Source organism: Lonchura striata, chromosome 34 (assembly GCF_046129695.1).
Source record: "Lonchura striata isolate bLonStr1 chromosome 34, bLonStr1.mat, whole genome shotgun sequence".
Classification (NCBI taxonomy): Eukaryota; Metazoa; Chordata; class Aves; order Passeriformes; family Estrildidae; genus Lonchura; species Lonchura striata.
Genome location: NC_134636.1, coordinates 2,198,801 through 2,337,605, shown reverse-complemented (window position 1 = coordinate 2,337,605; position 138,805 = coordinate 2,198,801). Strand labels below are relative to the sequence as shown.

At 52.7% G+C, this 138,805-nt stretch overlaps 7 protein-coding genes, 4 long non-coding RNA genes and 2 pseudogenes across 14 annotated transcripts; 2 read left to right on the top strand and 11 right to left on the bottom strand.

The window, feature by feature from the left end:
* Positions 1–3,479: 3,479 nt before the first annotated feature.
* Positions 3,480–3,883, bottom strand: LOC116184663 (uncharacterized). Its single transcript, XR_004149408.2, has 2 exons — positions 3,846–3,883; positions 3,480–3,606 (listed from the first exon to the last, which is right to left on the bottom strand). It is a non-coding gene; the product is annotated as an uncharacterized LOC116184663 (long non-coding RNA).
* Positions 3,884–5,129: 1,246 nt separating this feature from the next.
* On the bottom strand, positions 5,130–5,734 carry LOC144247844 (uncharacterized). Its single transcript, XR_013341332.1, has 3 exons — positions 5,579–5,734; positions 5,290–5,331; positions 5,130–5,157 (listed from the first exon to the last, which is right to left on the bottom strand). It is a non-coding gene; the product is annotated as an uncharacterized LOC144247844 (long non-coding RNA).
* A 15,255-nt stretch (positions 5,735–20,989) lies between these two features.
* On the bottom strand, positions 20,990–27,905 carry LOC116184665 (N-acetylmuramoyl-L-alanine amidase-like; annotated as a pseudogene).
* Positions 27,906–28,072: 167 nt separating this feature from the next.
* On the top strand, positions 28,073–31,980 carry LOC110482554 (cytochrome P450 4F3). Of its 2 annotated transcripts, none has more exons than XM_021551882.2 (12): positions 28,073–28,273; positions 28,541–28,685; positions 29,084–29,137; positions 29,449–29,576; positions 29,939–30,069; positions 30,216–30,483; positions 30,828–30,894; positions 30,984–31,098; positions 31,169–31,302; positions 31,383–31,447; positions 31,532–31,614; positions 31,714–31,980. In XM_021551882.2, the coding sequence occupies exons 1-12, from the start codon at positions 28,088–28,090 to the stop codon at positions 31,892–31,894; spliced, it is 1,557 nt and encodes a 518-aa protein (XP_021407557.2). In that variant the 5' UTR covers positions 28,073–28,087; the 3' UTR covers positions 31,895–31,980. The 2 variants fall into 2 exon arrangements, with proteins under 2 accessions (XP_021407557.2, XP_021407556.2); XM_021551881.2 differs by having other exon boundaries at positions 30,969–31,098.
* A 1,064-nt stretch (positions 31,981–33,044) lies between these two features.
* On the bottom strand, positions 33,045–61,701 carry LOC110473149 (uncharacterized). 3 transcript variants are annotated; one of them, XM_077789518.1, is made up of 5 exons: positions 61,019–61,701; positions 59,623–60,832; positions 44,538–44,937; positions 38,148–39,007; positions 33,048–34,184 (listed from the first exon to the last, which is right to left on the bottom strand). In XM_077789518.1, exons 1-5 carry the CDS (start codon positions 61,140–61,142, stop codon positions 33,377–33,379), a joined length of 3,402 nt encoding a protein of 1,133 aa, XP_077645644.1. In that variant the 5' UTR covers positions 61,143–61,701; the 3' UTR covers positions 33,048–33,376. The 3 variants fall into 3 exon arrangements, 2 of the variants coding, with proteins under 2 accessions (XP_077645643.1, XP_077645644.1); XM_077789517.1 differs by lacking the exons at positions 38,148–39,007; positions 44,538–44,937; positions 59,623–60,832; positions 61,019–61,701 and adding an exon at positions 34,920–36,368 and having other exon boundaries at positions 33,045–34,470; XR_013341338.1 differs by lacking the exons at positions 33,048–34,184; positions 38,148–39,007; positions 44,538–44,937; positions 59,623–60,832; positions 61,019–61,701 and adding exons at positions 39,466–39,541; positions 40,823–41,271.
* Positions 61,702–63,268: 1,567 nt separating this feature from the next.
* LOC144247866 (uncharacterized) lies at positions 63,269–70,427 on the bottom strand. Its single transcript, XR_013341346.1, has 2 exons — positions 70,083–70,427; positions 63,269–64,175 (listed from the first exon to the last, which is right to left on the bottom strand). It is a non-coding gene; the product is annotated as an uncharacterized LOC144247866 (long non-coding RNA).
* LOC144247858 (uncharacterized) lies at positions 65,024–68,447 on the bottom strand. Its single transcript, XM_077789522.1, has 3 exons — positions 68,304–68,447; positions 66,925–67,003; positions 65,024–66,738 (listed from the first exon to the last, which is right to left on the bottom strand). Exon 3 carries the CDS (start codon positions 66,722–66,724, stop codon positions 65,561–65,563), a length of 1,164 nt encoding a protein of 387 aa, XP_077645648.1. The 5' UTR covers positions 66,725–66,738; positions 66,925–67,003; positions 68,304–68,447; the 3' UTR covers positions 65,024–65,560.
* On the top strand, positions 68,508–69,674 carry LOC144247865 (uncharacterized). The gene is made up of 2 exons (XR_013341345.1): positions 68,508–68,701; positions 69,450–69,674. It is a non-coding gene; the product is annotated as an uncharacterized LOC144247865 (long non-coding RNA).
* A 533-nt stretch (positions 70,428–70,960) lies between the features above and the next one.
* LOC110471019 (uncharacterized) lies at positions 70,961–85,489 on the bottom strand. The gene is given in 10 exon segments (XM_077789467.1): positions 70,961–72,580; positions 74,217–74,271; positions 76,002–76,020; positions 76,562–77,873; positions 78,060–78,141; positions 79,442–79,886; positions 80,144–80,146; positions 82,475–83,786; positions 83,973–84,051; positions 85,350–85,489. Coding segments are annotated over 9 exon segments (4,353 nt in total). The 5' UTR covers positions 84,007–84,051; positions 85,350–85,489; the 3' UTR covers positions 70,961–71,489.
* Positions 85,490–87,687: 2,198 nt separating this feature from the next.
* LOC144247864 (uncharacterized) lies at positions 87,688–114,039 on the bottom strand. The gene is made up of 5 exons (XM_077789528.1): positions 112,033–114,039; positions 110,655–110,733; positions 109,298–110,468; positions 94,258–94,696; positions 87,688–89,190 (listed from the first exon to the last, which is right to left on the bottom strand). The coding sequence occupies exons 2-5, from the start codon at positions 110,686–110,688 to the stop codon at positions 88,531–88,533; spliced, it is 2,304 nt and encodes a 767-aa protein (XP_077645654.1). The 5' UTR covers positions 110,689–110,733; positions 112,033–114,039; the 3' UTR covers positions 87,688–88,530.
* Positions 114,040–115,582: 1,543 nt separating this feature from the next.
* Positions 115,583–117,023, bottom strand: LOC144247811 (uncharacterized; annotated as a pseudogene).
* Positions 117,024–130,677: 13,654 nt separating this feature from the next.
* Positions 130,678–133,754, bottom strand: LOC144247857 (uncharacterized). The gene is made up of 3 exons (XM_077789520.1): positions 133,535–133,754; positions 132,157–132,235; positions 130,678–131,970 (listed from the first exon to the last, which is right to left on the bottom strand). The coding sequence occupies exons 2-3, from the start codon at positions 132,188–132,190 to the stop codon at positions 130,793–130,795; spliced, it is 1,212 nt and encodes a 403-aa protein (XP_077645646.1). The 5' UTR covers positions 132,191–132,235; positions 133,535–133,754; the 3' UTR covers positions 130,678–130,792.
* A 3,390-nt stretch (positions 133,755–137,144) lies between these two features.
* LOC144247859 (uncharacterized) lies at positions 137,145–138,228 on the bottom strand. Its single transcript, XM_077789524.1, is given in 2 exon segments — positions 137,145–137,257; positions 137,260–138,228. Coding segments are annotated over 2 exon segments (600 nt in total). The 5' UTR covers positions 137,780–138,228; the 3' UTR covers positions 137,145–137,177.
* Between the last annotated feature and the right edge of the window lie 577 nt (positions 138,229–138,805).

Genomic DNA, 138,805 nt, shown 5'->3' with positions numbered 1-138,805 from the left:
GACACCTGAAAGCCCACCCCAGCTGTTAGTCAGGAATTCTCTTCCAATTCCAAAGTACCCCCGAGATGTCCCTTCTAACCCCAACAAGAATGGGTGTTCATTCATGGAGAGCCAGTTCCAAAATTCAGCTAAATGCACAAAATCTGCCTCTGCATTGAGCACGGTTTGTGCTTCGTGCATTTATTCCTGGGCTTACAGTGAAATTAAATAGGGTCCTCTGAGGTCAGGTTCCTGCTCCATTCTGCAGAGTCACTGTCCCAGACCCTGTGGAGCTGATGGAGGAGAGAATTCTCCTTTGGGGAAAAACAGGGCACAGAGAGATGCAACTTTCCCCCTTCCCAGCAGTCAGGAGACCCATGGCAGGGCAGCTTCTCCCTTCCAGGCTTCCTGCACTTGCCTTCCCTAATTCCCATTGCAAAACGGCTCTGAGCCAGCTCACCACAGCTCACAGTTCATTCACCTCAGAGGCTCTTGGGAGAGTCACTGGTGAGAAAGCATTTGGGAGGTGAACTGCTGGCTCATTCCAAGCCCTTGAGCTTCCTGGAGGAGCACGGGTGAGAACCTGCTCAGACTGCAGGGCTGCTCCTGAGGGAGTCACCCTTCCAAGCCAGGAGCCCCCTGCTCCCTCCCAGGTTTGTCCCCAGAGCCAGCACCAAAGCTGCCACCAGCTCTGGAGCAGCCAGCTGTGCATGCCTCATTATTCCCAAAGGAAACGTTCCCCCATGGGACAGTTCAGGCCCACACAGCCCTCCGTGGGCTTGGCACAGGGAGAGCAGCAGCTTCCTCACCCGCTGGGTCTCTGTCTGCCCCTTGGCATGAGCAGCGTGGGCCACGGCAAATACCAATATCCGGGGGATGGTGGCAGTGAAAAGGCTAAAAGTCAATATCCAAAGGCCATTGGCCTTGGCTGGTCCAAACCCTGATGTCCAAGGGTCATGGGCCTTGGCTGGTCCAAACCCTGATGTCCAAGAGTTGTTGGCCTTGGCTAGTCCAAACCCTGATGCCCAAGGGTCATGGGCCTTGGCTGGTCCAAACCCTGATGTCCAAGGGCTGTTGGCCCTTGCAGGGTCAATAGCACAATATCAGAGTGCCATTGGCCTCTGCAAGGTCCAAACCCCCAAGGCCCAAGAGCTGTTGGCAGCTGCAGAGTGCAAACCCCAAACGTTCCATGGGCTGTTGATGGTTGCCAGGGTCCAAACCCCAAACATTCCAGGAACTGTGGGAGAGCCCTTCCCCTGGCTCTACCCTCATCCCAGCTCCCTGCTGGCACTGGCACTGGCTCTGCCACTCCCATGTCCCCACAGCCCTGCTGGGCAGCCTGGCAGTGGCATGGCTCGTGACAGGAGCTCAAAGTTCTGGGTCCAGACAGTGTCAGTTTTACACATCAGCATTACCCAGACAGCAGGCTTTGACCCACAAGCTCTTTACAGGTGCACTCAGCTCCTGAGTCACAGGAATTCTTCTGTCTTCCCTGACAAAGGGGAGATGTAAGCAAAAGCCTAAAAATATTCTTACTGGTTAAAAATATTCATGGAAAGGAAAACTTTGGGTTCAGAACAGCCACATGGGGAAGAAAAATATTGTTCCAGGATCTTTTGAAATTTCTCCAGTGCAAAGAACTGTAGTATTTAAGGCTCATAAAACAGATTAAGAATCCTGAGACATCCAGGAGTGGATTTTTTTTTCCCTCTACTCTCTGGTGATATATCAATAGGCTATCTAGGCAGAAGAAAAGTCTTGCCAAGTACATGTTTTGGTTTAGGGCAAATTTAGGGAGGAAATTTCTGAAGGGCTCCTTTTAGAAAGCAGATTCGAGTTGCCCCTCCCCTACCCAGTTCGGATCCTCCTGAAGGTACCTCTACCATGCATGCCCAGGAAAGAAATAATAACCAGGGTTAGAGGGGCTCTGCCTCTAGCCAGGGAGAGGCACGGGAAAACCGAATCTTCTGGATGGTGTGGATCCAATGGCCTGGCACATTAGAACTACAAAAATATGATACCTTAGCTGATACTGGTGCACACTATACCCTGATACCATCAGGACATGTGGGGCAGAACCTGTTTCCATTGCTGGGGTGACGGGGAATCGCAGCAATTGACCCTGTTGGGAGCCGAGGTGAGCCTGACTGGGAAGGAGTGGAAGAAACATCCATTGTGACCAGCCCAGAGGCCCCGTGTGTTCTGGGCATAGACTTCCTCTGGAACGGATGTTACAGAGACCCAAAGGGACTCAGGTGGGCTTTTGGCACAGCTGCTGTAGAGGCACAGGACATTAAGCAATTGAACACCTTGCCTGGATTGTCAGAGAACCCATCTGCAGTAGGACTCCTGAGGGTGGAAGAGCAACGAGTGCCAATTGCCACCTCAACGGTGCATTGCTGGCAGTGTTGGACGAATCACGATGCCGTGATCCCCATCCACAAAATGATCCGTGAGCTGGAGGGCCAAGGGGTGGTCAGCAAAACCCACTCACCCTTCAACAGCCTCATAGACCTGTGCACATGTCTGAAGGAGAATAGAGATTGACTGTGGATTATCATGGCTTGAATGAAGTGACTCCACCGCTGAGCGCTGCTGTGCTGGATATGTTGAAACTCCAGTACGAGCTGGAGTCCAGTGCAGCAGTGCTATACCACTACTGACATTGCCAACACGTTTTTCTTCATTCCTCTGGTGACACCTCATGCTTTAGCTTTTTTTTTCCTTTTTTTTTTGATTTTGTGCTGCTTTGGTGTTTGGGTCTGGGTTTCATATAAGGGGATAGTAACCTCTCTTCTCAGAGCAGGTAGGCACAACAATTCCTTCTCTAGCCAAAACCCAAGGACAGCCTATCCAGATCTAAGGCCCAAGAGCATCAACAATGTGGACCAAAGAGAGAAAACAAGAAGGATGGGACTCCATGGGCTGGGGTTGTAATAGGACAATTAGCCTCAATATTCTGATGGACCAAAACTTATAAAAGTATGAGACCCCGTGACCTGTTGTCCATTTTGTGGCCATTTTGGGTTGTTCTGCCCAAAGTGGATCCATTGAGGCCTCTTAATACATCCCTACTTTATTCTTTAGCTCCGTCCAATCTCTGTTCTAGGTCAGCCTTCAGAAGACATCAGATGGACCTGGAGCAGTTCCTGATCCCATGGATGAACCTGGAGCAGTTCCTCACCCCATGGATGGACCTGGAACACTTCCTGACCTCATGGATATATCCAGAGCAGTTCCTGACCCCATGGATGGACCTGGAGCTGTTCCTGACTCCATGAATGGACCTGGAGCAATTCCTGCCCCCATGGATGAACCTGGAGCAGTTCCTGACCCCATGGATGGACCTAGGACAATTCCTGAAACCATGGATGGACCTTGGGACACTTCCTGACTCCATGAATCGACCTGGAGCAGTTCCTGATCCCATGGATGGACCTGGGACAGTTCCTGACCCCATGGATGGACCTGGAGTCCCATTCCCACACACAGACACCAAGCTCTGCTGAGGGTTTATTGATCATTCCAGAGGAGTTCCCAGGGGTTCAGGGTGGGGTTCTCCAGGGATGGCGATCTCCTCCTGCCGCTGGAGGGGTTGGCACACGAGTGTCACCAACGATCCCGATCCTAAAGCCAGAGCCCAAACTGTGACCTGGAGAGGTTCCTGACCCCATGGAAGGACCTGGAGCAGCTCCTGACCCCATGGAGCCTCCAGAGGGCAGCCGGATGATGCTGCCCCGAAAGGTCAGGGTGGTACTGGGGGACACTGGGCGGCACTGGGGTGTACTGGGGCACACTGGGGTGACCCCAAGGGTGGTGACCATGCCTGGGGAGGGTCCGGGCCCTGAAGAACTCAGGGTGCTCACCTCAGATCTCCTCACTCGAGAGGCTCTCACTGTCCCCTGCGGAGAGACCCCAAGACGTCACCGGGGTGTCCCCAGTCCCCGTGAGGTGTCCCCAGTCCCAGTGAGGTTCCCCCACTCCCAGTGAGGTTCCCCCAGCCCCAGTAAGGTGCTCCCAGTCCCAGTAAGGAATGGGAGAGGAGCCCTCAGAGATGAGCAAATGGGGAATTGGGGACCCCAAGGGATTGGGACAGGGGTGATGAAGGCCTGGCACTGTGGGGGAGGAGGAGGATGAAGAGGATGAAAAGGAGGAGGAGGAGGAGGAAGGAATTCCAATGGAGATACACGGGGCCTGAAGGGGTGGATGGGATCGGGAGAAAATGGGACAGGGGAAAAAATCCAAAACTCCGAGGATTGTGGGAGGGGTTTTGGGAGTGGAGGGACAAGGAAGAGGATTTGGGTTGGGTTTGGGTTTGCGATTTGGGTTTGGGAAGGGGATTTGGGTTGGGTTTGGGTTTGGGTTTGGGATTTGGGTTTGGAAAGGGGGTTTGAGATGGGGATTTGGGTTTGGGATTTGGAATTTGGGTTAGGAATATGGGGTTTGGGTTTGAGATTTGGGGTTGATTTGGGATTTGGATTTGTATTGGGGAATTGGGATTTGGGATTTGGGGTTGGGATTTGGGTTTGGATTTGGGATTTGAGTTTGGGATTTGGGTTTGGGATTTGGGTTCGGGAAGGGTATTTGGGTTCAGGAAGGAGATTTGGGTTTGGGAAGGGGATTTGGGTTTGGAATTTGGGTTGGGTTTGGGAATTGAATTCAGTTCAGGAAAGGGATTGGGTATTTGGGTTCGGAAAGGGGATTTGGGTTTGGAATTTGGGTTTGGGTTTGTGTTTGGGATTTGATTTTGGTTCAGGAAGGGGATTTGGGTTTGGGAAGAGTATTTGGGTTTGGGTTTATGTTTGGGATTTGGGTTTGGGAAGGGAATTTGGGTTTGGGTTTGGGATCTGGGGACATCCCACAGATGGGCAATAGGAATGGGCAAGGGGGGAAAGAGGGCAAGGAGTAGACAGGGAACAATGCACTATGGCGGTTACTGGTGGGCACTGGTATAACTGGGAATACAATGAGGGTCTCACTGGGAACAACTGGGGGGCACTGGGATAAGTGGGAATACAATGGGGGACTGTAGGAAGCACTGGGATTTCCTGGGGTGCACTGGGATTTCCTGGGGTGCACTGGGATTTACTGGGTGCACTGGGATGGGTGATAGCCCTCAGGGGGTCTGGCCCCACAATTCCCAGTTCTTACCTTGCTCTTCCTGACTGTCACTATCCTCTGCAGAGAGATGGTGACACATCACCAGTGTGTCTCCGGCCCCAGTAAGGGATGGGCTGGACAAACTGGTTCCCAGTTGCCACAGTTCCCCCAAAAACTGGTTCCCAGTTCCCCCAAAACTCCAGAACTTACCATGAGAATGGAACAACTTGCCAAGCCCAAATCCATGGTGCCCTGAGGAAGGGGAGCAGAGGGACATCAGGGTTGGACCTTATGGGGCTGAAAAGGTCCCCAAAGACCCCATCCCATGGCTAGAAAATCCCAGGAAGGAAAATCCAAAATATTCCAACCCAAAGAAAAATCCCAGAAAGGAAAATCCAAAATATTCCAACCCAAAGAAAAATCCCAGAAAGGAAAATCTAAAAGATTCCAGCCCAAAGGAAAATCCTAGAGATCTCAACCCAAAGGATCTCCCACTTACTGTGGTGAGAGAACCCTCCACCGGAGCCAAAGTCATGGTAGCAAACCAAGCCCCGTCTTGGGTCCAGGAAACATCGTCTCCTACCCTGAGTACCTGCTGGGAGGCACAGCAGGATGGAGAAGAGCAGGGCCACGCTGAGCACAGCCACCTTCATCTTCCTCTCACCTGAGGCTGCAGCAGGTGAGGAGCACCTTTATCCCTGCCGGGACTCCTCCCTGCACCCTCCCTGCCAGCCCCCAGGCCAAAGCCCGGCTTGGCACAGCCCCCAGCCCTGGCCACAAGCCCAGCCCTGGCCCAGAGTCCACCCCAGCCCAGCTGTGGCACGGGTCCAGCCCCCTTGCCCGGCATCCCTCCAGCTTCCTGCCCGGGGCAGCTGCCCCTGGAGGGGCCCAGGCACCTGGGGGGGCAGGGGGGCAGGCAGGGAGCCAAAGGCACCTGGGGACCCTGTGGGGACAGCCCCCAGTGCAACACAATCCATCCTCCCACAGCCCCCAGAGCCAGATCCCCCATCTCCTGCTGCCCCTTCTCTCCCAGAGCTTTCCCTGTGGGACAGCCCAGAGCGGAGCCCGGCCCCAAACCCAGTGTGGCTGAGCAGAATTGTCCCAGTTCCCACTCCAGCCCCATGGCTGAACTGGGGGCTGGACTGACGCCTCCTCTTGGGGCACCAGGGCCCCCGGGACCAGGAGAACGGAAAGAGCGGAGGTCAGTGTGGGAATGTCCCATGGGGAGACCAGAATGACTGGGATCTCCAAGCCCTGGAGGCACTGGGGAGCAGTGGGGAGTGGTGGCAAAGGGACACCAGGGCTGGGTTGGGGCAGGGCCGGGGTGGCCGCAGTGTCTGGAATGGTGGCACAGGGACACCAGGGCTGGGTTGGGGCAGTGCTGAAGTGGCTGCAGTGTCTGGAGTGGTGGCACAGGGACACCAGGGCTGGGTTGGGGCAGGGCCGGGGTGGCCGCAGTGTCCGGCTCCAGCCCATTCCCGGCACTGCTGCCCCAAACTGCTCCAGGCCCTGGGGGAAGATCCCCTGCCCGGCCCCCCCGTCCCACCCGGGACCTCTGTGTCCTGCTGGATCACCCCAGTCCCGCTCTGCTGAGCTGTCCCACACATCGGCTCCCAGGGGCTCTGCCCCAGCAGGGCTGTGGCTCCAGACTGGGCTGGCACTGGGACACGGCTCCCACAGAGCCCCTGGCCCCAGGGATGGCCCTGAGCAGGGCTCACCTTCCTGCCCGAGGGTCCCGCGCTCCTGTCCCAGCTCAGAGCCCTGCCAGGGTGAGCCCCGAGGGCACAGATCAGGGACAGGCCCTGGCAGGGCCTCCCGGGAGCTGCCAGTGCCTCCATTGTCCACTGACATTCCCTGACATTTCCAGGAGATGTTCTCTCCTCACGGGACACTGACCACACTGAAGGGACCTGTTGTGGCCACCTGGCAGAACCCACCCTGACCGGGCACGCTGCATTTGCCTCTGGAGCCACCAGGGACCTGGAGGATTTTCCTGCTTCCCCTTTGTGCTTTGTGCCTCCTTTGTTGGGGAAATGGGGAGCCTTGACCCAGGAGGGGCCAGGGGAGGTGACCCCGCTCCAAGGGGGGAGAATGTGCAGCCCTTGGACACCCAAATGGCCACAGGGGACCATTCCAGGTCTTTGGTCCCCTGGCTGGGCATGGCCAAGCTCCTGTTTGTGGATCAGCAGCTCCTGGGAACAGGGAAATGTCCCCACTGAGAGAGGCACCAGAGACATCACCGGGGCTACGGGGGCCCAAGGCTGAGGTGCCACCTGGGTGTCCCGTGTGAAAAATATTTTATGATTGGCTTTTCACAAGTATTAAAATGAATATTATCTATGTAATGTTAGAAAGTTATGATGCATTAATTCTCTTAAGTGATGTGTTAAATACAGTTTTAGGTTATAACATAATATTAAAATAGAAACTCTGTGATGTAGGATTTTTACTAGCTCAAGAAAGGGATAAGATAATCAAGAAACTCTTCGCACAGAGATAACAGCACAGGACAAAAAGTTAGAGATTCCTTATCAGAAAAGACAAACATTCTTCCACCTTCTCTTCATCTTTATGGAACCACCAGGATTAAGGGGAAGAAGCTGACAAAACCCAGAAAAGTTCTTAATTTGCAAGGAATTTATGCATCATGTATGACATAAGAACATGCAACAGGCTGTCACTTTTAAGGGTAATTCCTTTGTTCACAAGGCATGCTTTTGGCAGCTTAGTGCCCAAAAACATCTGAACATCCATAAGTCTTTGCTTTTTATTCTCTTGTAATTGTCCTAACCCTAAATTTTATTACTCTAATTGTATTACTATTTTTATAACAATTTTATTATTATTAAACTTCTAAAATTTTAAAAACCAAGTGATTGGCATTTTTCACACCCCCTTTCCCTCCCTGAGCAGGGTTGGCAGCACCTGAGGGAATCCCTGTTGTTCCCACAGCCCCTTCCAGGGGATTTTTCCCACTCTCGGGTTCCAAATCCATTTGGGGCCTGGCTGTTCTCAGGGAGGTGTCCTGGGTTGATTGATAGTGCTTCTGATGGTATTTTGTGTTTTGACTTAGGTGTTTATTTTTTTAATCTATATTACAGTCTTACAAGCTGTGAGTTTTGTAACATTTTACTAATAAGTTTCAAAATGTCCCCATATCTATCTCTAAAAGGTCTTTTAAGGAAAAACTATCTAATTAAGAAATGATACTTGAATTATTTTTACTTTTAACTTAATAACAAAATCTTTGTGTCTTGTAATGTGGACTTTTTTGTTTAATTACAAAATACTATCTAGACTCATGAAGAGAAGGACTAGCTTCTGTCTTAAAACTTCTATTTTGCTTTATATATATTTCTATAGTCTAAAACTTGAAAATCTAAGTTTTCTACTATGTGATATTACACGCTTTTAGTAAAACTACACACCTATAATCTTAGTTCTGTAATTTAATTTTAGAAGCTTTCTCCATGGCCTCAGGTCAAATGCAGTGCTCTCTTGGGGGTCAGAGTCTGTTGGCACAGAAAGTCTAAAATTCTCAGCATCCAGGACTCCAGCACCTGGGGAAATGCCTCTTGTTCCCACAGCCTCTTCCACGGGATTTTTTCCACTCTGGGGTTCCAAATCCATTTGGGGCCTGGCCCTTCTTAGGGAGGTGTCCTGGGGGTTCACAGAGGGAAAGGGGAGGAGGAAAGGGGGGCCCTGTTCTCCTCACTCCTATCAGAGCCCCCCAATTCCCAGGAGCGGTGGTCTGTGGGAGACAGGACTCAGCAAGGGGGTCCCTGTGCTCTTGGACTGGTTTGGACTGGGAGAACTGGCTGGGGAATGGTCTTCGGCCTCGTCTTCTCTCAGCACAGAATCCAGGAGTCCTGGGATGGTTTGGATGGACAAAGGGAGGAACAAAAGGATAAAGCACATCCTGTTCACCCCTGCCATGGGTAGGGACATCTTCCCCTGTCCCAGGCTGCTCCAAGCCCCAGTGTCCAGCCTGGCCTTGGACACCTTGAGAGACACAGGTGCTCTGGGCACTCTGTGTTTGGGCCACCCAAACACCGACCCATGACTGGAATGGTCCCCTGTGGCCATTTGGGTGTCCAAGGGCTGCACATTCTCCCCCCTTGGAGCGGGGTCACCTCCCCTGGCCCCTCCTGGGTCAAGGCTCTCCATTTCCCCAACAAAGGAGGCACAAAGCACAAAGGGGAAGCAGGAAAATCCTCCAGGTCCCTGGTGGCTCCAGAGGCAAATGCAGCGTGCCCGGTCAGGGTGGGTTCTGCCAGGTGGCCACAACAGGTCCCTTCAGTGTGGTCAGTGTCCCGTGAGGAGGGAACATCTCCTGGAAATGTCAGGGAATGTCAGTGGACAATGGAGGCACTGGCAGCTCCCGGGAGGCCCTGCCAGGGCCTGTCCCTGATCTGTGCCCTCGGGGCTCACCCTGGCAGGGCTCTGAGCTGGGACAGGAGCGCGGGACCCTCGGGCAGGAAGGTGAGCCCTCCTCAGGGCCATCCCTGGGGCCAGGGGCTCTGTGGGAGCCGTGTCCCAGTGCCAGCCCAGTCTGGAGCCACAGCCCTGCTGGGGCAGAGCCCCTGGGAGCCGATGTGTGGGACAGCTCAGCAGAGCGGGACTGGGGTGATCCAGCAGGACACAGAGGTCCCGGGTGGGACGGGGGGGCCGGGCAGGGTATCTTCCCCCAGGGCCTGGAGCAGTTTGGGGCAGCAGTGCCGGGAATGGGCTGGAGCCGGACACTGCGGCCACCCCGGCCCTGCCCCAACCCAGCCCTGGTGTCCCTGTGCCACCATTCCAGACACTGCGGCCACCCCAGCACTGCCCCAACCCAGCCCTGGTGTCCCTGTGCCACCATTCCAGACACTGCGGCCACCCCGGCCCTGCCCCAACCCAGCCCTGGTGTCCCTGTGCCACCATTCCAGACACTGAAGCCACCCCGGCACTGGGAGGGTGCAGGGAGGAGTCCCGGCAGGGATAAAGGTGCTCCTCACCTGCTGCAGCCTCACCCAGCGCTGCCCAGAGAAAGAGGAAGATGAAGGTGGCTGTGCTCAGCGTGGCCCTGTTCTTCTCCATCCCGCTTTTCCCCCAGCACAGTTCACGCGGAGGTGAATTGTTAAAACTGAAAATCACAGACAAAGACTCTGTAACTAGTCAAAGTTAGAAAGTGATATGTTTATTATGCCAGCAGGCAGCACGGGCGGGGTTGTCCCTGAAATGCATGACTGCACCGCACAAGGATTTTTACCTTCTATTTATTTTCCCAAAATAACACATATGCACAACTCCAGCACCTCCCATCCCTGCTTTGTATTAAAATGAGGCTATTAGTCCAATTCTTCTCTTGAATTGGGTTGGTGGTCTCAAACTGGGGCTCAAACAGGGGCTCAAACAGGGATGAAGTCAGTAAGGTCTTTGTCAGGTCTCTGTGACCCTCTGGCACGATCCAAGGCCCCCTTCTTCATGATGGATTAATGTAGAGTCCAGGTGCTGGGCATTGTTCCACTGGTTTCAGTATGTTCCTCTAATGGTTCATTTGCTCCACTTCCTTCTATAAATGAGCTCATAATATAACAATTAGCTTTAGCTTAAGCATCTAATAATCATTAACTTATCACTGGTGCATTTGATTTCAGTATGAATTGGTTCTCTCAGATAAAATCTTAAATTTTTAAAATCATTATTCAGAGGCACCTGCTGTCCCCACACCCTGCCCTTTCTGGCCTCCCACCCCACCCTTTTGCTCCCTCCTCTGTGGCCCATTCAGGGTCCCCAGCCGCCCTCCCACTGACCATTCCCAAGGCCTTTCCTTACATGTCCCCCCTCCATCCTTTGCCTTTCCTCCTGGCCTCGGCAGAGGGGTCCCCCGGACAATTCCCTGACTCACCCCCACTGCCACAGCATCTCCCAGTCCCGTGGGTTTTGTCCCCTCCTGTCCTCATCCTTCTGTGCCCACCAAGCCCTTGCCCTGCACTCCCAGCACTTGAGTGTCCAGTCCCTCAGTTTGGGAAGGATGTTGAGATGCTCAAGCATGTCCAGAGGGGGCAACAAGGCTGGTGAGGGGCTGGGAACACAAACCCTGTGAGGAACGACTGAGGGAGCTGGGGGTGCTCAGCCTGGAGAAAAGGAGACCCAGAGGTGACCTTATCACCCTCTACACTCCCTGAAAGGTGGCTGTGCTCAGGTTGGGTTCAGTCTCTTTCTCCAGACAGCACTGACAGAACCAGAGGACACAGTCTCAGTCTGCACCAAGGGAAATTTTGGTTGGATGTTACTGAAAGAGTGATAAAGCATTGGAATTTTCAGCCCAGGGAGGGGTGGAGTCACCATCCCTGGATGTGCTGAAAGACAGACTGGATGTGGCACTCAGTGCCATGGTTTGGTTGAGGTGGTGTTAGGGCATGGGTTGGACTCCATGATCATAAAAGTCCCTTCCAACCTCGTGATTCTGTGTGTGAATTCTGTGTGAAGGTATTGTTGGAATCACCAGCCAGTGATATCCAGATAAACAGTGAAACAAATTTAAGGTAAGAACTGGGTAGATTTTCACCCAAAACTGACCCATGGGTTTGTACTGGGCAAAGATCAGCAGGTGGTTGGGGGTCCACTAGCAATCTAACACTTCCTCTCCTTAATTTGTGACAAACTAAAATTCAGGATCTGTAAAATGGTGCTGTTGAGATGCTTATTCCAGGTATCAACCTGCACCCAGACCAGCCCTTCTGACTGGGTAGACCTTCTTGGGGTCCGGGTGTCGAGGTGATTCCGAGAGTGTAAAAGTCTTTGTTTCCCAGCCCGTGCAGCCAAAGAAGAAGTTGGAATGCATAGGGCCGACTTCTCAAGGTTGTTTATTTTCTCTTGTCTATAACATTCTTTCTCTGACCTGCTGAGCTCTGTCTAACAAGTCGGCCATGGCATTCTGTCTGCCCTCTAGAGCGGTGTTCACATTTTATATTAAAAACTACGTGTGCTATGTTTACAATAACATGCCAATATCTGTCATTTATGTTGTACAGTGTGTTTCTACTTTAAACCAATAGAAAAGTGTCACCACCACACCAAGACATGGAGGGCAAGAAGAAGGAGAAGAAGGTCAGGACACTCCCAAATCCCTCCATCTTCTCCCCTTGAACCCCTTCTTTTAAAACCCTAACATTCTACGTTTTCACCCTGTGTCAATTCAACTATCACACTACTCAAACCCCTGTGGCTTGTAGTTACTCATACAAAGTTGACGGTTTTTTCCATGGGCCAAAATCGAAGCAATAGATGTTTTTGACTTCATGCCAAGGTCTCCGAGGCCCCTACCAGGGTCTCGAGCTATCCAGGGCAGCCCGAGGGATGTCCTGGACTCCACCATCTCCTCTTCCTGTTTGCACCAAAAACACCTCTCTGGCAGCCCTGTTCATGGCCCATCACATGCATTGAAAAAAGCATGGCAAAATGAGCAGAAAAATTACAAATCCGACTGAAATTAACCAAGACCCAGTAACTAAATTCTATAACATCACTAATACCCACACCCATGAAAAAACCCAAAGTCCACAGTCTTCTGGGAGTGAAACACAAATCTTTGTACTTTCTTGCAGTTGGTAAATTCCACATTCTTCACTGAAATCCACCTAGACTCTGCACCGGTTAAAACACTGCCAAACCCAATGCCCCCACAGAGACTGGAGGATTCTTTCTCAGAACTGTTCTGTAAAATTGCCTAGAGAAATGGAAGATAACAACATCTTTGGTTATAAACGTGAGAAAACATCAAGAGCAAGACAATGCATGTAGTAAAGAAACTAACAGCAAATAAAAATCAAAAATCAATTAGATAATACACAGTCAATATCACATATAAAATCACAGTTACCAAGCACTACAATATCAAATTGTCATCCCAGAGTCTGCAGCAGCTGATTTGGAGAAATCATGTCTGGATTCATGTCTCTCCAAACTCCCTTTAAACACAGCTGTCATATATGGTCAAATTGCCAAGTCAAAAGGGTTTGAATACTTTTTGATGCAGAAAATATCTGGGTCAGTCACTCCATCCAAGTAGAGCCAGAGTTTGGCCAGAGCCCAAATTCTAATTGGAGGATATCCCTTAACACATTTTAAAACCAAACTCTTAAAAATAAGTTATGAGTAAAAAACCTTAGGGTTAAAAACCAATCAAACCATCAAGTAACTGAATCCCTCTGAAATTTCCTTCAGGATAGAGATTCCTCAAACACAGCAAACCTCTTCTTGAAGGATTTGAAAGTGATCACAATTAGGATTGTGAGCCAGGATCTGGACACTGAGAGTGTGAAAGTGGAGGAACTGCAGAACGAGTCTCTCTGAATAAGAGACTGATCACCTAGTACAAAACTGAAAACCAAAAAAGAAGTTAATGTTACAGCTGGACTCTCTGCTGGAGTACTTCTGTAATAATAACGGAAGAAAGCCACAAAACTCGCAGTCTGGATAAAGAAAACATGTGAGTAGTTAAGAAACAAAAAAGCAGGATTCTGAAGAGACACGTGTCTTGTAGGTGATCACATATAGAGACAGTAAAACATGTGAAAGCCGGCTGTAAATACTACAACAATACCTTAATAATAATTCTTATTAGAAAAATCAGAGAATTCACCTTATATAATCAACTTATCTACAAGAAGTGCTTAAAAGGGTTAAGACAACCTTTTTTCATAAAACATTCTCAACAATCACTACTTATCAATACTACCTATAGAACCCCAAAAATAACAAAGGTTACAAACTCAATACCAACAATCCCTAAAACTCCAAATCATTGCAGAATCAGCTGCTGACCCTGCAGATAGAATCTGACTGACGTTTCCCAAATGCTCTGTTTTCAGAGACATTTTTGGTAGTTAAATCGTTACTAATACTTTTATCTTTACATGGTGGTTTCCCTCCCTATGAAGCATTTTTCACAATAAAAGAGTTCCATCTATATCATACTTGGAATAATATTTGTTCCACTCTTTTGCATCTTGGATGACGACTCGGTGCTGCTGCATTTTCTGTGGAGTTGCACTTTCCGTTGAGAAACTTCCACATGGTCACCAGAAGGAAAGTCCTGATAATCAAACACTGGCATGACTTGTTCTGCTGCATGAGGTGGCAAAGCAATAGCCTTGGCTTTTGGGGTATTTTCTGGAACAATCAATGGTGGTCGAAAAGGTTAAGCTAAAACTGTCAATTCTTCATTGAGATTTGCTGAGAAGATTGAAGGATAAATGATGAATCCGAGAATGCTTCTTCTATCTTTGCCTGTTATTAAAAAGTCTTGTCTCTTTGATGCTGATCCAGTGACACCTGTGTGCATCACTGCATGATTTTCATCCATGAAACATGTCATTTTGGAAGCTGCCAGGATGCATTGTACTCCTGGTGGCAACAACTCTGGATCACTGGGGATCCTGCAGGTTGTCCTGATGAGGGAGTCTGCTTGATGTTCTCTGATGTTTGTCCTGTTTGCAGGATTTGATCCTGAGCCATCGCCATTACTTGTGTCATCACATGCTGGTGGTTCACGCTCTTTTTTGAGTTTCCCGGATGAGGTAGAGGTCTTCCACCCGCATCTGTTTGGGAATAGCATTCACTTATGAGATGCTTTCCTCTTCTGCATCTTGAACAAATGTCTTCTGACAGTCCCGTCTTTGCAAGTTTTGGACAATTTTTCTTAAAGTGTCCATGGGCCCCACATTTGTAGCACTGTCCCTCTGATTTGTTTTTCTTTTGAAGCATTGAGAGAACCTCTTTGATGTTCTCATGTTGTGCCTGGATGATTTTCTCCATCTCTTCTCTGACGATGGACGCAACACGCTGAGCTGTTCCCACCTTGCTGCATGCTTCCACCATCTCTGCCAGAGAGGGTTGGCCTGGCATTGCATTGAGGACTTGTCTGCACTCTGGGCTGGCATTTGCAAATGCAAGGCTTTGGAGCAAGTGTGGTTTCACTGCCTCCTCAGTCACTGCTCTGTCCACAGCTAATGTGAGGCAGTCAGTGAATGAAGCAAAAGGTTCAGAAGGACCTTGCTTGATCTCTGTATAAATGGTATTATTAATTCCTGCTGGTGCAATTTGCATGATTGCCTTTCGTGCTGCTCCTTTGATGACACTCAGCACTTCTTGAGGGAGTTGCACTGCTTGTTGAGCTGGATTGTCATCTGGAGGATCACCTGCCATTTGTGCCACGGTGATAGCTGCGTTTGGTCTGCCTTGGTATCTGGCTCTCAGCTCACCAAGAACTCTCCTCCATCTTGTGTCCCACACAAGAGTTTGTGTGTCAGTGAGAATCATTGGAACGAGGGATCTGATATCATACGGTGTCATATCATAGATATTAAAAGTACATTTTAACAGTTGTTTGAAATATGAAGATCCGAGGCCATTATTTCTTATTGCTTTGATCAGGTCTTTGATGACATCAAACTCCAATCATTCCCATCTTAAATTTTGTCCCTGTGCATCATAGTTCACGGACAAGGTGATGTTCCTTGTACCAGCCATGTGGAAAACTTTTTCTTTCAATGCCTTTTTTCTGATTTCTCTCCCATTTGCCATGATAGTTGTCGGTGCTTTAGGTATTTGCAATTCCATGAGTATCTGTCACTACAGGACACAAGAAAACACAACACGAGCCACTGCAATGGCAAGGTAAAAAAGAAGAAGGTTTATTTCCTGACTCCAACTTTTATACTTTCCCAAAGGTGACCTTGGATTGGAAAGTAAATGGGCCACCTCTCCAAAGACATTGGACAAACCACCAGTACATCAACTTCCTCCACCCCCACGAAGGAATGCAAAACAATATGTTGTTTATAGAAAATGTGTGGGAAAGTTTTCTAACAGAATGTAAACTCAGAAGGCTTTAGAAAATCTTAAGAATCAGGGCGACAAGTATCTGCTTCAAAAATTGAGTAATTTGTTCTTCTTGCTGCTGTGCAGCAGCTTGTCCCATCTTGGGATCCGCTGGCATCACTTTGCTGAACTGCAAGTGCTTCATTTCCAAAAAATGTTGACAGTCCTGGTGCTTCCCTTGGTCCTGGATGAGGAATATCTGCATCTGAAGATAAAGCACTGCTGCTTTGAATCAAATGAAAAATCTGCGAAGATTGAGTCACCAAATCCGGACGAGGTTTCAAGGCTGTATCAAAACACTCCAAAAGAAGTTGGCTCACAACATCCTCTGGTATCAGACTCGAATGTCCCTGGCTATATGAACCAGCAGCTCCTGGCGTTGAAACCATCCAAGTTGGGACACTCTCTGAAGCAGCAGTATGTAGCGTGTCATCCTCTTGCTGCTCTTCAGTAGGAATGTCCTGAGCCTGATGGTGTTCAGGAGCTGACCGCTGTTCCATTTGCTGCACAGGACACGTTTTTCGTGGAGTACTCTTTTCTTTTGCAGGAAATCGGAACAGACTGCTGCGATGTTTGTTGCCATGTCGCGGTCCTGCCACCTGGTGGCGCTGTCGCTGGGCATCGCTGCTGCAATGTCGCAGTCCTGCCACCGGGTGGCGCTGTCGCCCGCTCGGCTGGGCATGGCTGCTGCAATGTCGCAGTCTCGCCACCGGGTGGCGCTGTCGCCCGCTCGGCTGGGCATCGCTGCTGCAATGTCGCAGTCCCGCCACCTGATGACGCTGTTGCCCGCGGCGCTGTTGCCTCCCGCGGCACCGGGGACGGGGCGGAGCCTTGCGGATCGTCTCTGCCCCGTCACGCCCCTTTTTACTGCGTCATCGTCGTGGCCACGCCCCCTTCGCGGTCATGCCCCGCCCCTTCTCGCTCCGCTATGGCCGCACCCCCGGGATCGCCTTCCTCCCCCCCAGCCGCCTCCCGCACCGCCCCGACCCCGGCCAGGGCTCGCCCCGCTCCGATCCCCCTCGGGGCTCGCCCCTCCGGGCTCCACGACATCTCCGCGAGTGTTCCCCGCTCCGCTACGGTCCCCTCCGGGGATCCGCCGCGGCTCCACCGACCCCCGCGCCTCCCCCGGGCTGCCGCGGCTCCCGGAGAGGCAATTCCCACCCTTCCCCCGCGACCCCCGGCGCTACGGAGCCCGCCTCCCCCCTGCGCTTCCCGGCGCTGTCTCTGCCCCACCCTCCTCCCTGGTGCGGGTGTCAGCTGCCTGAAATTGCTTCTAGCATCGCCCTGGCTGGAGCCAAAATCTTTACGGCTGTTTTATCTTTTTTTTTTTTAATTGCTAAATGATACAGATGCCTATTAATTTCCTGCAAAAATCCCGGCTCAAATAGCACATGGGATTCAGTGTGTGGGTAATTATAAAGGACCCAGAGCAAGAGTTGTTTGAGCTCCTTCTCAGGTATGGTCACTGGATAAGTGGCCGTCACGCTCTCGAGAGCGGACAAGATGTTAAGTTGCTCCTGGGAGTAAGCCCCTCCCATGTTCTTATTTTTGACTGATCTCAGAAATAGCTGTGCCGTCTGTAAAATCGGTCCGGAAGTTTTCCTGGTCGCTGGCCAGCAGCTCTCAGGTGCAGAACACGCAGGGCCCGCGGATCCTCTCCGTTCCGGGTGGAGTTCGAAGCGATTTGTTCTCTGCAGTGGGGCAGGTTGTCCTCCTCAGGAATGGCTCTTCGTCTCGGGCTGGGATTCGATGCCAGATGTTCACCCCAGTTGGTGAGCCAGTGCCCACCCCGGGATGCAAAATCTCGCGGTCTGGAGGTCAAGATGACCCTGAGAATGCAGAAGTCTTTTCTTCCCAGCCCACGCAGCCAAAGAAAAAGTTGGAATGTGTAGAGTCGGCTTCTCAAGGTTGTTTATTTTCTCTTATCTGTAACATTCTTTCTCAAGGAGCTGCATTCTGTCTAGCAGGTCAGTCTGTGACAGACTCCCACCCCTTGGGGTGGTGTTACCATTTTATACTAAAAAGTACATGTACTATATTTGCAATAATGCCAATATCTATCATTTACGTTGGACAGTGTGTCTCTACCTTAAACCAATAGAAAAGTGTCACCACAGCAAGACATGGAGGGCAAGAAGAAGGAGAAGAAGGTCAGGACATGCCGAAATCCCTCCATCTTGTCCCTTTGAACACCTTATTTTAAAACCCTAAAATTCTACTTTTTCACCCTGTGTTAACTCAACTACCACGCTACTCAAACCCTAGTGGCTTGTAATTCCTCATACAAAGTTGGCAGGTTTTTCCATGGGCTAAAATCAAAGCCACAGGTGTTTTTGACTTCATGCCAAGGTCTCCGAGCCCCATGCCAGGGTCTCGAGCCATCCAGGGCAGCCCGAGGGATGTTCTGGGCTCCCACAGCCTGGAGGTAGAGGAAGGAAAGCCCGCCCCCTGCCCCAGGGGGATGACCTGGCCTCCCATCCCACGGGGTCATCCCAGAGGTCTCCGTGCTGCCAAAAAGCTGCAAGGTCACAGGCGGTGACATTCCGGGGGTGTCTGTCGTGGTGTGACAAGGATGTGAATTTTTCTCGGTAAATTAGGGTCGAACCAGTCAGCGGTCAGGTTTGGATATTGACATTTGGAGTGACCACTGAAGGCATTGGACACGCTTCTGAGAACACAAGGGGTTAAAAGTAAAGAACTCTCAGAGAAACTTTTGTTTTGTTCCAGCAGGGCTGGGTGGGGAGGGATAGACGTGCTGCCTTGGAGCTGCAGAGAGAGAAGGGGTGAGGGGAATGGAACCAGGCAGCCTCCCTGTAAGACAGAAGGGTGGAGAAACGCTGAGATGTCCCAGGCAGCCCTCTTAGAGAGAGGGAAAGAGAGAGCCCGTCCCACCTGGAAATTTGATATTACGTGCCGCTAGTACCTGCAGAGAGCACAGAGCTGGGGGGAGGAAGGTGCCCAGCTGCAGGAGCTCGGCAGCCTGCTCGGAGATCTCAGCCGGCCTGGGAACCCGAGACTTTTAACCCTTTCCTGGGAAAAGAAAGCTTTACAAAACTCTACTCCTCCTTGAGTTAAATTAGAGACGGCCTCAGACCTGAGATGTCAAAAGAAGATGGGGAAAGAATCCTAGGGAGAAAGAAATAATAGAGTGACTTTAGCTACATTTTTCTTGTATAGCCATAAACTGAACTAATTTTTCTCTTGTGACACAGGGACTGTGTTACAGGAGAACACAGTCTCTGTGTTACAGAACACATTTTTAGAGAGATACAATGACTTGAGCCAAGAGAGTGCAAGAATGGATTAAACAGGGGGGAAATTGAAGAAGGTGTGGTAGTACCCTCTGTCTTCAAAGAAAATGATCTCTGTTCTCATAATCCTTGGCCTCAGGGGAAGAGAAAATAGGGAGGACTGCTGTCCCAAGATAAAAAACTGTTGTTCTTTTTAGTCCTTAGCAAAGCGTCCTTAAAGGAGCCCTGTGAGCAGTTTCAGTCCATGCACAGTGGGAAGAGCACTGTGAAATAGAAAAGAAGGGTGTCACAATGCAGATTTCCTCTGGGCAGCTGTGACATGGAAACACAAGAAGCTACAATTGCGTTTCCTAGGGGTCTATAGTACAGGAGAGACTCCTCTCTCTCTTGATAAACTAAGAATTGATTATCTAAAGGGTGATAATCAATATTCCAGGGTTGGGTCTCACTGTGTTTTAGTAGAAATTAATTAGGGAGAAGAAGAATGTTTTAATAAGTTTTCATCCTAAATTCTATGTGTTCCTTTTATTGTAGTAGTAAAATATTCAAGATTTTTCTCCTTTTATTTTAAGCTCAAGCCTGCTCTGCTCTGTTCCTAATCTCATCTCACAGCACTCATTTAGAGAAAGTACATTTTCTTGAGAGCACTAGCATGACACCAGTGTCAAACCAGGACTCATGCTAAGGAGCCCATTTGGCACAGGCACTCACTGAGTGGTGAGGTGAAAAATGCCAATCACTTGATTTTTAAAATTTTAAAAGTTTAATAATAATAAAATGGTTATAAAAATAATAATACAATTAGGGTAATAAAGTTTAGAGTTAGGACAATTACAAGACGATAAAAAGCAAAGAATTACTGACGACCAGATGCTCTTGGATACTAAGTCACTAAAAGCATGACTTGTGAACAAAGGAATCACCCTTAAACCAAATACAGCTGTTGCATATTCATATATCCTTCATGTTTATGCATACATTCTATTCTAAACAAGAAACTCTGTCTGTTGTATGTCAACTGTTTCCTTTAATCCCCTGGCGTCTTTGAGTCTGAGCAAGGCCCGAAGAAATTAATTTCTTCTGATAAGAAGCCATAAATTCCTCTCCTTTGGAAGATTTAGGTATTCCTCAAAGCAAGTATCTCATTCCTAAAAATAAAAACTTCCCCCACATACATAGTCTCTATTTTAACATTATGTTGGAACCTAAAACTATATTTAACACACTATTTAAGAGAATTAATACAGCACAACTTTCTAACATTACACATATAATATTTGTTGTAATATTTGCGAAAAGCCAATCATAAAATCTGCATTTTTCACAATGACATCCCAGAGGTCTCCAAGCTCCTAAAGAACGCTGGGACATCCCGGGAGTCTCCCGTTTGTGAATTTTTCTCAGTAAATTAGGGTCGAACCCGTCAGCGGTCAGGTTTGGGTATTGACATTTGGAGTGACCACTGAAGGCACTGGACACGCCTCTGAGAACACAAGGGGTTAAAAGCAGAGAACTCCCAGGGGAACGCTCTCTTCTACTGTGGTTGCAGATTTGGCTGAGGGAGAGGTGAAACGGAGATTCTTGGAGTTCACTTAACAAAATGAATTAAGCATTTATATTCTAGCTTGTAGATTTGTGTGTTGAATTTTAACCTTTTACTTAAGAAACCTCTGCCAGGGTACAAAAGGCATAGGAAAATGCAAATTTCTGAAGCTTTGTGTATAAAGAACAATACCAGAAAGAACCAAAAATGCAAAGCACCCAGTTAAAAAGTTTCCCTGTCCCTAAGCCTATCAAGACTGACAGACGATGATATCACCAAAAGACCAAAAGCGCAGGTGCAGAGAGGAAGAGCTCAAAAATTCAACCATGAGGAAGACCACGATCTTCAGCCTCAAGAGACCACCGGAGACCCCCGCAGGACCACCACGGCAAACCATGCGTGCCCAGAAGGGTGTGGACCTGTTTAGCATGAGAGGCGAGGACAGGCGGGGCCAGGGGTTGAATATGCAGAGAAAAGTTGTGCTAACTGGATCGTTTCGCCCCGGGGGTGTTATAGATGCATATTATGTCATTGCCTTTTCACAAATATTAAAATGAATACTATACGTGTTATGTTGGACAGTTATGTTGTATTCATATTTTTGCAGTGCTGTATTAATCCTTTTAAGTAGTGTGGTAAATATATAGTTTTTAGGCTACAACATTATATTAAAATAGAAGCTATGTGATGTGAGATACTTTTTGTAACTGGCTCAAGGAATGGAAAAGATAATCAAGAAATTCTTTGCATTATCCTAGCTGGATAGAGATAACAGCAACAAGACACCAAGATTTCAAGAAAATAATTATTGCCTCCTTATCGGGAACACTCAGACTTGGAGGAACCAAGAAAATTTATTTACAAGACGAGGGGAGAAGTTGAAATTCAACAGAAGCTGCGTTAATTTGAAAGGAATGTTTGACTCATGTATGAGATACAAGAACATGCAACAGGCTATTGCTTTTAAGGGTTAATCCTTTGTTAGCAAGGTGTGCTTTTGTGGCTTAGTGCCCAAGAGCATCCGGACATCTGTAATTCTTTGCTTTTATTGTCTTTTATTGTCCTAACTTTGATTGTCCAAATTCTTATTGTCCTAGGTTTCATTACTATTTTATTACTATTAAGCTTCTAAAATTTTAATTTTAAAGTGAATGGCGTTTTTTCACAGTGGTGGTGCTCTTTACGTAGGTGTAATACGGTACATTGAGTACCGTATTTCTTATAACCACCCTTTTAACCCCTTTTACTATATAATAACCAAAGTTTTTAACAGTGTATGCTTAACAATTATTAACTATTTTACAACAGTTTCTTGTGGGGAATCCTTAAAACCAGAGGTTTTTGGGAAAGCTGCAAAAGGCAGGCCTCAGAGACCGCAGAACTGCGATTAGAGCTAAGCAGTAGCCATAAGATTTGTCAGCAGAAAAATTATACAAGAAGTAGAAAGAAAGGACAAATAGAACAATGGTCAGTGCATTAATGCTTAGCTAGAATAACTCCTTAAGCTACAGAAAAGGATATCTAGTGAGATATTAGGAATTTTTAAGCTGAATAATGGAGCTCTGTGCATTGTATCTTAAGGCTTACAAGTACCATATTTGATTTACTTTTATAACTGAAATTTTGGTGGGGTTTTTTGTTTCTTTTAATTATTTTTCTTTTTTTAAATTTAAGGTATTTTTTGTTTTGTTTTTAATTCTATTTTTGCGATAGGTTAATTAAATTTTTTGTGGTTTTATACTTTGTATGAAATTTTGAATGGTACTACCATTTATACTATGCTTTTGTTAATTGGGTTTTATGTTATTAATTACTTTTATACTTTTTGTATTATAATAAAATTTAAAGTTTATAATTTTTTGTGGGTGAAATATAACATGTTAGGTGCAGGTTAGAATTTTTGTGTAATTTATGTTTGCATGGGGTTTTTTTTGTTGGTTTTTTTTTGTTGTTGTTGTTGTTTTTTGGGTTTTTTTTTGCAACCAGTTGTCAACAGATGCAACAGCATCAGCAGAACTCCCCCAAAACTGCTCCAGTGGGGACCCTGTGGGGACAGGAATGTCCCTGGAACCCCCCAGCAGCCACCCACCCCTCCTTCCACCTGGAAGGGGGTTGTAATCAGATGGGCGCTGGTCTCTTCTCCCAGGCAACCACTGACAGAAGGAGAGGACACAGTCTTAAGCTGTGCCAGGGGAAGTTGAAGCTGGACATTAGGAAAAAATTCTTTACTGAAAGAGTGACTGGGCATTGGAAGGGGCTGTCCAGGGAGGTGGTAGAGTCACGGCACCAGGAGGTGTATGAAAAAAAGACTGGATGTGGCACTCAGTGCCAGGGTTTACTTGATAAGGTGGTGTCAGGTCATGGGTTGGACTTGGTGATCTCAAAGGTCTTTTCCAACCCAGCTGATTCTGTGATTCTGTGAACTTTGGTGCTCCTGCAACTTTTCCTCTCCCAGAGGATCCTCTTACACAACAGCCTCTGGAGGAGGGGACAAGGACAGTCCCGTGTCACCCCCGGGCCAGCACCCTTGGAGGGGGTGGGATTGGGGGTAGGGGGTGCCAACATTGAGATTGATGGACTGGGAGGTTGGGGGGGACTCTCTTTTTAGGCTTCTCGCAGCCCCCCAGCAGGTCCTCCCATCTGGGTCTGGTAGGGACCAGAGCCAGCACCCCCAGAGCACCCCTCTTTCCCTGGGAAACATCCTCCAAAGGTGCCAGATCTGTTGGGTAGGCAAAGGGGGGCTCAGGGGGGCAAAGGAGAAGGGGCAGAGGGTTTATTCTGCTCCTGGTTCAGTGCCCAGTGCCGGTGCTCAGTCCCAGTGTCCAGTCCCGGTGCCTGGTGCTGATGTCCAGTGCCAGTGTCCAGCCTCAGGGCCCCTCCTCGCTGTCCAGTCCAACCATCCAGTGCCCAGTGTCAATGCCTATTGCAAAATGCAGGTGAACCCGGTGGGAAGAAATGATGATGTCTGACTCTAGTTCAGAAGGCTGAATGGTTTCTTTATTACAACTATGCTATATTAATATACTACTACATATAGGAAATTACTAAAACTACTTTCTCTAACTACCAAATCTAATTAACCACTAACCCGTGACCCTGTTCTCGAGAGCCCAGACACAGGTGGATCTGATTGGCCACCAGGCCCAAACACTCCTCACCAGAATCCAACCAAGCAATCACCCCCATCTAAACAATTCTCCAAACACATTCCACATGTGAAAAACAAGGAGCAGAAATAGAAATTGTTTTCTCTTTCTTTCCTCTGTGCTGCTCTATGAAAAAATCTTGGGAGAGAAAGAAATGTGCTTGCCACAAAATGCCCAGTACCGGTGGCCAGTGCCCAGCCTCAGTGTCCAGCCCCCTCCCCAGCCCCAGTCCTGGTTCCCAGCCTCATTCCTGGTGCCATGATGCCAAGCACTGATCTGGGACAGTCCCCACCCCGGTCCCAGATGGGTGCCAGCCCCACTGCCAGCCCCGGAACCAGGTGTGTGCAGATGTGTGCCAGTGTCACCCCCCATCCTGGGGGACACAGGGCAGCCACCAGTGGGGACCAGGGCCGGGCAATGCCACACCCATCCTGGAGGAGGCTGAGGGGTTTAACCCGGGGATTGGCCGGTGCAGCAGCAAGAAGGAAGCAGTGGTGGGGACAGCGATGACGGAGATGGTGACAGTGACAGAACAAGGCAGCCATTCACAGCTTGGTGTGGGGCCTGGGGCATGGCATGGGGCATGGTGTGAAGTGTGGCATGGGACATGGCACAGGGCATGCCGTGGGTTGGAACATGACCCTGGAGCATGGCACGGGACACAGGACATGGGACATGTCTGGAGAGCACAGGGACATGGGACATGACTGTGAAGCATGGCACGGGACATGGGGCACAGGATATGGGACATGGCACAGGCCTCAGTCAGTCCCAGCATCATCACCCCAAACCCCTTCCCACCAACCCCACTGGGACACCCACCCCAAGCCCTGGGGACACTGGTGTCCCCAGGGAGCTGGGCCAGCTCCGGATCTCCTGGAAGAGGGCATTGCCAGGGCAGTTGGCATGGCTGAACTGGAGGTGGCCACACAGGGTGAAGTCTGGCTGGGCACAGCCAGAGTGGACAGCGCAGGGCTGGAGTTCATCCTGCACCAGGGCCAGGGTGTCAGGGTCCAGCAGGGTGGACGAGAAGTCCCAGATTATACCAGCGCTGAAGCCCTTGGTACTGCAGTCCTCGGTGTGGGCACTGACCCGGGGCCACCCCTGGTTCTCGCACAGGTACCCAACCGAGCCCACCATGAAGCTACAAGGACACAGCAGTGGGGACCCAGTGGTGGCAACCATGGGGGGACAGTGGTAGGGACTGCAAAGGGATGGGGGGGCAAAAGGGACCACAGAGAGTGACAGGGACCATTGTGGGACAGTGATAGGGACAGTGGGGGGACAGTAGTGGGGACTACAAGGGGACAGGGATGGGGACCTTGGAGGGCAGCAGGACCTTCGGATGGTGACAGGGCACAGTGACAGCTCCCTTGGGGGGTGCCAGCTCCCTCAGAGGGTGACAGTGACCTGCAGCCAATGTCACCCCAGCTGTGGGTGTCCTGGTGGAAGCTCTGCATGTCCCTCATGGCATGGGCACAGGTGTGGAAGCTCCGGCATGGCCTCACTGGCTCCAGGGTGTGGTGCAGGAACATGGAGCCCAGCAGGAGCCACAGCAATTGCAGGGTGCCCCAGTAGGGACCAGCCCCACACATGCAGTGGGGCAAGAGGCTCCACGTATCCGCGGAGCCCTTAGGGAGACGTCAGAGTCCACGTGGGGACAAGGGGCTCAATGGGTCCTTGGGGACATGGCAGAGTCCGTTTGGAGACAAGGGGCTTGATGGGTCTTTGGGGACATGTGGGGACACCTGAGGGACCCTCAGCCTGGATGTGGGAGGGTCCTCCTGAGAGTCACTTGATGAGATGGGAAGGGGCTACTCAGGGTGTCCTTTGTCTGGAACATTAGGTGGCCAGTGTCCAAGGGACACAAGAGTGTTGGCCATGGGGACGTGGTGGTGGCCACCTCGGGACTGCGACCCAGGGACCACCACCCAGGGGAGGGAGTTCTGGTCATCCAGGGGACAGAGTTGAGTCCATACAGAGGACACGGTGGCAGTCATCAAGGGAAAACCATGGTGTCCACCCAGGCAGCACAGTGGTGGCCATCCACAGGACATGGTGTGGGACCCAAAGGTGTCCCACCACACCAAGCCACCTGTCCCTGCCTTCATGTCTCAGTGCCCACCCACCAGAGTGACCCCACCCCACTCGCCTGGGGTCCCATCTCCCCCCTTCCCCACCCCATTTGTGCAGTGACAACCCCCATTTGTGTGGTGACAAACCCCCTTTTTGTGGTAACAACTCCTGTTTAGGGGGTGACAAGCCCCGTTTGGGGGTGACAACCCCCATTTGTGTGGTGACAACCCTGTTTAGGGGGTGACATCCCCTGCCCATACCCACATAGCAGTCATTTAACTCCTGTGACACCTGACAAGCCATGACATCCACCTGCTGTGTCCTCACATCCCTCAGGAGCTGCCAGGTGTGTGACAGCATGCCCAAAGCCTTTTGTTTCCTCCTTCTCCAGCCATCCTGGCTGCACCAGCACCCCAAAATCCCCGTGCTGTAACTACTGGAGGGGTCTCCCCATTTCCAAGCTGGTCCTGTAGTAGCCCTGGAGCAGTTTGGCCAGCAGGAGAGGCTGCTGGGCCCGTTGCACCCCCAGGACCACCCCATCCATGGCCCTGATGACCACAGCATCAGGGACAGGCGACAGGAGGCCCTGTGAGGTGCAATTTTAGTTCTCCATGTTGTCCCAGCAGCTGTTTTTTCCAGCATGGTCCCATTGCTGTCATCAGGAAAGATGTCCCCAAAGCCTCAGCGATGGTGGCAGCAAAAAGAGGATCAGCAGGGGGTTGAGGCTGGGGAGGGGTCACCCAAATCCTCCAGACCTCAGTTCCATCTCAGTGCTGGCAGAGAGGGGACCGAGGGCCACCATGGAGCCACTGGGGGCCAGCGTGGCCCCATGGTCCAGTGTCACAGGAGTTGAGGGTGTCTATGATGGCGGTCACGGAGTCCAGATGGCATGTGGGACATCCGTGGGGACGCCTGGGGGGACAGGGGTGGGCAGGGGGCAGGGGTATGTGGGGGGAAGGGTGCTTGTCGCTGTCGAGGCAGGACAGGAATGAGAAGACTCTGACTTAGAAGGCTGCTGAGTGTAAAAACTCTGCTTTATTCAAAATACACCACTCTTTTATACAGAGCTTGGCAAGGATCAAATCCATTGGTTCTGAAGTGAAAACAACCCACCACCATTGGTGCAGAGTGCTTGACGCACAGTGATAGAACTTAACTATAAACAATTTGAAAAACAAGAGAGATAAAGAATTATTTACATTCTTTCCCAGCACTTTCCCAGGGTTTTTGCCTGGCTAGAAACTCTCAGTTTTTTTCTTTGACTGAATCTGAGACCCACAGGGGAGATGAGGTTGAGCAGGGGAAGACACCCGAAAATGCATCAAAGACAGGGGGAGGGTGGCCAAAATTAAGAGAGAGGACCAAAATCTGAACAATGCACCTAAAACAGGGGAAAGGACCTGAAACAGGGGGGGAAAGACCCAAAAGAAAGGGAAAGAGCCCAAAACAGGGTTAAAGGACCCAAAAGAGGGGGAAAGGATGTGGAAGAGGGGGAGAGGACCCAAAACAAGGAGAAAAGACACAAAACAAGAGGTCACAGTGTCGTGGGGTGCTGTGGGGTGTCATGGGGTGTCCCAGGACAGGTGCAGATGCTCAGTGCAAGGAACAGCCACGGGAACATCCTACGGGACACGGGGGCACCCTGCGGGACACGGGAATATCCCGCGGGACACGGCGCCGGGACCTCGGGGACTTTGGTCCCGCCGGGGGTGGGGGGCAGGGGACATACGGAGAGGGACAGGGACACTCGGAAGGGAACAGGGTCACACGGGAGAGGTGGGGACGGGGACACTCCGAGGGGACAGGGACACACGACAGTGGACTGGGACACGTGCAGAGGGGTCGGGACACACGGGTGGGGGACAGCGATACAGAGGCGGGCACGGAAGGGGGGACAGGGACACACACAGGGAGAAGGGAACACGATGCCACCAGGACACACATGTGGGGACGCTGCCACCAGGACGTGTCAGCGCAGGAAGCCATCAGGACGCGTCAGAGGGCGCTGCCACCAGAACGCGCCCTGGGACAAAAGGCGGATCCGGCGGCAGCCAGCGCGGCGCCCTGTGACCCCGCGGGTGACACCGCCCACGCCCGACCCTTGCCCTGTCCCCAGGAGCGGTTCCATGGCGGTGGCCACGGCGCTAGGTTCCCTGGGCGCGGTGGCCCTGGGCACCTTCGTGGTGGCCCTGCTGCTGCAGTGGCTCTGGAATGCTCTGGTGGCTGTCACCCGATTCCGGGCCACTTGTCGCCAGCTGAACAAGTTCCCCATCCCGCCCTGGCGCAGTTGGTTGCTGGGACACACCGGCATGGTGAGGGCACAGCAGGTGGCACTTGCGGGGGCAGCGGGGACCAGGGGTGGAGGCACCTGCAGAGGAGCAATTGGGTGGTGGCACCTGTGAGGGGACCAAAGGAATGCGGTGGTGGCACTTGGGGGGATGGTGAGGACCGGGTGGTGGTACCTGTGAGGGGACGGTGGGGACAGCACACGTCCCCAAGGCTCGCAGTGTCCTGAGGACACACATGTCCCCAAGCCTGTCTGTGCCCCCAGTGACACGCATGTCCCCTGTTGTCCCCAGGGCCAGAGCACAGAGGAAGGCTTACAGCAGGTGGATTCCTTGGTGGCCCGGTACCGTCATGGCTGCCTCTGGTGGGGACTTCCCTGGATGCCTGTCCTGCGCCTCTTCCACCCCAGCACCCTCCGGCCACTTCTCAGTGCCTCAGGTAGGACATGGGACATCAGATGGGTCCCCAGGGCTACCCATGGGTGTCACTGCACCTGGCACAGACACCTGGCAGTGCCCAGGCAGTGGCCACCAACCCAACCCCACTGGTCCCCAGAGGTGTCACCATGGCCAGGCCAAATGCCATCCCATAATGGCCACCAACCTGTCCATGGGGTTCCCCTAGGCCACCCAAAGGTGTCACCATGTCCAGTCTCCTGGTTGTTCCCCAACCCTCATCCTTTGGTGGCCATGGGTGCTAGGAGAGAGTCCCCACTCCAGGGTCCCCACCTGAAGTTAATGGGTGCAGACAGGGTGGTGGCACCGCCAGTGTCCCCACCCAGGGGACCTGATGCCATCCCAGTGAATCCCTGCCCACCCCATCCTTGTACCCTGCAGCTTTCGTGGCCCCCAAGGACAAAATTTTCTACGGCTTCCTCAAGCCCTGGCTGGGTGAGTGGGGGGGCTAGGGTGGGAACAGCACCCCAGGGTGCCCCGTTAATGGAGTTGGGTGTCACAGGCCTGGGGGCAGCAACCCAGAAGGATCTGGATGTGTCACAGGGGTGGTGGGGGACAGGGACAGCACCCCTGGGTGTCCCCAGGATGGATCTGGGTGTGTCACTGGGGACAGGGCGGTGGGGGACAGGGACATCACCCCTGGGTGTCCCCCCAGATGGATCTGGGTGTGTCACAGTGGACAGGGGTGGTGGGGACAGGGACAATTCCCTGCGTGCCCTCGGCGGACTCCGGTGTCCCCTCCCCAGGGGAGGGGCTGCTGCTGAGCGGCGGGGAGCGCTGGGCGCGGCACCGGCGGCTCCTGACGCCCGCCTTCCACGGGGACGTGCTGCGGAATTACCTGGGAATCTTCAACCAGAGCACCCGCGTGCTGCTCGTGAGAGATCCGAGATGCGCACGAGTCCCCAGCGGCACCCCAAATCATGAGTGCTGCACCCCAAACTCTGACCTGCACCCCAAATCACGAGTGCTGCACCCCAAACTCTGACCTGCAGCCCAAACCTTGAGTCCCACACCCAAAATTCTGTCCTGCACCCAAAGTCACGTCCTGTACCCAAATCCTGTACTGTCCCATACCCCAAACCCAAACCTGTCCCCAAACCCCAGCCCCACCCCCTCACTCATCACCGCATCCCTGTTTCACACCCCCACCCCAACTCTTCTCCCTCTCCTGCCCCTGTCTTACCCCCCAGTTTATCCCCTCTCCCTGTTCCCTCCCCAACCCATCCGTCCCCACAGGCCAAGTGGGGGGCGGCAGCAGCGGCAGCTGGCGGGGGGCCGGTGGAGTTGGAGGTGCTGCAGCCCCTGAGCCTCCTCACCCTGGACACGCTCCAGAAGTGCATCTTCAGCCATGAGAGCCACTGCCAGGAGTGAGTGTCACCTGTCCCCGTTGGCCATCCTGGTGGCCCTAGTGACTCCACCATTGTCCCCGTTGGCCATTCTGGTGGCCCCAATGGCCCTGCTATCATCCATGCTGGTGGCCACAGTGTCCCCCCACTGTCCCTGGTTTCCGCAGGCAGCCCAGCGAGTACATCCAGGCCATCCTGGAGCTGAGCTCGTTGGTGGTCCGGCGCCAGTTCCGGCCACTTCTCCACCCGTGGTGGCTCTACAGCCTCTCCTCTGACGGCCGGCGCTTCGCCCGTGCCTGTGCCACCGTCCACGCCTTCACTGCTGATGTGGTGCAGCGCCGGCGCCGCGCACTCGCCTGCCTGGGCCACCAGGCCCGGCTGGATGGCCACCAGGGACACAGCATGGACTTCATCGACCTCCTGCTGCTTAGCAAGGTGGGGCTGGGGTGGTGGTCATGGGGACATGGAAGTGGTCAAGAGGGTGGTCGTGGCCATGTGGAGATGATGGTGACCACAGCGTGGTGACCATGGAAGGATGGTGGTCAAGGGGATGGTGGTGGCCATGGAAGGGTTGGCCATAGAGGCCAGTAGGATGCTGGTGGCCATGGGGGGCTGGGCATAGACTGGTGGCCACAGGGGAACAGTGGTGGTCATGGGCAGCATTGACCATAGAGATGGTGGCCAGTGGGATGGTGGTGCCTGTAGGGTGGTGGCCATGGATGGGATCTGGCTGTAGACCGGTGGCCCCAGGTGGCCCATGGCTCATCTCACCCCTGCAGGATGAGAATGGCAACACTCTGTCAGATGAGGACATTGCGGCTGAGGCTGAAACCTTCATGTTTGAGGGTGGGCATGAGCTCCCAGGTGCCACTGGGCAGGAGCTACTCCAGTGTCCCCTCATTCACCCAATGTCCCCATAGGCCACGACACCACAGCCAGTGGCCTGGCATGGCTCTTCTACAACCTGGCCGGCCACCCTGAGCACCAGGAGCGATGCCGCCAGGAGGTCCAGGAGCTCCTGGCTGGCCGGGACACTGCAGACATCGAGTGGTGAGATGCCCCCAGGGCCACCCTCGGTCATTTGGCTTGGGGACACGGTGCCACTCCCACTTGTCCCCAGGGAGGACCTGTCCCAGCTGCCCTTCACCACCATGTGCATCAAGGAGAGCTTGCGGCTGCACCCTCCTGTCACTGCTGTGTCCCGGCGCTGCACCGAGGACATCCCCCTGCGTGATGGCCGTGTCATCCCCAAGGGTATGGCATGGCCAGGGTGTCTCCAGTGTCACCACCCACCTCATCTGCTGTCTCTCAAGTAGCCATTCCCATCCCACCAGGGGTCATCTGCCTGATGAGCATCTATGGGACCCACCACAACCCAGACCTCTGGCCCGAGCCTGAGGTAGGGCCACCCTATGAGGTATCCTTGTCACCATGGTGGTGACAGCTGTGTCCCCTCGGCGTGACTGTGTCGATGTCACCCCAGGTGTTCAACCCTCTGAGGTTCAGCCTGGAGAACAGCAAGGGACGGTCCCCGTCATCCTTCATCCCCTTCTCTGCTGGCCCCAGGTATGTGGTGGAGCGGGGACAGGAGTGTCCCCAGGTGCCACCCCCGTCCCTGGCTGGGTTCACCATGGGGTGACAGTGACAGTGGGGATGTGCTGGCAGGAACTGCATCGGGCAGAGCTTTGCCATGGCCGAGATGAAGGTGGTAGTGGCATTGACACTGTCCCGGTTCGTGCTGCGGAGGGACACGGCGAGGCCACCCCCACGCCGCAAGCCTGAGCTGATCCTGCGTGCCGAGGACGGGCTCTGGCTGCTGCTGGAGCCACTGCTGGGAGTGGCCTGAGGGACACGGGTCACCAGGACGTGGGGACATCCTGCGAGGCGGGTGTCATGGCCAGGGGAGGAGCAGGAAATAAACGGTAGCATGAAGGGGTGGTGGGGATGTGTTGTCCTTGGTTGTGGCTATTGGACAAAAATGGTACACAGAAGCTTGGCAAGTTCAAAAGAGAAAAAGACCCAGTTTTATTCAAACATCTGGTATTTACAGAATTCCAAAGGTGGCCATGGATTGGAGGATGGAAGTACCACCTCTCCAACCACAGTGATCCAAAGGCCAATCATTTCTCTCCACCCACAGAGAAATATGTAAACTATTCTATTTATACATGAAATGGTGTGGGAACTCTGACTCTCAAATATGTAACCATTATCAGAAGGCTAAAGAAGTTTTATGAGAAGTTTAAGACTTTCAAAAGAACTATAAAAGAAAACACTTGTAAAAATCAGGGCAACACTTGGTCATGGGACACCACATAGCATGGGCATGTCAACCCATGGACTTGTCCCCTACGCCACTTGTCACCATCCATGGCCATGTCCCCAATGTCCTCATCCATGGCCATATACCCCCATGTCACCATCTAAATCTATGACCCCCTCCATGCCCAATATCACCATCCACAGCCATGTCCACACCCATGTCCTTGTCCATGTTCCCATCCCCATATCCACCATGTCCCCACCCATGTCCCATAGTGTCACCATGCATGTCTTAGTTGAATGTCTATATTTTTACCCCAATGTTTGGGTGAAGGGATGAAGAAAAATGAAAGAAAATCAAAGCCAAAATAAAAGGATATATGTGTCCATGCTGGCCACGTAGCCATGTCCTTGGGTGAGCAGAAAGGATCTTTTGTAGAGGAATTTCCACTCCATTGTCTCCAAAATCTTGATATTTCATCCCAGTCCATCACCATTTGGCTGTGGAAGATGCCCATGGGCCACAAACAATTAGAATAATGGATTAATTTAAGTTGGAAAAGACATCCAACACCATCCAGTATTCTGTGATGCCACCTGAAGAAATTACTGGATGCAAAAGGTAAGATCTTTTGGGGCTGAAAGTAAAAAACTGTGCTTTCCCCAATGAATTCCTGACATCAGTTTGCATCCCAATAGATTTTTCCCCTGAAGAGTCAAAGAGTCCAAGGGGAGACAGGAAGATGTGACCACCAGCCAGTGGATCACCAGCACCATGGATCATCGAGTCTCTGCCCAACGAGGCCACTGTGCATCATCCCATGGGGGTCCTCCAGTGGGGGAAGGAGTTGGAGCAGCACACAAAGTTCCTCCTGCACACAGAGCACATGTTGGGCTTCCCTTACTGCAGCCTCCCTTGCTGTTGGGTCAATGTAAAGTTCTGGGATACGCTCTTCCCACTCGTGGGACATTGTTAGGGACACTTCCCCAGTGTGGATCCACTGAAGGGTGACTGAGTGGAGTCTTTCTTAATGCCCTTCCCACAGCTGGGGGAGTGGAAGAGCCTCTACTCTGTGTGAATCAGCTGATGTGTGAAGAGACGGTATCTGCTTGGAAACCTCTCCCCACACTCACAACACTCATAGGGCCTCTCCTCAGTGTGGGTCCTCTGGTGGGCAGTCAGGCTGGATCTCTGGCTGAAGCTTTTCCAACATTCCCTGCACTTGTAGGGCCTCTCCCCAGTGTGGATCCTCTGGTGGGCACTCAGGCTAGCTCTCTGCCTGAAGCTTTTCCCACACTCCCCGCACTCGTAGGGCCTCTCGCCAGTGTGGATCCTCTGGTGGTCAACAAGGAAGGCGTTCTGGCTGAAGCCTCTACCACATTCTCCACACTTGTAGGGCCGCTCCCCAGTGTGGATCCTCTGGTGGACCATGAGGCAAGTGCTCCGGCTGAAACTCTTCCCACATTCAGAGCACACATAGGGGCTTTCCCCAGTGTGCATTGCCTGGTGGATGATCAAGCGAGTGCTGTCACAGAAGCCCTTCCCACATTCCCCACACACATAGGGTCGTATCCCCGTGTGGATCATCTGGTGGCGGTGCAGGCAGGAGCTCCTCCTGAAGCTCTTCCCACATTCCCCACACTCATAGGGTCGCTCATCGGTGTGAATCCTCCGGTGGACGATCAGCTGGGAGCTGGTGCAGAAGCTCATTCCACATTCCCCACACTCGTAGGGCCTCTCCCCAGTGTGGGTCCTCTGGTGGACGATCAGGTGGGAACTGATGCGGAACCTCCTCCCACATTCCCCACACTCGTAGGGTCGTTCCCCAGTGTGGATCCTTTCATGCTGGATCAGGTGGGAGCTGACTCTGAAGCTCTTCCCACATTCCAAGCACTGGTGGGGCTTCTTGCCATCATCAAGCTGCTCATGGACCACAACCTCAGAGCCCTGGCCAGATCTCTGGCTGCCTTCCTCACACAGGGGGGGTCTTTCCTCCTCAGAGCACACGGGGCTTGGTTTCCAGCCCCTCATATTCTGGGATCCCCAGGGCTTTTCTTCCCCATTGGATTTCTGCACTCTCGAGACGCTCAAAACGGCCTCAGCCACTAAGTTCTGCCGTGCGGATTTGTCCTCCCTGGTCTCCATCCTCAGCTCCTTCCCTGGGGGAGGAAGGACAAGGAGAGGATGGGATTTGCCTCCCTACCAGAGGGAAGGGCAAGGAGATCCCCCCATGCCTCCCCAGCAGGAGAGCATCGGCAGCAGGGCTGTCCTGCAGGCGCGGGCCCTGCTGGGCTGGGAGATGGAGCAGGAGAGAGGGGGAAAGGGGCACTGATTTCCTCCTCAGATGTCTGGGGCTCCCGGGGCAGCTTCCGCTCATCACAGCCTCCTCCTCTCTCCAGATAAGGCTTAGGAATGGGAAATACTGCTTTGGGAGAAATACAAGAACTGAGTGCATTGCCTTTGAAGGTCCCACTGGCCAAGTCCATCCCTAGAAGTGACATGACTCCGGAATCGGCGGGGTCCAAACCTCACCAAACAAACCCCCCAAAAGAATCCCCTCCCGCAGCTGCCGCCACAGACTCGGGCCGAGCCTCCCCTCCCCGCTCACCTGCGGCACGCAGGGCAATGCGATGCTGCCGGGGCCAGCCGAGCTGCGGGCTCCGCGGGCTCGCCCTGCCACCCCGCAATGCTCCTTCCTTCCTCTGCTCCCCTCCTGCTGCTCCTCTAACCGCTCCTCCTGCTCCTGCTCCTCCCCTTCCTCTCTGCCGCTGCCCTTCCTCCCGCTCCTCCTCCTCCGCTCCCGCCCCGGACCCCCCTTTCGCTCCCCCTCTGCCCCACGGCCGCAGCAGCAGCGGCTCTCGGGCAGGGCGAGAAACCCCCCGGAGCCCCCGGCGATGGGCAGGGGGCTCGGGGGCCCCCAGTGCAGACCCGTCCGTCCCGTGCCCCTCCCGCCCAGCCAAAATCCCGCTCCCGGGGCTCGCTGGATGCGAGCGGGCGGCGCAGGTGAGATGCAAGTGGGGAGCGCTGGGCGCTGCGGCTCTGCCCGGCAACTGCGGACTCACCGCTGAGCAGCGGTACAGATACATATTATAACATTGGCTTCTCGAAAATATTAAAAGGGCTTCTATAAGGGTTGTGTTAAAGTAACTCTGTTATAAAAATATAGTTTTTATTTGTGTAGTTAATTAAGCTTAGTGAAATAGCTGATCTAGTGTGCTTGTGTTGCAATGCCTGCTTGGGTGGGATCACATCCAAGGAACACAGGATGAGCACACCTGCTACAGATATTCCAACTATCAGCACTCACCTTCTGAAGACAGCGTGGACCAAGGTCCAAACCTGAAGGTTATGATATAAATGGTCTAAAACCATAACCAGGGAATCCGCTTGCCCAAAAAAGGCAGACTTGAGGAGGAGATATGCTAAACAGTTCTTGGAATATGTAAACTGGATTTGGAAAAGTTTACATATAAGTTTAATAAAGTTTATTTTAATAGTTATTCTAATAATTTCTAGAATGTTATAAACTTTACTTACAATTATTATATAATTCTACTTATATTATGGCATAATTATTTATGAATATGGAACAGGCTGATACATTGAAAATGGTATCTCAAGGATGTATCCCAAATAACGGGTGCTCTTGGCTATGAATGAAGACACAGCATGGATGTTACATCTTCGCTTCATGGTTGTTGTCTCCTATTGTCCTTTATTAAACTTTTAAATTTTCACAGGAGACTAGACTTGTGTTTCACAGGAAATTGGTCAGTGCGTCCTCTGGCAGGAATTGGAAAAGGCGCTGCGCTCTGCGAGTCTCCCCGCCAGCTGCCGAGTCCGAGCCAGAGATCTTTCCTAATTCTTTATGTCCCTGAGACCTCTTTCCTATTTCTCTACCTCACATTTCCTGGTCAATACTATCTTAATTAAAATATATGTTCAGTAAAATACGTGGGTTGCAGTGCTGTGGTCTCATTTGCACCTTCCCTGGGGTAGAGGTGTCTCTCCCTCTGGGACTGCAGCCCACGGCCAGGGTCCCTACATATTCATACTTAGGGTACACGGAATATTACTTTGCATCTTTTGAGAAGTTTTGATCCTTAGGTGGACACTGCTTTTAATCTTCAATTATGTGGAAACCTTCTAATATTTTGGGATTAATTGGAATCTAGGAGATTTAGGGGTCTCACCATCAGGGGAACCACAGGAGGGGCTTCCACACCTTTTCCCCGCATTTGTTCTGGGATTCTCTCAGGGATTCTCACTTTCCTTTTCTTCTTCCCACAGCTTTGAGCTGGGAATGGGCTGGAAAATGTCCAGCAAAGCCACCTCTGCTGTCTGCTCCGGTAGCCTACCACACAGCTTCTGGACCTTGCCACCTGCCCCACCACAGCTCCCTTGGGAAGCAGGGCAGAAGCAGCCCCTGGGAGCCTTGGGAATTCCCCTCTTGGATCCATGGCACGCTCCCAAATGATCTGGAATTTCACTTTCCATGGCACGGCACTCCACGTCCCTCCCAAGAACCCTCAACTGGATCAAACCCACCATCCTCCACATTCCCTGGGAGTTCACCCCATGTCCCCCCCATGTCCCTGTCCCCCACGTGTCCCCACCCATGTCCGTGTCCCCTGACGTCCCCATCCACGCCCGGATCGCCACCATTTCCCCATTCATGGCTCTCCCCCTCCCCAGCTGCTGCGGTGCCGGATTCCTTCAGCCCGGTTCACTCCCGACGCCGTCGGCGAGAGCGGCCGCCCCCAGAAAGCTGCTGAACCTGGGCTGCGGCTGTGGGGCACAGATGCTCTACGGCACGGGGGGACTGCGACGAGGGGGGCACAAGGAACAGGGAGAGGTCTCTGTGTGTTTTCCAAAGGGGCTTATTCCCAGGGGGTCAGGGACAGAAAGACCCTGAACAAAGGCACACAACCACTGACATCCAGGGGAGGCCTTAGGGGCGGCACAGTCTTTAACCAGCTGCGAGAAACCTGGGCAGGAACACAAGGCGGGAATACAATGTTTAACCCAAGAGGGGATTGCAGGGGAGGAGAACAACTGAAACCAATCCTTGGGGCCTCCTCCAAGGATACAAAATGGAGAGGGAAGTTTCTAGAGAAAGGGGCAGGCACGGGAAGGGGCTGACACTCAATGGGAGCAGGGACAGGGAGCAAAAGGGCAGGACTTTGGGGAGAGGGACACCTAGGGTAAAAACACCAACATAGGAGAGATAGGAAAAACCCATAGCCAATAAAATATGCTATAACCATACAAAATAGGGGAGCAGTTATAAAACTGGTTACTAGGAGCAAATGACAATCCAAAACAAACACCGTAATGTCCACCTCCACCCATGCCCATGTCACCCATATCTCCCTCCATGTCCATGACTCCCCATATCACTGTCCAAGGCCATGTCCCCTTCAGCACCCCTTTCATCCAGGTGCCCAAACAGAGCCAGGAACATGTGGAGACCACCAGCCAGTGAATCACTCAGCACCAGCACTGAGTCTCTGCCCAACGAGGGCCACTGTGCATCACCCCATGGGGGTCTTCCAATGGGGGATGGAATTGGAGCAGCGCAAAAGGTCCTCCCGCACACAGAGCACTTGGTGGGCTTCTCTTACTCCAGCCTCTCTTCCTGCTGCTTTACTGTAAAGGTCTGGGATATGCTCTTCCCACTCTTGGGACACTATTAGGGGCTCTCCCCAGTGCGGATCGACTGATGGGTGACTGAGTGGAGTCTTTCTTAATGGCCTTCCTGCAATCGGGACAGTGGAAGGGCCTCTACTCTGTGTGAATCCTCTGATGCTTGAGGAGACGGTATCTGCTCTGAAACCTCTCCCCACACTCACAACACTCATAGGGCCTCTCCCGAGTGTGGGTCCTCTGGTGGACACTCAGGCTGGTTCTCTGGTGAAAGCTTTTCCCACATTTCCTGCACTTGTAGGGCCTCTCCCCAGTGTGGATCCTCTGGTGAACAATCACGCTGGAGTAGTGTCTGAAACTCTTCCCACAGTCCTCACAATCATAGGGCCTCTCCCCAGTGTGGATCCTCTGGTGTGTTATAAGGTTACCTTTCTGCCTAAAGCCCTTCCCACATTCCCCACATTTGTAGGGCTGCTCCCCGGTGTGGATCCTCTGATGGACCTTCAGCATGGAGTTCACCATGAAGCTCTTCCCACATTTTGAGCACATGTAGGGGCTTTCCCCAGTGTGCATTGCCTGGTGGATGATCAGGAGAGTGCTGTCACGGAAGCCCTTCCCACATTCCCCACACACATAGGGTCGTATCCCCGTGTGGATCATCTGGTGGCGGTGCAGGTGGGAGTTCCTCCTGAAGCCCTTCCCACACTCCCCACACTCATAGGGCCGTTCATCAGTGTGGGTCCTCTGGTGGACGATCAGCTGGGAGCTGACGCTGAACCTCATTCCACATTCCCCGCACTCGTAGGGCCTCTCCCCGGTGTGGGTCCTCTGGTGCTGGACCAGCTGGTGTCTCAGGCGGAACCTCCTCCCACATTCCCCGCACTCGTAGGGCTGTTCCCCGGTGTGGATGCTTTGGTGGTCTGTCAAGTGGGAGCTGAACTTGAAGCTCTTCCCACATTCCCCACACTTGTAGGGCCGTTCCCCAGTGTGGATCCTCTGGTGGCAGACCAGGTGGGAGCGCTTTTGGAAACTCTTCCCACATTCCAAGCACTTGTGGGACTTCGTGCCATCATCAAACTTCTCATGGACCACCACCTCAGAGCCCTGGCCAGATCTCTGGCTGCCTTCCTCACATGGGGTGGGTCTTTCCTGCTCAGAGCACCCTGGGATGGGTTTGCAGCTCCTCCTCCTGCAGGATCTCCGGGGCTTTTCCTCCCCGTTGGATTCCTGCACCAAGGAGCCACTCAAAAGGGCCTCAGCCACGAAGTTCTTCCGAAGGGATTTGTTCTTCCTGGTCTGCATCCTCAGCTGCTTGTCTAGGGGAGGAAGGACAAGGTGAGGATGGGATTTGCCTCCCTGCCAGAGGGAAGGGCAAGGAGATCCCCCCAGTGCCTCCCCAGCAGGAGAGCATCGGCAGCAGGGCTGTCCTGCAGCCGGGGGCCCTGCTGGGCTGGGAGATGGAGCAGGAGACAGGGGGAAAGGGGCACTGCCTTCCTCCTCACCTGCCTGGAGGTCCCGGGGCAATTTCTGCTTCATCACAGCCTCCTCCTCTCTACAGATAAGGCTTGGGAATCGGAAATCCTGCTACAGGGGTAAAAACAAGAGCTGAGTGTGTAAAAAACTGCATTGACTTGTTTGTTCATCAAGTTTGAAATTAGGATAGAGATAAAATGTAGGGGTTGGGGCATGGAACTTGCAGGCTTGGGCAAGGCTGGTAACTGCAAGCAAATATAGTGAAACAAAGTAATGACTTTATATGTAAGAAAGATCTTGCAGGACTGGCTGAAACTGGTAACCGGAGCAGAAGAGACCCATCACCCCGCTTGTGAAATCTGCTGTTGCCAGCCCAGTACAACGCAGGGGAGGTATGTATGTGAAACTCTCAAGAAAAGTATAAAAAGTGACCAAAGAGAGGGAGGGGTGTCAGCCCTTGGCGGAGCACGGACACCCCAACTCCACCCAGCGCTGTTTGCTTGTTATCGCTTGCTGTAATTAATAAAATTAGTAATTCATCTTAAAAGGCTGAATCAAATTATTCACCTCAATTTATAACAAGTGCATTGCCTTTGAAGATCCCACTGGCCAAGTGCATACCTAGAAGCCACCGAGTGTCCGGTAGCCACAAAATCCTCCAAAAATCAAGGAGGAAACCCAAAAACCTCTCCCAGGAGTTCCCTGTTTCCAGGGTCCTTACATTGGGTTTATGATGGTCCCACTTCCCACAGCTGCTGGGGGGTTCTGTGGGTCCGGGGCATCTCCCGCCTGTCCCGGGTCCTGCTCAGCCATGCCGAGGGGGTTTTGGGCTGAGGGGGTTTGGGAGTCCCAGGGCGCATCCTCCCCTGATTCCAACGTGGCTCCCAGCTGTCCCTGGGCCCCCTTCTCCTGTATCCCCCCACTCCACGCACTCACGCCTTCCCCCGCTCCCCGACAAGACTTTCAGGCTCCGCCCGCCCGCGCCCACTCATCCCCCGCCTCCACCACCCCTCCAGCCTGCCGCAGCCCCCCCGGCTCTGCTATCGCCCCTCTCCCCACGCCGGGGCTCCCGCCTTTCGTCCCCCGCCCCTCCCGCCCATCCCCAAAACCCATGGCCCGCCCGCCGCTCCGGCCCGAGCGCCACGTGGGCCCCGACAAATCCCCCCGGGGCCATTTACGGCTCAGCTCTGCACTCCGGCAACAGACAAAAACATCCCCTCCTCAGAGAAATTAAAACATTCCCCTCCCTGCGACACCGAAATACATGTGGGACATGACTCCGCAATCGGCGGGGTCCAAACCTCACCAAACAAACCCCAACAAACCCCCCAAAAGAATCCCCTCCCGCAGCTGCCGCCACAGACTCGGGCCGAGCCTCCCCTCCCCGCTCACCTGCGGCACGCAGGGCAATGCGATGCTGCCGGGGCCAGCCGAGCTGCGGGCTCCGCGGGCTCGCCCTGCCACCCCGCAATGCTCCTTCCTTCCTCTGCTCCCCTCCTGCTGCTCCTCTTCCCGCTCCTCCTGCTCCTGCTCCTCCCCTTCCTCTCTGCCGCTGCCCTTCCTCCCGCTCCTCCTCCTCCGCTCCCGCCCCGGACCCCCCTTTCGCTCCCCCTCTGCCCCACGGCCGCAGCAGCAGCGGCTCTCGGGCAGGGCGAGAAACCCCCCGGAGCCCCCGGCGATGGGCAGGGGGCTCGGGGGCCCCCAGTGCAGACCCGTCCGTCCCGTGCCCCTCCCGCCCAGCCAAAATCCCGCTCCCGGGGCTCGCTGGATGCGAGCGGGCGGCGCAGGTGAGATGCAAGTGGGGAGCGCTGGGCGCTGCGGCTCTGCCCGGCAACTGCGGACTCACCGCTGAGCAGCGGTACAGATACATATTATAACATTGGTTTCTCGAAAATATTAAAAGGGCTTCTATAAGGGTTGTTTTAAAATTAACTCTGAGGTAAAAATATAGTTTTTGTTTGTGTTGTTAATTAAGCTTAGTGAAATAGCTGATCTAATGTGCTTGTGTTGCAATGCCTGCTTGAATGGGATCACATCCAAAGAACATAGGATGAGCACACCTGCTACAGATATTCCAACTATCAGCACTCACCTTCTGAAGACAGCGTGGACCAAGGTCCAAACCTGAAGGTTATGATATAAATGGTCTAAAACCATAACCAGGGAATCCGCTTGCCCAAAAAAGGCAGACTTGAGGAGGAGATATGCTAAACAGTTCTTGGAACATGTAAACTGGATTTGGAAAAGTTTACATATAAGTTTAATAAAGTTTACTTTTAATAGTTATTCTGATAATTTCTAGAATTTTATAAACTTTACTTACAATTATTATATAATTCTACTTATATTATGGCATAATTATTTATGAATATGGAACAGGCTGATACATTGAAAATGGTATCTCAAGGATGTATCCCAAATAACAGGAATGCTCTTGGCTATGAATGAAGACACAGCATGGATGTAACATCTTCGCTTGATGGTTCTTGTCTCCTATTGTCCTTTATTAAAGTTTTAAATTTTCACAGGAGACTAGACTTGTGTTTCACAGGAAATTGGTCAGTGCGTCCTGTGGCAGGAATTGGGAAAGGCGCTGCGCTCTGCGAGTCTCCCCGGCAGCTGCCAAGTCCGAGCCAGAGATCTTTCCTAATTCTTTATGTCCCTGAGACCTCTTTCCTATTTCTCTACCTCACATTTCCTGGTCAATACTATCTTAATTAAAATATATGTTCAGTAAAATACGTGGGTTGCAGTGCTGTGGTCTCATTTGCACCTTCCCTGGGGTAGAGGTGTCTCTCCCTCCTGGGACTGCAGCCCATGGCCAGGGTCCCTACGTATTCATACTTAGGGTACACGGAATATTACTTTGCATCTTTTGAGAAGTTTTGATGCTTAGGACACTGCTTTTAATCTTCAATTATGTGGAAACCTTCTAATATTTTGGGATTAATTGGAATCTAGGAGATTTAGGGGTCTCCCCATCAGGGGAACCACAGGAGGGGCTTCCACACCTTTTCCCCGCAGTCGTTCTGGGATTCTCTCAGGGATTCTCACTTTGCTTTTCTTCTTCCCACAGCTTTGAGCTGGGAATGGGCTGCAAAATGTCCAGCAAAGCCACCTCTGCTGTCTGCTCTGGTAGCCTACCACACAGCTTCTGGACCTTGCCACTTGCCCCACCAGAGCTCCCTTGGGAAGCAGGGCAGAAGCAGCCCCTGGGAGCCTTGGGAATTCCCCTCTTGGATCCATGGCATGCTCCCAAATGATCTGGAATTTCACTTTCCATGGCACGGCACTCCACGTCCCTCCCAAGAACCCTCAACTGCATCAAACCCACCATCCTCCACATTCCCTGGGAGTTCATCCCATGTCCTGCCCATGTCCCTGTCCCCCACGTGTCCCCGCCCATGTCCGTGTCCCCTGACGTCCCCATCCACGCCCGGATCGCCACCATATCCCCATTCATGGCTCTCCCCCTCCCCAGCTGCTGCGGTGCCGGATTCCTTCAGCCCGGTTCACTCCCGACGCCGTCGGCGAGAGCGGCCGCCCCCAGAAAGCTGCTGAACCTGGGCTGCGGCTGTGGGGCACAGATGCTCTACGGCACGGGGGGACTGCGACGAGGGGGGCACAAGGAACAGGGAGAGGTCTCCTGTGTGTTTTCCAAAGGGGCTTATTCCCAGGGGGTCAGGGACAGAAAGACCCTGAACAAAGGCACACAACCACTGACATCCAGGGCAGGCCTTAGGGGCGGCACAGTCTTTAACCAGCTGCGAGAAACCTGGGCAGGAACACAAGGCGGGGATCCAATGTTTAACCCAAGAGGGGATTGCAGGGGAGGAGAACAACTGAAACCAATCCTTGGGGCCTCCTCCAAGGATACAAAATGGAGAGGGAAGTTTCTAGAGAAAGGGGAAGGCACAGGAAGGGGGTGACACTCAATGGGAGCAGGGACAGGGAACAAAAGGGCAGGTCTTTGGGGAGAGGGACACCTTGGGCAAAAACACCAACACAGGAGAGAAAGGAACAACCCATAGGCAATAAAATATGCTATAACCATACAAAATAGGAGGGGTTATAGAAGTGACTACTGGGACAGAATGACAATTGAAAACACACACTGAAATAAGTAGAAGATAATTTGTTCACTGTAATATGCTTGCTTGTCTTAGTTTGCATAAGAATGTACTGTGGTATGTTAACCTAATTTGTTTTGCATAAGATAGTGGCTAAGAATGTACTGGTGTGTCTTTGAAATGCTTATTTGCTTACAAGGTGATAAGGAGGTTGAGATTAAAGTCCTGGGCGTGTGTATATCTGGTCTGCTTGCTGTATCTCAAAAGAAGAGACTTAGAAGCTATCACAACGACCAGACTCAGACTACATTTGGAGAGTCACGTCTGCAAGGAGAAAAGGGGGGATAAAAGGAAGGTTGGGACAGAACATTTTTGCGTGCCATTGGTGGAGCAGGAGACTCCCCGGCCGCCCAGCGCTGAATTTTTGCCTGCCTTACTTGCTTGCTAATTTTAAATAAAATTGCTTTATTGAATTAAGACACTTCAAATTGCCGTGTCACAATTTATAACACACACCGCAACACCCACCCATGCTCGTGTCACTCTTGTCTCCTTCCATGTCCGTGGGCCCCATGCTACTGTACACAGCCATGGCCCCTTCAGCACCTCTTCCATCCAGGTGCCCACACAGAGCCAGGAAGATGTGGAGACCACCAGCCAGTGGATCAGCAGCACCATGGATCACCAAGTCTCTGCCCAACGAGGGCCCTGTGCATCATCCCATGGGGGTCCTCCAATGCGGATGGAGTTGGAGCAGCGCACACAGTTTCTCCCGCACACAGAGCACTTGTAGAGCTGCACTTACTGCTGCCTCTGTTGCTGTTTGGGCAGTTCATATATCTGGGAGACACTCTTCCCACTCTTGGGACACTGTTAGGGGCTCTCCCCAGCGTGGATCCACAGAGGGGTGATGCAAGTGGAAATCTTCCTAAAGACCTTCCTACACTCAGCGCTGCCGAAGGGCCTCTATTCTGTGTGAATCTGCTGATGCTTGAGGAGACTATATCTTCTCTGAAACCTCTCCCCACACTCAGAACACTCATAAGCCTCTCCCCAGTGTGGATCCTCTGGTGGACTCTCAGGTTGCATCTCTGGCTAAAGCTTTTCCCACATTCCCCGCACTTGTAGGGCTTCTCTCCAGTGTGGATCCTCTGGTGGACCATCAGCTTGAAGTTCTGCATGAAGCTCTTCCCACATTCTGAGCACTTGTAGGGGCTTTTCCCAGTGTGCATTGCCTGGTGTATGATCGGGAGAGTGCTGTCACGGAAGCCCTTCCCACATTCCCCACACACATAGGGTCGTATCCCTGTGTGGATCATCTGGTGATGATTCAGGTAAGAGATGTTTGTGAAGCCTTTCCCACATTCTCCACATTTATAGGGCCGTTCCCCAGTGTGGATCCTCTGCTGGCAGACCAGGACGGGGCGCTTGGGGAAACTCTTCCCACATTCCAAGCACTGGTGGGGCTTTTTGCCATCACCGTGCTCCTTATGGACCACCACCTCAGAGCCCTGGCCAGATCTCTGGCTGCCTTCTGTTGCAGAAGCTAGATAAATATGATTATCCATAAATAACACAGCCAGGATGAGAACAGTTTTCCCAGCTAGCCGGAAAGCAACCCCGCCTACATATGGGTCCTGGGGTCAAGTGGACTGTTCCATCTCACACCCCAAATGATGTATGGTTCACCCCGCACCTCTGTCCCTCCCCTAAAACATCAAGTGCCTGTAACCCCATTGGTCCGAGCCTTGTTCCAGCCCACCTTGAAGCTCCTTGAAAAGGCGGTTTTGAGGGGCCACACGCTCTCTTGGAACTCCCTTCCCTCTGTGGAGTTGCGTTTTTATATGTTTTATTACATTTGTATTCTGTCATGGTTTGTTTCAGTGTACCCCCATACTGTATTGGTGTCGTGGTTTTACACGGAATGAGAATTTTTTCCGGAAGGAAGAGGTCAATTTGGATATTGACCAATTGAAGGTAGACACGCCTCTGAGAACACGAAGGGGTTAAAGGAGAATTCCCAGGAGAGCTAGTTCTCTTTGGTTCCAGTCAGCGCACAGTGCAGACCTTCCCCCGCCCAGCCATGAGCTGGGAGGGGGAGGGGAAGGCCGATGGCCTGACTGAGGTAGGCCCAAAGGTAGTGGAAGGACTGCAATTGGGCTGGCCCCTGCAGATAAAAGGGTGGAAGAAATCTGGGATGTCTCCATTCCCCCCCCCAGAGTTTCTCTCCCGAGAGAAAGAGACATCGGCAGTTCTGTCAGCAATTCCACCGCGAGGAAGGAGGAGCGGGGGGAGCTGCAAGGTGCCCAGTGCGTGGGAGTTGCTGGATGTCTGGGCATTGAGCCATCCCTGGGAGTTCGGACTTTTAACCCTTCCTTGAGAAATGAAAGCTTTGTGAATTTTCCTTTCCCCTCCTTAGTTTGAAAGAGAGGAAGAGGGACACCTTGGACCCTGGGATGTTAGAAGGAGGAATTCTAAATGGGAGTGGGACAAGGAGTGGCTTTTGGCTAGACTTTTCCATGTTAGCCACAACCTGAACCAATCTTCTCCTCCAAGAAAGACTGTGTTTAAAGAAGATGCCAGTGAGTCAAGAGACCTGCTTCAGCTGGGAAAAGACAAAAGTGGAGTGAACGGAGAAAAGGTTAGGGGGTTTGTGGTGGCGCCCCCTTATCCTCAAAGAAAAGAGAAAAGAAGAAGATCTCTATTCTTGAACCCTCGGCCCCAGGGGAAATGGAAAAATGGGGGGGACTGCGGTCCCAAACAATGAAAAACTGAACTGTTGTTTTCTCCCCTCTTGGCAGGGCATCCTTGAAAAGAAAAATCCTAAAAGCAGTCTGTCCATCCATGTATTGGTAGTGAGAGCACTGTGCATGAAAAAGAGAAAGGTCACCATAGGAAACTTTTTCTCTGGGCCGTGCCATGAATAACATGGAAACACAGGATGTAGAGTTGTGTTTTCTTAGAGAGTCTGTGGCACAGGAGAGACTCTGTTCCCTCGATAGACTATGTATCGATTATCTGGAAGATAGAAACCTAATTAGAGTCCAGATTGTGTCTCACTGTGGATTGTTGGAGTTGGGTAGTAGGGGGAGGAATGCTTTGCAAGGTTTTCGTTTAATGTTTGTGTAGTTTTTTTCCTTTTTTCCTTTCCTTTTCCTTTTCCTTTTTGTAGTAGTAGTTTAATAAAGTTTTTTTCCTGTTATTAAGCATAGGCTTGCTTTACTCTGTTCTAGATTCCACTTCACAGCATTCAAAAAAGAAATCACATTTTCATGGGGGCACTGGCATTGTGCCTGTGTCAAACCATAACAATTGGTTTCTCCCTGGGTTTTCCCGCCTTCCCTCATGTGTCAGTCTCCCTAGAAAATGCCAAGTCAGTCCCCTGTCCCCTCCTAGGTGCCTTGTCTGTCACTTGGTGCCCCTTCCCCTAACTCTAGAAACTTCCATCCAGGGCACCGAGTGATTGGATGAGGGCCTGGGACCCCTCCCCTGTCTCTCCCTCACTGGATCCCCCACATGTCAATCCCCACAAGAGTCACTCCTGTCTGTTCCCCCACTGGCTGATCGGCCCCCTCCCTCTCCCTATGGAACATGTTGCCAGCACCCCTCAGTTGCTCTTGCTGGCTGGCCCCCTCCGATGCTGTTGGATTCCCAGGACCTCAATAAACATCGGATTTTTGCCCCCAACATGTGCCTCTCCTCATTTCCTTGCCGTTGGAATCAGCAGCGACCTCAGGACCCACAAAGCACTCTCCAAAGCCCAGCTGGGTACAGTGGTGGGTGCTTCCACTCGCCCTATTCGCCCCCGCAGGAGAGCTAGCCGGGACTGAGGACAGTGGTCTGGGGCGGGGCCGTGGTGATTTGGCTCCTGCCGGGGGGCCAGAAGAGAGCCTGACCCCACGGCAGAGGACCCTCGGAGTCCAGGAGACCCGTGGATTTATCCTTTAAGCTGTCAAATTACCCTGGTGGGAGCAGACTCACGTTTTAGTGAGCGGCCCTCCCGGGGACGGGGCCGGCAGCTCCAGCCAGCACCACCGGAGTTGGCTCCCCCTTGGGCGTGTCTGCAGCCTGGATTTTTTTGTTTCTGCCTGGATGTGACCGGACCCTCTTTGCTGGTGAGTGAGGGGGTCCTTGGGGCTTAGACTCCTGCTCTTTTTGAGGGTTTTCCTTTTTTCCCCAATGTTGGGGGGAGGGATTCCCTCTTTGGGTGGGTTTTTCTTGCTCCCTGGGTGTAGGGGAAAGACCCCACATTCTTTTGTTATAGCTCCCTTTTCCCGGGGTGCGGGGAGCTTGAAGGGCAGGTTAGTCTAAGTTGTTCAGGGTGGTCTTTTCCTTTTCGTTGTAATTCTCCCGGCTGTAGACTTTGTGGCACCCTTTAAAATCTGTCAGCATGGGTGCAAAGCTGACCATGCCACAGAGGAGAATCTATTCCCAGGTTGTGGGTATCCTAGTTGGAGGGGAGAAAAAGTTTAAAAAATCAGATGTTAAAAGGTTTGTCCGGTGGGTGTCACAGAGCTTCCCAGATATTTCTGCAACCACATTATACCAAGTCCCCTTTTGGCACCACGTTGCAAGGGAAATCCTCAAACAGGGGGGATCCTTCCCTTTCCAAATTTACTTATTTGGCACTGCATATTAGGGATATTATATAAAACAATTATGAAGCTCTGCCACAGCCATCGGCTGACAAACCAAATCCCAGTTCTACAAATCCTACCCCTCTCTCCTCTCCCTCTTTCCAAAAACCGGGGATTCTTAGATAGGCATCCTGGCTATGTCCACAGGCAGATTCTGGCCCCTCTGAGAATCCTCGGGACCCTTACCAGGACAGTGCTGGCACTACTCTGGACTCTCCCTGTTTCCCTGTTTCCCTGCAATGTACAGCCCTGTCCCATAGACATTCTGTAAGCTTTAGTCTCCCCGATCCTGTTCCTAACCCCTTATCCCACAGTCCACAAAATGGCTTCCCCTCTTCTCAAAGGACACAAGATGGCAGGGACCGCATGGCTTTACTCTCCACATGTGCTCCTTCTTCCCACAATCCCTTTCCAGCCTCTTCCCGAAACCCCTTCCGACCAACAGCCAACCCCTTCCACTCCCCAGATTTTCCCGCCCACTTCTCTCCTCCACCCACCTCAGTCACCTCCCCTTTTGAATTATTTAACACCTTGTCCCCCAGCTCCGCCTTTGGGGAGAGCTTTCCATCAGCCACTCCCCCTGGCCCTGACCCTGCCTCCTCCTCCTCCTCCCTCGGTTCCCACGACCCAACTTCCGGTTCCCACGCTTTGGGGTCGGGGGGGAGGAGGGGGGAGCGTGGGAACTCTGGCCTGCCCCATTCCCTGCCTGCCTTCTCTGATGCCCCTGTCACCTTCACCCCACAGCAGGGGGGCAGCCTCCTCGCACAGTGGTCCCCCATTCCACAACAAGTCATCAAGGACCTCTGCAAAGCCCAGAAGGAATTCGGCCGCGAATGCGAGTTTTTTTGAGGGATGTTAAAGGCAACACTTGCCTCCACAGAGTATGTTCCCGCAGACATGTGGACTCTCTTTTCATGTTTAATAACTCAGGCTGAGTTTTTAGTTTGGGAGTCTGCATGGAGGCGGGAGGTGAGGGAGTTTTTGCCATTCCTCTGGGCTAATGCAGAAACCTCTGTGGATGCGAATGGGGGAATGTTATCAATTGACCATCTGTGCAAGGTTGGGGATTGAGAATTTGGGCCAAAGCAGGCTGAAAAGATCCCCAGGGAGGCTTTAGTAGTCAGTGCGAAGGCAGTGGAGAAGACCTTTTTTAAACTGAGGCCTACCAGCCCAATTATTAACTATTTATCTATGAAGCAGGAGCCATTAGAGTAATTTGTGAGTTTTGTGGATCGTCTATGCTGAGCCATTGAGGCACAGGTTCCAGACGAGGGCCTCAGGAGAGGCATGATCACCGAGGTTGCCAGGCAAAATGCCAACGAGGCATGCAGGCAAGCCATCTTGAGTCTCCCTCTCGATCCGGAGCTTACATTACAAAGCATGCTGGACGTCTGCTCCCGCAAGGTGACCATCCCACCTAGAGACTTGCAGGGGACTCCCCGAGCACCATCCAGGAGAGTCTCCTTCGCTGAAACCGCCACCCCATCAATTACTCCTGCTCCCAAACGCTGCTTTTCAAGGCCACCTCCAAGAGGATTTAATTCAGATAGACCCTGCAATCTTTGTAATAAAAGAGACCATTGGGCTCCACAATGCCCATTGAGGGACGACTTCTAAAATTCCAACAGCAGCAGCAAGGCCGAGGTGCCCCCAACCCAGGGGGGGAACCAAAAAACTAATGGACCAGCGCAGTCTCTCCCTGCGTGCGGAAATAAATATGGTGGGACAATCAACATCCGAGGAGGGGAGGGACAAAGACATCACCACCAGAAACGACACCCTGTCGGATTTGACTACGGCTGATGAACCAGCCTATATGGGGGAGGATGTGAACTTCATTTCAAAAGCCTGGCTTGGCCGGGATCCCGACCACCCCAGGCCCATTCTTAATACTCAATCCAATTTCTCTCCCTATAGGTTGGCTCTGAGTGAACCTTTACATCTGAAGGATACTGATCGGCACTTTATTACCATTGACACCAAGGACCCCGGAACCTGGAGGAACCTCCACAGTAAGTGTATCATTTTTGGGGACACAAAATTCACACCAGTCGACATCACCATTGCACCAAGTCTGACATCTGCACATCCTAAACACTTGGTCTTGTGGCTGCACTGTTCTCACCCGCCAGTCTTCCTCCCCAAGGGCCAAATCATCGCCCAAGCCATTCCTGTATCTGGGCCTCCAGTTTTCCGCAAAGACATATGGAAGCAGTCACCTGACAAAATCTACCAGGCGCGTCAGGCCCAGATACTGGGGAAGGAAAGACCTAAAATTTCATGCTACATGTGGAAAGGCGGGGAGCACAAATATCTCAATGGACTTCTTGACACAGGGGCAGACATGATGGTCATCCCCTCACGGGACTGGCCATCACAATGGGAATTGCAGGATGTGGCAGGACAGATTCAGGGTGTAGGTGGTTCACAATTGGCCAAACAATCAAAGAACATCGTAAAATTTGAGGGGCCAAATGGACAATCGGCTTATTTACATCTATTTGTTTTAGACTGTACGGAACCCTTGTGGGGGAGGGACCTAATGGCCCAATGGGGGTCACAGTTGACATACCGATCCCCCAGGTTTTTTGGGTAGTGGCCACTGAGGAGTGTCCTACTCAGAAGTTGAATTGGCTTACGGATACACCAATCTGGGTAAAGCAGTGGTCGCTCAACAAACAAAAATTCAAAGCGTTCCGGGAGCTCGTGGATGAGCAGCTCCCTCAGGGGAACATCCAGGAAACAACATCTCCCTGGAATTCCCCCATCTTTGTTCTCAAAAAACGTGGCAAAGACGAGTGGTGCCTCCTCCACGACCTTCGTGCAATAAATAAAGTCATTAAAGACATGGGCCCTCTCCAACCAGGGATGCCGTCCCCCACAATGTTACCTGAAAATTGGGAATTGGCAGTCATTGATATAAAAAATTGTTTTTTCCAAATTCCTCTACATCCTGAGGACGCGCCACTTTTTGCCTTCTCAGTTCCTTCCACTAACTGAGAAGCCCCAATGGACAGGTATCACTGGAGAGTTCTACCCCAAGGCCTGAAAAATAGCCCTTTAATCTACCAGTGGTACATTTCTTCATTGCTGTCCCCTGTGCGTGCAGCCACCGAGGGCGTGATAATACGACATTACATGGATGACATACTCATTTGTGCCCCCAACAGCGATTTACTTACATACGCGCTTAACCTAACAACCGATGTGTTGGTTGCTGTGGGGTTCGAGCTGTGATCAGATAAAATTCAATCGATGGCACCCTGGAGGTACCTTGGTTTGGAAACAAACAAGCGGACCATTGTTCCGCAAAAATTGGCAATCAAAAATAACATTCGGACCCTAGCTGACGTTCAGCAGCTGTGTGGATCCTTGAACTGGGTGAGACCCTGGTTAGCTATCACCAACGAAGACCTAGCCCCCCTTTTTGATTTATTGAAAGGGGGGGAAGAGCCTAGTTCTCCCAGGGAACTCACCAGAGGCCAAGGCTGCATTAGACAGGGTTCAGGAGACGATATCTGCCAGGCAGGCCCACCGGTGCAATCTGGGTCTGCCCTTCAAATTCATCATATTGGGCAGAATGCCACACCTCCGTGGTGTTATCTTTCAGTGGACAGACACCCTAGGGAAGGGTAACCAGGACCGAAGGGACCCACTCTCCATCATGGAGTGGGTTTTCCTAAGTCACCACCGGTCCAAGAGAATGACACGACCACAAGAGCTGGCGGCAGATCTAATCCGCAAGGCTAGAGCGCGGATTCATGAGTTGGCAGGATGTGACTTTGAATGCATTCACATTCCCATTAAATTGGAATCGGGTCAATTCACAAAGGCTATGTTGGAACACCTGTTACAGGAAAATGAATCATTACAATTTGCTCTAGATAGCAACACGGACAAAATTTCAGTTTTGAGACCAGTCCACAAAATTTTTAATTCAGAGATTCAATTCACACTATCAACAAAGCGAATTCAGAGCAAGAAACCCTTGAAAGCCCTAACAGTTTTTACTGACTTGTCTGCAGGGTCCCACAAATCTGTTGTGACTTGGAAAGATCCTCAAACTCAGTGGTGGGAGGCAGATGTTGAGGTGGAAGGATCCCCTCAGGTAGCTGAGTTGGTCACAGTCATTAGAGCTTTCGAGCGGTTCTCTGAACCCTTTAATTTGGTCACCGATTCGGCTTATGTAGCAGCTGTAGTGTCTGGAGTGCAATCCTGCGAGGTGTTTCCAATGATGCCTTGAATAGGTTGCTCTCAAAATTAATTAAGTTAGCATCCCACCAAAAGCAGCCGTTCTATGTGATGCACTTCAGGTCACATACCGACCTGCCGGGGTTCTTGGCCGAGGGCAATAGGCGTGCCGATTCCCTTGCTGCCGCCCCCATGCAAATGGCGTCACTCCTTGATAAATTCCAACAGGCTAAAATAAGCCACCAGCTCTACCATCAAAATACACCGGGTCTGGTAATACAGTTCCACCCAACCCAAGACCAGGCTCGAGCCATTGTGGCCACATGCCCGTCCTGTAAGTCGCTCCCCCTACCATCGGTGAGCGCAGGGGCCAACCCTAGGGGTCTGAAGTCCTGTGAGGTGTGGCAGATGGACATTACTCACATCCATTCCTTTGGGAGGATGAAGTACGTCCATGTCTCCGTTGACACCTTCTCTGGGGCAGTTTTTGCCTCTGCCCACACAGGGGAGAAAGCCTCAGATATCGAGAAAAGTCTGAAACAGGCTTTCTCTATGCTGGGTGTCCCCAAATAATCAAAACAGATAATGCCCCAGGTTACACCTCCAAGGAGTTCACCAGCTTCCTACAGCAATGGGGAATAGAACACAAGACTGGCATCGCCTGTTCTCCATCAGGCCAGGCCGTGGTGGAGAGGACTCACCAGAGTCTTAAACGGATGTTAAAACAGCAACAGCCGGTAATGAAGGTAGAGTCCCCCCAGGTTCAATTAGCGCGGGCCCTCTTTACCATTAACTTTCTTAACTGCTCCTTTGAATGTTTAAATCCGCCAATCACTCGGCACTTTAACAACTACGAGCAGGGGAAGGTCAGGGAAAAGCTGCCGGTCCTCATTAAAGATCCCGAGACCTGGCGGCAGGAGGGGCCTTATGACTTAGTCACCTGGGGACCAGGATACGCTTGTGTCTCCACACCCTCAGGCCTGAGATGGGTCCTCTCCAAATTTGTCAGGCCGTCAGCCCAAGCCAAACCGGAGAATCCTCAGGTGGGACATGCTGCCTTCAGAAGGCAGAGAAAATCTTCCCTTTTTGGGTCTACCTCTTCCCTTTCCAGCTCCCTTGGCTCTTTGTTCCCTTTTGAGCTAGACCTCCCCTACCCTGATTATTAATGTATCTTTAAGTTATTTTTCAGAATTTCTCCCAGTTTGGATCTAACCCAGGATGTCACCCACACTAAGCCTCATTCTTCTCACCATCACAATCAACATGAGACCCCAGCAGGCATGGGTTATTCCTCAGCCTCAGGCTAACATGTGGACTACGTTGGCCAAATGCTGTATGAATCTAAGTTCTAAGGCTGAGGACATCCGTGCCACCATAGACAAAATGCAAAATATGATAACACATCTCAAGAAAGAATCATCACACTGGCTGGGGTCTCTTTTCGAAGGATGGGGACTCTGGTTAGATCCAATCCATGGTTCGAACTGGACTTTTACTTTTGTTGGCCCCTGTTGTATTTGTCATTGGCTTTAGTATTAAAAAAGTTATTTTTACTTCTCTCTTCCCTTTCCTTTTAAACAAAAAAAAGGGAAGATGTGGAGTTGCGCTTTTATATGTTTTATTACATTTTTATTCTGTCATGGTTTGTTCCAGTGTATCCCCATACTGTATTGGTTTCTCCCTGAGTTTTCCCGCCTTCCCTCATGTGTCAGTCTCCCTAGAAAATGCCAAGTCAGTCCCCTGTCCCCTCCCAGGTGCCTTGTCTGTCACTTGGTGCCCCTTCCCCTATCTCTAGAAACTTCCATCCAGGGCACCGAGTGATTGGATGAGGGCCTGGGACCCCTACCCTCTCTACCCCTCACTGGATCCCCCACATGTCAATCTCCAGAAGAGTATCTCCTGTCTGTTCCCCCACTGGCTGATCGGCCCCCTCCCTCTCCCTATGTAACACGTTGCAAGCACCCCCGAGTTGCACTTGTTGGCTGGCCCCCTCCGATGCTGTTGGATCCCCAGGACCTCAATAAACATCGGATTTTTGCCCCCAACAAGTGCCTCTCCTCATTTCCTCGCCGTTGGAATCAGCAGCGACCTCAGGACCCACAAAGCACTCTCCAAAGCCCCGCTGGTACAGTGAAGGGTGCTTCCACTAGCCCTACTCACCCTGCAGGAGAGCTAGCTGGGGCTGAGGACAGTGGTCTTGGGCGGGGCCGCAGCACCCCTCTTTTAGAACTTCCCTTCTCCTTGAACACCGTTTTTTCTCTCCCCTCCCCTACCCTCTCAAGCCTCGCCACATGCTGCATCCGGCAGCACGAGGCAGGACCTTTCTGCATCCCCAATAAACCTCATTATCTAAGAGCAGCCTTGAGAGATCGCTGTCTACATTCACCCAAACCGTCCTGGAGAGGCAGAAATATTCAACAGAGAGGCGCCCAATGAGGAAAAGCAATCCAGATGCCTGTGAAAATGTCTCCAGCCCTTCTACCCGTGGGGCACTTCTCCATGCACGGTAACTAAATTACCTGTGGTAGCCTCCTCATCATTGTCGTGAGCACGGCATTTCGTTACTAGGCAACATTGTAGCCGGAGCTCTTTAAAGAATTGCCGAGGCAATCATTGCTCAAGCACCCCAGCACGCCAGCTCGTTTCTAAGTAGTGAGCTTTCAGAGCTCTTGGAAGATTCCTGCCTCGAGTACAGGAAACGCTGCGGAGTTGCAGCGACTCTGAGCTCTGTGAGGAGCCTTGTGGCACACCGCCACGTGCAGAGAGCACTGCCTGCACTGGAAGCCCTGAGGGGGAAGTCTGGAGGTCCCAAGCACGGAAAACCCGTCCCGGAGAGACGTCTGAATCCGGAGCTCTCGGGGACCCCCGCAGTGTCCTGAGCTCTGACAGGAGGTACGTCGGAACTCGACAGAGGACCCTGCTTTCACGACATCGAGGTGAGCTACACAGGTCTAAAAAATGGGACAATCCCACTCTGCCCTTGATAGAGATCTCTATAAGCAACTTAACCATCTCTTACGTAGTCATAACAGTACTTTGTCTAAGAAAGAGTTAAAAAGCCTCCTGGAATGGGTCCTGCTTAACTTCCCTAACACTAAGAGGTCAGCTGCCTTTACCAGAGAATTTTGGGACTCAGCTGGAAATAGACTTTTTATTGATATTTCACGACAGTATCCTAACGCTTGTGATTTGCTCCCAGCTTTTAGAGCTGTGGCCGACTTGTTTGCCCCACAGAAACCGGACCCGGCCATGTTGCCTGTTGGCGCGGTTTCTGACGACCCCGCCCTCACCGTGGTTCGCCCCCATGCAGCCCCCTCCGCCCCTGCGCCCCCTTCACCGCTTTCCCTGCCACGCCCTTATCCTCCAGCCCGCGCAACTCGGCGCCAACTCTCGCATTTTCGGCCAGCAAAGCCGCCCTGGCCCTCCCGCCTGCACCCTCAGCGGCGTCCCTGGCCACAGGGGTCGCTACTTTCGCTGGCCTATTACAAAACAACGTGGCCACGTTTTTACAAACAATTGAACCGGCGCTAGCCGCATCCGGCTTGCCGCAGCCTCCCGTGGGAATCCCTGTGGTCTGGGGCGAGATGCCACCCGCGCCGCGACAGCACGTGACCACAGCCCCAGTCCCAGCGCCACGGCAGCGATCAGTGGGAAGCCCCACGCCGCCACTCCCCCAGCCAGAGCCCCCCCAACCACAGGGGGATGCCCCGGAGCCCCAGATCAAGAACCCGCCACCTCCCGCACTCGTGAACACGCGACAATTGGCCGGCGGCGCCGCCCCGAGCCCCCTGGACCCTCCAGTTGCGAGGAAGACACGGCCACCCTGATGCCTCGCTGTGCGGACTCAGTGATGTGCCCCGTGAATGCGCAGTTCGTGATGCCCCCAGTCAAACCGCTCCCTGTCGCCCCTGCGGCGCCTCTGATGCAGCCCCCCGTTTTCCATGCACACCATGCTGCGGTCTGCACTCAGCCGGCGTCCCTGCACCCTCTGGCAGTGATGCCAAGGCCCCAAGAGCTGGAAAGGGGGGCCCTGCTGCTGCTGCCGCGGCTGGTACCACCACTTCCAGGCTCACCACCACGTCCCTCCGCAGGGACACGCCCAATACTTCTTACAGCCGCATTACAAATAGTTCCTCCCACACCGCCGCCCTCGCAGCCTCTGGAAACCTCAGCTGTAGATCCACCAGCAGCTTCTCTGCTGCCAGCAGCTCCTGCATCCGGTTCACACAATAATCCACCACAGCTTGGCATGCAGCGAGAAAGAGAAGAATGGACCCTAGCAGCTGCTTTGACAAATACAGGACACACAGAACTCTGTGGTACCCCTGCCAATACTACCCCCACTGCCTCAGTTTCACAGAATTCCCAAAAAGGTGTTGATAACCTCCAACTGTTAGACTGGCATGCATTCAGACGTGATATTCACAAAGAAGACAGTCTGAATCCCCAGTCCATGCCTGTGGCATTCAGCCAGAAACCTGGTGGTCCCAGAGAATGGACAGTTGTCCCATCTCACGATGAGAGAAAATTACTAAAAGCAGCAAATAATGGTGGTATCCCCTTTTCTAATGGTAAACAACTCTTGAAAAGTACCATAGAAAAAACATGAAACCCTAAAGCGCAGCTTATTAAAACAGAAAAGGGGAATTTATCAGGCCACACCTCAAAAGAAGTTGAGCAATGCCCTGTATGCTCACAATTTTCTAAATAGCTCTGAAGGAGAGTCTCACCCCTTGATTTATAGACATTTTCTGAACAACAAAAGAGCAAAAATAAAAGGGCACCCCTCAGTCTTAATCAAAACCTTACACCCAGGACAAATAGAAGGTCCATGCAAATTTGTAACATGGGGGAGAGGGTTTGCTTGTGTTTTCACAGGTGAAGGATTCAAATGGGTCCCAGCGAAGTATGTGAAGCCCGCTGGCACCTCCATACCAGGCAGTGTTTCTGCAAGTCTAAGCCAAGAGGCAAAAGCTCAGACTTGAACTGTGCAGAGCCAAGAAGAAATGACCTGCCAAAAACAGCCCAAGAAAAGAATGGAGATTTTTTGTTTGCGCGCACATGTTGCTTTTGTTCCCTTGTTGTTGCTCTTGTTCTTTTGTTTTAGTTTTCATAATAGTTTCACCTGCAAGCCAACCCAAGACAAATGCCTGGGTTGCTTTAGCCAAGTCTGCAGGCTCTGGTACCATCTCTTTAGCTGACATATACCTTTTTCAATCTGTTCAAAGAACCTTCCCCAGAAGGTTTTGATAATGCTACCTCAGCTAAATTCTTCCATTATACTAAAACAGTAAAACAAGTTAAAATGTTGGCTCAGTAAAGAAATCAGTGCCACCCCTACTATAATCTGTAATCTATCTGAACAGTTTATCTGATGGTTTGAGCTTTGCACCTTGGCTGAAGGAACTCTGTTAAGTAAGCTTGATTGTTTTAAAAGTAATAAGTGTAGTTTCAGTAGCAATATCCTATATAGCTCAGAGTGTGCAACAAATAGTTATTAAGTCAGTGTTTAGCTTTCAAATGGTTTAACGAAACGGGGAAGATAGATAAATATTATTATCCATAAATAACACAGCCAGGATGAGAACAGTTTTCCCAGCTGGCCGGACAGCATCCTTGCCTACGTATGGGTCCAGGGGTCAAGTGGACTGTTCCATCTCACACCCCAAAAAATGTATGGTTCACCCGCACCTCTGTCCCTCCCCTAAAAAATCAAGTGCCTGTAACCCCATTGGCCCGAGCCTTGTTCCAGCCCACCCTGAACCTCCTTGAAAAGGGGACTTCGAGTGGCACATGCTCTCTTGGATCTTCTCCTCCCTTGGAACCTCCTCCCCCTCTAGGAGCTTCCCTTCTCCTAGAGCATCCTTTTGTCTCTCCCTTCCTCCACCTCTTTGAGCCTTGCCACATGCCGCATCTGGCAGCACGAGACAGGACTTTTCTGCACCCCCAATAAACCTCTTTCCCCAAGAGCAAACTTCAGAGATCTCTGCCCCCATTCATCTACACCATGCTGGAGCCTGATATTTTTTAAAGTTAAGCCAATGTCCCCCCCCATGTCCCTGTCCCCCACGTGTCCCCACCCATGTCCGTGTCCCCTGACGTCCCCATCCACGCCCGGATCGCCACCATATCCCCATTCATGGCTCTCCCCCTCCCCAGCTGCTGCGGTGCCGGATTCCTTCAGCCCGGTTCACTCCCGACGCCGTCGGCGAGAGCGGCCGCCCCCAGAAAGCTGCTGAACCTGGGCTGCGGCTGTGGGGCACAGATGCTCTACGGCACAGGGGGACTGTGTCGAGGGGGACACAAGGAACAGGGAGAGGTCTCTGTGTGTTTTCCAAAGGGGCTTATTCCCAGGGGGTCAGGGACAGAAAGACCCTGAACAAAGGCACACAACCACTGATATCCAGGGGAGGCCTTAGGGGCGGCACAGTCTTTAACCAGCTGCGAGAAACCTGGGCAGGAACACAAGGCGGGGATCCAATGTTTAACCCAAGAGGGGATCGCAGGGGAGGAGAACAATCGAAACCAATCCCTGGGGCCTCCTCCAAGGATACAAAATGGAGAGGGAAGTTTCTAGAGAAAGGGGCAGGCACGGGAAGGGGCTGACACTCAATGGGAGCAGGGACAGGGAACAAAAGGGCAGGTCTTTGGGGAGAGGGACACCTTGGGCAAAAACACCAACATAGGAGAGATAGGAACAACACAGGGGCTACAAATTTGCTATAAAAATAGAAAAGACGGAGGGGGTTATAGAACTGACTACTAGAACGGAATGACAATCCGAAACACACACCACGACACCCACCCATGCCCGTGTCGCCCATGTCTCCTTCCATGTCCATGACTCCCCATATCACTGTCCAAGGCCATGTCCCCTTCAGCTCCTCTTGCATCCAGGTGCCCAAACAGAGCCAGGAACATGTGGAGACCACCAGGCAGTGAATCACTCAGCTCCAGCACTGAGTCTCTGCCCAACGAGGGCCACTGTGCATCATCCCATGGGGGTCCTCCAATGGGGGATGGAGTTGGAGCAGCACACAGAGGTCCTCCCGCACACAGAGCACTTGTTGGGCTTCCCTTACTCCTGCCTCTCTTCCTGTTGCTTTACTGTAAAGGTCTGGGATACGCTCTTCCCACTCTTGGGACACTATTAGGGGCTCTCCCCAGTGTGGGTCTACTGAGGTGTGACTGAGTGGAGTCTTTCTTAATGGTCTTCCCACAATCAGGACAGTGGAAGGGCCTCTACTCTGTGTGAATCCTCTGATGCTTGAGGAGACGGTATCTGCTCTGAAACCTCTCCCCACACTCAGAACACTCATAGGGCCTCTCCCGAGTGTGGGTCCTCTGATGGGCAATCAGGTTGGATCTCTGGCGAAAGCTTTTCCCACATTGCCTGCACTTGTAGGGCCTCACCCCAGTGTGGGTCCTCTGGTGAACAATCACGCTGGAGTAGTGTCTGAAACTCTTCCCACAGTCCTCACACTCATAGGGCCTCTCCCCAGTGTGGATCCTCTGGTGAACAATCACGCTGGAGTAGTGTCTGAAACTCTTCCCACAGTCCTCACACTCATAGGGCCTCTCCCCAGTGTGGATCCTCTGGTGCGTTATAAGGATACCTTTTTGCCTAAAGTTCTTCCCACATTCCCCACATTTGTAGGGTTGCTCCCCGGTGTGGATCCTCTGGTGGACCTTCAGCATGGAGTTCGCCATGAAGCTCTTCCCACATTCTGAGCACGTGTAGGGGCTTTCCCCAGTGTGCATTGCCTGGTGGATGATCAGGAGAGTGCTGTCACGGAAGCCCTTCCCACATTCCCCACACACATAGGGTCGTATTCCTGTGTGGATCATCTGGTGGCGGTGCAGGTGGGAGCTCTTCGTGAAGCCCTTCCCACACTCCCCACACTCATAGGGCCGTTCCCCGGTGTGGGTCCACTGGTGGACGATCAGCTGGGAGCTGATGCTGAAACTCATTCCACATTCCCCGCACTCGTAGGGCCTCTCCCCGGTGTGGGTCCTCTGGTGCTGGACCAGCTGGTGTTTCAGGCGGAACCTCCTCCCACATTCTCCGCACCCGTAGGGCTGTTCCCCGGTGTGGATCCTCCGGTGTTGTACCAGCTCAGAGCTGAACTTGAAGCTCTTCCCACATTCCCCACACTCGTAGGGCCATTGCCCTGTGTGGATCCTCTGGTGGCGGACCAGGAGGGAGTGTTTTTGGAAACTCTTCCCACATTCCAAGCACTTGTGGGACTTCGTGCCATCATCAAGCTTCTCATGGACAACCACCTCAGAGCCCTGGCCAGATCTCTGGCTGCCTTCCTCACACAGGGTGGGTCTTTCCTCCTCAGAGCACCCTGGGCTCGGTTTGCAGCCCCTCCTCCTGCAGGATCTCTGGGGCTTTTCCTCCCCGTTGGATTCCTGCACCAAGGAGCCACTCAAAAGCAGCTCAGACACAAGGTTCTTCCGTGGGGATTTGTTCTTCCTGATCTGCAGCCTCAGCTCCTTGTCTAGGGGAGGAAGGACAAGGAGAGGATGGGATTTGCCTCCCTGCCAGAGGGAAGGGCAAGGAGATCCCCCCAGTGCCTCCCCAGCAGGAGAGCATCGGCAGCAGGGCTGTCCTGCAGCCGGGGGCCCTGCTGGGCTGGGAGATGGAGCAGGAGACAGGGGGAAAGGGGCACTGCCTTCCTCCTCACCTGCCTGGAGGTCCCGGGGCAATTTCTGCTTCATCACAGCCTCCTCCTCTCTCCAGATAAGGCTTCGGAATCGGAAATTCTGCTTCGGGGTAAAAACAAGAGCTGGGTGTGTAAAAAACTGCATTGACTTGTTTGTTCATCAAGAGTGGGAAATTAGGATAGAGGAAAAATGTAGGGGTTGGGGCATGGAACTTGCAGGCTTGGGCAAGGCTGGTAACTGCAAGCAAATATAGTGAAACAATGTAATGACTATATATGTAAGAAAGATCTTGCAGGACTGGCTGAAACTGATAACCGGAGCAGAAGAGACCGATCACCCCGCTTGTGAAATCTGCTGTTGCCAGCCCAGTACAACGCAGAGGAGATAAGTATGTGAAACTCTCAAGAAAAGTATAAAAAGTGACTGAAGAGAGGGAGGGGTGTCAGGCCTTGGCGGAGCACAGACACCCCGGCTGCACACACTGCTGTTTGCTTGTTATCGCTTGCTGTAATTAATAAAATTCATAATTTATTTTAAAAGGTAGAATCAAATTATTTGCCTCAATTTATAACAAGTGCATTGCCTTTGAAGATCCCACAGGCCAAGTCCATACCGAGAAGCCACCGAGTGTCTGGTAGCCAGAAAATCGTCCAAAAATCACGCAGGAAACCCAAAAACCTCTCCCAGGAGTTCCCTGTTTCCAGTGTCCTTGCTTCGGGTTTAAGAGGGTCCCTCTTCCCACAGCTGCTGGGGGGTTCTGTGGGTCCGGGACATCTCCCGCCTGTCCCGGGTCCTGCTCAGCCATGCCGAGGGAGTTTTGGGCTGAGGGGCTTTGGGAGTCCCAGGGCTCATCCTCCTCTGATTCCAACGTGGCTCCCAGCTGTCCCTGGGCCCCCTTCTCCAGCATCCCCCCACTCCGCGCACTCACGCCTTCCCCCGCTCCCCGACAAGACTTTCAGGCTCCGCCCGCCCGCGCCCACTCATCCCCCGCCTCCACCACCCCTCCAGCCTGCCGCAGCCCCCCCGGCTCTGCTATCGCCCCTCTCCCCACGCCGGGGCTCCCGCCTTTCGTCCCCCGCCCCTCCCGCCCATCCCCAAAACCCATGGCCCGCCCGCCGCTCCGGCCCGAGCGCCACGTGGGCCCCGACAAATCCCCCCGGGGCCATTTACGGCTCAGCTCTGCACTCCGGCAACAGACAAAAACATCCCCTCCTCAGAGAAATTAAAACATTCCCCTCCCTGCGACACCGAAATCTGGGACATCACCGACATCTGGGATATGACTCCGCAATCGGCGGGGTCCAAACCTCACCAAACAAACCCCAACAAACCCCCCCCAAAAGAATCCCCTCCCGCAGCTGCCGCCACAGACTCGGGCCGAGCCTCCCCTCCCCGCTCACCTGCGGCACGCAGGGCAATGCGATGCTGCCGGGGCCAGCCGAGCTGCGGGCTCCGCGGGCTCGCCCTGCCACCCCGCAATGCTCCTTCCTTCCTCTGCTCCCCTCCTCCTGCTGCTCCTCTTCCCGCTCCTCCTGCTCCTGCTCCTCCCCTTCCTCTCTGCCGCTGCCCTTCCTCCCGCTCCTCCTCCTCCGCTCCCGCCCCGGAGCCCCCTTTCGCTCCCCCTCTGCCCCACGGCCGCAGCAGCAGCGGCTCTCGGGCAGGGCGAGAAACCCCCCGGAGCCCCCGGCGATGGGCAGGGGGCTCGGGGGCCCCCAGTGCAGACCCGTCCGTCCCGTGCCCCTCCCGCCCAGCCAAAATCCCGCTCCCGGGGCTCGCTGGATGCGAGCGGGCGGCGCAGGTGAGATGCAAGTGGGGAGCGCTGGGCGCTGCGGCTCTGCCCGGCAACTGCGGACTCACCGCTGAGCAGCGGTACAGATACATATTATAACATTGGTTTCTCGAAAATATTAAAAGGGCTTCTATAAGGGTTGTGTTAAAGTAACTCTGTTGTAAAAATATAGTTTTAATTTGTGTTGTTAATTAAGCTTAGTGAAATAGCTAATCTAGTCTGCTTGTGTTGCAATGCCTGCTTGGATGCGATCACATCCAAGGAACACAGGATGAGCACACCTGCTACAGGTATGCACCTCTCAGCACTCACCCTCTGAAGACAGCATGAACTAAGGCCCAAAGGTGAACGTTATGATAAAAATGGACTAAAATAATAACCAAGGAATCTGCATGCCCTAAAAAAGCAGACCTGAGGAGGAGATAAACTAAAATGTTCTTGGAATATGTAAATTAGATTTAGGAAAAGTTTACTTCCAATGTAAGTTTAATAAAATTCACTTTTATTAGATATTACAATAATTATTAGAATTATTAGAATTTTATAAACTTTACTTACAATTATAATATACCTTTAATACGGCATAATTGTTTATGAATATAGAACAGGCTGATGCATTGGAAATGGTATCTCAAGAAGGTTTCCAAAGTAGCAGGGGAGTTCTTGGCTATGTGTGAAGAAACAGCATGGCTATAACATCATTGCTCGATGGTTGTTGTCTCCTATTGTCCTTTATTAAACTTTTAAATTTTCACAGGACACTGGACGAGTGTTTCACAGGAAATTGGTCAGTGCGTCCTGTGGCAGGAATTGGGAAAGGCGCTGCGCTCTGCAAGTCTCCCCGGCAGCTGCCGAGTCCGAGCCAGAGATCTTTCCTAATTCTTTATGTCCCTGAGACCTCTTTCCTATTTCTCTACCTCACATTCCTTGGTCAATACTATCTTCAGTAAAATACATGTTCAAAAAAACACGTGGGTTGCGGTGCTGTGGTCTCATTTGCACCTTCCCTGGGGTAGAGGTGTCTCTCCCTCTGGGACTGCAGCCCACGGCCAGGGTCCCTACATATTCAGACTTAGGGTACACGGAATATTGCTTTGCATCTTTTGAGAAGTTTTGATGCTTAGGACACTGCTTTTAATCTTCAATTATGTGGAAACCTTCTAATATTTTGGGATTAATTGGAATCTAGGAGATTTAGGGGTCTCCCCATCAGGGGAACCACAGGAGGGGCTTCCACACCTTTTCCCCGCAGTCGTTCTGGGATTCTCTCAGGGATTCTCACTTTCCTTTTCTTCTTCCCACAGCTTTGAGCTGGGAATGGACTGCAAAATGTCCAGCAAAGCCACCTCTGCTGTCTGCTCTGGTAGCCTACCACACAGCTTCTGGACCTTGCCACTTGCCCCACCAGAGCTCCCTTGGGAAGCAGGGCAGAAGCAGCCCCTGGGAGCCTTGGGAATTCCCCTATTGGATCCATGGCACGCTCCCAAATGATCTGGAATTTCACTTTCCATGGCACGGCACTCCACGTCCCTCCCAAGAACCCTCAACTGCATCAAACCCACCATCCTCCACATGTTCCCCCCATGTCCCTGTCCCCCACGTGTCCCCACCCATGTCCGTGTCCCCTGACGTCCCCATCCACACCCGGATCGCCACCATATCCCCATTCATGGCTCTCCCCCTCCCCAGCTGCTGCGGTGCCGGATTCCCTCAGCCCGGTTCACTCCCGACGCCGTCGGAGAGAGCGGCCGCCCCCAGAAAGCTGCTGAACCTGGGCTGCGGCTGTGGGGCACAGATGCTCTACGGCACGGGGGGACTGCGACGAGAGGGGCACAAGGAACAGGGAGAGGTCTCCTGTGTGTTTTCCAAAGGGGATTATTCCCAGGGGGTCAGGGACAGAAAGACCCTGAACAAAGGCACACAACCACTGACATCCAGGGGAGGCCTTAGGGGCGGCACAGTCTTTAACCAGCTGCGAGAAACCTGGGCAGGAACACAAGGCGGGAATCCAATGTTTAACCCAAGAGGGGATCGCAGGGGAGGAGAACAACTGAAACCAATCCTTGGGGCCTCCTCCAAGGATACAAAATGGAGAGGGAAGTTTCTAGAGAAAGGGGCAGGCACGGGAAGGGAGTGACACTCAATGGGAGCAGGGACAGGGAACAAAAGGGCAGGACTTTGGGGAGAGGGACACCTTGGGCAAAAACACCAACATAGGAGAGATAGGAACAACACATAGGCAACAAATTTGCTATAAAAATAGAAAAGAGGGAGGGGGTTATAGAACTGACTATGAGGACCGAATGACAATCGAAAATACACACCACGACACCCACCAATGAACGTGTCGCTCATGTCTCCTTCCCATGTCCATGACTCCCCATATCACTGTCCAAGGCCATGTCCCCTTCAGCTCCTCTTGCATCCAGGTGCCCAAACAGAGCCAGGAACATGTGGAGACCACCAGCCAGTGAATCACTCAGCACCAGCACTGAGTCTCTGCCCAACGAGGGCCACTGTGCATCATCCCATGGGGGTCCTCCAATGGGGGATGGAGTTGGAGCAGCGCAAAAGGTCCTCCCGCAGACAGAGCACTTGTTGGGCTTCCCTTACTCCTGCCTCTCTTCCTGTTGCTTTACTGTAAAGGTCTGGGATACGCTCTTCCCACTCTTGGGACACTATTAGGGGCTCTCCCCAGTGTGGGTCTACTGAGGTGTGACTGAGTGGAGTTTTTCTTAAAGCCCTTCCTGCAATCGGGACAGTGGAAGGGCCTCTACTCTGTGTGAATCCTCTGATGCTTGAGGAGACGGTATCTGCTCTGAAACCTCTCCCCACACTCACAACACTCATAGGGCCTCTCCCCAGTGTGGGTCCTCTGGTGGACATTCAGGCTGATTCTCTGGTGAAAGCTTTTCCCACATTTCCTGCACTTGTAGGGCCTCTCCCCAGTGTGGATCCTCTGGTGCACTATAAGGTTACCTTTCTGACTAAAGCTCTTCCCACATTCCCCACATTTGTAGGGCTGCTCCCCGGTGTGGATCATCTGGTGCGTTATAAGGTGACCTTTCTGCCTAAAGCCCTTCCCACATTCCCCACATTTGTAGGGCTGCTCCCCGGTGTGGATCCTGTGGTGGACCTTCAGCATGGAGTTCTCCATGAAGCTCTTCCCACATTCTGAGCACATGTAGGGGCTTTCCCCAGTGTGCATTGCCTGGTGGATGATCAAGCGAGTGCTGTCACAGAAGCCCTTCCCACATTCCCCACATACATAGGGTCGTATCCCCGTGTGGATCATCTGGTGGCGGTGCAGGTGGGAGTTCCTCCTGAAGTTCTTCCCGCACTCCCCACACTCATAGGGCCGTTCATCAGTGTGGGTCCTCTTGTGGACGTTCAGCTGGGAGCTGATGCTGAACCTCATTCCACATTCCCCGCACTCGTAGGGCCTCTCCCCGGTGTGCGTCCTCTGATGCTGGACCAGGTGGTGTCTCAGGCGGAACCTCCTCCCACATTCCCCGCACTCGTAGGGCTGCTCCCCGATGTGGATCCCTTGGTGGTCTGTCAGGTGGGAGCTGAACTTGAAGCTCTTCCCACATTCCCCACACTTGTAGGGCCGTTCCCTAGTGTGGATCCTCTGGTGGCGAACCAGGAGGGAGCGCTTTTGGAAACTCTTCCCACATTCCAAGCACTTGTGGGACTTCGTGCCATCATCAAGCTTCTCATGGACCACCACCTCAGAGCCCTGGCCAGATCTCTGGCTGCCTTCCTCACACAGGGTGGGTCTTTCCTGCTCCGAGCACCCTGGGCTGGGTTTGCAGCCCCTCCTCCTGCAGGATCTCCGGGGCTTTTCCTCCCCGTTGGATTCCTGCACCAAGGAGCAACTCAAAAGGGCCTCAGCCACGAAGTTCTTCTGAAGGGATTTGTTCTTCCTGGTCTGCATCCTCAGCTGCTTGTCTAGGGGAGGAAGGACAAGGTGAGGATGGGATTTGCCTCCCTGCCAGAGGGAAGGGCAAGGAGATCCCCCCAGTGCCTCCCCAGCAGGAGAGCATCGGCAGCAGGGCTGTCCTGCAGCCGGGGGCCCTGCTGGGCTGGGAGATGGAGCAGGAGACAGGGGGAAAGGGGCACTGCCTTCCTCCTCACCTGCCTGGGGGTCCCGGGGCAAATTCCGCTTCAACACAGCCTCCTCCTCTCTCCAGATAAGGCTTCGGAATCAGAAATTCTGCTTTGGGGTAAAATCAAGAGTTGAGTGTGTAAAAAACTGCATTGACTTGTTTGTTCATCTAGAGTGTGAAATTAGGATAGAGGAAAAATGTAGGGGTTGGGGCATGGAACTTGCAGGCTTGGGCAAGGCTGGTAACTGCAAGCAAATATAGTGAAACAAAGTAATGACTTTATATGTAAGAAAGATCTTGCAGGACTGGCTGAAACTGGTAACCGGAGCAGAAGAGACCCATCACCCCGCTTGTGATATCTGCTGTTGCCAGCCCAGTACAACGCAGGGGAGGTATGTATGTGAAACTCTCAAGAAAAGTATAAAAAGTGACCAAAGAGAGGCAGGGGTGTCAGCCCTTGGCGGAGCACGGACACCCCAACTGCACCCAGTGCTGTTTGCTTGTTATCGCTTGCTGTAATTAATAAAATTAGTAATTGATCTTAAAAGGCTGAATCAAATTATTTGCCTCAATTTATAACAAGTGCATTGCCTTTGAAGATCCCACTGGCCAAGTGCATACCTAGAAGCCACCGAGTGTCAGGTAGCCACAAAATCCTCCAAAAATCAAGGAGGAAACCCAAAAACCTCTCCCAGGAGTTCCCTGTTTCCAGTGTCCTTACTTTGGGTTTAAGAGGGTCCCTCTTCCCACAGCTGCTGGGGGGTTCTGTGGGTCCGGGGCATCTCCCTCCTGTCCCGGGTGCTGCTCAGCCATGCAGAGGGGGTTTTGGGCTGAGGGGTTTTGGGAGTCCCAGGGCTCATCCTCCCCTGATTCCAACGTGGCTCCCAGCTGTCCCAGGGCCCCCTTCTCCAGCATCCCCCCCACTCCGCGCACTCACGCCTTCCCCCGCTCCCCGACAAGACTTTCAGGCTCCGCCCGCCCGCGCCCACTCATCCCCCGCCTCCACCACCCCTCCAGCCTGCCGCAGCCCCCCCGGCTCTGCTATCGCCCCTCTCCCCACGCCGGGGCTCCCGCCTTTCGTCCCCCGCCCCTCCCGCCCATCCCCAAAACCCATGGCCCGCCCGCCGCTCCGGCCCGAGCGCCACGTGGGCCCCGACAAATCCCCCCGGGGCCATTTACGGCTCAGCTCTGCACTCCGGCAACAGACAAAAACATCCCCTCCTCAGAGAAATTAAAACATTCCCCTCCCTGCGACACCGAAATCTGGGACATCACCGACATCTGGGACATGACTCCGCAATCGGCGGGGTCCAAACCTCACCAAACAAACCCCAACAAACCCCCCAAAAGAATCCCCTCCCGCAGCTGCCGCCACAGACTCGGGCCGAGCCTCCCCTCCCCGCTCACCTGCGGCACGCAGGGCAATGCGATGCTGCCGGGGCCAGCCGAGCTGCGGGCTCCGCGGGCTCGCCCTGCCACCCCGCAATGCTCCTTCCTTCCTCTGCTCCCCTCCTCCTGCTGCTCCTCTTCCCGCTCCTCCTGCTCCTGCTCCTCCCCTTCCTCTCTGCCGCTGCCCTTCCTCCCGCTCCTCCTCCTCCGCTCCCGCCCCGGAGCCCCCTTTCGCTCCCCCTCTGCCCCACGGCCGCAGCAGCAGCGGCTCTCGGGCAGGGCGAGAAACCCCCCGGAGCCCCCGGCGATGGGCAGGGGGCTCGGGGGCCCCCAGTGCAGACCCGTCCGTCCCGTGCCCCTCCCGCCCAGCCAAAATCCCGCTCCCGGGGCTCGCTGGATGCGAGCGGGCGGCGCAGGTGAGATGCAAGTGGGGAGCGCTGGGCGCTGCGGCTCTGCCCGGCAACTGCGGACTCACCGCTGAGCAGCGTTACAGATACGTATTGCAATATTGGCTTCTCGCAAATATGGAAAGGGCTTCTATAAGGGTTGTGATAAAGTAACTCTGTTATAAAAATATAGTTTTTGTTTGTGTTGTTAAGTAAGCTTAGTGAAATAGCTGATCTAGTGTGCTTGTGTTGCAATGCCTGCTTGGGTGGGATCCCATCCAAGGAACACAGGATGAGCACACCTGCTACAGGTATGCACCTCTCAGCACTCACCCTCTGAAGACAGCGTGAACTAAGGCCCAAAGGTGACGGTTATGATAAAAACGGACTAAAATAATAACAAAGGAATCAGCATGCCCTAAAAAAGCAGACCTGAGGAGGAGATATGCTAAACAGGTCTTGAAATATGTAAATTAGATTTAGGAAAAGGTTCCTTCCAATGTAAGTTTAATAAAATTCAGTTCTATTAGATATTCTAATAATTATTAAAATTATTAGAATTTTATAAACTTTACTTACAATTATAATATACCTTTAATACGGCATAATTGTTTATGAATATAGAACAGGCTGATGCATTGGAAATGGTATCTCAAGAAGGTTTCCAAAGTAGCAGGGGAGTTCTTGGCCATGTGTGAAGAAACAGCATGGCTATAACATCATTGCTCAATGGTTGTTGTCTCCTATTGTCCTTTATTAAACTTTTAAATTTTCACAGGAGACTGGACGAGTGTTTCACAGGAAATTGGTCAGTGCGTCCTGTGGCAGGAATTGGGAAAGGCGCTGCGCTCTGCGAGTCTCCCCGGCAGCTGCCAAGTCCGAGCCAGAGATCTTTCCTAATTCTTTATGTCCCTGAGACCTCTTTCCTATTTCTCTACCTCACATTCCTTGGTCAATACTATCTTCAGTAAAATACATGTTCAAAAAAATACGTGGGTTGCGGTGCTGTGGTCTCATTTGCACCTTCCCTCGGGTAGAGGTGTCTCTCCCTCTGGGACTGCAGCCCACGGCCAGGGTCCCTACATATTCATACTTAGGGTACACGGAATATTGCTTTGCATCTTTTGAGAAGTTTTGATCCTTAGGAGGACACTGCTTTTAATCTTCAATTATGTGGAAACCTTCTAAGATTGTGCGATGAATTGGAATCTAGGAGAATTAGGGGTCTCCCCAAGAGGGGAACCACAGGAGGGGCTTCCACACCTTTTCCCCGCAGTCGTTCTGGGATTCTCTCAGGGATTCTCACTTTCCTTTTCTTCTTCCCACACCTCTGAGCTGGGAATGGGCTGGAAATGTCCAGCAAAGCCACCTCTGCTGTCTGCTCTGGTAGCCTACCACACAGCTTCTGGACCTTGCCACCTGCCCCTGCACAGCTCCCTTGGGAAGCAGGGCAGAAGCAGCCCCTGGGAGCCTTGGGAATTCCCCTTCTGGATCCGTGGCACACACCGAAGTGCTTTGGAATTTCACTTTCCATGACACGGCACTCCACGTCCCTCCCAAGAACCCTCAACTGGATCAAACCCACCATCCTCCACATTCCCTGGGAGTTCACCCCATGTCCCCCCCATGTCCCTGTCCCCCACGTGTCCCCACCCATGTCCGTGTCCCCTGACGTCCCCATCCACGCCCGGATCGCCACCATATCCCCATTCATGGCTCTCCCCCTCCCCAGCTGCTGCGGTGCCGGATTCCTTCAGCCCGGTTCACGCCCGACGCCGTCGGCAAGAGCGGCCGCCCCCAGAAAGCTGCTGAACCTGGGCTGCGGCTGTGGGGCACAGATGCTCTACGGCACGGGGGGACTGCGACGAGGGGGGCACAAGGAACAGGGAGAGGTCTCCTGTGTGTTTTCCAAAGGGGCTTATTCCCAGGGGGTCAGGGACAGAAAGACCCTGAACAAAGGCACACAACCACTGACATCCAGGGGAGGCCTTAGGGGCGGCACAGTCTTTAACCAGCTGCGAGAAACCTGGGCAGGAACACAAGGCGGGGATCCAATGTTTAACCCAAGAGGGGATCACAGGGGAGGAGAACAACTGAAACCAATCCATGGGGCCTCCTCCAAGGATACAAAATGGAGAGGGAAGTTTCTAGAGAAAGGGGCAGGCACGGGAAGGGGCTGACACTCAATGGGAGCAGGGACAGAGAAGAATAGTGCAGGTCTTTGGGGAGCGGACACCTTGGGCAAAAACACCAACATAGGAGAGATAGGAACAACACATGGGCTACAAATTTGCTCTAAAAATAGAAAACGGGGAGGGGGTTATGGAACTGACTACTAGGAACGAATGACAACTGAAAGTAGACACCGCGACACCCACCCATGCCCGTGTCGCCCATGTCTCCTTCCATGTCCATGACTCCCCATATCACTGTCCAAGGCCATAGCCCCTTCAGCACCCCTTTCATCCAGGTGCCCACACAGAGCCAGGAACATGTGGAGACCACCAGCCAGAGGATCAGCAGCACCATGGATCACCAAGTCTCTGCCCAATGAGGACCACTGTGCATCATCCCATGGGGGTCCTCCAATGCGGGAAGGAGTTGGAGCAGCACCCAAAGCTCCTCCTGCACACGGAGCACTTATTGGGTTTCCCTTACTGCTCCCTCCCTTGCTGTTGATTCACTGTGAATGTCTGGGATATGCTCTTCCCACTCTTGAGATACTGTTTAGACTCTTCCCAGTGTGGATCCACTGGTGGGTGAGGTGAGTGGAGATTTTCTTAAAGCCCTTTCATCAGTCAGGGTAGCGGAAGAGCCTCTATTCTGTGTGAATCTGCTGATGCTTGAGGAGACGGTATCTGCTGTGAAATTTCTCCGCACACTCAGAACACTCATAGTGCTTCTCCCCAGTGTGGATCCTCTGGTGGGCAATCAGGTTGGATCTCTGGCTGAAGCTCTTCCCACATTCTGAGCACTTGTAGGGGCAATCCCCAGTGTGCATTGCCTGGTGCATGATCAGGTCAGAGCTGTCACGGAAGCCCTTCCCACATTCCCCACACACATAGGGTCGTATCCCCGTGTGGATCATCTGGTGGCGGTTCAGGTGGGAGCTCTTTGTGAAGCCTTTCCCACATTCTCCACATTTATAGGGCCGTTCCCCGGTGTGAATTCTCTGGTGGCGGATCAAACTGGAGCTCAGCCTGAAGCTCTTCCCACATTCCCCACACTCGTAGGGCCGTTCCCCACTGTGGATCCTCTGGTGGACGATCAGGTGGGAGCTGACACTGAAGCTCTGTCCACATTCCCCACACTCGTAGGGCCGTTCCCCAGTGTGGACTCTCTGGTGGCACATCAGATCAGAGGTGTCCCTGAAGCTTTTCCCACATTCCCCACATGTGTAGGGCCGTTCCCCGGTGTGGATCTTCTGGTGGCGGTACAGGTGGGAGCTGATTCTAAAGCTCTTCCCACATTCCCCGCACTGGTGGATCTTCTTACCATCATGGGACTCCTTTTGGACCACCACCTCAGAGCCCGGGCCAGATCTCTGACTCTCTCCCTCCCATAGCGGGGGCATTTCCTCCTCAGAGAACACTGGGCTGGGTTTGCAGCCCCTGCTCCTGTGGGATCTCCGTGGCTTTTCCTCCCCATTGCATTCCTGCGCTCTCAAGACACTCAAAAAGGTCTCTGCCATGACGTTCTGCTGGGGGAATTTGTCCTCCCTAGTCACCATCCCCAACTCCTTGTCTGGGGGAGGAAGGACAAGGAGAGGATGGGATTTGCCTCCCTGCCAGAGGGAAGGAGATTCCCCCAGTGCCTCCTCCGCAGGAGAGCATCGGCAGCAGGGCTGTCCTGCAGCCGGGAGCTGGGAGATGGAGAAGGAGAGAAGGGGAAATTGGCCCTGATTTCCTCCTCAACTCCGTGGGTGTCCTGGGGCAATTTCTGCTTCAACACAGCCTCCTCCTCTCTCCAGATAAGTCTTGGGAACGGGAAATCCTGCTTTGGAGGAAAAACAAGAATTGAGTGCATTGCCTTTGAGGGCCCCACTGGCCAAGTCCATCCCTACAAGTCAGCGAGTGTCTGGTAGCCAGAAAAACCTCCAAAAATCAAGGAGGAAACCAAAAATCCTCTCCCAGGAGTTCCCTGTTTCCAGTGTCCTTACATATGTTTTTTGAGGTCCCCCTTCCCACAGCTGCTGGGGGGTTCTGTGGGTCCGGGGCATCTCCCTCCTGTCCCGGGTGCTGCTCAGCCATGCCGAGGGGGTTTTGGGCTGAGGGGATTTGGGAGTCCCAGGGCTCATCCTCCCCTGATTCCAACGTGGCTCCCAGCTGTCCCAGGGCCCCCTTCTCCAGCATCCCCCCACTCCGCGCACTCACGCCTTCCCCCGCTCCCCGACAAGACTTTCAGGCTCCGCCCGCCCGCGCCCACTCATCCCCCGCCTCCACCACCCCTCCAGCCTGCCGCAGCCCCCCCGGCTCTGCTATCGCCCCTCTCCCCACGCCGGGGCTCCCGCCTTTCGTCCCCCGCCCCTCCCGCCCATCCCCAAAACCCATGGCCCGCCCGCCGCTCCGGCCCGAGCGCCACGTGGGCCCCGACAAATCCCCCCGGGGCCATTTACGGCTCAGCTCTGCACTCCGGCAACAGACAAAAACATCCCCTCCTCAGAGAAATTAAAACATTCCCCTCCCTGCGACACCGAAATCTGGGACATCACCGACATCTGGGACATGACTCCGGAATCGGCGGGGTCCAAACCTCACCAAACAAACCCCAACAAACCCCCCAAAAGAATCCCCTCCCGCAGCTGCCGCCACAGACTCGGGCCGAGCCTCCCCTCCCCGCTCACCTGCGGCACGCAGGGCAATGCGATGCTGCCGGGGCCAGCCGAGCTGCGGGCTCCGCGGGCTCGCCCTGCCACCCCGCAATGCTCCTTCCTTCCTCTGCTCCCCTCCTCCTGCTGCTCCTCTTCCCGCTCCTCCTGCTCCTGCTCCTCCCCTTCCTCTCTGCCGCTGCCCTTCCTCCCGCTCCTCCTCCTCCGCTCCCGCCCCGGAGCCCCCTTTCGCTCCCCCTCTGCCCCACGGCCGCAGCAGCAGCGGCTCTCGGGCAGGGCGAGAAACCCCCCGGAGCCCCCGGCGATGGGCAGGGGGCTCGGGGGCCCCCAGTGCAGACCCGTCCGTCCCGTGCCCCTCCCGCCCAGCCAAAATCCCGCTCCCGGGGCTCGCTGGATGCGAGCGGGCGGCGCAGGTGAGATGCAAGTGGGGAGCGCTGGGCGCTGCGGCTCTGCCCGGCAACTGCGGACTCACCGCTGAGCAGCGGTACAGATACATATTATAACATTGGCTTCTCGCAAATATTAAAAGGGCTTCTATAAGGGTTGTGTTAAAGTAACTCTGTTATAAAAATATAGTTTTTCTTTCTGTTCTTAATTAAGCTTAGTGAAATAGCTGATCTAGTGTGCTTGTGTTGCAATGCCTGCTTGGGTGGGATCACATCCAAGGAACACAGGATGAGCACACCTGCTACAGATATTCCAACTATCAGCACTCACCTTCTGAAGACAGCGTGGACCAAGGTCCAATGGTGAAGGTTATGATATAAATGGTCTAAAACCATAACCAGGGAATCCGCTTGCCCAAAAAAGGCAGACTTGAGGAGGAGATATGCTAAACAGTTCTCGGAATATGTAAACTAGATTTGGAAAAGTTTACATATAAGTTTAATAAAGTTTACTTTTAATAGTTATTCTAATAATTTCTAGAATTTTATAAACTTTACTTACAATTATTATATAATTCTACTTATATTATGGCATAATTATTTATGAATATGCAACAGGCTGATACATTGAAAATGGTATCTCAAGGATGTATCCCAAATAACGGGTGCTCTTGGCTATGAATGAAGACACAGCATGGATGTTACATCTTCGCTTCATGGTTGTTGTCTCCTATTGTCCTTTATTAAACTTTTAAATTTTCACAGGAGACTAGACTTGTGTTTCACAGGAAATTGGTCAGTGCGTCCTCTGGCAGGAATTGGAAAAGGCGCTGCGCTCTGCGAGTCTACCTAGCAGCTGCCGAGTCCGAGCCAGAGATCTTTCCTAATTCTTTATGTCCCTGAGACCTCTTTCCTATTTCTCTACCTTACATTTCCTGGTCAATACTATCTTAATTAAAATATATGTTCAGTAAAATCCATGGGTTGCGGTGCTGTGGTCTCATTTGCACCTTCCCTGGGGTAGAGGTGTCTCTCCCTCTGGGACTGCAGCCCATGGCCAGGGTCCCTACATATTCATACTTAGGGTACACGGAATATTACTTTGCATCTTTTGAGAAGTTTTGATCCTTAGGTGGACACTGCTTTTAATCTTCAATTATGTGGAAACCTTCTAATATTTTGGGATGAATTGGAATCTAGGAGATTTAGGGGTCTCACCATCAGGGGAACCACAGGAGGGGCTTCCACACCTTTTCCCTGCAGTCGTTCTGGGATTCTCTCAGGGATTCTCACTTTGCTTTTCTTCTTCCCACAGCTTTGAGCTGGGAATGCGCTGGAAAATGTCCAGCAAAGCCACCTCTGCTGTCTGCTCCGGTAGCCTACCACACAGCTTCTGGACCTTGCCACCTGCCCCTGCACAGCTCCCTTGGGAAGCAGGGCAGAAGCAGCCCCTGGGAGCCTTGGGAATTCCCCTATTGGATCCATGGCACGCTCCCAAAACACAAGGAATTTCACTTTACATGGCACGGCACTCCACGTTCCTCCCAAGAACCCTCAACTGGATCAAACCCACCATCCTCCACATTCCCTGGGAGTTCACCCCATGTCCCCCCCCATGTCCCTGTCCCCCACGTGTCCCCACCCATGTCCGTGTCCCCTGACGTCCCCATCCACGCCCGGATCGCCACCATATCCCCATTCATGGCTCTCCCCCTCCCCAGCTGCTGCGGTGCCGGATTCCTTCAGCCCGGTTCACTCCCGACGCCGTCGGCGAGAGCGGCCGCCCCCAGAAAGCTGCTGAACCTGGGCTGCGGCTGTGGGGCACAGATGCTCTACGGCACGGGGGGACTGCGACGAGGGGGGCACAAGGAACAGGGAGAGGTCTCTGTGTGTTTTCCAAAGGGGCTTATTCCCAGGGGGTCAGGGACAGAAAGACCCTGAACAAAGGCACACAACCACTGACATCCAGGGGAGGCCTTAGGGGCGGCACAGTCTTTAACCAGCTGCGAGAAACCTGGGCAGGAATACAAGGCGGGAATACAATGTTTAACCCAAGAGGGGATTGCAGGGGAGGAGAACAACTGAAACCAATCCTTGGGGCCTCCTCCAAGGATACAAAATGGAGAGGGAAGTTTCTAGAGAAAGGGGCAGGCACGGGAAGGGGCTGACACTCAATGGGAGCAGGGACAGGGAACAAAAGGGCAGGACTTTGGGGAGAGGGACACCTAGGGTAAAAACACCAACATAGGAGAGATAGGAAAAACTCATAGCCAATAAAATATGCTATAACCATACAAAATAGGGGAGCAGTTATAAAACTGGTTACTAGGAGCAAATGACAATCCAAAACAAACACCGTAATGTCCACCTCCATCCATGCCCATGTCACCCATATCTCCCTCCATGTCCATGACTCCCCATATCACTGTCCAAGGCCATGTCCCCTTCAGCTCCTCTTGCATCCAGGTGCCCACACAGAGCCAGGAACATGTGGAGACCACCAGCCAGTGAATCACTCAGCACCAGCACTGAGTCTCTGCCCAACGAGGGCCACTGTGCATCACCCCATGGGGGTCTTCCAATGGGGGATGGAATTGGAGCAGCGCAAAAGGTCCTCCCGCACACAGAGAACTTGGTGGGCTTCTCTTACTCCTGCCTCTCTTCCTGCTGCTTTACTGTAAAGGTCTGGGATACGCTCTTCCCACTCTTGGGACACTATTAGGGGCTCTACCCAGTGTGGATCGACTGATGGGTGACTGAGTGGAGTCTTTCTTAATGGCCTTCCTGCAATCGGGACAGTGGAAGGGCCTCTACTCTGTGTGAATCCTCTGATGCTTGAGGAGACGGTATCTGCTCTGAAACCTCTCCCCACACTCACAACACTCATAGGGCCTCTCCCCAGTGTGGGTCCTCTGGTGGACACTCAGGCTGGTTCTCTGGTGAAAGCTTTTCCCACATTTCCTGCACTTGTAGGGCCTCTCCCCAGTGTGGATCCTCTGGTGAACAATCACGCTGGAGTAGTGTCTGAAACTCTTCCCACAGTCCTCACACTCATAGGGCCTCTCCCCAGTGTGGATCCTCTGGTGTGTTATAAGGTTACCTTTCTGCCTAAAGCTCTTCCCACATTCCCCACATTTGTAGGGCTGCTCCCCGGTGTGGATCCTCTGGTGGACCTTCAGCATGGAGTTCGCCATGAAGCTCTTCCCACATTCTGAGCACATGTAGGGGCTTTCCCCAGTGTGCATTGCCTGGTGGATGATCAGGAGAGTGCTGTCACGGAAGCCCTTCCCACATTCCCCACATACATAGGGTCGTATCCCCGTGTGGATCATCTGCTGGCGGTGCAGGTGGGAGCTCCTCCTGAAGCCCTTCCCACACTCCCCACACTCATAGGGCCGTTCATCAGTGTGGGTCCTCTGGTGGACGAGCAGCTGGGAGCTGACGCTGAACCTCATTCCACATTCCCCGCACTCGTAGGGCCTCTCCCCGGTGTGGGTCCTCTGATGCTGGACCAGCTGGTGTCTCAGGCGGAACCTCCTCCCACATTCCCCGCACTCGTAGGGCTGTTCCCCGGTGTGGATGCTTTGGTGGTCTGTCAGGTGGGAGCTGAACTTGAAGCTCTTCCCACATTCCCCACACTTGTAGGGCCGTTCCCCACTGTGGGTCCTCTGGTGGCAGACCAGGTGGGAGCGCTTTTGGAAACTCTTCCCACATTCCAAGCACTTGTGGGACTTCGTGCCATCATCAAACTTCTCATGGACCACCACCTCAGAGCCCTGGCCAGATCTCTGGCTGCCTTCCTCACACAGGGTGGGTCTTTCCTGCTCAGAGCACCTTGGGATGGGTTTGCAGCTCCTCCTCCTGCAGGATCTCCGGGGCTTTTCCTCCCCGTTGGATTCCTGCACCAAGGAGCCACTCAAAAGGGCCTCAGCCACGAAGTTCTTCCGAAGGGATTTGTTCTTCCTGGTCTGCAGCCTCAGCTCCTTGTCTAGGGGAGGAAGGACAAGGAGAGGATGGGATTTGCCTCCCTGCCAGAGGGAAGGGCAAGGAGATCCCCCCAGTGCCTCCCCAGCAGGAGAGCATCGGCAGCAGGGCTGTCCTGAAGCCGGGGGCCCTGCTGGGCTGGGAGATGGAGCAGGAGACAGGGGGAAAGGGGCACTGCCTTCCTCCTCACCTGCCTGGGGGTCCCGGGGCAATTTCTGCTTCATCACAGCCTCCTCCTCTCTCCAGATAAGGCTTGGGAATCGGAAATTCTGCTTCGGGGTAAAAACAAGAGTTGAGTGTGTAAAAAACTGCATTGACTTGTTTGTTCATCAAGTGTGAAATTAGGATAGAGATAAAATGTAGGGGTTGGGGCATGGAACTTGCAGGCTTGGGCAAGGCTGGTAACTGCAAGCAAATAATGTGAAACAATGTAATGACTGTATATGTAAGAAAGATCTTGCAGGACTGGCTGAAACTGGTAACCGGAGCAGAAGAGACCCATCACCCCCCTAGTGATATCTGCTGTTGCCAGCCCAGCACAACGCAGAGGAGAAAAGTATGTGAAACTCTCAAGAAAAGTATAAAAAGTGAATGAAGAGAGGGAGGGGTGTCAGGCCTTGGCAGAGCACGGACACCCCGGCAAAAACAGGCACCGTTTTGCTTATCGCTTGCTGTAATTAATAAAATAGGTAATTTATCTTAAAAGGCTGAATCAAATTATTCGCCTCAATTTATAAATTTATAACAAGTGCATTTCCTTTGAAGATCCCACAGGCCAAGTCCATACCTAGAAGCCACCGAGTGTCTGGTAGCCACAAAATCCTTCAAAAGTCAAGGAAGAAAACCAAAAACCTCTCCCAGGAGTTCCCTGTTTCCAGTATCCTTACTTTTGGTTTATGATGGTCCCTCTTCCCACAGCTGCTGGGGGGTTCTGTGGGTCCGGGGCATCTCCCGCCTGTCCCGGGTCCTGCTCAGCCATGCCGAGGGGGTTTTGGGCTGAGGGGATTTGGGAGTCCCAGGGCTCATCCTCCCCTGATTCCAACGTGGCTCCCAGCTGTCCCAGGGCCCCCTTCTCCAGCATCCCCCCACTCCGCGCACTCACGCCTTCCCCCGCTTCCCGACAAGACTTTCAGGCTCCGCCCGCCCGCGCCCACTCATCCCCCGCCTCCACCACCCCTCCAGCCTGCCGCAGCCCCCCCGGCTCTGCTATCGCCCCTCTCCCCACGCCGGGGCTCCCGCCTTTCGTCCCCCGCCCCTCCCGCCCATCCCCAAAACCCATGGCCCGCCCGCCGCTCCGGCCCGAGCGCCACGTGGGCCCCGACAAATCCCCCCGGGGCCATTTACGGCTCAGCTCTGCACTCCGGCAACAGACAAAAACATCCCCTCCTCAGAGAAATTAAAACATTCCCCTCCCTGCGACACCGAAATCTGGGACATCACCGACATCTGGGACATGACTCCGGAATCGGCGGGGTCCAAACCTCACCAAACAAACCCCAACAAACCCCCCAAAAGAATCCCCTCCCGCAGCTGCCGCCACAGACTCGGGCCGAGCCTCCCCTCCCCGCTCACCTGCGGCACGCAGGGCAATGCGATGCTGCCGGGGCCAGCCGAGCTGCGGGCTCCGCGGGCTCGCCCTGCCACCCCGCAATGCTCCTTCCTTCCTCTGCTCCCCTCCTCCTGCTGCTCCTCTTCCCGCTCCTCCTGCTCCTGCTCCTCCCCTTCCTCTCTGCCGCTGCCCTTCCTCCCGCTCCTCCTCCTCCGCTCCCGCCCCGGACCCCCCTTTCGCTCCCCCTCTGCCCCACGGCCGCAGCAGCAGCGGCTCTCGGGCAGGGCGAGAAACCCCCCGGAGCCCCCGGCGATGGGCAGGGGGCTCGGGGGCCCCCAGTGCAGACCCGTCCGTCCCGTGCCCCTCCCGCCCAGCCAAAATCCCGCTCCCGGGGCTCGCTGGATGCGAGCGGGCGGCGCAGGTGAGATGCAAGTGGGGAGCGCTGGGCGCTGCGGCTCTGCCCGGCAACTGCGGACTCACCGCTGAGCAGCGGTACAGATACATATTATAATGTTGGCTTCTCGAAAATATTAAAAGGGCTTCTATAAGGGTTGTGTTAAAGTAACTCTGTTGTAAAAATATAGTTTTTATTTGTGTTGTTAATTAAGCTTAGTGAAATAGCTGATCTAGTGTGCTTGTGTTGCAATGCCTGCTTGGGTGGGATCCCATCCAAGGAACACAGGATGAGCACACCTGCTACGGATATTCCAACTATCAGCACTCACCTTCTGAAGACAGCGTGAACTAAGGCCCAATGGTGAAGGTTATGATATAAATGGTCTAAAACCATAACCAGGGAATCCGCTTGCCCAAAAAAGGCAGACTTGAGGAGGAGATATGCTAAACAGTTCTCGGAATATGTAAACTAGATTTGGAAAAGTTTACATATAAGTTTAATAAAGTTTACTTTTAATAGTTATTCTAATAATTTCTAGAATTTTATAAACTTTACTTACAATTATTATATAATTCTACTTATATTATGGCATAATTATTTATGAATATGCAACAGGCTGATACATTGAAAATGGTATCTCAAGGATGTATCCCAAATAACGGGTGCTCTTGGCTATGAATGAAGACACAGCATGGATGTAACATCTTCGCTTGATGGTTCTTGTCTCCTATTGTCCTTTATTAAAGTTTTAAATTTTCACAGGAGACTAGACTTGTGTTTCACAGGAAATTGGTCAGTGCATCCTCTGGCAGGAACAGGAAAAGGCACTGCGCTCTGCGAGTCTCCCCAGCAGCTGCTGAGTCCGAGCCAGAGATCTTTCCTAATTCTTTATGTCCCTGAGACCTCTCCTATTTCTCTACCTCACATTTCCTGGTCAATACTATCTTCAATAAAATGCCTGTTCAATAAAACCTGTGGGTTCTGGTGCTGTGGTCTCATTTGCACCTTCCCTGGGGTAGAGGTGTCTCTCCCTCCTGGGACTGCAGCCCATGGCCAGGGTCCCTACATATTCAGACTTAGGGTACACGGAATATTACTTTGCATCTTTTGAGAAGTTTTGATGCCTAGGACACTGCTTTTAATCTTCAATTATGTGGAAACCTTCTAATATTTTGGGATGAATTGGAATCTAGGAGATTTAGGGGTCTCACCATCAGGGGAACCACAGGAGGGGCTTCCACACCTTTTCCCCGCAGTCGTTCTGGGATTCTCTCAGGGATTCTCACTTTCCTTTTCTTCTTCCCAGAGGTTTGAGCGGGGAATGGGCTGGAAAATATCCAGCAAAGCCACCTCTGCTGTCTGCTCTGGTAGCCTACCACACAGCTTCTGCACCTTGCCACCTGCCCCTGCACAGCTCCCTTGGGAAGCAGGGCAGAAGCAGCCCCTGGGAGCCTTGGGAATTCCCCTCTTGGATCCATGGCACGCTCCCAAATGATCTGGAATTTCACTTTCCATGGCACGGCACTCCACGTCCCTCCCAAGAACCCTCAACTGCATCAAACCCACCATCCTCCACATTCCCTGGGAGTTCACCCCATGTCCCCCCCATGTCTCTGTCCCCCACGTGTCCCCACCCATGTCCGTGTCCCCTGACGTCCCCATCCACGCCCGGATCGCCACCATATCCCCATTCATGGCTCTCCCCCTCCCCAGCTGCTGCGGTGCCGGATTCCTTCAGCCCGGTTCACTCCCGGCGCCGTCGGCGAGAGCGGCCGCCCCCAGAATGCTGCTGAACCTGGGCTGCGGCTGTGGGGCACAGATGCTCTACGGCACGGGGGGACTGCGACGAGGGGGGCACAAGGAACAGGGAGAGGTCTCCTGTGTGTTTTCCAAAGGGGCTTATTCCCAGGGGGTCAGGGACAGAAAGACCCTGAACAAAGGCACACAACCACTGATATCCAGGGGAGGCCTTAGGGGCGGCACAGTCTTTAACCAGCTGCGAGAAACCTGGGCAGGAACACAAGGCGGGGATCCAATGTTTAACCCAAGCGGGGATCACAGGGGAGGAGAACAACTGAAACCAATCCTTGGGGCCTCCTCCAAGGATACAAAATGGAGAGGGAAGTTTCTAGAGAAAGGGGCAGGCACGGGAAGGGGCTGACACTCAATGGGAGCAGGGACAGGGAACAAAAGGGCAGGTCTTTGGGGAGAGGGACACCTAGGGGAAAACCTCCAACACAGGAGAGATAGGAACAACACATAGGCAACAAATTTGCTATAAAAATAGAAAAGACGGAGGGGGTTATAGAACTGACTACTAGAACGGAATGACAATCCAAAACACACACCACGACACCCACCCATGCCCGTGTCACCCATGTCTCCTTCCATGTCCATGACTCCCCATATCACTGTCCAAGGCCATGTCCCCTTCAGCTCCTCTTGCATCCAGGTGCCCAAACAGAGCCAGGAACATGTGGAGACCACCAGCCAGTGAATCACTCAGCACCAGCACTGAGTCTCTGCCCAACGAGGGCCACTGTGCATCATCCCATGGGGGTCCTCCAATGGGGGATGGAGTTGGAGCAGCGCAAAAGGTCCTCCCGCACACAGAGCACTTGGGCTTCCGTTACTCCTGCCTCTCTTCCTGTTGCTTTACTGTAAAGGTCTGGGATACGCTCTTCCCACTCTTGGGACACTATTAGGGGCTCTCCCCAGTGTGGGTCTACTGAGGTGTGACTGAGTGGAGTTTTTCTTAAAGCCCTTCCTGCAATCGGGACAGTGGAAGGGCCTCTACTCTGTGTGAATCCTCTGATGCTTGAGGAGACGGTATCTGCTCTGAAACCTCTCCCCACACTCACAACACTCATAGGGCCTCTCCCCAGTGTGGGTCCTCTGGTGGACATTCAGGCTGATTCTCTGGTGAAAGCTTTTCCCACATTCCCTGCACTTGTAGGGCCTCTCCCCAGTGTGGATCCTCTGGTGCACTATAAGGTTACCTTTCTGACTAAAGCTCTTCCCACATTCCCCACATTTGTAGGGCTGCTCCCCGGTGTGGATCATCTGGTGCGTTATAAGGTGACCTTTCTGCCTAAAGCCCTTCCCACATTCCCCACATTTGTAGGGCTGCTCCCCGGTGTGGATCCTGTGGTGGACCTTCAGCATGGAGTTCTCCATGAAGCTCTTCCCACATTCTGAGCACATGTAGGGGCTTTCACCAGTGTGCATTGCCTGGTGGATGATCAAGCGAGTGCTGTCACAGAAGCCCTTCCCACATTCCCCACATACATAGGGTCGTATCCCCGTGTGGATCATCTGCTGGCGGTGCAGGTGGGAGTTCCTCCTGAAGTTCTTCCCGCACTCCCCACACTCATAGGGCCGTTCATCAGTGTGGGTCCTCTGGTGGACGATCAGCTGGGAGCTGACGCTGAACCTCATTCCACATTCCCCGCACTCGTAGGGCCTCTCCCCGGTGTGGGTCCTCTGGTGCTGGACCAGGTGGTGTCTCAGGCGGAACCTCCTCCCACATTCCCCGCACTCGTAGGGCTGCTCCCCGATGTGGATCCCTTGGTGGTCTGTCAGGTGGGAGCTGAACTTGAAGCTCTTCCCACATTCCCCACACTTGTAGGGCCGTTCCCTAGTGTGGATCCTCTGGTGGCGAACCAGGAGGGAGCGCTTTTGGAAACTCTTCCCACATTCCAAGCACTTGTGGGACTTCGTGCCATCATCAAGCTTCTCATGGACCACCACCTCAGAGCCCTGGCCAGATCTCTGGCTGCCTTCCTCACACAGGGTGGGTCTTTCCTGCTCCGAGCACCCTGGGCTGGGTTTGCAGCCCCTCCTCCTGCAGGATCTCCGGGGCTTTTCCTCCCCGTTGGATTCCTGCACCAAGGAGCAACTCAAAAGGGCCTCAGCCACGAAGTTCTTCTGAAGGGATTTGTTCTTCCTGGTCTGCATCCTCAGCTGCTTGTCTAGGGGAGGAAGGACAAGGAGAGGATGGGATTTGCCTCCCTGCCAGAGGGAAGGGCAAGGAGATCCCCCCAGTGCCTCCCCAGCAGGAGAGCATCGGCAGCAGGGCTGTCCTGCAGCCGGGGGCCCTGCTGGGCTGGGAGATGGAGCAGGAGACAGGGGGAAAGGGGCACTGCCTTCCTCCTCACCTGCCTGGGGGTCCCGGGGCAATTTCTGCTTCATCACAGCCTCCTCCTCTCTCCAGATAAGGCTTCGGAATCAGAAATTCTGCTTAGGGGTAAAATCAAGAGTTGAGTGTGTAAAAAACTGCATTGACTTGTTTGTTCATCAAGAGTGGGAAATTAGGATAGAGGAAAAATGTAGGGGTTGGGGCATGGAACTTGCAGGCTTGGGCAAGGCTGGTAACTGCAAGCAAATATAGTGAAACAAAGTAATGACTTTATATGTAAGAAAGATCTTGCAGGACTGGCTGAAACTGGTAACCGGAGCAGAAGAGACCCATCACCCCGCTTGTGATATCTGCTGTTGCCAGCCCAGTACAACGCAGGGGAGGTATGTATGTGAAACTCTCAAGAAAAGTATAAAAAGTGACCAAAGAGAGGCAGGGGTGTCAGCCCTTGGCGGAGCACGGACACCCCAACTGCACCCAGTGCTGTTTGCTTGTTATCGCTTGCTGTAATTAATAAAATTCATAATTTATTTTAAAAGGTAGAATCAAATTATTTGCCTCAATTTATAACAAGTGCATTGCCTTTGAAGATCCCACTGGCCAAGTGCATACCTAGAAGCCACCGAGTGTCAGGTAGCCACAAAATCCTCCAAAAATCAAGGAGGAAACCCAAAAACCTCTCCCAGGAGTTCCCTGTTTCCAGTGTCCTTACTTTGGGTTTATGATGGTCCCACTTCCCACAGCTGCTGGGGGGTTCTGTGGGTCCGGGGCATCTCCCGCCTGTCCCGGGTGCTGCTCAGCCATGCCGAGGGGGTTTTGGGCTGAGGGGTTTTGGGAGTCCCAGGGCTCATCCTCCCCTGATTCCAACGTGGCTCCCAGCTGTCCCTGGGCCCCCTTCTCCAGCATCCCCCCACTCCACGCACTCACGCCTTCCCCCGCTCCCCGACAAGACTTTCAGGCTCCGCCCGCCCGCGCCCACTCATCCCCCGCCTCCACCACCCCTCCAGCCTGCCGCAGCCCCCCGGCTCTGCTATCGCCCCTCTCCCCACGCCGGGGCTCCCGCCTTTCGTCCCCCGCCCCTCCCGCCCATCCCCAAAACCCATGGCCCGCCCGCCGCTCCGGCCCGAGCGCCACGTGGGCCCCGACAAATCCCCCCGGGGCCATTTACGGCTCAGCTCTGCACTCCGGCAACAGACAAAAACATCCCCTCCTCAGAGAAATTAAAACATTTCCCTCCCTGCGACACCGAAATCTGGGACATCACCGACATCTGGGACATGACTCCGCAATCGGCGGGGTCCAAACCTCACCAAACAAACCCCAACAAACCCCCCAAAAGAATCCCCTCCCGCAGCTGCCGCCACAGACTCGGGCCGAGCCTCCCCTCCCCGCTCACCTGCGGCACGCAGGGCAATGCGATGCTGCCGGGGCCAGCCGAGCTGCGGGCTCCGCGGGCTCGCCCTGCCACCCCGCAATGCTCCTTCCTTCCTCTGCTCCCCTCCCGCTGCTCCTCTTCCCGCTCCTCCTGCTCCTGCTCCTCCCCTTCCTCTCTGCCGCTGCCCTTCCTCCCGCTCCTCCTCCTCCGCTCCCGCCCCGGAGCCCCCTTTCGCTCCCCCTCTGCCCCACGGCCGCAGCAGCAGCGGCTCTCGGGCAGGGCGAGAAACCCCCCGGAGCCCCCGGCGATGGGCAGGGGGCTCGGGGGCCCCCAGTGCAGACCCGTCCGTCCCGTGCCCCTCCCGCCCAGCCAAAATCCCGCTCCCGGGGCTCGCTGGATGCGAGCGGGCGGCGCAGGTGAGATGCAAGTGGGGAGCGCTGGGCGCTGCGGCTCTGCCCGGCAACTGCGGACTCACCGCTGAGCAGCGGTACAGATACATATTATAACATTGGCTTCTCGCAAATATTAAAAGGGCTTCTATAAGGGTTGTGTTAAAGTAACTCTGTTGTAAAAATATAGTTTTAATTTGTGTTGTTAATTAAGCTTAGTGAAATAGCTGATCTAGTCTGCTTGTGTTGCAATGCCTGCTTGGATGCGATCACATCCAAGGAACACAGGATGAGCACACCTGCTACAGGTATGCACCTCTCAGCACTCACCCTCTGAAGACAGCGTGAACTAAGGCCCAATGGTGAAGGTTATGATAAAAATGGACTAAAATAATAACCAAGGAATCTGCATGCCCTAAAAAAGCAGACCTGAGGAGGAGATAAACTAAAATGTTCTTGGAATATGTAAATTAGATTTAGGAAAAGTTTACTTCCAATGTAAGTTTAATAAAATTCACTTTTATTAGATATTACAATAATTATTAGAATTATTAGAATTTTATAAACTTTACTTACAATTATAATATACCTTTAATACGGCATAATTGTTTATGAATATAGAACAGGCTGATGCATTGGAAATGGTATCTCAAGAAGGTTTCCAAAGTAGCAGGGGAGTTCTTGGCCATGTGTGAAGAAACAGCATGGCTATAACATCATTGCTCGATGGTTGTTGTCTCCTATTGTCCTTTATTAAACTTTTAAATTTTCACAGGAGACTGGAGGAGTGTTTCACAGGAAATTGGTCAGTGCGTCCTGTGGCAGGAATTGGGAAAGGCGCTGCGCTCTGCAAGTCTCCCCGGCAGCTGCCGAGTCCGAGCCAGAGATCTTTCCTAATTCTTTATGTCCCTGAGACCTCTTTCCTATTTCTCTACCTCACATTCCTTGGTCAATACTATCTTCAGTAAAATACATGTTCAAAAAAACACGTGGGTTGCGGTGCTGTGGTCTCATTTGCACCTTCCCTCGGGTAGAGGTGTCTCTCCCTCTGGGACTGCAGCCCACGGCCAGGGTCCCACATATTCAGACTTAGGGTACACAGAATATTGCTTTGCATCTTTTGAGAAGTTTTGATCCTTAGGACACTGCTTTTAATCTTCAATTATGTGCAAACCTTCTAATATTTTGGGATTAATTGGAATCTAGGAGATTTAGGGGTCTCACCATCAGGGGAACCACAGGAGGGGCTTCCACACCTTTTCACCGCAGTCGTTCTGGGATTCTCTCAGGGATTCTCACTTTGCTTTTCTTCTTCCCACAGCTTTGAGCAGGGAATGGGCTGGAAAATGTCCAGCAAAGCCACCTCTGCTGTCTGCTCTGGTAGCCTACCACACAGCTTCTGGACCTTGCCACCTGCCCCTGCACAGTTCCCTTGGGAAGCAGGGCAGAAGCAGCCCCTGGGAGCCTTGGGAATTCCCCTCTTGGATCCATGGCACGCTCCCAAATGATCTGGAATTTCACTTTCCATGGCACGGCACTCCACGTCCCTCCCAAGAACCCTCAACTGCATCAAACCCACCATCCTCCACATTCCCTGGGAGTTCACCCCATGTCCCCCCCATGTCTCTGTCCCCCACGTGTCCCCACCCATGTCCGTGTCCCCTGACGTCCCCATCCACGCCCGGATCGCCACCATATCCCCATTCATGGCTCTCCCCCTCCCCAGCTGCTGCGGTGCTGGATTCCTTCAGCCCGGTTCACTCCCGGCGCCGTCGGCGAGAGCGGCCGCCCCCAGAAAGCTGCTGAACCTGGGCTGCGGCTGTGGGGCACAGATGCTCTACGGCACGGGGGGACTGCGACGAGGGGGGCACAAGGAACAGGGAGAGGTCTCCTGTGTGTTTTCCAAAGGGGCTTATTCCCAGGGGGTCAGGGACAGAAAGACCCTGAACAAAGGCACACAACCACTGATATCCAGGGGAGGCCTTAGGGGCGGCACAGTCTTTAACCAGCTGCGAGAAACCTGGGCAGGAACACAAGGCGGGGATCCAATGTTTAACCCAAGAGGGGATTGCAGGGGAGGAGAACAACTGAAACCAATCCTTGGGGCCTCCTCCAAGGATACAAAATGGAGAGGGAAGTTTCTAGAGAAAGGGGCAGGCACGGGAAGGGTGTTGACACTCAATGGGAGCAGGGACAGAGAAGAATAGGGCAGGTCTTTGGGGAGCGGACACCTTGGGCAAAAACACCAACATAGGAGAGATAGGAACAACACATGGGCTACAAATTTGCTCTAAAAATAGAAAATGGGGAGGGGGTTATGGAACTGACTACTAGGACCGAATGACAACTGAAAGTACACACCGCGACACCCACCCATGCCCGTGTCGCCCATGTCTCCTTCCATGTCCATGACTCCCCATATCACTGTCCAAGGCCATAGCCCCTTCAGCACCCCTTTCATCCAGGTGCCCACACAGAGCCAGGAACATGTGGAGACCACCAGCCAGAGGATCAGCAGCACCATGGATCACCAAGTCTCTGCCCAACGAGGACCACTGTGCATCATCCCATGGGGGTCCTCCAATGGGGGAAAAAGTTGGAGCAGCACCCAAAGCTCCTCCTGCACACGGAGCACTTATTGGGTTTCCCTTACTGCTGCCTCCCTTGCTGTTGATTCACTGTGAAGGTCTGGGATATGCTCTTCCCACTCTTGAGACACTGTTTAGACTCTTCCCAGTGTGGATCCACTGGTGGGTGAGGTGAGTGGAGATTTTCTTAAAGCCCTTTCATCAGTCAGGGTAGCGGAAGAGCCTCTATTCTGTGTGAATCTGCTGATGCTTGAGGAGACGGTATCTGCTGTGAAATTTCTCCCCACACTCAGAACACTCATAGTGCTTCTCCCCAGTGTGGATCCTCTGGTGGGCAATCAGGTTGGATCTCTGGCTGAAGCTCTTCCCACATTCTGAGCACTTGTAGGGGCAATCCCCAGTGTGCATTGCCTGGTGCATGATCAGGTCAGAGCTGTCACGGAAGCCCTTCCCACATTCCCCACACACATAGGGTCGTATCCCCGTGTGGATCATCTGGTGGCGGTTCAGGTGGGAGCTCTTTGTGAAGCCTTTCCCACATTCTCCACATTTATAGGGCCGTTCCCCGGTGTGAATTCTCTGGTGGCGGATCAAACTGGAGCTCAGCCTGAAGCTCTTCCCACATTCCCCACACTCGTAGGGCCGTTCCCCACTGTGGATCCTCTGGTGGACGATCAGGTGGGAGCTGACACTGAAGCTCTGTCCACATTCCCCACACTCGTAGGGCCGTTCCCCAGTGTGGACTCTCTGGTGGCACATCAGATCAGAGGTGTCCCTGAAGCTTTTCCCACATTCCCCACATGTGTAGGGCCGTTCCCCGGTGTGGATCTTCTGGTGGCGGTACAGGTGGGAGCTGATTCTAAAGCTCTTCCCACATTCCCCGCACTGGTGGATCTTCTTACCATCATGGGACTCCTTTTGGACCACCACCTCAGAGCCCGGGCCAGATCTCTGACTCTCTCCCTCCCATAGCGGGGGCATTTCCTCCTCAGAGAACACTGGGCTGGGTTTGCAGCCCCTGCTCCTGTGGGATCTCCGTGGCTTTTCCTCCCCATTGCATTCCTGCGCTCTCAAGACACTCAAAAAGGTCTCTGCCATGACGTTCTGCTGGGGGAATTTGTCCTCCCTAGTCACCATCCCCAACTCCTTGTCTGGGGGAGGAAGGACAAGGAGAGGATGGGATTTGCCTCCCTGCCAGAGGGAAGGAGATTCCCCCAGTGCCTCCTCCGCAGGAGAGCATCGGCAGCAGGGCTGTCCTGCAGCCGGGAGCTGGGAGATGGAGAAGGAGAGAAGGGGAAATTGGCCCTGATTTCCTCCTCAACTCCGTGGGTGTCCTGGGGCAATTTCTGCTTCAACACAGCCTCCTCCTCTCTCCAGATAAGTCTTGGGAACGGGAAATCCTGCTTTGGAGGAAAAACAAGAATTGAGTGCATTGCCTTTGAGGGCCCCACTGGCCAAGTCCATCCCTACAAGTCAGCGAGTGTCTGGTAGCCAGAAAAACCTCCAAAAATCAAGGAGGAAACCAAAAACCCTCTCCCAGGAGTTCCCTGTTTCCAGTGTCCTTACATTGGGTTTATGATGGTCCCCCTTCCCACAGCTGCTGGGGGGTTCTGTGGGTCCGGGGCATCTCCCTCCTGTCCCGGGTGCTGCTCAGCCATGCAGAGGGGGTTTTGGGCTGAGGGGATTTGGGAGTCCCAGGGCTCATCCTCCCCTGATTCCAACGTGGCTCCCAGCTGTCCCAGGGCCCCCTTCTCCAGCATCCCCCCACTCCGCGCACTCACGCCTTCCCCCGCTCCCCGACAAGACTTTCAGGCTCCGCCCGCCCGCGCCCACTCATCCCCCGCCTCCACCACCCCTCCAGCCTGCCGCAGCCCCCCCGGCTCTGCTATCGCCCCTCTCCCCACGCCGGGGCTCCCGCCTTTCGTCCCCCGCCCCTCCCGCCCATCCCCAAAACCCATGGCCCGCCCGCCGCTCCGGCCCGAGCGCCACGTGGGCCCCGACAAATCCCCCCGGGGCCATTTACGGCTCAGCTCTGCACTCCGGCAACAGACAAAAACATCCCCTCCTCAGAGAAATTAAAACATTCCTCTCCCAGCGACACCGAAATACATGTGGGACATGACTCCGCAATCGGCGGGGTCCAAACCTCACCAAACAAACCCCAACAAACCCCCCCAAAAGAATCCCCTCCCGCAGCTGCCGCCACAGACTCGGGCCGAGCCTCCCCTCCCCGCTCACCTGCGGCACGCAGGGCAATGCGATGCTGCCGGGGCCAGCCGAGCTGCGGGCTCCGCGGGCTCGCCCTGCCACCCCGCAATGCTCCTTCCTTCCTCTGCTCCCCTCCTGCTGCTCCTCTTCCCGCTCCTCCTGCTCCTGCTCCTCCCCTTCCTCTCTGCCGCTGCCCTTCCTCCCGCTCCTCCTCCTCCGCTCCCGCCCCGGAGCCCCCTTTCGCTCCCCCTCTGCCCCACGGCCGCAGCAGCAGCGGCTCTCGGGCAGGGCGAGAAACCCCCCGGAGCCCCCGGCGATGGGCAGGGGGCTCGGGGGCCCCCAGTGCAGACCCGTCCGTCCCGTGCCCCTCCCGCCCAGCCAAAATCCCGCTCCCGGGGCTCGCTGGATGCGAGCGGGCGGCGCAGGTGAGATGCAAGTGGGGAGCGCTGGGCGCTGCGGCTCTGCCCGGCAACTGCGGACTCACCGCTGAGCAGCGGTACAGATACATATTATAACATTGGCTTCTCGAAAATATTAAAAGGGCTTCTATAAGGGTTGTTTTAAAATTAACTCTGAGGTAAAAATATAGTTTTTGTTTGTGTTGTTAATTAAGCTTAGTGAAATAGCTGATCTAATGTGCTTGTGTTGCAATGCCTGCTTGAATGGGATCACATCCAAAGAACATAGGATGAGCACACCTGCTACAGATATTCCAACTATCAGCACTCACCTTCTGAAGACAGCGTGGACCAAGGTCCAAACCTGAAGGTTATGATATAAATGGTCTAAAACCATAACCAGGGAATCCGCTTGCCCAAAAAAGGCAGACTTGAGGAGGAGATATGCTAAACAGTTCTTGGAACATGTAAACTGGATTTGGAAAAGTTTACATATAAGTTTAATAAAGTTTACTTTTAATAGTTATTCTGATAATTTCTAGAATTTTATAAACTTTACTTACAATTATTATATAATTCTACTTATATTATGGCATAATTATTTATGAATATGGAACAGGCTGATACATTGAAAATGGTATCTCAAGGATGTATCCCAAATAACAGGAATGCTCTTGGCTATGAATGAAGACACAGCATGGATGTAACATCTTCGCTTGATGGTTCTTGTCTCCTATTGTCCTTTATTAAAGTTTTAAATTTTCACAGGAGACTAGACTTGTGTTTCACAGGAAATTGGTCAGTGCGTCCTCTGGCAGGAATTGGGAAAGGCGCTGCGCTCTGCGAGTCTCCCCGGCAGCTGCCAAGTCCGAGCCAGAGATCTTTCCTAATTCTTTATGTCCCTGAGACCTCTTTCCTATTTCTCTACCTCACATTTCCTGGTCAATACTATCTTAATTAAAATATATGTTCAGTAAAATACGTGGGTTGCAGTGCTGTGGTCTCATTTGCACCTTCCCTGGGGTAGAGGTGTCTCTCCCTCCTGGGACTGCAGCCCATGGCCAGGGTCCCTACGTATTCATACTTAGGGTACACGGAATATTACTTTGCATCTTTTGAGAAGTTTTGATGCTTAGGACACTGCTTTTAATCTTCAATTATGTGGAAACCTTCTAATATTTTGGGATGAATTGGAATCTAGGAGATTTAGGGGTCTCCCCATCAGGGGAACCACAGGAGGGGCTTCCACACCTTTTCCCCGCAGTCGTTCTGGGATTCTCTCAGGGATTCTCACTTTGCTTTTCTTCTTCCCACAGCTTTGAGCTGGGAATGGGCTGCAAAATGTCCAGCAAAGCCACCTCTGCTGTCTGCTCTGGTAGCCTACCACACAGCTTCTGGACCTTGCCACTTGCCCCACCAGAGCTCCCTTGGGAAGCAGGGCAGAAGCAGCCCCTGGGAGCCTTGGGAATTCCCCTCTTGGATCCATGGCATGCTCCCAAATGATCTGGAATTTCACTTTCCATGGCACGGCACTCCACGTCCCTCCCAAGAACCCTCAACTGCATCAAACCCACCATCCTCCACATTCCCTGGGAGTTCATCCCATGTCCTGCCCATGTCCCTGTCCCCCACGTGTCCCCACCCATGTCCGTGTCCCCTGACGTCCCCATCCACGCCCGGATCGCCACCATATCCCCATTCATGGCTCTCCCCCTCCCCAGCTGCTGCGGTGCCGGATTCCTTCAGCCCGGTTCACTCCCGACGCCGTCGGCGAGAGCGGCCGCCCCCAGAAAGCTGCTGAACCTGGGCTGCAGCTGTGGGGCACAGATGCTCTACGGCACGGGGGGACTGCGACGAGGGGGGCACAAGGAACAGGGAGAGGTCTCTGTGTGTTTTCCAAAGGGGCTTATTCCCAGGGGGTCAGGGACAGAAAGACCCTGAACAAAGGCACACAACCACTGACATCCAGGGCAGGCCTTAGGGGCGGCACAGTCTTTAACCAGCTGCGAGAAACCTGGGCAGGAACACAAGGCGGGGATCCAATGTTTAACCCAAGAGGGGATTGCAGGGGAGGAGAACAACTGAAACCAATCCTTGGGGCCTCCTCCAAGGATACAAAATGGAGAGGGAAGTTTCTAGAGAAAGGGGAAGGCACAGGAAGGGGGTGACACTCAATGGGAGCAGGGACAGGGAACAAAAGGGCAGGTCTTTGGGGAGAGGGACACCTTGGGCAAAAACACCAACACAGGAGAGAAAGGAACAACCCATAGGCAATAAAATATGCTATAACCATACAAAATAGGAGGGGTTATAGCAGTGACTACTGGGACAGAATGACAATTGAAAACACACACTGAAATAAGTAGAAGATAATTTGTTCACTGTAATATGCTTGCTTGTCTTAGTTTGCATAAGAATGTACTGTGGTATGTTAACCTAATTTGTTTTGCATAAGATAGTGGCTAAGAATGTACTGGTGTGTCTTTGAAATGCTTATTTGCTTACAAGGTGATAAGGAGGTTGAGATTAAAGTCCTGGGCGTGTGTATATCTGGTCTGCTTGCTGTATCTCAAAAGAAGAGACTTAGAAGCTATCACAACGACCAGACTCAGACTACATTTGGAGAGTCACGTCTGCAAGGAGAAAAGGGGGGATAAAAGGAAGGTTGGGACAGAACATTTTTGCGTGCCATTGGTGGAGCAGGAGACTCCCCGGCCGCCCAGCGCTGAATTTTTGCCTGCCTTACTTGCTTGCTAATTTTAAATAAAATTGCTTTATTGAATTAAGACACTTCAAATTGCCGTGTCACAATTTATAACACACACCGCAACACCCACCCATGCTCGTGTCACTCTTGTCTCCTTCCATGTCCGTGGGCCCCATGCTACTGTACACAGCCATGGCCCCTTCAGCACCTCTTCCATCCAGGTGCCCACACAGAGCCAGGAAGATGTGGAGACCACCAGCCAGTGGATCAGCAGCACCATGGATCACCAAGTCTCTGCCCAACGAGGGCCCTGTGCATCATCCCATGGGGGTCCTCCAATGCGGATGGAGTTGGAGCAGCGCACACAGTTTCTCCCGCACACAGAGCACTTGTAGAGCTGCACTTACTGCTGCCTCTGTTGCTGTTTGGGCAGTTCATATATCTGGGAGACACTCTTCCCACTCTTGGGACACTGTTAGGGGCTCTCCCCAGCGTGGATCCACAGAGGGGTGATGCAAGTGGAAATCTTCCTAAAGACCTTCCTACACTCAGCGCTGCCGAAGGGCCTCTATTCTGTGTGAATCTGCTGATGCTTGAGGAGACTATATCTTCTCTGAAACCTCTCCCCACACTCAGAACACTCATAAGCCTCTCCCCAGAGTGGATCCTCTGGTGGACTCTCAGGTTGCATCTCTGGCTAAAGCTTTTCCCACATTCCCCGCACTTGTAGGGCTTCTCTCCAGTGTGGATCCTCTGGTGGACCATCAGCTTGAAGTTCTGCATGAAGCTCTTCCCACATTCTGAGCACTTGTAGGGGCTTTTCCCAGTGTGCATTGCCTGGTGTATGATCGGGAGAGTGCTGTCACGGAAGCCCTTCCCACATTCCCCACACACATAGGGTCGTATCCCTGTGTGGATCATCTGGTGATGATTCAGGTAAGAGATGTTTGTGAAGCCTTTCCCACATTCTCCACATTTATAGGGCCGTTCCCCAGTGTGGATCCTCTGCTGGCAGACCAGGACGGGGCGCTTGGGGAAACTCTTCCCACATTCCAAGCACTGGTGGGGCTTTTTGCCATCACCGTGCACCTTATGGACCACCACCTCAGAGCCCTGGCCAGATCTCTGGCTGCCTTCTGTTGCAGAAGCTAGATAAATATGATTATCCATAAATAACACAGCCAGGATGAGAACAGTTTTCCCAGCTAGCCGGAAAGCAACCCCGCCTACATATGGGTCCTGGGGTCAAGTGGACTGTTCCATCTCACACCCCAAATGATGTATGGTTCACCCCGCACCTCTGTCCCTCCCCTAAAACATAAAGTGCCTGTAACCCCATTGGTCCGAGCCTTGTTCCAGCCCACCTTGAAGCTCCTTGAAAAGGCGGTTTTGAGGGGCCACACGCTCTCTTGGAACTCCCTTCCCTCTGTGGAGTTGCGTTTTTATATGTTTTATTACATTTGTATTCTGTCATGGTTTGTTTCAGTGTACCCCCATACTGTATTGGTGTCGTGGTTTTACACGGAATGAGAATTTTTTCCGGAAGGAAGAGGTCAATTTGGATATTGACCAATTGAAGGTAGACACGCCTCTGAGAACACGAAGGGGTTAAAGGAGAATTCCCAGGAGAGCTAGTTCTCTTTGGTTCCAGTCAGCGCACAGTGCAGACCTTCCCCCGCCCAGCCATGAGCTGGGAGGGGGAGGGGAAGGCCGATGGCCTGACTGAGGTAGGCCCAAAGGTAGTGGAAGGACTGCAATTGGGCTGGCCCCTGCAGATAAAAGGGTGGAAGAAATCTGGGATGTCTCCATTCCCCCCCCCAGAGTTTCTCTCCCGAGAGAAAGAGACATCGGCAGTTCTGTCAGCAATTCCACCGCGAGGAAGGAGGAGCGGGGGGAGCTGCAAGGTGCCCAGTGCGTGGGAGTTGCTGGATGTCTGGGCATTGAGCCATCCCTGGGAGTTCGGACTTTTAACCCTTCCTTGAGAAATGAAAGCTTTGTGAATTTTCCTTTCCCCTCCTTAGTTTGAAAGAGAGGAAGAGGGACACCTTGGACCCTGGGATGTTAGAAGGAGGAATTCTAAATGGGAGTGGGACAAGGAGTGGCTTTTGGCTAGACTTTTCCATGTTAGCCACAACCTGAACCAATCTTCTCCTCCAAGAAAGACTGTGTTTAAAGAAGATGCCAGTGAGTCAAGAGACCTGCTTCAGCTGGGAAAAGACAAAAGTGGAGTGAACGGAGAAAAGGTTAGGGGGTTTGTGGTGGCGCCCCCTTATCCTCAAAGAAAAGAGAAAAGAAGAAGATCTCTATTCTTGAACCCTCGGCCCCAGGGGAAATGGAAAAATGGGGGGGACTGCGGTCCCAAACAATGAAAAACTGAACTGTTGTTTTCTCCCCTCTTGGCAGGGCATCCTTGAAAAGAAAAATCCTAAAAGCAGTCTGTCCATCCATGTATTGGTAGTGAGAGCACTGTGCATGAAAAAGAGAAAGGTCACCATAGGAAACTTTTTCTCTGGGCCGTGCCATGAATAACATGGAAACACAGGATGTAGAGTTGTGTTTTCTTAGAGAGTCTGTGGCACAGGAGAGACTCTGTTCCCTCGATAGACTATGTATCGATTATCTGGAAGATAGAAACCTAATTAGAGTCCAGATTGTGTCTCACTGTGGATTGTTGGAGTTGGGTAGTAGGGGGAGGAATGCTTTGCAAGGTTTTCGTTTAATGTTTGTGTAGTTTTTTCCTTTTTTCCTTTCCTTTTCCTTTTCCTTTTTGTAGTAGTAGTTTAATAAAGTTTTTTTCCTGTTATTAAGCATAGGCTTGCTTTACTCTGTTCTAGATTCCACTTCACAGCATTCAAAAAAGAAATCACATTTTCATGGGGGCACTGGCATTGTGCCTGTGTCAAACCATAACAATTGGTTTCTCCCTGGGTTTTCCCGCCTTCCCTCATGTGTCAGTCTCCCTAGAAAATGCCAAGTCAGTCCCCTGTCCCCTCCTAGGTGCCTTGTCTGTCACTTGGTGCCCCTTCCCCTAACTCTAGAAACTTCCATCCAGGGCACCGAGTGATTGGATGAGGGCCTGGGACCCCTCCCCTGTCTCTCCCTCACTGGATCCCCCACATGTCAATCCCCACAAGAGTCACTCCTGTCTGTTCCCCCACTGGCTGATCGGCCCCCTCCCTCTCCCTATGGAACATGTTGCCAGCACCCCTCAGTTGCTCTTGCTGGCTGGCCCCCTCCAATGCTGTTGGATTCCCAGGACCTCAATAAACATCGGATTTTTGCCCCCAACATGTGCCTCTCCTCATTTCCTTGCCGTTGGAATCAGCAGCGACCTCAGGACCCACAAAGCACTCTCCAAAGCCCAGCTGGGTACAGTGGTGGGTGCTTCCACTCGCCCTATTCGCCCCCGCAGGAGAGCTAGCCGGGACTGAGGACAGTGGTCTGGGGCGGGGCCGTGGTGATTTGGCTCCTGCCGGGGGGCCAGAAGAGAGCCTGACCCCACGGCAGAGGACCCTCGGAGTCCAGGAGACCCGTGGATTTATCCTTTAAGCTGTCAAATTACCCTGGTGGGAGCAGACTCACGTTTTAGTGAGCGGCCCTCCCGGGGACAGGGCCGGCAGCTCCAGCCAGCACCACCGGAGTTGGCTCCCCCTTGGGCGTGTCTGCAGCCTGGATTTTTTTGTTTCTGCCTGGATGTGACCGGACCCTCTTTGCTGGTGAGTGAGGGGGTCCTTGGGGCTTAGACTCCTGCTCTTTTTGAGGGTTTTCCTTTTTTCCCCAATGTTGGGGGGAGGGATTCCCTCTTTGGGTGGGTTTTTCTTGCTCCCTGGGTGTAGGGGAAAGACCCCACATTCTTTTGTTATAGCTCCCTTTTCCCGGGGTGCGGGGAGCTTGAAGGGCAGGTTAGTCTAAGTTGTTCAGGGTGGTCTTTTCCTTTTCGTTGTAATTCTCCCGGCTGTAGACTTTGTGGCACCCTTTAAAATCTGTCAGCATGGGTGCAAAGCTGACCATGCCACAGAGGAGAATCTATTCCCAGGTTGTGGGTATCCTAGTTGGAGGGGAGAAAAAGTTTAAAAAATCAGATGTTAAAAGGTTTGTCCGGTGGGTGTCACAGAGCTTCCCAGATATTTCTGCAACCACATTATACCAAGTCCCCTTTTGGCACCACGTTGCAAGGGAAATCCTCAAACAGGGGGGATCCTTCCCTTTCCAAATTTACTTATTTGGCACTGCATATTAGGGATATTATATAAAACAATTATGAAGCTCTGCCACAGCCATCGGCTGACAAACCAAATCCCAGTTCTACAAATCCTACCCCTCTCTCCTCTCCCTCTTTCCAAAAACCGGGGATTCTTAGATAGGCATCCTGGCTATGTCCACAGGCAGATTCTGGCCCCTCTGAGAATCCTCGGGACCCTTACCAGGACAGTGCTGGCACTACTCTGGACTCTCCCTGTTTCCCTGTTTCCCTGCAATGTACAGCCCTGTCCCATAGACATTCTGTAAGCTTTAGTCTCCCCGATCCTGTTCCTAACCCCTTATCCCACAGTCCACAAAATGGCTTCCCCTCTTCTCAAAGGACACAAGATGGCAGGGACCGCATGGCTTTACTCTCCACATGTGCTCCTTCTTCCCACAATCCCTTTCCAGCCTCTTCCCGAAACCCCTTCCGACCAACAGCCAACCCCTTCCACTCCCCAGATTTTCCCGCCCACTTCTCTCCTCCACCCACCTCAGTCACCTCCCCTTTTGAATTATTTAACACCTTGTCCCCCAGCTCCGCCTTTGGGGAGAGCTTTCCATCAGCCACTCCCCCTGGCCCTGACCCTGCCTCCTCCTCCTCCTCCCTCGGTTCCCACGACCCAACTTCCGGTTCCCACGCTTTGGGGTCGGGGGGGAGGAGGGGGGAGCGTGGGAACTCTGGCCTGCCCCATTCCCTGCCTGCCTTCTCTGATGCCCCTGTCACCTTCACCCCACAGCAGGGGGGCAGCCTCCTCGCACAGTGGTCCCCCATTCCACAACAAGTCATCAAGGACCTCTGCAAAGCCCAGAAGGAATTCGGCCGCGAATGCGAGTTTTTTGGAGGGATGTTAAAGGCAACACTTGCCTCCGCAGAGTATGTTCCCGCAGACATGTGGACTCTCTTTTCATGTTTAATAACTCAGGCTGAGTTTTTAGTTTGGGAGTCTGCATGGAGGCGGGAGGTGAGGGAGTTTTTGCCATTCCTCTGGGCTAATGCAGAAACCTCTGTGGATGCGAATGGGGGAATGTTATCAATTGACCATCTGTGCAAGGTTGGGGATTGAGAATTTGGGCCAAAGCAGGCTGAAAAGATCCCCAGGGAGGCTTTAGTAGTCAGTGCGAAGGCAGTGGAGAAGACCTTTTTTAAACTGAGGCCTACCAGCCCAATTATTAACTATTTATCTATGAAGCAGGAGCCATTAGAGTAATTTGTGAGTTTTGTGGATCGTCTATGCTGAGCCATTGAGGCACAGGTTCCAGACGAGGGCCTCAGGAGAGGCATGATCACCGAGGTTGCCAGGCAAAATGCCAACGAGGCATGCAGGCAAGCCATCTTGAGTCTCCCTCTCGATCCGGAGCTTACATTACAAAGCATGCTGGACGTCTGCTCCCGCAAGGTGACCATCCCACCTAGAGACTTGCAGGGGACTCCCCGAGCACCATCCAGGAGAGTCTCCTTCGCTGAAACCGCCACCCCATCAATTACTCCTGCTCCCAAACGCTGCTTTTCAAGGCCACCTCCAAGAGGATTTAATTCAGATAGACCCTGCAATCTTTGTAATAAAAGAGACCATTGGGCTCCACAATGCCCATTGAGGGACGACTTCTAAAATTCCAACAGCAGCAGCAAGGCCGAGGTGCCCCCAACCCAGGGGGGGAACCAAAAAACTAATGGACCAGCGCAGTCTCTCCCTGCGTGCGGAAATAAATATGGTGGGACAATCAACATCCGAGGAGGGGAGGGACAAAGACATCACCACCAGAAACGACACCCTGTCGGATTTGACTACGGCTGATGAACCAGCCTATATGGGGGAGGATGTGAACTTCATTTCAAAAGCCTGGCTTGGCCGGGATCCCGACCACCCCAGGCCCATTCTTAATACTCAATCCAATTTCTCTCCCTATAGGTTGGCTCTGAGTGAACCTTTACATCTGAAGGATACTGATCGGCACTTTATTACCATTGACACCAAGGACCCCGGAACCTGGAGGAACCTCCACAGTAAGTGTATCATTTTTGGGGACACAAAATTCACACCAGTCGACATCACCATTGCACCAAGTCTGACATCTGCACATCCTAAACACTTGGTCTTGTGGCTGCACTGTTCTCACTTCCCAGTCTTCCTCCCCAAGGGCCAAATCATCGCCCAAGCCATTCCTGTATCTGGGCCTCCAGTTTTCCGCAAAGACATATGGAAGCAGTCACCTGACAAAATCTACCAGGCGTGTCAGGCCCAGATACTGGGGAAGGAAAGACCTAAAATTTCATGCTACATGTGGAAAGGCGGGGAGCACAAATATCTCAATGGACTTCTTGACACAGGGGCAGACATGATGGTCATCCCCTCACGGGACTGGCCATCACGATGGGAATTGCAGGATGTGGCAGGACAGATTCAGGGTGTAGGTGGTTCACAATTGGCCAAACAATCAAAGAACATCGTAAAATTTGAGGGGCCAAATGGACAATCGGCTTATTTACATCTATTTGTTTTAGACTGTACGGAACCCTTGTGGGGGAGGGACCTAATGGCCCAATGGGGGTCACAGTTGACATACCGATCCCCCAGGTTTTTTGGGTAGTGGCCACTGAGGAGTGTCCTACTCAGAAGTTGAATTGGCTTACGGATACACCAATCTGGGTAAAGCAGTGGTCGCTCAACAAACAAAAATTCAAAGCGTTCCGGGAGCTCGTGGATGAGCAGCTCCCTCAGGGGAACATCCAGGAAACAACATCCCCCTGGAATTCCCCCATCTTTGTTCTCAAAAAACGTGGCAAAGACGAGTGGTGCCTCCTCCACGACCTTCGTGCAATAAATAAAGTCATTAAAGACATGGGCCCTCTCCAACCAGGGATGCCGTCCCCCACAATGTTACCTGAAAATTGGGAATTGGCAGTCATTGATATAAAAAATTGTTTTTTCCAAATTCCTCTACATCCTGAGGACGCGCCACTTTTTGCCTTCTCAGTTCCTTCCACTAACTGAGAAGCCCCAATGGACAGGTATCACTGGAGAGTTCTACCCCAAGGCCTGAAAAATAGCCCTTTAATCTACCAGTGGTACATTTCTTCATTGCTGTCCCCTGTGCGTGCAGCCACCGAGGGCGTGATAATACGACATTACATGGATGACATACTCATTTGTGCCCCCAACAGCGATTTACTTACATACGCGCTTAACCTAACAACCGATGTGTTGGTTGCTGTGGGGTTCGAGCTGTGATCAGATAAAATTCAATCGATGGCACCCTGGAGGTACCTTGGTTTGGAAACAAACAAGCGGACCATTGTTCCGCAAAAATTGGCAATCAAAAATAACATTCGGACCCTAGCTGACGTTCAGCAGCTGTGTGGATCCTTAAACCGGGTGAGACCCTGGTTAGGTATCACTAACGAAGACCTAGCCCCCCCTTTTTGATTTATTGAAAGGGGGGAAAGAGCCTAGTTCTCCCAGGGAACTCACCAGAGGCCAAGGCTGCATTAGACAGGGTTCAGGAGACGATATCTGCCAGGCAGGCCCACCGGTGCAATCTGGGTCTGCCCTTCAAATTCATCATATTGGGCAGAATGCCACACCTCCGTGGTGTTATCTTTCAGTGGACAGACACCCTAGGGAAGGGTAACCAGGACTGAAGGGACCCACTCTCCATCATGGAGTGGGTTTTCCTAAGTCACCACCGGTCCAAGAGAATGACACGACCACAAGAGCTGGCGGCAGATCTAATCCGCAAGGCTAGAGCGCGGATTCATGAGTTGGCAGGATGTGACTTTGAATGCATTCACATTCCCATTAAATTGGAATCGGGTCAATTCACAAAGGCTATGTTGGAACACCTGTTACAGGAAAATGAATCATTACAATTTGCTCTAGATAGCAACACGGACAAAATTTCAGTTTTGAGACCAGTCCACAAAATTTTTAATTCAGAGATTCAATTCACACTATCAACAAAGCGAATTCAGAGCAAGAAACCCTTGAAAGCCCTAACAGTTTTTACTGACTTGTCTGCAGGGTCCCACAAATCTGTTGTGACTTGGAAAGATCCTCAAACTCAGTGGTGGGAGGCAGATGTTGAGGTGGAAGGATCCCCTCAGGTAGCTGAGTTGGTCACAGTCATTAGAGCTTTCGAGCGGTTCTCTGAACCCTTTAATTTGGTCACCGATTCGGCTTATGTAGCAGCTGTAGTGTCTGGAGTGCAATCCTGCGAGGTGTTTCCAATGATGCCTTGAATAGGTTGCTCTCAAAATTAATTAAGTTAGCATCCCACCAAAAGCAGCCGTTCTATGTGATGCACTTCAGGTCACATACCGACCTGCCGGGGTTCTTGGCCGAGGGCAATAGGCGTGCCGATTCCCTTGCTGCCGCCCCCATGCAAATGGCGTCACTCCTTGATAAATTCCAACAGGCTAAAATAAGCCACCAGCTCTACCATCAAAATACACCGGGTCTGGTAATACAGTTCCACCCAACCCAAGACCAGGCTCGAGCCATTGTGGCCACATGCCCGTCCTGTAAGTCGCTCCCCCTACCATCGGTGAGCGCAGGGGCCAACCCTAGGGGTCTGAAGTCCTGTGAGGTGTGGTAGATGGACGTTACTCACATCCATTCCTTTGGGAGGATGAAGTACGTCCATGTCTCCGTTGACACCTTCTCTGGGGCAGTTTTTGCCTCTGCCCACACAGGGGAGAAAGCCTCAGATATCGAGAAAAGTCTGAAACAGGCTTTCTCTATGCTGGGTGTCCCCAAATAATCAAAACAGATAATGCCCCAGGTTACACCTCCAAGGAGTTCACCAGCTTCCTACAGCAATGGGGAATAGAACACAAGACTGGCATCGCCTGTTCTCCATCAGGCCAGGCCGTGGTGGAGAGGACTCACCAGAGTCTTAAACGGATGTTAAAACAGCAACAGCCGGTAATGAAGGTAGAGTCCCCCCAGGTTCAATTAGCGCGGGCCCTCTTTACCATTAACTTTCTTAACTGCTCCTTTGAATGTTTAAATCCGCCAATCACTCGGCACTTTAACAACTACGAGCAGGGGAAGGTCAGGGAAAAGCTGCCGGTCCTCATTAAAGATCCCGAGACCTGGCGGCAGGAGGGGCCCTATGACTTAGTCACCTGGGGACCAGGATACGCTTGTGTCTCCACACCCTCAGGCCTGAGATGGGTCCTCTCCAAATTTGTCAGGCCGTCAGCCCAAGCCAAACCGGAGAATCCTCAGGTGGGACATGCTGCCTTCAGAAGGCAGAGAAAATCTTCCCTTTTTGGGTCTACCTCTTCCCTTTCCAGCTCCCTTGGCTCTTTGTTCCCTTTTGAGCTAGACCTCCCCTACCCTGATTATTAATGTATCTTTAAGTTATTTTTCAGAATTTCTCCCAGTTTGGATCTAACCCAGGATGTCACCCACACTAAGCCTCATTCTTCTCACCATCACAATCAACATGAGACCCCAGCAGGCATGGGTTATTCCTCAGCCTCAGGCTAACATGTGGACTACGTTGGCCAAATGCTGTATGAATCTAAGTTCTAAGGCTGAGGACATCCGTGCCACCATAGACAAAATGCAAAATATGATAACACATCTCAAGAAAGAATCATCACACTGGCTGGGGTCTCTTTTCGAAGGATGGGGACTCTGGTTAGATCCAATCCATGGTTCGAACTGGACTTTTACTTTTGTTGGCCCCTGTTGTATTTGTCATTGGCTTTAGTATTAAAAAAGTTATTTTTACTTCTCTCTTCCCTTTCCTTTTAAACAAAAAAAAGGGAAGATGTGGAGTTGCGCTTTTATATGTTTTATTACATTTTTATTCTGTCATGGTTTGTTCCAGTGTATCCCCATACTGTATTGGTTTCTCCCTGAGTTTTCCCGCCTTCCCTCATGTGTCAGTCTCCCTAGAAAATGCCAAGTCAGTCCCCTGTCCCCTCCCAGGTGCCTTGTCTGTCACTTGGTGCCCCTTCCCCTATCTCTAGAAACTTCCATCCAGGGCACCGAGTGATTGGATGAGGGCCTGGGACCCCTACCCTCTCTACCCCTCACTGGATCCCCCACATGTCAATCTCCAGAAGAGTATCTCCTGTCTGTTCCCCCACTGGCTGATCGGACCCCTCCCTCTCCCTATGTAACACGTTGCAAGCACCCCCGAGTTGCACTTGTTGGCTGGCCCCCTCCGATGCTGTTGGATCCCCAGGACCTCAATAAACATCGGATTTTTGCCCCCAACAAGTGCCTCTCCTCATTTCCTCGCCGTTGGAATCAGCAGCGACCTCAGGACCCACAAAGCACTCTCCAAAGCCCCGCTGGTACAGTGAAGGGTGCTTCCACTAGCCCTACTCACCCTGCAGGAGAGCTAGCTGGGGCTGAGGACAGTGGTCTTGGGCGGGGCCGCAGCACCCCTCTTTTAGAACTTCCCTTCTCCTTGAACACCGTTTTTTCTCTCCCCTCCCCTACCCTCTCAAGCCTCGCCACATGCTGCATCCGGCAGCACGAGGCAGGACCTTTCTGCATCCCCAATAAACCTCATTATCTAAGAGCAGCCTTGAGAGATCGCTGTCTACATTCACCCAAACCGTCCTGGAGAGGCAGAAATATTCAACAGAGAGGCGCCCAATGAGGAAAAGCAATCCAGATGCCTGTGAAAATGTCTCCAGCCCTTCTACCCGTGGGGCACTTCTCCATGCACGGTAACTAAATTACCTGTGGTAGCCTCCTCATCATTGTCGTGAGCACGGCATTTCGTTACTAGGCAACATTGTAGCCGGAGCTCTTTAAAGAATTGCCGAGGCAATCATTGCTCAAGCACCCCAGCACGCCAGCTCGTTTCTAAGTAGTGAGCTTTCAGAGCTCTTGGAAGATTCCTGCCTCGAGTACAGGAAACGCTGCGGAGTTGCAGCGACTCTGAGCTCTGTGAGGAGCCTTGTGGCACACCGCCACGTGCAGAGAGCACTGCCTGCACTGGAAGCCCTGAGGGGGAAGTCTGGAGGTCCCAAGCACGGAAAACCCGTCCCGGAGAGACGTCTGAATCCGGAGCTCTCGGGGACCCCCGCAATGTCCTGAGCTCTGACAGGAGGTACGTCGGAACTCGACAGAGGACCCTGCTTTCACGACATCGAGGTGAGCTACACAGGTCTAAAAAATGGGACAATCCCACTCTGCCCTTGATAGAGATCTCTATAAGCAACTTAACCATCTCTTACGTAGTCATAACAGTACTTTGTCTAAGAAAGAGTTAAAAAGCCTCCTGGAATGGGTCCTGCTTAACTTCCCTAACACTAAGAGGTCAGCTGCCTTTACCAGAGAATTTTGGGACTCAGCTGGAAATAGACTTTTTATTGATATTTCACGACAGTATCCTAACGCTTGTGATTTGCTCCCAGCTTTTAGAGCTGTGGCCGACTTGTTTGCCCCACAGAAACCGGACCCGGCCATGTTGCCTGTTGGCGCGGTTTCTGACGACCCCGCCCTCACCGTGGTTCGCCCCCATGCAGCCCCCTCCGCCCCTGCGCCCCCTTCACCGCTTTCCCTGCCACGCCCTTATCCTCCAGCCCGCGCAACTCGGCGCCAACTCTCGCATTTTCGGCCAGCAAAGCCGCCCTGGCCCTCCCGCCTGCACCCTCAGCGGCGTCCCTGGCCACAGGGGTCGCTACTTTCGCTGGCCTATTACAAAACAACGTGGCCACGTTTTTACAAACAATTGAACCGGCGCTAGCCGCATCCGGCTTGCCGCAGCCTCCCGTGGGAATCCCTGTGGTCTGGGGCGAGATGCCACCCGCGCCGCGACAGCACGTGACCACAGCCCCAGTCCCAGCGCCACGGCAGCGATCAGTGGGAAGCCCCACGCCGCCACTCCCCCAGCCAGAGCCCCCCCAACCACAGGGGGATGCCCCGGAGCCCCAGATCAAGAACCCGCCACCTCCCGCACTCGTGAACACGCGACAATTGGCCGGCGGCGCCGCCCCGAGCCCCCTGGACCCTCCAGTTGCGAGGAAGACACGGCCACCCTGATGCCTTGCTGTGCGGACTCAGTGATGCGCCCCGTGAATGCGCAGTTCGTGATGCCCCCAGTCAAACCGCTCCCTGTCGCCCCTGCGGCGCCTCTGATGCAGCCCCCCATTTTCCATGCACACCATGCTGCGGTCTGCACTCAGCCGGCATCCCTGCACCCTCTGGCAGTGATGCCAAGGCCCCAAGAGCTGGAAAGGGGGGCCCTGCTGCTGCTGCCGCGGCTGGTACCACCACTTCCAGGCTCACCACCACGTCCCTCCGCAGGGACACGCCCAATACTTCTTACAGCCGCATCACAAATAGTTCCTCCCACACCGCCGCCCTCGCAGCCTCTGGAAACCTCAGCTGTAGATCCACCAGCAGCTTCTCTGCTGCCAGCAGCTCCTGCATCCGGTTCACACAATAATCCACCACAGCTTGGCATGCAGCGAGAAAGAGAAGAATGGACCCTAGCAGCTGCTTTGACAAATACAGGACACACAGAACTCTGTGGTACCCCTGCCAATACTACCCCCACTGCCTCAGTTTCACAGGATTCCCAAAAAGGTGTTGATAACCTCCAACTGTTAGACTGGCATGCATTCAGACGTGATATTCACAAAGAAGACAGTCTGAATCCCCAGTCCATGCCTGTGGCATTCAGCCAGAAACCTGGTGGTCCCAGAGAATGGACAGTTGTCCCATCTCACGATGAGAGAAAATTACTAAAAGCAGCAAATAATGGTGGTATCCCCTTTTCTAATGGTAAACAACTCTTGAAAAGTACCATAGAAAAAACATGAAACCCTAAAGCGCAGCTTATTAAAACAGAAAAGGGGAATTTATCAGGCCACACCTCAAAAGAAGTTGAGCAATGCCCTGTATGCTCACAATTTTCTAAATAGCTCTGAAGGAGAGTCTCACCCCTTGATTTATAGACATTTTCTGAACAACAAAAGAGCAAAAATAAAAGGGCACCCCTCAGTCTTAATCAAAACCTTACACCCAGGACAAATAGAAGGTCCATGCAAATTTGTAACATGGGGGAGAGGGTTTGCTTGTGTTTTCACAGGTGAAGGATTCAAATGGGTCCCAGCGAAGTATGTGAAGCCCGCTGGCACCTCCATACCAGGCAGTGTTTCTGCAAGTCTAAGCCAAGAGGCAAAAGCTCAGACTTGAACTGTGCAGAGCCAAGAAGAAATGACCTGCCAAAAACAGCCCAAGAAAAGAATGGAGATTTTTTGTTTGCGCGCACATGTTGCTTTTGTTCCCTTGTTGTTGCTCTTGTTCTTTTGTTTTAGTTTTCATAATAGTTTCACCTGCAAGCCAACCCAAGACAAATGCCTGGGTTGCTTTAGCCAAGTCTGCAGGCTCTGGTACCATCTCTTTAGCTGACATATACCTTTTTCAATCTGTTCAAAGAACCTTCCCCAGAAGGTTTTGATAATGCTACCTCAGCTAAATTCTTCCATTATACTAAAACAGTAAAACAAGTTAAAATGTTGGCTCAGTAAAGAAATCAGTGCCACCCCTACTATAATCTGTAATCTATCTGAACAGTTTATCTGATGGTTTGAGCTTTGCACCTTGGCTGAAGGAACTCTGTTAAGTAAGCTTGATTGTTTTAAAAGTAATAAGTGTAGTTTCAGTAGCAATATCCTATATAGCTCAGAGTGTGCAACAAATAGTTATTAAGTCAGTGTTTAGCTTTCAAATGGTTTAACGAAACGGGGAAGATAGATAAATATTATTATCCATAAATAACACAGCCAGGATGAGAACAGTTTTCCCAGCTGGCCGGACAGCATCCTTGCCTACGTATGGGTCCAGGGGTCAAGTGGACTGTTCCATCTCACACCCCAAAAAATGTATGGTTCACCCGCACCTCTGTCCCTCCCCTAAAAAATCAAGTGCCTGTAACCCCATTGGCCCGAGCCTTGTTCCAGCCCACCCTGAACCTCCTTGAAAAGGGGACTTCGAGTGGCACATGCTCTCTTGGATCTTCTCCTCCCTTGGAACCTCCTCCCCCTCTAGGAGCTTCCCTTCTCCTAGAGCATCCTTTTGTCTCTCCCTTCCTCCACCTCTTTGAGCCTTGCCACATGCCGCATCTGGCAGCACGAGACAGGACTTTTCTGCACCCCCAATAAACCTCTTTCCCCAAGAGCAAACTTCAGAGATCTCTGCCCCCATTCATCTACACCATGCTGGAGCCTGATATTTTTTAAAGTTAAGCCAATGTCCCCCCCCATGTCCCTGTCCCCCACGTGTCCCCACCCATGTCCGTGTCCCCTGACGTCCCCATCCACGCCCGGATCGCCACCATATCCCCATTCATGGCTCTCCCCCTCCCCAGCTGCTGCGGTGCCGGATTCCTTCAGCCCGGTTCACTCCCGACGCCGTCGGCGAGAGCGGCCGCCCCCAGAAAGCTGCTGAACCTGGGCTGTGGCTGTGGGGCACAGATGCTCTACGGCACGGGGGGACTGTGTCGAGGGGGACACAAGGAACAGGGAGAGGTCTCCTGTGTGTTTTCCAAAGGGGATTATTCCCAGGGGGTCAGGGACAGAAAGACCCTGAACAAAGGCACACAACTACTGATATCCAGGGGAGGCCTTAGGGGCGGCACAGTCTTTAACCAGCTGCGAGAAACCTGGGCAGGAACACAAGGCGGGGATCCAATGTTTAACCCAAGAGGGGATCGCAGGGGAGGAGAACAATCGAAACCAATCCCTGGGGCCTCCTCCAAGGATACAAAATGGAGAGGGAAGTTTCTAGAGAAAGGGGCAGGCACGGGAAGGGGCTGACACTCAATGGGAGCAGGGACAGGGAACAAAAGGGCAGGTCTTTGGGGAGAGGGACACCTTGGGCAAAAACACCAACATAGGAGAGATAGGAACAACACAGGGGCTACAAATTTGCTATAAAAATAGAAAAGACGGAGGGGGTTATAGAACTGACTACTAGAACGGAATGACAATCCGAAACACACACCACGACACCCACCCATGCCCGTGTCGCCCATGTCTCCTTCCATGTCCATGACTCCCCATATCACTGTCCAAGGCCATGTCCCCTTCAGCTCCTCTTGCATCCAGGTGCCCAAACAGAGCCAGGAACATGTGGAGACCACCAGCCAGTGAATCACTCAGCTCCAGCACTGAGTCTCTGCCCAACGAGGGCCACTGTGCATCATCCCATGGGGGTCCTCCAATGGGGGATGGAGTTGGAGCAGCACACAGAGGTCCTCCCGCACACAGAGCACTTGCTGGGCTTCCCTTACTCCTGCCTCTCTTCCTGTTGCTTACTGTAAAGGTCTGGGATACGCTCTTCCCACTCTTGGGACACTATTAGGGGCTCTCCCCAGTGTGGGTCTACTGAGGTGTGACTGAGTGGAGTCTTTCTTAATGGTCTTCCCACAATCAGGACAGTGGAAGGGCCTCTATTCTGTGTGAATCCTTTGATGCTTGAGGAGACGGTATCTGCTCTGAAACCTCTCCCCACACTCAGAACACTCATAGGGCCTCTCCCGAGTGTGGGTCCTCTGATGGGCAATCAGGTTGGATCTCTGGCGAAAGCTTTTCCCACATTGCCTGCACTTGTAGGGCCTCACCCCAGTGTGGATCCTCTGGTGAACAATCAGGTTGGAGTAGTGTCTGAAACTCTTCCCACAGTCCTCACACTCATAGGGCCTCTCCCCAGTGTGGATCCTCTGGTGCGTTATAAGGATACCTTTTTGCCTAAAGTTCTTCCCACATTCCGCACATTTGTAGGGTTGCTCCCCGGTGTGGATCCTCTGGTGGACCTTCAGCATGGAGTTCGCCATGAAGCTCTTCCCACATTCTGAGCACGTGTAGGGGCTTTCCCCAGTGTGCATTGCCTGGTGGATGATCAGGAGAGTGCTGTCACGGAAGCCCTTCCCACATTCCCCACACACATAGGGTCGTATCCCCGTGTGGATCATCTGGTGGCGGTGCAGGTGGGAGCTCTTCGTGAAGCCCTTCCCACACTCCTCACATTCATAGGGCCGTTCCCCGGTGTGGGTCCTCTGGTGGACGATCAGCTGGGAGCTGATGCTGAAACTCATTCCACATTCCCCGCACTCGTAGGGCCTCTCCCCGGTGTGGGTCCTCTGGTGCTGGACCAGCTGGTGTTTCAGGCGGAACCTCCTCCCACATTCTCCGCACCCGTAGGGCTGTTCCCCGGTGTGGATCCTCCGGTGTTGTACCAGCTCAGAGCTGAACTTGAAGCTCTTCCCACATTCCCCACACTCGTAGGGCCATTCCCCTGTGTGGATCCTCTGGTGGCGGACCAGGAGGGAGTGTTTTTGGAAACTCTTCCCACATTCCAAGCACTTGTGGGACTTCGTGCCATCATCAAGCTTCTCATGGACAACCACCTCAGAGCCCTGGCCAGATCTCTGGCTGCCTTCCTCACACGGGGTGCGTCTTTCCTCCTCAGAGCACCCTGGGCTCGGTTTGCAGCCCCTCCTCCTGCAGGACCTCTGGGGCTTTTCCTCCCCGTTGGATTCCTGCACCAAGGAGCCACTCAAAAGCAGCTCAGACACAAGGTTCTTCCGTGGGGATTTGTTCTTCCTGATCTGCAGCCTCAGCTCCTTGTCTAGGGGAGGAAGGACAAGGAGAGGATGGGATTTGCCTCCCTGCCAGAGGGAAGGGCAAGGAGATCCCCCCAGTGCCTCCCCAGCAGGAGAGCATCGGCAGCAGGGCTGTCCTGCAGCCGGGGGCCCTGCTGGGCTGGGAGATGGAGCAGGAGACAGGGGGAAAGGGGCACTGCCTTCCTCCTCACCTGCCTGGAGGTCCCGGGGCAATTTCTGCTTCATCACAGCCTCCTCCTCTCTCCAGATAAGGCTTCGGAATCAGAAATTCTGCTTCGGGGTAAAAACAAGAGCTGGGTGTGTAAAAAACTGCATTGACTTGTTTGTTCATCAAGAGTGGGAAATTAGGATAGAGGAAAAATGTAGGGGTTGGGGCATGGAACTTGCAGGCTTGGGCAAGGCTGGTAACTGCAAGCAAATATAGTGAAACAATGTAATGACTATATATGTAAGAAAGATCTTGCAGGACTGGCTGAAACTGATAACCGGAGCAGAAGAGACCGATCACCCCGCTTGTGAAATCTGCTGTTGCCAGCCCAGTACAACGCAGAGGAGATAAGTATGTGAAACTCTCAAGAAAAGTATAAAAAGTGACTGAAGAGAGGGAGGGGTGTCAGGCCTTGGCGGAGCACAGACACCCCGGCTGCACACACTGCTGTTTGCTTGTTATCGCTTGCTGTAATTAATAAAAATCATAATTTATTTTAAAAGGTAGAATCAAATTATTTGCCTCAATTTATAACAAGTGCATTTCCTTTGAAGATCCCACAGGCCAAGTCCATACCGAGAAGCCACCGAGTGTCTGGTAGCCAGAAAATCGTCCAAAAATCACGCAGGAAATCCAAAAACCTCTCCCAGGAGTTCCCTGTTTCCAGTGTCCTTGCTTCGGGTTTAAGAGGGTCCCTCTTCCCACAGCTGCTGGGGGGTTCTGTGGGTCCGGGGCATCTCCCGCCTGTCCCGGGTGCTGCTCAGCCATGCAGAGGGGGTTTTGGGCTGAGGGGTTTTGGGAGTCCCAGGGCTCATCCTCCCCTGATTCCAACGTGGCTCCCAGCTGTCCCAGGGCCCCCTTCTCCAGCATCCCCCCACTCCGCGCACTCACGCCTTCCCCCGCTCCCCGACAAGTCTTTCAGGCTCCGCCCGCCCGCGCCCACTCATCCCCCGCCTCCACCACCCCTCCAGCCTGCCGCAGCCCCCCCGGCTCTGCTATCGCCCCTCTCCCCACGCCGGGGCTCCCGCCTTTCGTCCCCCGCCCCTCCCGCCCATCCCCAAAACCCATGGCCCGCCCGCCGCTCCGGCCCGAGCGCCACGTGGGCCCCGACAAATCCCCCCGGGGCCATTTACGGCTCAGCTCTGCACTCCGGCAACAGACAAAAACATCCCCTCCTCAGAGAAATTAAAACATTCCCCTCCCTGCGACACCGAAATCTGGGACATCACCGACATGTGGGACATGACTCCGGAATCGGCGGGGTCCAAACCTCACCAAACAAACCCCAACAAACCCCCCAAAAGAATCCCCTCCCGCAGCTGCCGCCACAGACTCGGGCCGAGCCTCCCCTCCCCGCTCACCTGCGGCACGCAGGGCAATGCGATGCTGCCGGGGCCAGCCGAGCTGCGGGCTCCGCGGGCTCGCCCTGCCACCCCGCAATGCTCCTTCCTTCCTCTGCTCCCCTCCCGCTGCTCCTCTTCCCGCTCCTCCTGCTCCTGCTCCTCCCCTTCCTCTCTGCCGCTGCCCTTCCTCCCGCTCCTCCTCCTCCGCTCCCGCCCCGGACCCCCCTTTCGCTCCCCCTCTGCCCCACGGCCGCAGCAGCAGCGGCTCTCGGGCAGGGCGAGAAACCCCCCGGAGCCCCCGGCGATGGGCAGGGGGCTCGGGGGCCCCCAGTGCAGACCCGTCCGTCCCGTGCCCCTCCCGCCCAGCCAAAATCCCGCTCCCGGGGCTCGCTGGATGCGAGCGGGCGGCGCAGGTGAGATGCAAGTGGGGAGCGCTGGGCGCTGCGGCTCTGCCCGGCAACTGCGGACTCACCGCTGAGCAGCGGTACAGATACATATTATAACATTGGCTTCTCGAAAATATTAAAAGGGCTTCTATAAGGGTTGTTTTAAAATTAACTCTGAGGTAAAAATATAGTTTTTGTTTGTGTTGTTAATTAAGCTTAGTGAAATAGCTGATCTAATGTGCTTGTGTTGCAATGCCTGCTTGAATGGGATCACATCCAAAGAACATAGGATGAGCACACCTGCTACAGATATTCCAACTATCAGCACTCACCTTCTGAAGACAGCGTGGACCAAGGTCCAAACCTGAAGGTTATGATATAAATGGTCTAAAACCATAACCAGGGAATCCGCTTGCCCAAAAAAGGCAGACTTGAGGAGGAGATATGCTAAACAGTTCTTGGAACATGTAAACTGGATTTGGAAAAGTTTACATATAAGTTTAATAAAGTTTACTTTTAATAGTTATTCTGATAATTTCTAGAATTTTATAAACTTTACTTACAATTATTATATAATTCTACTTATATTATGGCATAATTATTTATGAATATGGAACAGGCTGATACATTGAAAATGGTATCTCAAGGATGTATCCCAAATAACAGGAATGCTCTTGGCTATGAATGAAGACACAGCATGGATGTAACATCTTCGCTTGATGGTTCTTGTCTCCTATTGTCCTTTATTAAAGTTTTAAATTTTCACAGGAGACTAGACTTGTGTTTCACAGGAAATTGGTCAGTGCGTCCTGTGGCAGGAATTGGGAAAGGCGCTGCGCTCTGCGAGTCTCCCCGGCAGCTGCCGAGTCCGAGCCAGAGATCTTTCCTAATTCTTTATGTCCCTGAGACCTCTTTCCTATTTCTCTACCTCACATTTCCTGGTCAATACTATCTTAATTAAAATATATGTTCAGTAAAATACGTGGGTTGCAGTGCTGTGGTCTCATTTGCACCTTCCCTGGGGTAGAGGTGTCTCTCCCTCCTGGGACTGCAGCCCATGGCCAGGGTCCCTACGTATTCATACTTAGGGTACACGGAATATTACTTTGCATCTTTTGAGAAGTTTTGATGCTTAGGACACTGCTTTTAATCTTCAATTATGTGGAAACCTTCTAATATTTTGGGATGAATTGGAATCTAGGAGATTTAGGGGTCTCCCCATCAGGGGAACCACAGGAGGGGCTTCCACACCTTTTCCCCGCAGTCGTTCTGGGATTCTCTCAGGGATTCTCACTTTGCTTTTCTTCTTCCCACAGCTTTGAGCTGGGAATGGGCTGCAAAATGTCCAGCAAAGCCACCTCTGCTGTCTGCTCTGGTAGCCTACCACACAGCTTCTGGACCTTGCCACTTGCCCCACCAGAGCTCCCTTGGGAAGCAGGGCAGAAGCAGCCCCTGGGAGCCTTGGGAATTCCCCTCTTGGATCCATGGCATGCTCCCAAATGATCTGGAATTTCACTTTCCATGGCACGGCACTCCATGTCCCTCCCAAGAACCCTCAACTGCATCAAACCCACCATCCTCCACATTCCCTGGGAGTTCATCCCATGTCCTGCCCATGTCCCTGTCCCCCACGTGTCCCCACCCATGTCCATGTCCCCTGACGTCCCCATCCACGCCCGGATCGCCACCATATCCCCATTCATGGCTCTCCCCCTCCCCAGCTGCTGCGGTGCCGGATTCCTTCAGCCCGGTTCACTCCCGACGCCGTCGGCGAGAGCGGCCGCCCCCAGAAAGCTGCTGAACCTGGGCTGCGGCTGTGGGGCACAGATGCTCTACGGCACGGGGGGACTGCGACGAGGGGGGCACAAGGAACAGGGAGAGGTCTCCTGTGTGTTTTCCAAAGGGGCTTATTCCCAGGGGGTCAGGGACAGAAAGACCCTGAACAAAGGCACACAACCACTGACATCCAGGGCAGGCCTTAGGGGCGGCACAGTCTTTAACCAGCTGCGAGAAACCTGGGCAGGAACACAAGGCGGGGATCCAATGTTTAACCCAAGAGGGGATTGCAGGGGAGGAGAACAACTGAAACCAATCCTTGGGGCCTCCTCCAAGGATACAAAATGGAGAGGGAAGTTTCTAGAGAAAGGGGAAGGCACAGGAAGGGGGTGACACTTAATGGGAGCAGGGACAGGGAACAAAAGGGCAGGTCTTTGGGGAGAGGGACACCTTGGGCAAAAACACCAACACAGGAGAGAAAGGAACAACCCATAGGCAATAAAATATGCTATAACCATACAAAATAGGAGGGGTTATAGAAGTGACTACTGGGACAGAATGACAATTGAAAACACACACTGAAATAAGTAGAAGATAATTTGTTCACTGTAATATGCTTGCTTGTCTTAGTTTGCATAAGAATGTACTGTGGTATGTTAACCTAATTTGTTTTGCATAAGATAGTGGCTAAGAATGTACTGGTGTGTCTTTGAAATGCTTATTTGCTTACAAGGTGATAAGGAGGTTGAGATTAAAGTCCTGGGCGTGTGTATATCTGGTCTGCTTGCTGTATCTCAAAAGAAGAGACTTAGAAGCTATCACAACGACCAGACTCAGACTACATTTGGAGAGTCACGTCTGCAAGGAGAAAAGGGGGGATAAAAGGAAGGTTGGGACAGAACATTTTTGCGTGCCATTGGTGGAGCAGGAGACTCCCCGGCCGCCCAGCGCTGAATTTTTGCCTGCCTTACTTGCTTGCTAATTTTAAATAAAATTGCTTTATTGAATTAAGACACTTCAAATTGCCGTGTCACAATTTATAACACACACCGCAACACCCACCCATGCTCGTGTCACTCTTGTCTCCTTCCATGTCCGTGGGCCCCATGCTACTGTACACAGCCATGGCCCCTTCAGCACCTCTTCCATCCAGGTGCCCACACAGAGCCAGGAAGATGTGGAGACCACCAGCTGTGGATCAGCAGCACCATGGATCACCAAGTCTCTCCCCAACGAGGGCCCTGTGCATCATCCCATGGGGGTCCTCCAATGCGGATGGAGTTGGAGCAGCGCACACAGTTTCTCCCGCACACAGAGCACTTGTAGAGCTGCACTTACTGCTGCCTCTGTTGCTGTTTGGGCAGTTCATATATCTGGGAGACACTCTTCCCACTCTTGGGACACTGTTAGGGGCTCTCCCCAGCGTGGATCCACAGAGGGGTGATGCAAGTGGAAATCTTCCTAAAGACCTTCCTACACTCAGCGCTGCCGAAGGGCCTCTATTCTGTGTGAATCTGCTGATGCTTGAGGAGACTATATCTTCTCTGAAACCTCTCCCCACACTCAGAACACTCATAAGCCTCTCCCCAGTGTGGATCCTCTGGTGGACTCTCAGGTTGCATCTCTGGCTAAAGCTTTTCCCACATTCCCCGCACTTGTAGGGCTTCTCTCCAGTGTGGATCCTCTGGTGGACCATCAGCTTGAAGTTCTGCATGAAGCTCTTCCCACATTCTGAGCACATGTAGGGGCTTTTCCCAGTGTGCATTGCCTGGTGTATGATCGGGAGAGTGCTGTCACGGAAGCCCTTCCCACATTCCCCACACACATAGGGTCGTATCCCTGTGTGGATCATCTGGTGATGATTCAGGTAAGAGATGTTTGTGAAGCCTTTCCCACATTCTCCACATTTATAGGGCCGTTCATCAGTGTGGATCCTCTGCTGGCAGACCAGGACGGGGCGCTTGGGGAAACTCTTCCCACATTCCAAGCCCTGGTGGGGCTTTTTGCCATCACCGTGCTCCTTATGGACCACCACCTCAGAGCCCTGGCCAGATCTCTGGCTGCCTTCTGTTGCAGAAGCTAGATAAATATGATTATCCATAAATAACACAGCCAGGATGAGAACAGTTTTCCCAGCTAGCCGGAAAGCAACCCCGCCTACATATGGGTCCTGGGGTCAAGTGGACTGTTCCATCTCACACCCCAAATGATGTATGGTTCACCCCGCACCTCTGTCCCTCCCCTAAAACATCAAGTGCCTGTAACCCCATTGGTCCGAGCCTTGTTCCAGCCCACCTTGAAGCTCCTTGAAAAGGCGGTTTTGAGGGGCCACACGCTCTCTTGGAACTCCCTTCCCTCTGTGGAGTTGCGTTTTTATATGTTTTATTACATTTGTATTCTGTCATGGTTTGTTTCAGTGTACCCCCATACTGTATTGGTGTCGTGGTTTTACACGGAATGAGAATTTTTTCCGGAAGGAAGAGGTCAATTTGGATATTGACCAATTGAAGGTAGACACGCCTCTGAGAACACGAAGGGGTTAAAGGAGAATTCCCAGGAGAGCTAGTTCTCTTTGGTTCCAGTCAGCGCACAGTGCAGACCTTCCCCCGCCCAGCCATGAGCTGGGAGGGGGAGGGGAAGGCCGATGGCCTGACTGAGGTAGGCCCAAAGGTAGTGGAAGGACTGCAATCGGGCTGGCCCCTGCAGATAAAAGGGTGGAAGAAATCTGGGATGTCTCCATTCCCCCCCCCAGAGTTTCTCTCCCGAGAGAAAGAGACATCGGCAGTTCTGTCAGCAATTCCACCGCGAGGAAGGAGGAGCGGGGGGAGCTGCAAGGTGCCCAGTGCGTGGGAGTTGCTGGATGTCTGGGCATTGAGCCATCCCTGGGAGTTCGGACTTTTAACCCTTCCTTGAGAAATGAAAGCTTTGTGAATTTTCCTTTCCCCTCCTTAGTTTGAAAGAGAGGAAGAGGGACACCTTGGACCCTGGGATGTTAGAAGGAGGAATTCTAAATGGGAGTGGGACAAGGAGTGGCTTTTGGCTAGACTTTTCCATGTTAGCCACAACCTGAACCAATCTTCTCCTCCAAGAAAGACTGTGTTTAAAGAAGATGCCAGTGAGTCAAGAGACCTGCTTCAGCTGGGAAAAGACAAAAGTGGAGTGAACGGAGAAAAGGTTAGGGGGTTTGTGGTGGCGCCCCCTTATCCTCAAAGAAAAGAGAAAAGAAGAAGATCTCTATTCTTGAACCCTCGGCCCCAGGGGAAATGGAAAAATGGGGGGGACTGCGGTCCCAAACAATGAAAAACTGAACTGTTGTTTTCTCCCCTCTTGGCAGGGCATCCTTGAAAAGAAAAATCCTAAAAGCAGTCTGTCCATCCATGTATTGGTAGTGAGAGCACTGTGCATGAAAAAGAGAAAGGTCACCATAGGAAACTTTTTCTCTGGGCCGTGCCATGAATAACATGGAAACACAGGATGTAGAGTTGTGTTTTCTTAGAGAGTCTGTGGCACAGGAGAGACTCTGTTCCCTCGATAGACTATGTATCGATTGCCTGGAAGATAGAAACCTAATTAGAGTCCAGATTGTGTCTCACTGTGGATTGTTGGAGTTGGGTAGTAGGGGGAGGAATGCTTTGCAAGGTTTTCGTTTAATGTTTGTGTAGTTTTTTTCCTTTTTTCCTTTCCTTTTCCTTTTCCTTTTTGTAGTAGTAGTTTAATAAAGTTTTTTTCCTGTTATTAAGCATAGGCCTGCTTTACTCTGTTCTAGATTCCACTTCACAGCATTCAAAAAAGAAATCACATTTTCATGGGGGCACTGGCATTGTGCCTGTGTCAAACCATAACAATTGGTTTCTCCCTGGGTTTTCCCGCCTTCCCTCATGTGTCAGTCTCCCTAGAAAATGCCAAGTCAGTCCCCTGTCCCCTCCTAGGTGCCTTGTCTGTCACTTGGTGCCCCTTCCCCTAACTCTAGAAACTTCCATCCAGGGCACCGAGTGATTGGATGAGGTCCTGGGACCCCTCCCCTGTCTCTCCCTCACTGGATACCCCACATGTCAATCCCCACAAGAGTCACTCCTGTCTGTTCCCCCACTGGCTGATCGGCCCCCCTCCCTCTCCCTATGGAACATGTTGCCAGCACCCCTCAGTTGCTCTTGCTGGCTGGCCCCCTCCGATGCTGTTGGATTCCCAGGACCTCAATAAACATCGGATTTTTGCCCCCAACATGTGCCTCTCCTCATTTCCTCGCCGTTGGAATCAGCAGCGACCTCAGGACCCACAAAGCACTCTCCAAAGCCCAGCTGGGTACAGTGGTGGGTGCTTCCACTTGCCCTATTCGCCCCCGCAGGAGAGCTAGCCGGGACTGAGGACAGTGGTCTGGGGCGGGGCCGTGGTGATTTGGCTCCTGCCGGGGGGCCAGAAGAGAGCCTGACCCCACGGCAGAGGACCCTCGGAGTCCAGGAGACCCGTGGATTTATCCTTTAAGCTGTCAAATTACCCTGGTGGGAGCAGACTCACGTTTTAGTGAGCGGCCCTCCCGGGGACGGGGCCGGCAGCTCCAGCCAGCACCACCGGAGTTGGCTCCCCCTTGGGCGTGTCTGCAGCCTGGATTTTTTTGTTTCTGCCTGGATGTGACCGGACCCTCTTTGCTGGTGAGTGAGGGGGTCCTTGGGGCTTAGACTCCTGCTCTTTTTGAGGGTTTTCCTTTTTTCCCCAATGTTGGGGGGAGGGATTCCCTCTTTGGGTGGGTTTTTCTTGCTCCCTGGGTGTAGGGGAAAGACCCCACATTCTTTTGTTATAGCTCCCTTTTCCCGGGGTGCGGGGAGCTTGAAGGGCAGGTTAGTCTAAGTTGTTCAGGGTGGTCTTTTCCTTTTCGTTGTAATTCTCCCGGCTGTAGACTTTGTGGCACCCTTTAAAATCTGTCAGCATGGGTGCAAAGCTGACCATGCCACAGAGGAGAATCTATTCCCAGGTTGTGGGTATCCTAGTTGGAGGGGAGAAAAAGTTTAAAAAATCAGATGTTAAAAGGTTTGTCCGGTGGGTGTCACAGAGCTTCCCAGATATTTCTGCAACCACATTATACCAAGTCCCCTTTTGGCACCACGTTGCAAGGGAAATCCTCAAACAGGGGGGATCCTTCCCTTTCCAAATTTACTTATTTGGCACTGCATATTAGGGATATTATATAAAACAATTATGAAGCTCTGCCACAGCCATCGGCTGACAAACCAAATCCCAGTTCTACAAATCCTACCCCTCTCTCCTCTCCCTCTTTCCAAAAACCGGGGATTCTTAGATAGGCATCCTGGCTATGTCCACAGGCAGATTCTGGCCCCTCTGAGAATCCTCGGGACCCTTACCAGGACAGTGCTGGCACTACTCTGGACTCTCCCTGTTTCCCTGTTTCCCTGCAATGTACAGCCCTGTCCCATAGACATTCTGTAAGCTTTAGTCTCCCCGATCCTGTTCCTAACCCCTTATCCCACAGTCCACAAAATGGCTTCCCCTCTTCTCAAAGGACACAAGATGGCAGGGACCGCATGGCTTTACTCTCCACATGTGCTCCTTCTTCCCACAATCCCTTTCCAGCCTCTTCCCGAAACCCCTTCCGACCAACAGCCAACCCCTTCCACTCCCCAGATTTTCCCGCCCACTTCTCTCCTCCACCCACCTCAGTCACCTCCCCTTTTGAATTATTTAACACCTTGTCCCCCAGCTCCGCCTTTGGGGAGAGCTTTCCATCAGCCACTCTCCCTGGCCCTGACCCTGCCTCCTCCTCCTCCTCCCTCGGTTCCCACGACCCAACTTCCGGTTCCCACGCTTTGGGGTCGGGGGGGAGGAGGGGGGAGCGTGGGAACTCTGGCCTGCCCCATTCCCTGCCTGCCTTCTCTGATGCCCCTGTCACCTTCACCCCACAGCAGGGGGGCAGCCTCCTCGCACAGTGGTCCCCCATTCCTCAACAAGTCATCAAGGACCTCTGCAAAGCCCAGAAGGAATTCGGCCGCGAATGCGAGTTTTTTTGAGGGATGTTAAAGGCAACACTTGCCTCCACAGAGTATGTTCCCGCAGACATGTGGACTCTCTTTTCATGTTTAATAACTCAGGCTGAGTTTTTAGTTTGGGAGTCTGCATGGAGGCGGGAGGTGAGGGAGTTTTTGCCATTCCTCTGGGCTAATGCAGAAACCTCTGTGGATGCGAATGGGGGAATGTTATCAATTGACCATCTGTGCAAGGTTGGGGATTGAGAATTTGGGCCAAAGCAGGCTGAAAAGATCCCCAGGGAGGCTTTAGTAGTCAGTGCGAAGGCAGTGGAGAAGACCTTTTTTAAACTAAGGCCTACCAGCCCAATTATTAACTATTTATCTATGAAGCAGGAGCCATTAGAGTAATTTGTGAGTTTTGTGGATCGTCTATGCTGAGCCATTGAGGCACAGGTTCCAGACGAGGGCCTCAGGAGAGGCATGATCACCGAGGTTGCCAGGCAAAATGCCAACGAGGCATGCAGGCAAGCCATCTTGAGTCTCCCTCTCGATCCGGAGCTTACATTACAAAGCATGCTGGACGTCTGCTCCCGCAAGGTGACCATCCCACCTAGAGACTTGCAGGGGACTCCCCGAGCACCATCCAGGAGAGTCTCCTTCGCTGAAACCGCCACCCCATCAATTACTCCTGCTCCCAAACGCTGCTTTTCAAGGCCACCTCCAAGAGGATTTAATTCAGATAGACCCTGCAATCTTTGTAATAAAAGAGACCATTGGGCTCAACAATGCCCATTGAGGGACGACTTCTAAAATTCCAACAGCAGCAGCAAGGCCGAGGTGCCCCCAACCCAGGGGGGGAACCAAAAAACTAATGGACCAGCGCAGTCTCTCCCTGCGTGCGGAAATAAATATGGTGGGACAATCAACATCCGAGGAGGGGAGGGACAAAGACATCACCACCAGAAACGACACCCTGTCGGATTTGACTACGGCTGATGAACCAGCCTATATGGGGGAGGATGTGAACTTCATTTCAAAAGCCTGGCTTGGCCGGGATCCCGACCACCCCAGGCCCATTCTTAATACTCAATCCAATTTCTCTCCCTATAGGTTGGCTCTGACTGAACCTTTACATCTGAAGGATACTGATCGGCACTTTATTACTGTTGACACCAAAGACCCCGGAACCTGGAGGAACCTCCACAGTAAGTGTATCATTTTTGGGGACACAAAATTCACACCAGTCGACATCACCATTGCACCAAGTCTGACATCTGCACATCCTAAACACTTGGTCTTGTGGCTGCACTGTTCTCACTTGCCAGTCTTCCTCCCCAAGGGCCAAATCATCGCCCAAGCCATTCCTGTATCTGGGCCTCCAGTTTTCCGCAAAGACATATGGAAGCAGTCACCTGACAAAATCTACCAGGCGTGTCAGGCCCAGATACTGGGGAAGGAAAGACCTAAAATTTCATGCTACATGTGGAAAGGCGGGGAGCACAAATATCTCAATGGACTTCTCGACACAGGGGCAGACGTGACGGTCATCCCCTTGCGGGACTGGCCATCACGATGGGAATTACAGGATGTGGCAGGACAGATTCAGGGTGTAGGTGGTTCACAATTGGCCAAACAATCAAAGAACATCGTAAAATTTGAGGGGCCAAATGGACAATCGTCTTATTTACATCTATTTGTTTTAGACTGTACGGAACCCTTGTGGGGGAGGGACCTAATGGCCCAATGGGGGTCACAGTTGACATACCGATCCCCCAGGTTTTTTGGGTAGTGGCCACTGAGGAGTGTCCTACTCAGAAGTTGAATTGGCTTATGGATACACCAATCTGGGTAAAGCAGTGGTCGCTCAACAAACAAAAATTCAAAGCGTTCCGGGAGCTCGTGGATGAGCAGCTCCCTCAGGGGAACATCCAGGAAACAACATCTCCCTGGAATTCCCCCATCTTTGTTCTCAAAAAACGTGGCAAAGACGAGTGGTGCCTCCTCCACGACCTTCGTGCAATAAATAAAGTCATTAAAGACATGGGCCCTCTCCAACCAGGGATGCCGTCCCCCACAATGTTACCTGAAAATTGGGAATTGGCAGTCATTGATATAAAAAATTGTTTTTTCCAAATTCCTCTACATCCTGAGGACGCGCCACTTTTTGCCTTCTCAGTTCCTTCCACTAACTGAGAAGCCCCAATGGACAGGTATCACTGGAGAGTTCTACCCCAAGGCCTGAAAAATAGCCCTTTCATCTACCAGTGGTACATTCCTTCATTGCTGTCCCCTGTGCGTGCAGCCACCGAGGGCGTGATAACATTACATGGATGACATACTCATTTGTGCCCCCAACAGCGATTTACTTACATACGCGCTTAACCTAACAACCGATGTGTTGGTTGCTGTGGGGTTCGAGCTGTGATCAGATAAAATTCAATCGATGGCACCCTGGAGGTACCTTGGTTTGGAAACAAACAAGCGGACCATTGTTCCGCAAAAATTGGCAATCAAAAATAACATTCGGACCCTAGCTGACGTTCAGCAGCTGTGTGGATCCTTAAACCGGGTGAGACCCTGGTTAGGTATCACTAACGAAGACCTAGCCCCCCCTTTTTGATTTATTGAAAGGGGGGAAAGAGCCTAGTTCTCCCAGGGAACTCACCAGAGGCCAAGGCTGCATTAGACAGGGTTCAGGAGACAATATCTGCCAGGCAGGCCCACCGGTACAATCTGGGTCTGCCCTTCAAATTCATCATATTGGGCAGAATGCCACACCTCCGTGGTGTTATCTTTCAGTGGACAGACACCCTAGGGAAGGGTAACCAGGACTGAAGGGACCCACTCTCCATCATCGAGTGGGTTTTCCTAAGTCGCCACTGGTCCAAGAGAATGACACGACCACAAGAGCTGGCGGCAGATCTAATCCGCAAGGCTAGAGCGCGGATTCATGAGTTGGCAGGATGTGACTTTGAATGCATTCACATTCCCATTAAATTGGAATCGGGTCAATTCACAAAGGCTATGTTGGAACACCTGTTACAGGAAAATGAATCATTACATTTTGCTCTAGATAGCAACACGGACAAAATTTCAGTTTTGAGACCAGTCCACAAAATTTTTAATTCAGAGATTCAATTCACACTATCAACAAAGCGAATTCAGAGCAAGAAACCCTTGAAAGCCCTAACAGTTTTTACTGACTTGTCTGCAGGGTCCCACAAATCTGTTGTGACTTGGAAAGATCCTCAAACTCAGTGGTGGGAGGCAGATGTTGAGGTGGAAGGATCCCCTCAGGTAGCTGAGTTGGTCACAGTCATTAGAGCTTTCGAGCGGTTCTCTGAACCCTTTAATTTGGTCACCGATTCGGCTTATGTAGCAGCTGTAGTGTCTGGAGTGCAGGATGCAATCCTGCGAGGTGTTTCCAATGATGCCTTGAATAGGTTGCTCTCAAAATTAATTAAGTTAGCATCCCACTAAAAGCAGCCGTTCTATGTGATGCACATCAGGTCACATACCGACCTGCCGGGGTTCTTGGCCGAGGGCAATAGGCGTGCCGATTCCCTTGCTGCCGCCCCCATGCAAATGGCGTCACTCCTTGATAAATTCCAACAGGCTAAAATAAGCCACCAGCTCTACCATCAAAATACACCAGGTCTGGTAAGACAGTTCCACCTTACCCGAGACCAGGCTCGAGCCATTGTGGCCACATGCCCGTCCTGTAAGTCGCTCCCCCTACCATCGGTGAGCGCAGGGGCCAACCCTAGGGGTCTGAAGTCCTGTGAGGTGTGGTAGATGGACGTTACTCACATCCATTCCTTTGGGAGGATGAAGTACGTCCATGTCTCCGTTGACACCTTCTCTGGGGCAGTTTTTGCCTCAGCCCACACAGGGGAGAAAGCCTCAGATATCGAGAAAAGTCTGAAACAGGCTTTCTCTATGCTGGGTGTCCCCAAATAATCAAAACAGATAATGCCCCAGGTTACACCTCCAAGGAGTTCACCAGCTTCCTACAGCAATGGGGAATAGAACACAAGACTGGCATCGCCTGTTCTCCATCAGGCCAGGCCGTGGTGGAGAGGACTCACCAGAGTCTTAAACGGATGTTAAAACAGCAACAGCCGGTAATGAAGGTAGAGTCCCCCCAGGTTCAATTAGCGCGGGCCCTCTTTACCATTAACTTTCTTAACTGCTCCTTTGAATGTTTAAATCTGCCAATGACTCGGCACTTTAACAACTACGAGCAGGGGAAGGTCAGGGAAAAGCCGCCGGTCCTCATTAAAGATCCCGAGACCTGGCGGCAGGAGGGGCCCTATGACTTAGTCACCTGGGGACCAGGATATGCTTGTGTCTCCACACCCTCAGGCCTGAGATGGGTCCCCTCCAAATTTGTCAGGCCGTATGTTCCCAAAGCCCAAGCCAAACCGGAGAGTACTCAGGTGGGACATGCTGCCTTCAGAAGGCAGAGAAAATCTTCCCTTTTTGGGTCTACCTCTTCCCTTTCCAGCTCCCTTGGCTCTTTGTTCCCTTTTGAGCTAGACCTCCCCTACCCTGATTATTAATGTATCTTTAAGTTATTTTTCAGAATTTCTCCCAGTTTGGATCTAACCCAGGATGTCACCCACACTAAGCCTCATCCTTCTCACCATCACAATCAACATGAGACCCCAGCAGGCATGGGTTATTCCTCAGCCTCAGGCTAACATGTGGACTACGTTGGCCAAATGCTGTATGAATCTAAGTTCTAAGGCTGAGGACATCCGTGCCACCATAGACAAAATGCAAAATATGATAACACATCTCAAGAAAGAATCATCAGACTGGCTGGGGTCTCTTTTCGAAGGATGGGGACTCTGGTTAGATCCAATCCATGGTTCGAACTGGACTTTTACTTTTGTTGGCCCCTGTTGTATTTGTCATTGGCTTTAGTATTAAAAAAGTTATTTTTACTTCTCTCTTCCCTTTCCTTTTAAACAAAAAAAAGGGAAGATGTGGAGTTGCGCTTTTATATGTTTTATTACATTTTTATTCTGTCATGGTTTGTTCCAGTGTATCCCCATACTGTATTGGTTTCTCCCTGAGTTTTCCCGCCTTCCCTCATGTGTCAGTCTCCCTAGAAAATGCCAAGTCAGTCCCCTGTCCCCTCCCAGGTGCCTTGTCTGTCACTTGGTGCCCCTTCCCCTACCTCTAGAAACTTCCATCCAGGGCACCGAGTGATTGGATGAGGGCCTGGGACCCCTACCCTCTCTACCCCTCACTGGATCCCCCACATGTCAATCTCCAGAAGAGTATCTCCTGTCTGTTCCCCCACTGGCTGATCGGCCCCCTCCCTCTCCCTATGTAACATGTTGCCAGCACCCTCGAGTTGCACTTGTTGGCTGGCCCCCTCTGATGCTGTTGGATCCCCAGGACCTCAATAAACATCGGATTTTTGCCCCCAACAAGTGCCTCTCCTAATTTCCTTGCCGTTGGAATCAGCAGCGACCTCAGGACCCACAAAGCACTCTCCAAAGCCCTGCTGGTACAGTGAAGGGTGCTTCCACTAGCCCTACTCAACCCGCAGGAGAGCTAGCCGGGACTGAGGACAGTGGTCTGGGGCAGGGCCGCAGCACCCCTCTTTTAGAACTTCCCTTCTTCTTGAACACCGTTTTTTCTCTCCCCTCCCCTACCCTCTCAAGCCTCGCCACATGCTGCATCCGGCAGCACGAGGCAGGACCTTTCTGCATCCCCAATAAACCTCATTATCTAAGAGCAGCCTTGAGAGATCGCTGTCTACATTCACCCAAACCGTCCTGGAGAGGCAGAAATATTCAACAGAGAGGCGCCCAACGAGGAAAAAGAATCCAGATGTCTGTGAAAATGTCTCCAGCCCTTCTACCCGTGGGGCACTTCTCCATGCACGGTAACTAAATTACCTGTGGTAGCCTCCTCATCGTTGTCGTGAGCACGGCATTTCGTTACTAGGCAACATTGTAGCCGGAGCTCTTTAAAGAATTGCCGAGGCAATCATTCCTCAAGCACCCCAGCACGCCAGCTCGTTTCTAAGTAGTGAGCTTTCAGAGCTCTTGGAAGATTCCTGCCTCGAGTACAGGAAACGCTGCGGAGTTGCAGCGACTCTGAGCTCTGTGAGGAGCCTTGTGGCACACTGCCACGTGCAGAGAGCACTGCCTGCACTGGAAGCCCTGAGGGGGAAGTCTGGAGGTCCCAAGCACGGAAAACCCGTCCCGGAGAGACGTCTGAATCCGGAGCTCTCGGGGACCCCCGCAGTGTCCTGAGCTCTGACAGGAGGTATGTCGGAACTCGACAGAGGACCCTGCTTTCACGACATCGAGGTGAGCTACACAGGTCTAAAAAATGGGACAATCCCACTCTGCCCTTGATAGAGATCTCTATAAGCAACTTAACCATCTCTTACGTAGTCATAACAGTACTTTGTCTAAGAAAGAGTTAAAAAGCCTCCTGGAATGGGTCCTGCTTAACTTCCCTAACACTAAGAGGTCAGCTGCCTTTACCAGAGAATTTTGGGACTCAGCTGGAAATAGACTTTTTATTGATATTTCACGACAGTATCCTAACGCTTGTGATTTGCTCCCAGCTTTTAGAGCTGTGGCCGACTTGTTTGCCCCACAGAAACCGGACCCGGCCATGTTGCCTGTTGGCGCGGTTTCTGACGACCCTGCCCTCACCGTGGTTCGCCCCCATGCAGCCCCCTCCGCCCCTGCGCCCCCTTCACCGCTTTCCCTGCCACGCCCTTATCCTCCAGCCCGCGCAACTCGGCGCCAACTCTCGCATTTTCGGCCACCAAAGCCGCCCTGGCCCTCCCGCCTGCACCCTCAGCGGCGTCCCTGGCCACAGGGGTCGCTACTTTCGCTGGCCTATTACAAAACAACGTGGCCACGTTTTTACAAACAATTGAACCGGCGCTAGCCGCATCCGGCTTGCCGCAGCCTCCCGTGGGAATCCCTGTGGTCTGGGGCGAGATGCCACCCGCGCCGCGACAGCACGTGACCACAGCCCCAGTCCCAGCGCCACGGCAGCGATCAGTGGGAAGCCCCACGCCGCCACTCCCCCAGCCAGAGCCCCCCCAACCACAGGGGGATGCCCCGGAGCCCCAGATCAAGAACCCGCCACCTCCCGCACTCGTGAACACGCGACAATTGGCCGGCGGCGCCGCCCCGAGCCCCCTGGACCCTCCAGTTGCGAGGAAGACACGGCCACCCTGATGCCTCGCTGTGCGGACTCAGTGATGCGCCCCGTGAATGCGCAGTTCGTGATGCCCCCAGTCAAACCGCTCCCTGTCGCCCCTGCGGCGCCTCTGATGCAGCCCCCCGTTTTCCATGCACACCATGCTGCGGTCTGCACTCAGCCGGCATCCCTGCACCCTCTGGCAGTGATGCCAAGGCCCCAAGAGCTGGAAAGGGGGGCCCTGCTGCTGCTGCCGCGGCTGGTACCACCACTTCCAGGCTCACCACCACGTCCCTCCGCAGGGACACGCCCAATACTTCTTACAGCCGCATCACAAATAGTTCCTCCCACACTGCCGCCCTCGCAGCCTCTGGAAACCTCAGCTGTAGATCCACCAGCAGCTTCTCTGCTGCCAGCAGCTCCTGCATCCGGTTCACACAATAATCCACCACAGCTTGGCATGCAGCGAGAAAGAGAAGAATGGACCCTAGCAGCTGCTTTGACAAATACAGGACACACAGAACTCTGTGGTACCCCTGCCAATACTACCCCCACTGCCTCAGTTTCACAGGATTCCCAAAAAGGTGTTGATAACCTCCAACTGTTAGACTGGCATGCATTCAGACGTGATATTCACAAAGAAGACAGTCTGAATCCCCAGTCCATGCCTGTGGCATTCAGCCAGAAACCTGGTGGTCCCAGAGAATGGACAGTTGTCCCATCTCACGATGAGAGAAAATTACTAAAAGCAGCAAATAATGGTGGTATCCCCTTTTCTAATGGTAAACAACTCTTGAAAAGTACCATAGAAAAAACATGAAACCCTAAAGCGCAGCTTATTAAAACAGAAAAGGGGAATTTATCAGGCCACACCTCAAAAGAAGTTGAGCAATGCCCTGTATGCTCACAATTTTCTAAATAGCTCTGAAGGAGAGTCTCACCCCTTGATTTATAGACATTTTCTGAACAACAAAAGAGCAAAAATAAAAGGGCACCCCTCAGTCTTAATCAAAACCTTACACCCAGGACAAATAGAAGGTCCATGCAAATTTGTAACATGGGGGAGAGGGTTTGCTTGTGTTTTCACAGGTGAAGGATTCAAATGGGTCCCAGCGAAGTATGTGAAGCCCGCTGGCACCTCCATACCAGGCAGTGTTTCTGCAAGTCTAAGCCAAGAGGCAAAAGCTCAGACTTGAACTGTGCAGAGCCAAGAAGAAATGACCTGCCAAAAACAGCCCAAGAAAAGAATGGAGATTTTTTGTTTGCGCGCACATGTTGCTTTTGTTCCCTTGTTGTTGCTCTTGTTCTTTTGTTTTAGTTTTCATAATAGTTTCACCTGCAAGCCAACCCAAGACAAATGCCTGGGTTGCTTTAGCCAAGTCTGCAGGCTCTGGTACCATCTCTTTAGCTGACATATACCTTTTTCAATCTGTTCAAAGAACCTTCCCCAGAAGGTTTTGATAATGCTACCTCAGCTAAATTCTTCCATTATACTAAAACAGTAAAACAAGTTAAAATGTTGGCTCAGTAAAGAAATCAGTGCCACCCCTACTATAATCTGTAATCTATCTGAACAGTTTATCTGATGGTTTGAGCTTTGCACCTTGGCTGAAGGAACTCTGTTAAGTAAGCTTGATTGTTTTAAAAGTAATAAGTGTAGTTTCAGTAGCAATATCCTATATAGCTCAGAGTGTGCAACAAATAGTTATTAAGTCAGTGTTTAGCTTTCAAATGGTTTAACGAAACGGGGAAGATAGATAAATATTATTATCCATAAATAACACAGCCAGGATGAGAACAGTTTTCCCAGCTGGCCGGACAGCATCCTTGCCTACGTATGGGTCCAGGGGTCAAGTGGACTGTTCCATCTCACACCCCAAAAAATGTATGGTTCACCCGCACCTCTGTCCCTCCCCTAAAAAATCAAGTGCCTGTAACCCCATTGGCCCGAGCCTTGTTCCAGCCCACCCTGAACCTCCTTGAAAAGGGGACTTCGAGTGGCACATGCTCTCTTGGATCTTCTCCTCCCTTGGAACCTCCTCCCCCTCTAGGAGCTTCCCTTCTCCTAGAGCATCCTTTTGTCTCTCCCTTCCTCCACCTCTTTGAGCCTTGCCACATGCCGCATCTGGCAGCACGAGACAGGACTTTTCTGCACCCCCAATAAACCTCTTTCCCCAAGAGCAAACTTCAGAGATCTCTGCCCCCATTCATCTACACCATGCTGGAGCCTGATATTTTTTAAAGTTAAGCCAATGTCCCCCCCCATGTCCCTGTCCCCCACGTGTCCCCACCCATGTCCGTGTCCCCTGACGTCCCCATCCACGCCCGGATCGCCACCATATCCCCATTCATGGCTCTCCCCCTCCCCAGCTGCTGCGGTGCCGGATTCCTTCAGCCCGGTTCACTCCCGACGCCGTCGGCGAGAGCGGCCGCCCCCAGAAAGCTGCTGAACCTGGGCTGCGGCTGTGGGGCACAGATGCTCTACGGCACAGGGGGACTGTGTCGAGGGGGACACAAGGAACAGGGAGAGGTCTCCTGTGTGTTTTCCAAAGGGGATTATTCCCAGGGGGTCAGGGACAGAAAGACCCTGAACAAAGGCACACAACCACTGATATCCAGGGGAGGCCTTAGGGGCGGCACAGTCTTTAACCAGCTGCGAGAAACCTGGGCAGGAACACAAGGCGGGGATCCAATGTTTAACCCAAGAGGGGATCGCAGGGGAGGAGAACAATCGAAACCAATCCCTGGGGCCTCCTCCAAGGATACAAAATGGAGAGGGAAGTTTCTAGAGAAAGGGGCAGGCACGGGAAGGGGCTGACACTCAATGGGAGCAGGGACAGGGAACAAAAGGGCAGGTCTTTGGGGAGAGGGACACCTTGGGCAAAAACACCAACATAGGAGAGATAGGAACAACACAGGGGCTACAAATTTGCTATAAAAATAGAAAAGACGGAGGGGGTTATAGAACTGACTACTAGAACGGAATGACAATCCGAAACACACACCACGACACCCACCCATGCCCGTGTCGCCCATGTCTCCTTCCATGTCCATGACTCCCCATATCACTGTCCAAGGCCATGTCCCCTTCAGCTCCTCTTGCATCCAGGTGCCCAAACAGAGCCAGGAACATGTGGAGACCACCAGCCAGTGAATCACTCAGCTCCAGCACTGAGTCTCTGCCCAACGAGGGCCACTGTGCATCATCCCATGGGGGTCCTCCAATGGGGGATGGAGTTGGAGCAGCACACAGAGGTCCTCCCGCACACAGAGCACTTGCTGGGCTTCCCTTACTCCTGCCTCTCTTCCTGTTGCTTACTGTAAAGGTCTGGGATACGCTCTTCCCACTCTTGGGACACTATTAGGGGCTCTCCCCAGTGTGGGTCTACTGAGGTGTGACTGAGTGGAGTCTTTCTTAATGGTCTTCCCACAATCAGGACAGTGGAAGGGCCTCTATTCTGTGTGAATCCTTTGATGCTTGAGGAGACGGTATCTGCTCTGAAACCTCTCCCCACACTCAGAACACTCATAGGGCCTCTCCCGAGTGTGGGTCCTCTGATGGGCAATCAGGTTGGATCTCTGGCGAAAGCTTTTCCCACATTGCCTGCACTTGTAGGGCCTCACCCCAGTGTGGATCCTCTGGTGAACAATCAGGTTGGAGTAGTGTCTGAAACTCTTCCCACAGTCCTCACACTCATAGGGCCTCTCCCCAGTGTGGATCCTCTGGTGCGTTATAAGGATACCTTTTTGCCTAAAGTTCTTCCCACATTCCCCACATTTGTAGGGTTGCTCCCCGGTGTGGATCCTCTGGTGGACCTTCAGCATGGAGTTCGCCATGAAGCTCTTCCCACATTCTGAGCACGTGTAGGGGCTTTCCCCAGTGTGCATTGCCTGGTGGATGATCAGGAGAGTGCTGTCACGGAAGCCCTTCCCACATTCCCCACACACATAGGGTCGTATCCCCGTGTGGATCATCTGGTGGCGGTGCAGGTGGGAGCTCTTCGTGAAGCCCTTCCCACACTCCTCACATTCATAGGGCCGTTCCCCGGTGTGGGTCCTCTGGTGGACGATCAGCTGGGAGCTGATGCTGAAACTCATTCCACATTCCCCGCACTCGTAGGGCCTCTCCCCGGTGTGGGTCCTCTGGTGCTGGACCAGCTGGTGTTTCAGGCGGAACCTCCTCCCACATTCTCCGCACCCGTAGGGCTGTTCCCCGGTGTGGATCCTCCGGTGTTGTACCAGCTCAGAGCTGAACTTGAAGCTCTTCCCACATTCCCCACACTCGTAGGGCCATTCCCCTGTGTGGATCCTCTGGTGGCGGACCAGGAGGGAGTGTTTTTGGAAACTCTTCCCACATTCCAAGCACTTGTGGGACTTCGTGCCATCATCAAGCTTCTCATGGACAACCACCTCAGAGCCCTGGCCAGATCTCTGGCTGCCTTCCTCACACGGGGTGCGTCTTTCCTCCTCAGAGCACCCTGGGCTCGGTTTGCAGCCCCTCCTCCTGCAGGACCTCTGGGGCTTTTCCTCCCCGTTGGATTCCTGCACCAAGGAGCCACTCAAAAGCAGCTCAGACACAAGGTTCTTCCGTGGGGATTTGTTCTTCCTGATCTGCAGCCTCAGCTCCTTGTCTAGGGGAGGAAGGACAAGGAGAGGATGGGATTTGCCTCCCTGCCAGAGGGAAGGGCAAGGAGATCCCCCCAGTGCCTCCCCAGCAGGAGAGCATCGGCAGCAGGGCTGTCCTGCAGCCGGGGGCCCTGCTGGGCTGGGAGATGGAGCAGGAGACAGGGGGAAAGGGGCACTGCCTTCCTCCTCACCTGCCTGGAGGTCCCGGGGCAATTTCTGCTTCATCACAGCCTCCTCCTCTCTCCAGATAAGGCTTCGGAATCAGAAATTCTGCTTCGGGGTAAAAACAAGAGCTGGGTGTGTAAAAAACTGCATTGACTTGTTTGTTCATCAAGAGTGGGAAATTAGGATAGAGGAAAAATGTAGGGGTTGGGGCATGGAACTTGCAGGCTTGGGCAAGGCTGGTAACTGCAAGCAAATATAGTGAAACAATGTAATGACTATATATGTAAGAAAGATCTTGCAGGACTGGCTGAAACTGATAACCGGAGCAGAAGAGACCGATCACCCCGCTTGTGAAATCTGCTGTTGCCAGCCCAGTACAACGCAGAGGAGATAAGTATGTGAAACTCTCAAGAAAAGTATAAAAAGTGACTGAAGAGAGGGAGGGGTGTCAGGCCTTGGCGGAGCACAGACACCCCGGCTGCACACACTGCTGTTTGCTTGTTATCGCTTGCTGTAATTAATAAAAATCATAATTTATTTTAAAAGGTAGAATCAAATTATTTGCCTCAATTTATAACAAGTGCATTTCCTTTGAAGATCCCACAGGCCAAGTCCATACCGAGAAGCCACCGAGTGTCTGGTAGCCAGAAAATCGTCCAAAAATCACGCAGGAAATCCAAAAACCTCTCCCAGGAGTTCCCTGTTTCCAGTGTCCTTGCTTCGGGTTTAAGAGGGTCCCTCTTCCCACAGCTGCTGGGGGGTTCTGTGGGTCCGGGACATCTCCCGCCTGTCCCGGGTGCTGCTCAGCCATGCAGAGGGGGTTTTGGGCTGAGGGGCTTTGGGAGTCCCAGGGCTCATCCTCCCCTGATTCCAACGTGGCTCCCAGCTGTCCCAGGGCCCCCTTCTCCAGCATCCCCCCACTCCGCGCACTCACGCCTTCCCCCGCTCCCCGACAAGACTTTCAGGCTCCGCCCGCCCGCGCCCACTCATCCCCCGCCTCCACCACCCCTCCAGCCTGCCGCAGCCCCCCCGGCTCTGCTATCGCCCCTCTCCCCACGCCGGGGCTCCCGCCTTTCGTCCCCCGCCCCTCCCGCCCATCCCCAAAACCCATGGCCCGCCCGCCGCTCCGGCCCGAGCGCCACGTGGGCCCCGACAAATCCCCCCGGGGCCATTTACGGCTCAGCTCTGCACTCCGGCAACAGACAAAAACATCCCCTCCTCAGAGAAATTAAAACATTCCCCTCCCTGCGACACCGAAATCTGGGACATCACCGACATCTGGGACATGACTCCGCAATCGGCGGGGTCCAAACCTCACCAAACAAACCCCAACAAACCCCCCAAAAGAATCCCCTCCCGCAGCTGCCGCCACAGACTCGGGCCGAGCCTCCCCTCCCCGCTCACCTGCGGCACGCAGGGCAATGCGATGCTGCCGGGGCCAGCCGAGCTGCGGGCTCCGCGGGCTCGCCCTGCCACCCCGCAATGCTCCTTCCTTCCTCTGCTCCCCTCCCGCTGCTCCTCTTCCCGCTCCTCCTGCTCCTGCTCCTCCCCTTCCTCTCTGCCGCTGCCCTTCCTCCCGCTCCTCCTCCTCCGCTCCCGCCCCGGACCCCCCTTTCGCTCCCCCTCTGCCCCACGGCCGCAGTAGCAGCGGCTCTCGGGCAGGGCGAGAAACCCCCCGGAGCCCCCGGCGATGGGCAGGGGGCTCGGGGGCCCCCAGTGCAGACCCGTCCGTCCCGTGCCCCTCCCGCCCAGCCAAAATCCCGCTCCCGGGGCTCGCTGGATGCGAGCGGGCGGCGCAGGTGAGATGCAAGTGGGGAGCGCTGGGCGCTGCGGCTCTGCCCGGCAACTGCGGACTCACCGCTGAGCAGCGGTACAGATACATATTATAACATTGGCTTCTCGAAAATATTAAAAGGGCTTCTATAAGGGTTGTTTTAAAATTAACTCTGAGGTAAAAATATAGTTTTTGTTTGTGTTGTTAATTAAGCTTAGTGAAATAGCTGATCTAATGTGCTTGTGTTGCAATGCCTGCTTGAATGGGATCACATCCAAAGAACATAGGATGAGCACACCTGCTACAGATATTCCAACTATCAGCACTCACCTTCTGAAGACAGCGTGGACCAAGGTCCAAACCTGAAGGTTATGATATAAATGGTCTAAAACCATAACCAGGGAATCCGCTTGCCCAAAAAAGGCAGACTTGAGGAGGAGATATGCTAAACAGTTCTTGGAACATGTAAACTGGATTTGGAAAAGTTTACATATAAGTTTAATAAAGTTTACTTTTAATAGTTATTCTGATAATTTCTAGAATTTTATAAACTTTACTTACAATTATTATATAATTCTACTTATATTATGGCATAATTATTTATGAATATGGAACAGGCTGATACATTGAAAATGGTATCTCAAGGATGTATCCCAAATAACAGGAATGCTCTTGGCTATGAATGAAGACACAGCATGGATGTAACATCTTCGCTTGATGGTTCTTGTCTCCTATTGTCCTTTATTAAAGTTTTAAATTTTCACAGGAGACTAGACTTGTGTTTCACAGGAAATTGGTCAGTGCGTCCTGTGGCAGGAATTGGGAAAGGCGCTGCGCTCTGCGAGTCTCCCCGGCAGCTGCCGAGTCCGAGCCAGAGATCTTTCCTAATTCTTTATGTCCCTGAGACCTCTTTCCTATTTCTCTACCTCACATTTCCTGGTCAATACTATCTTAATTAAAATATATGTTCAGTAAAATACGTGGGTTGCAGTGCTGTGGTCTCATTTGCACCTTCCCTGGGGTAGAGGTGTCTCTCCCTCCTGGGACTGCAGCCCATGGCCAGGGTCCCTACGTATTCATACTTAGGGTACACGGAATATTACTTTGCATCTTTTGAGAAGTTTTGATGCTTAGGACACTGCTTTTAATCTTCAATTATGTGGAAACCTTCTAATATTTTGGGATGAATTGGAATCTAGGAGATTTAGGGGTCTCCCCATCAGGGGAACCACAGGAGGGGCTTCCACACCTTTTCCCCGCAGTCGTTCTGGGATTCTCTCAGGGATTCTCACTTTGCTTTTCTTCTTCCCACAGCTTTGAGCTGGGAATGGGCTGCAAAATGTCCAGCAAAGCCACCTCTGCTGTCTGCTCTGGTAGCCTACCACACAGCTTCTGGACCTTGCCACTTGCCCCACCAGAGCTCCCTTGGGAAGCAGGGCAGAAGCAGCCCCTGGGAGCCTTGGGAATTCCCCTCTTGGATCCATGGCATGCTCCCAAATGATCTGGAATTTCACTTTCCATGGCACGGCACTCCACGTCCCTCCCAAGAACCCTCAACTGCATCAAACCCACCATCCTCCACATTCCCTGGGAGTTCATCCCATGTCCTGCCCATGTCCCTGTCCCCCACGTGTCCCCACCCATGTCCGTGTCCCCTGACGTCCCCATCCACGCCCGGATCGCCACCATATCCCCATTCATGGCTCTCCCCCTCCCCAGCTGCTGCGGTGCCGGATTCCTTCAGCCCGGTTCACTCCCGACGCCGTCGGCGAGAGCGGCCGCCCCCAGAAAGCTGCTGAACCTGGGCTGCGGCTGTGGGGCACAGATGCTCTACGGCACGGGGGGACTGCGACGAGGGGGGCACAAGGAACAGGGAGAGGTCTCCTGTGTGTTTTCCAAAGGGGCTTATTCCCAGGGGGTCAGGGACAGAAAGACCCTGAACAAAGGCACACAACCACTGACATCCAGGGCAGGCCTTAGGGGCGGCACAGTCTTTAACCAGCTGCGAGAAACCTGGGCAGGAACACAAGGCGGGGATCCAATGTTTAACCCAAGAGGGGATTGCAGGGGAGGAGAACAACTGAAACCAATCCTTGGGGCCTCCTCCAAGGATACAAAATGGAGAGGGAAGTTTCTAGAGAAAGGGGAAGGCACAGGAAGGGGGTGACACTTAATGGGAGCAGGGACAGGGAACAAAAGGGCAGGTCTTTGGGGAGAGGGACACCTTGGGCAAAAACACCAACACAGGAGAGAAAGGAACAACCCATAGGCAATAAAATATGCTATAACCATACAAAATAGGAGGGGTTATAGAAGTGACTACTGGGACAGAATGACAATTGAAAACACACACTGAAATAAGTAGAAGATAATTTGTTCACTGTAATATGCTTGCTTGTCTTAGTTTGCATAAGAATGTACTGTGGTATGTTAACCTAATTTGTTTTGCATAAGATAGTGGCTAAGAATGTACTGGTGTGTCTTTGAAATGCTTATTTGCTTACAAGGTGATAAGGAGGTTGAGATTAAAGTCCTGGGCGTGTGTATATCTGGTCTGCTTGCTGTATCTCAAAAGAAGAGACTTAGAAGCTATCACAACAACCAGACTCAGACTACATTTGGAGAGTCACGTCTGCAAGGAGAAAAGGGGGGATAAAAGGAAGGTTGGGACAGAACATTTTTGCGTGCCATTGGTGGAGCAGGAGACTCCCCGGCCGCCCAGCGCTGAATTTTTGCCTGCCTTACTTGCTTGCTAATTTTAAATAAAATTGCTTTATTGAATTAAGACACTTCAAATTGCCGTGTCACAATTTATAACACACACCGCAACACCCACCCATGCTCGTGTCACTCTTGTCTCCTTCCATGTCCGTGGGCCCCATGCTACTGTACACAGCCATGGCCCCTTCAGCACCTCTTCCATCCAGGTGCCCACACAGAGCCAGGAAGATGTGGAGACCACCAGCTGTGGATCAGCAGCACCATGGATCACCAAGTCTCTCCCCAACGAGGGCCCTGTGCATCATCCCATGGGGGTCCTCCAATGCGGATGGAGTTGGAGCAGCGCACACAGTTTCTCCCGCACACAGAGCACTTGTAGAGCTGCACTTACTGCTGCCTCTGTTGCTGTTTGGGCAGTTCATATATCTGGGAGACACTCTTCCCACTCTTGGGACACTGTTAGGGGCTCTCCCCAGCGTGGATCCACAGAGGGGTGATGCAAGTGGAAATCTTCCTAAAGACCTTCCTACACTCAGCGCTGCCGAAGGGCCTCTATTCTGTGTGAATCTGCTGATGCTTGAGGAGACTATATCTTCTCTGAAACCTCTCCCCACACTCAGAACACTCATAAGCCTCTCCCCAGTGTGGATCCTCTGGTGGACTCTCAGGTTGCATCTCTGGCTAAAGCTTTTCCCACATTCCCCGCACTTGTAGGGCTTCTCTCCAGTGTGGATCCTCTGGTGGACCATCAGCTTGAAGTTCTGCATGAAGCTCTTCCCACATTCTGAGCACATGTAGGGGCTTTTCCCAGTGTGCATTGCCTGGTGTATGATCGGGAGAGTGCTGTCACGGAAGCCCTTCCCACATTCCCCACACACATAGGGTCGTATCCCTGTGTGGATCATCTGGTGATGATTCAGGTAAGAGATGTTTGTGAAGCCTTTCCCACATTCTCCACATTTATAGGGCCGTTCATCAGTGTGGATCCTCTGCTGGCAGACCAGGACGGGGCGCTTGGGGAAACTCTTCCCACATTCCAAGCCCTGGTGGGGCTTTTTGCCATCACCGTGCTCCTTATGGACCACCACCTCAGAGCCCTGGCCAGATCTCTGGCTGCCTTCTGTTGCAGAAGCTAGATAAATATGATTATCCATAAATAACACAGCCAGGATGAGAACAGTTTTCCCAGCTAGCCGGAAAGCAACCCCGCCTACATATGGGTCCTGGGGTCAAGTGGACTGTTCCATCTCACACCCCAAATGATGTATGGTTCACCCCGCACCTCTGTCCCTCCCCTAAAACATCAAGTGCCTGTAACCCCATTGGTCCGAGCCTTGTTCCAGCCCACCTTGAAGCTCCTTGAAAAGGCGGTTTTGAGGGGCCACACGCTCTCTTGGAACTCCCTTCCCTCTGTGGAGTTGCGTTTTTATATGTTTTATTACATTTGTATTCTGTCATGGTTTGTTTCAGTGTACCCCCATACTGTATTGGTGTCGTGGTTTTACACGGAATGAGAATTTTTTCCGGAAGGAAGAGGTCAATTTGGATATTGACCAATTGAAGGTAGACACGCCTCTGAGAACACGAAGGGGTTAAAGGAGAATTCCCAGGAGAGCTAGTTCTCTTTGGTTCCAGTCAGCACACAGTGCAGACCTTCCCCCGCCCAGCCATGAGCTGGGAGGGGGAGGGGAAGGCCGATGGCCTGACTGAGGTAGGCCCAAAGGTAGTGGAAGGACTGCAGTTGGGCTGGCCCCTGCAGATAAAAGGGTGGAAGAAATCTGGGATGTCTCCATTCCCCCCCCCAGAGTTTCTCTCCCGAGAGAGAGAGAAAGAGACATCGGCAGTTCTGTCAGCAATTCCACCGCGAGGAAGGAGGAGCAGGGGGAGCTGCAAGGTGCCCAGTGCGTGGGAGTTGCTGGATGTCTGGGCATTGAGCCATCCCTGGGAGTTCGGACTTTTAACCCTTCCTTGAGAAATGAAAGCTTTGTGAATTTTCCTTTCCCCTCCTTAGTTTGAAAGAGAGGAAGAGGGACACCTTGGACCCTGGGATGTTAGAAGGAGGAATTCTAAATGGGAGTGGGACAAGGAGTGGCTTTTGGCTAGACTTTTCCATGTTAGCCACAACCTGAACCAATCTTCTCCTCCAAGAAAGACTGTGTTTAAAGAAGATGCCAGTGAGT

What these genes read in the sequence shown, in the direction of transcription:
- LOC110482554 (XM_021551881.2), top strand. Translation starts at nt 28,088, where the DNA reads ATGGCGGTGGCCACGGCGCTAGGTTCCCTGGGCGCGGTGGCCCTGGGC. An exon ending in TGCTGGGACACACCGGCATG is followed by an intron (nt 28,274 to 28,540) that starts GTGAGGGCACAG and finishes TGTTGTCCCCAG; the next exon opens with GGCCAGAGCACAGAGGAAGG. An exon ending in TGGCCGTGTCATCCCCAAGG is followed by an intron (nt 31,303 to 31,382) that starts GTATGGCATGGC and finishes CCATCCCACCAG; the next exon opens with GGGTCATCTGCCTGATGAGC.
- LOC110473149 (XM_077789518.1), bottom strand. Translation starts at nt 61,142, where the DNA reads ATGCAGTTTTTTACACACCCAGCTCTTGTTTTTACCCCGAAGCAGAAT. An exon ending in TGTTCTGAGTGTGGGGAGAG is followed by an intron (nt 44,938 to 59,622) that starts GTTTCAGAGCAG and finishes ATGTGGGAAGAG; the next exon opens with TTTCCCCAAGCGCCCCGTCC. An exon ending in CTGGGGAGAGGCTTATGAGT is followed by an intron (nt 39,008 to 44,537) that starts GTTCTGAGTGTG and finishes AAGTCCCACAAG; the next exon opens with TGCTTGGAATGTGGGAAGAG.
- LOC144247858 (XM_077789522.1), bottom strand. Translation starts at nt 66,724, where the DNA reads ATGCAGACCAGGAAGAACAAATCCCTTCAGAAGAACTTCGTGGCTGAG.
- LOC144247864 (XM_077789528.1), bottom strand. Translation starts at nt 110,688, where the DNA reads ATGAAGCAGAAATTGCCCCGGGACCTCCAGGCAG. An exon ending in GCCCCGGGACCTCCAGGCAG is followed by an intron (nt 110,469 to 110,654) that starts GTGAGGAGGAAG and finishes TTCCTCCCCTAG; the next exon opens with ACAAGGAGCTGAGGCTGCAG. An exon ending in AAGCATCAAAGGATTCACAC is followed by an intron (nt 94,697 to 109,297) that starts AGAATAGAGGCC and finishes GGTGCACGGTGA; the next exon opens with TGGCAAAAAGCCCCACCAGT.
- LOC144247857 (XM_077789520.1), bottom strand. Translation starts at nt 132,190, where the DNA reads ATGAAGCAGAAATTGCCCCGGGACCTCCAGGCAG. An exon ending in GCCCCGGGACCTCCAGGCAG is followed by an intron (nt 131,971 to 132,156) that starts GTGAGGAGGAAG and finishes TTCCTCCCCTAG; the next exon opens with ACAAGGAGCTGAGGCTGCAG.